General features: G+C 38.6%; 1 protein-coding gene across 7 annotated transcripts; it reads right to left on the bottom strand.

Moving 5' to 3' along the window:
• Positions 1 to 38,564: 38,564 nt before the first annotated feature.
• On the bottom strand, positions 38,565 to 114,751 carry LOC131240647 (DNA mismatch repair protein MSH1, mitochondrial). Of its 7 annotated transcripts, none has more exons than XM_058239015.1 (22): positions 114,405 to 114,749; positions 111,403 to 111,544; positions 111,177 to 111,274; positions 110,112 to 110,187; positions 106,345 to 106,464; positions 104,866 to 104,913; positions 96,218 to 96,282; positions 86,145 to 86,230; positions 84,027 to 84,191; positions 82,139 to 82,248; positions 69,344 to 69,449; positions 69,167 to 69,242; positions 67,147 to 67,205; positions 63,945 to 64,012; positions 61,976 to 62,149; positions 59,918 to 60,124; positions 58,693 to 58,949; positions 58,443 to 58,586; positions 58,151 to 58,208; positions 53,019 to 53,318; positions 39,638 to 40,363; positions 38,565 to 39,151 (listed from the first exon to the last, which is right to left on the bottom strand). In XM_058239015.1, exons 1-22 carry the CDS (start codon positions 114,515 to 114,517, stop codon positions 38,921 to 38,923), a joined length of 3,429 nt encoding a protein of 1,142 aa, XP_058094998.1. In that variant the 5' UTR covers positions 114,518 to 114,749; the 3' UTR covers positions 38,565 to 38,920. The 7 variants fall into 7 exon arrangements, with proteins under 7 accessions (XP_058094998.1, XP_058095000.1, XP_058095003.1 ...); XM_058239017.1 differs by having other exon boundaries at positions 111,403 to 111,541; XM_058239020.1 differs by lacking the exon at positions 53,019 to 53,318 and having other exon boundaries at positions 114,405 to 114,751.
• Between the last annotated feature and the right edge of the window lie 10,346 nt (positions 114,752 to 125,097).

Genomic DNA, 125,097 nt, shown 5'->3' with positions numbered 1-125,097 from the left:
CTAATGGTATTCATGGACTCATCAGTATATTCCACATTACTCTGATACTACATAATTACATTACTACTTTGTGCACACACTTACACCACCCTCTAAGCTTTCCATAAGCTTATGCACGACCATTGCGTGCAGATGACGTTGGAGCGCAGCAGCGCTGAGGCAGGAGCGCTTTACAGATCATTTTGAAGTTTTTTGTTTATTATCATTGTATTTCTCTTTATGCTCATTATACTTATAAAGTTTTTGATCATAGTAAAATGTGATGGAGTTTTTGGTTGTTGTTTGTGGGTTATGCATTTGGTTATGCTTATTACGAATCAAACTGGTGTTGAAAATCCTCCTCGTAGCATCCCAAGATCGGAACCTGACGAATGGGCGCTGAGAGCCGAGAATGGGGTTGTACGGAGGCTGTCGGCGCCGGATTCAGCGATCGGGAATTTGGGAGCCCAGTTTTCGAGTTTGGGGCGTGACACTTGGCCTCGCAGGTTGAGGGGTCTTGGCGTAGCAAATAGATGAGGGCATTGATATTGTCGGAGTGTACCAGTTTTCCTAATCTACTGGATGAACCGAATTAACTAAATACTCGGCTAATACATTAGTCACACATCGCATTAGCTAGGATTTGACGACACGACAGTTGAGGTCGCTCGAGGGAGTGTTGGTCATGCGAGATCGTGAGATGAAGTCGCTCGTGGGAGTATTGTGGGTGAGGTCATGCATCATACCATAATTCAAGCATACGCATTTAATAAGATTTGTTAGAGATGTATGAATTTATGCTTTTCATTAAATTCATCATGGAATTATTATTTGATGTGACTTATGGCTAATGGCACCTACTAAGTTAGCTAGTCACTCCCACTCTGGGACAGTGTTTTAAAACACCAACCAGATACGTCATTAGACGCAGGTGAGGCGGAGCTCGACAAGCTGAGCAGGGTGAGCATGAATGAGGAAGAGGAGCTTCCTACTTCCAACTTATAGGCGGATCACCGTAGACTATGCGGGTTAATTATGAGTTGTTGAGTTGTGGATCTAGTGCACCATTTCTTTTGTACATTTATTTTATAAATTTTTAGGCGACGCCTTGTGCGACCTGTTTGATATTCCTATTGGCTTGTATTTTTTAGTCGCATTTATTTCAATAGATTAGTTGTGGTTGTGGTTTATGTTCCAACTGATTCCTTTATTACTCATTTAAACTGTTTTATGTACAAATCATCATAATTAGGATATAAGCGACACCCGAGAATTTGGAGGCCGAGTTCTTACATAGCCCTTGAAAACCCAGGGTGTACATGGGGGTAGGACGCAATCCGCATCCGTCCATAGGCAGTTCCATGGCTCAAGTAGACCATAGTGGGATTAAACACCTACCCTTGAAAACTTTGTAGGGGCCACAGAAGTTTTGGATCAAAGCTGGTATTTGAGTTTTCCCTTCATCCATATCTACATGACCTTTTGAACAGGTTGGATGGCAATTAACCCAACACAGTGGACCGTAGGAAGATTTCAACCGTATGGATGAACGGTGTGGATAAAACTCATACATCAAGGCACATGCCCAGCGTGACCCACGGTAGCCAAGCGTGGGAAAGCAGCCTGAGAAGGAATGCGGATTGCGTCCTACCCCCTTCGTCCGGGAAGGGATCTGTGTCGCCCATCGTGATGTAAGTATTTTATCCACGCTCAGATCATTTTAAGGTGTGATCATAAAAATGGAGCAAGTACACAGCTTCAATGGACCACGCGAAAGGATGCCGTGGTCATAATGACACCCACCGTTGAAACTATTCTAAGGGCCACCTTGATGTTTTTTTACCATCGAACCTATTCATAAGGTCACGTGGACATGGATGAATTGAAAACACAAATATCAGCTTGATCTGAAACTTCTCCAGCTCCTAAGAAGATTTTAATGGTGGATGTTCAATCCCCATGTGGTCTACTTAAGACTTATACCTCCCTCATTTTTAGGATCATACCTTAAAATGATCTTAAAAAAAGCAATGAACGATATGGATAAAACACCTGCTTCACAATGGCCCCCACAGAACCCTGTTCGGACGGATTACTGTTGGGACAGGACGCAATCTGCATTCCCAGACAAGAGGCTACTCGCGTGAGTAGTCCTGTCAATACTAAAATAATAGGTTGTAAACAAGGAAATGGGACGGGGATTGCGTCCCACCCTGTCCGGACGGTAATCCATCTAGGCAGGGCTCTATGGGGCCATAGTGATGTAAGTGTCTTATCCACGCAGTCCATCGCTTTTCTCATATCATTGCAATATACTATTCTAAAAATGAAGCAGGTCCATAACTCCAGTGGACCACACCAAAAGAAGCTGCAGTGATAATGGCACCACCGTTGAAACCTTTCTAAGGGCCACCGTGATTTTTTATTTTTTATTTTTTTTATACCATCCAACCTATTAATAAGGTCATGTAGATGTAGATGAAGTGAAAACACAAATATCAGCCTGATCCGAAACTTCTCCGGCTCCTAAGAAGTTTTTTATGGCGAACGTTCAACCCTCACTTTGTGGGTCCACTTAAGACCTATACCTGCCTCATTTTTAGGATAATACCTTAAAATTATCTAAGAAAAGTGATGAACAACAAGATAAGACACTTACATCACTGTGGGCCTATAGAGCCCTGCCCAAACGGATTACCATCCATGGGGGTAGGACGCAATCCACTTCCAAGGAAATTACACGGTGCGCTACGATAGAGTAACAATTCTTTCATGTGATATGTAATATATAAAAAATACTTATAAAAATTTTCAGAAAAAAACATTAAGAAGTAGCTTTATATGCTACTTGACCTTTATTACTGATTGGCTATCTATCTTATTAAAATAAGTTAGTATCTACTCCAATCGTTCTCTGTCCGTATCATTTTGGTTTCAGGGTTTATTGGAACACGGCCTCTCTTTATTTGGGCCAAAACACCAGTTTTTTATCCAAATGGTGGTTGTTGATGGAGCTAAAGACGGATGATCCAATCAGGGGCTTTGTTGGGCCCACTATGATATATGTGTGCACGACCAAAAGAGAAAAAGTATTCAAAAGAAAATCTTCTTGACTGAGAAAGTGAGTGCCATCCTGAAGCAAGACGTGCTACAGAAATTCAAGGATCCCGGTAGCCCAACTATATCATGTGTAATCGGGAACCATCAAATTGATCACGCACTTCTTGACTTAGGAGCGAGTGTAAATCTAATTCCCTACTCGGTATACAAACAGTTAGGTTTGGGTGAATTAAAACTTACCCTGACCACACTACAACTTGCTGATCACTCTTTTCGTGTACCAAGAGGGATAATTGAGGATGTGTTAGTCCAGGTCGATAGATTTTACTACCTTGTAGATTTTATCATCCTGGACACCGAACCCATCAATAACATGAGCACTCAGATTCCCGTCATTCTTGGTCGCCCATTCCTTACCACGTCAAATGCAATTATCAATTGCAGGAATGGTGTCATGACTATGTCTTTTGAAAATTTGACATTGGAGTCAAACATCTTTTTTAATAACGGCAGCAACTCAGAGGATGATGACGATTTCCACGACATTAACATGATTGACTCTTTCGTGGAAGATATGACACCTCTAACCTTATCCTCCCACTATCTAGTGCATGGCCCACTCCCATGATTTTGATGATGACATGATTAGGGAGACGTGCGCCTTGCTTGATACTGCACCGGTACTTGAAGTTAACCGGTGGAGGCCACAATTTGAAGAATTGTCACAAACAGATGTAGTGTCTCTACCGTCTAACCTCAAGCCTCCGAAGCTTGATCTAAAACCTTTGCCTTCTGATTTGAAATATTCTTATTTAGGTCAAGATGAGACATACCCGGTAGTGAACTCTGCCCACCTGGAGAAAAAACAGGAGAGTATGCTCATATCTACTCTCATTGATCATAAAGGAGCCCTGGGATGGACGATAGCGGACCTCAAGGGAATCGATCCCTCGATTTGTACTCACCACATATATCTTGAGGATAATGCAAAAATCGTTCGGCAACCACAACGTAGACTAAATCCAAACATGAAGGAAGTGGTTAAGGCCGAGGTTCTTAAACAATTGGACGTGGGTATCATATACCCTATATCTGATAGTCAATGAGTGAGTCCAACTCAAGTGGTCCCTAAGAAGTCCGGAATCACCATCGTAGCTAATGCTAATAATGAACTTGTGCCAACTAGAGTCACTACTAGTTGGAGAATGTGCATTGACTACAAGAAGTTGAATACCATCACGAGGAAATACCACTTTCCTTTACCATTCATTGATCAGATCCTGAAAGGTTATTTGGTCATTCTATTCTGATTTCCTTACGTGTATTCGCTACAACCGATAGAGATAGCCCCGAAGACCGAGAAAAAGACCACATTTACATGTCCCTACGGCACCTTTGCCTGAAGGATGCCATTCGGACTATGTAATGCCCCTACCACCTTTCGGGATGTATGCTTAGTATTTTTCGATATGGTGGGGCAATATCTAGAGGTCGTCATGGACGATTTCTCTGTTTACGGTCCATCTTTCAGCAAGTGCTTGGAAAGTCTTAAATATGTGCTGAAAAGATGTGAAGAAAAGAACTTGGTACTTAATTGGGAGAAGTGTTATTTCATGGTTCAGAAGGGAATTGTCCTTGGGCATATCATCTCGTCCGAGGGAATCGAGGTAGATAAGGCAAAAATTGATCTTATCTCTAACCTACCTCCACCCAAGAACATCAGAGACGTGCGATCCTTCTTAGGACATGCGGGATTTTACAGGCGATTCATAAAGGACTTTAGTCTCCTCTCTCGTCCTTTATGTAATCTTCTTCAAAAGGATGCTCCGTACGAGTGGACTGAGCAATGCCAGGAAGACTTCACCAAGCTTAAGGGCACGTTAACCACTGCACCTATCATGCAGCCACCCGACTGGAGTCTTCCTTTTGAGCTTATGTGCGACGCTTCTGATTATACTCTTGGAGCGGTTCTAGGCCAGAGAAAAGATAAGGGACCATACGTCATCCATTACGTAAGTAGGACTTTAAATCTGGCCCAAGTGAACTACTCAACTACGGAAAAAGAACTCTTAGCCGTAGTGTTCGCCTTGGACAAATTTAGGTCCTACCTGATCGGATCCAAGATCATTATCTATACAGATCATGCAGCACTGAAGTATCTTCTTTCTAAGAATGATTCTAAGCCCCGCCTGAAACGATGGATCCTTCTACTCCAAGAATTTGATTTGAAAATTAAAGATAAAAAAGGAGTAGAAAACGTTGTGGCCGATCACCTTTCTCCCCTTAATACCTCTGATTCCCTTGAGACGACCCATATCAATGATATGTTCCCTGATGAACAACTGTTCAGAGTCTCCCATTCAACTTGGTTTGCTGATATCGCTAATTATCTTGCCATAGGTTCCATACCGACACATTGGATTGTGTAAGATAAGAAGAAATTTTTCACCAAGGTACGTAACTTTTTCTGGGATGATCCTTATTTATTTAAATATTGTCCAGACCAGATCCTAAGGAGATGTGTGCCAGACGATGAGCATCAGAGTGTCATCTCCTTCTGTCACTCACAGGCCTGTGGTGGTCACTTTTCTGCTAAAAAGACCATGGCTAAGATTCTGCAGTGTGGTTTTTACTGTCCCACTATGTTTAGGGACACTCATGAGTTTTGCAAAGCTTGTGAGCATTATCAAAAATTTGGAGCATTGTCCAGTCAAAATATGATGCCTTTGAATCCCATCCTTTTCATTGAAGCATTTGATTGCTGGGGTATCGATTTCATGGGACCATTCCCTCAATCGTTTGGAAATCTGTATATTTTGCTCGCCGTGGATTATGTCACTAAATGGATCGAAGTGATTCCATGTCGAACAAATGACCATCGCACGGTCATTAAATTCCTAAAAGAAAACATCCTTTCTCGATTCGGAACGCCTCGAGCCATCATTAGTGATGGGGGCTCACACTTTTGTAATAAACCATTTGAGAGCTTAATGAAGAAATACGGTATCTCTCATAAGGTGAGCACCCCGTACCACCCACAGACAAGTGGGCAAGCTGAGATTTCTAATAGGAAAATTAAATACATTTTGGAGAAAACGGTTAACCCTGATCGTAAGGATTGGTCAATCCGATTGACCGATGCCTTATGGGCATACCGTACTGCCTTTAAAACTCCTATTGGAATGTCTCCCTCTAGACTTGTCTATGGGGAAGCTTGTCACTTGCCTGTGGAGCTGGAACATAAAGCGTACTGGGCGATCAAAAATCTTAATTTCAATCTGGACAACGCTGGCTCGCTACGCAAACTTCAATTGAATGAACTTGAGGAAATCAGAATGATGCGTACGATAATTCGAGAATTTACAAGGACAAGATGAAAGCATTTCATGACCAACACATTTTGCGAAAATCATTCACGCTTGGTTGAAGGTCCTTTTGTACAATTCTCGATTACATCTCTTTCAGGGTAAGCTTCGATCTCGTTGGAAACGCATTCCATTATAAGATGCCTTTTGATTTAAATTTATTAGTTGTTAGAGCTAGAGACAATACATAATGGGAAAAAAAATGAAAAAAAATAAATAATGAAAAAATTAAATTTGTAGATTTAAGTCTTGACTTGAATAGTCAACATCTACTCTTAGTTTTTAGATATTCTAGCAAGCGAAAAAGAAGGGAGATGGCCAATTGTCTTTAAGGCACAATAAATTCATAAATTCGAATCCAACACGAAAATTTGCACCTATATGTACCGAATAGATCTCCACATGTAGATATCAATACACTTTTACAAAACAGTTTTAAGATGACAATTGCATGAGGGTAGAGATTAGTGCATAGGGCTTTAGATGACTTGATTTGGAAAATGTTCATGTCCTCTGGACTATAATGCCAAGATATTTAGAATTTAAAAGAACACGAAATACTTCTTAGAGAGGCTGATGTATCTTTTCAAAATAGGCCTACACTGCATTCACTGACATAAACTTTCGCTCTCTTTTGGAGATAGACAGTGATACAACATTTACTTTCTATCTCTTTTGGACAGAATCATACAATAAGCTGTGTTTAGAACTTTAGACATCGATGGATTCTAGCTAGATAGGAGTTCTTGTAAAGATTTGAACTTAAGTTATTATGGTAAAAACTACTCATATCCTTAATCCAATAAGAACTTTTTAAAATGTTTTCATATATAATATATTTTTTTATTTTTATATATATAAAAACACAAAATTATAGTGTCACCCTAGTGACTTTATTACAATTCCATTAGTTGAAACAATTATTTATATTGAGAAACTAATAGTAGAAATAATCATGCACTTATATAGAGACATAAAATTTCAATTGAAATAACCTTTGGACAAGGAGGCATTTGGATAGGGCTTACTTTCCTTTCAGGGCATGTGAATTTGGTTATTGGGGAGGTTATGCCAACAACCCCAACCTATGCCATGAATTACGTGCGCGGCACCCACTGGATCAGGTCATAGATGTGGCACGGTATAAGCATTCAGTTCTCTATGATTTGAATTTCTTCAAGAGTACAAAGTATTACACTACGGACTGCGTTCAAAGGAGGACAAATCAACTTTAAGCCGAGTTACTTTCGTCACGTCTTGAATCGTATAATTCTTTCTATTCTTCCTTACTCGAATTTCTAATTTTCATTTTAATTTTCTTTTATAAATTTTTTAATCCAAATTTTCATAATTACAAATTTACATCTCCAAAATTCCAACTAGTGATACGTTGAAAAATGGGCTTCGAACCATAAGTAGTTAATGGCCAAAGGGCAATCACATCCATAGGATTGAGGGCATGCAAAATGTATGTAGATTGTGTGATATCTTTGAAAAGGATGGTTCAACCAATCTAACTTTGGGGTTGTCACTTAGTAACAACATATTCCATGATATAAGCAGTTCAATTTGAGCTCATGCATGCTAATTAGTTTATAATTTCTGAGTGCCTGCTTATGAACTATAATACACTTCTAGAGTATCAAATAAACCTATAAGAGGAAAATGGAATTTTCCTACTATCAATTATCCAAACAATGCTTCCACCTTTCTAAAGCATAATAGATTGATTTTGAACTGGTAAAATGATTGAAAAGTAGTTATTATTGTTTATCTTGTTGAAGGTCTTGGATGTCATTAGTACCTATATTGGGCCCACAATGCAAGACTACCATTTACTTTATTTTAGAAAAGTAATAATGAGAGCATCTTGACTAAAATAAGTAATCATGATGAAGTTAGAATCAGGCCCACCAGGTGGGTGGATCTCCCTCCCTGATTCTTCTGGCAGAAGGCAATCTTCATGATGGATCCAACCTTTGAACGTCTTGGATATCGTGCACGCCTGACAAGTACAGGTTTTGTCAGTTATAGCTCGTGTATAAGTTGGTTATGAAAGACTCTACCTTTGTAGGCACACATGTCTAGGACTAGGACAGTTCATCTACTGGGCCACACCACAAAAATCAAACCAGCTGGATAATCCAGGGACTGGACAGAGGAATTTTGATGATTCAAAAACGACGGTAAGAAAAAAAACAAAGTACAACCAATGGCAAGAGTTCAACGTTAAAATGGCCAAAAATCCACAATGGGGTTGTGGACCTTACATCGCGGGGCCCACAGCGCTGACTAGTTTGAATTTCTTTTTTACGGTAGTTATGAAAACGAGTCCTTTTCTTCTTTTTTTTTTTAAAAAAAATTATAGAGGCAGTTTTAGTGGTTGGATTTGGAGATTGAAATTGACATGTTGTTTGTACCAAAACTTATGAACAACATCAACAGAGGAAAAGGAGACACGTGGTATACATAATTCTTTGTGGGCCTGCGTTGGAGATGTAAGAAATCGGTCCTATCTTTGAAGGGTCTTGGAGTTTACACAATTTTTAGATGAGTATAAGAAACCATTAAAGCTACACAATTTTTAGATGAGTATAAGAAACCATTAAAGCTATATCAGTATTAAAGTATATTCCAAGCATTCAATAAAAATAAAACACGCCTGAGAAAAAGTAAATGCTCTTTTACAACTGGCTACACATGAAGATGTCATGTGAGCAGAGTTTTATACTTGCGTTTCATTAAAAAAAGACTATAAATAATAGTGAAGGCATATATGAAAAAAGACACGATCAAACACAAAAAAATCAATTAATTATCAACTAGTGCAGTGCCACATATACTTATTTAATTATTCAACTAGCGTTTTGGAGTTTACACAATTCTTAGCTTATCTTATCATTTTCATCACTTATCAATTGTGACGTATTTAGTTTCTAGTAGTTCAGTCTATCCCTACACATACGCCACATCGACTTTAGTTATACCAAATAGTTGTAATTACTTTCCATCTATACTTGTGTATTGTATTTGAATGAAGATCTTAATCTTAAGAATTATCCACCTACGCTTGTATATTGAGTCAACCACAATTGTAATTTTCAGCATTGTCTTAACATCGCTCATTAGCACGTTGTTCCAAGAAGCATTCTGTTTTTCTCAATGAGGTTGGTAATTCCGTTGTAGTTGTAAGTATCACTCATTTTCATAAATTTATCTTTCATTGATCTCCGTTCAATCATGCAATTGCTGCATATTCAAAAATCATTGATTCTTAAGCTAAAGAAGAATTCATTACAGGAAGAACTCTAACCTTCCAAAGATACTTAATGGTGTCATGCACTTGACAGTTGGCTCAATCAATCAAACTATAACTAACAATGCTTTATCTTAATGTTAAGAGTTGATGACCACGATTTAAATCAGACCCAATTAGTTTTGAAACACCCACAAACCACATGGAGTCATGCATGATCGAATTCAAGACCAACATGTGTGATCTTTGATTATCTAATGAGATTTAACAATGCACGATCTTTGATTATCTAATAAGAGTTAACAATGCACATGTGTGACAAAGTACCATTACAGCAATCACCAGCACACGAGTTATACATCCAGAAGAATTTAGTAAGACTCGGATTGGGCACTGGCCCTACCAACGCCTAGCAAGAGATGTCATGTCCCTGTTGGGAGTGGAGCTTTGTGGGGACTATCTTGACTTATGTTTTTTAACCCCTTCAGCTATTCACATTGACGAATCATTTTAAGGTATGAACCCGAGAAGGAAGCGGTTCTAACCATCAAGTGGACCAAACCATAGGTAACACTGGAGATGGGATGTCTACCCCCGTTGCTAAACTCTTGGGGCTGATTTTTGTATATTAACTTCATCCTGATGAGTTACACCTGATTAAAGGGCTTGATGAAATATACACACGACGATGTCCCATACACAAACCTATAGTTGGCATCCTATCCCCATTATTCCATGTGGTGTGGCCCATCTGAGTTTTGGGTCTTTCTTTTTTTTGACATCAGGACCTAATATCTTGTAGATAACCTGATAGACGGAGTGGATTTTAATCTACAACATGGTGGGCCCCACAGACTTGGATGATAGTCGTTGTAGAGTATTCCAGTGCGTAAAACAGTGGCACATCCTGCCACTCTGTCCATCACGTGCATCCTTCTCATGCTCACCGCAAATCCAAAAATCCATCCTGATTCAAAAGTCGGGTGGGTCCCTGATGGAATATGCAAATGTAACGAATCAGGACCCACAAACAGATCTGTATTTGGCATCCCCTTCCCGTTGTTTCCGATGGTGTGGCCCACTTTATAGATGTGGATTATTCTGAGTTTTGGTGTCCCCTCACCCTTGTGCGCTAGAGGGCAATTTTTCTAAGATGCTAATCTTTTCCATGTACCTGAGGCCCACCTGATCAGAGACGGTTTTTTTTTTTTTTTTTTTCCTTTTTACTATGCTAACATAGATAAAGGTGGGTCAACCTGACAATAATCTCGAATAGACACGTGTGCAACTTGGCACGTGATTCGAATTCTACTCGCGCGAGTAGCCTTATCACGTGGCAGTGACTAGACATGTCTTGCGTGAATTGGTCGGTCACGAGATCATTCCTGTCCTTCCACCCAAAGGAGAAGAAGTATTGTTAAAGAAATCAACGGGTCTAATCCGTCCTACCCAAAAATGGAGACCGGAATTCTCAGCTAAGATCACTGGCCCATCACTAGTATATTTAAAATCCATCCCGTCCATCAGTTTTCATCCTTGGTTATAGTTTCCGTGGATAAAATTCATACAGATCGGCAAGTCAGGTGGGCCACACCATGAGGAACAAGGGAATAGGATGCTGAATATAGGTTTGTGTGTGAGATCTGCTGTATTTCTTTCATCAAACTCGTTAACCAGGTGTAACTAACTGTGATGAATATAAGATACAAAAATTAGCCTGACCCAAGACTTAGGCGGGCCACACCGCAAGAACTTATAGGTTTTAGTAGTGACTTTACATTGTTTTGTTGGCGTGGACGACTGGAATTTTTATGTATGGTTCGTATAAGGATTCCCAGTTGATCTACCGAGTGGATTTACATATACGACATGGTGGGCCTGCAGATCATGGGCGTTTTATTTGCGAAAAACAAGAGTTGTAAACGATTTCGATCCCAAAAATGAATGAGGATCACGGAATCCTCAATCGTCAGTCCAGGCTTTTCTCGTGACTCACTGTCAGTGGACCATGCACCAGATTTCTCCTTGATAGGATGATCCTAACATGTCCCTCTGTGGTTGTGGCCTACGAATATACGGCTGAGACTTGGGAACAGAAAAAACATTAACACACTCAACTTAACAAAGTCCTCAAACGAGAGACCAGGATCTTCCATTCAATATATTCTGGCATATTTTATGGATCACTCCATCTCAACCGCGAGAGAGTGTGATCGCGGTGCGAGAGGTGTGAGATGAGCCTGAGTTTTATAGGCTATTGAGAATGGTTGGATTTTATGGATCTGAAACTATCGGCTGTTTTGATAACAGCTAGCAGTCTTAAAAGCCACAACAGTCCGAAAATGGATGGGCTTTGATGATTCAACAGTCAAATCATTTGATCCAACTATCTGAAACGTCCCAAATTAAATATCAAATATCAAAAATATTTTTCAAATGTTTTGAACCATTGATGACCACCTAGCAACGGTCCACTTACCCTCTGCTTATATAAACTGAATCATTTCGGTCCAAAACCAATCAACTCCAGCAAATCTCATCCAAACTATCATATCTCAAAAAAGCCTTCTCCTTTTAAGAATATTGCTAGATGACCACTAATCTAGTCTGCCAGACAATCAACTGCGTTGAAAAGAGTTCATAAGTAGACCCTTCATGATTACTACACACAGGATCTAGATAGAATGCTTGTCTTTTCCTGTAAGTAATTCATATGTAACCTATCAGCAATTGACAAGGGGGCAAATCAAACTTTAAGGAAAGCATATTAATACATGATTCAGCCAGGTGCTAAAAAGAAATTATTTTAATTTTTAATTTTTTAAATTTTCAACATATTTTCCAACAATAGCCGAATAAGTGGGTTGCATCTTTTATAAGGGAAAAAGTTGGATACTATAATTCATCGTCCCGTACAGTCGTTACGCAACCAAAATAACTAGCATTACGCAAATGGATCTTTCTATTAGTTTTAAATCCACATGATGCACTTCTAGTGGCTTATGTGGCATATCCAATGTAACACTCTGAATTTCGGGGGCCAAGTAAGACTCGACTCTCGAATTTTTGGGTCCCACCTATGCCTTACGGAGTTTCAAAATGTGTGTATAGCCTGATTGATTTGTAAGCAATAGAGAAATTAAGTGGACAATGCAACATAAACCACAACTAAATTAGTGGATTAAAGTGCAACTAATATAATGTATGTCTAGCAAAATGAGATAATACGCATAGATGTATAGGACCATATCCCAACGAAATATATGGTCCAAAAGGTGTACAAAAATCCCCTTATCTTAAGGCCCCATCACTAATCCTAGCGCAACCTATGGTGATCCGCCTAGAAGCTTAAAGTAGAAAAGCTCCTCCTCCTCATCTACGGTCGCCCCATCCAGCGCGTTAGGCTCTGTGACACCTGCATCTAAGAAAGGGTCTGGTTGGTGTTTTAAAACACCGTCCCAGAGTGGGAGTGAGTGATCAACTCAGCGGTTCCATAAGCATTAAGTTACGCAAGTTATCAATTCCATAGGTGCAATTAATGAAAAGCATCTAAGCACTAAATTGCTAGCTACTCTCGTTAATACTCATGCATGGTGTTGTGATATGGTGCATGCCCTCGCCATCCAACACTCCCTCAAGCGACACCATCTAACGTTCGCATATATCCAACACTCCCTCAATGTGACCTTGACTACCGAGTCCCCAACCTAACTAATGCGATGCGATCATGAATATATTAGTCAAGTGTTTAGTTACGTTTATTCATTCAGCAGGTTGGGAAAATTGGAACACCTTAACGAAGTCAATGCCCTATCCCGATCGCGAGGCCCAGGCGGCCGCTGCGGCGTTGCGCCCGCGATTATTGTTCCGTTTGGGTTTGTCACTCCCAGAAAATACATACAAAAGGCGGCATTATAAAGCAGGTTTACTCGCGGTCACTACGGGGAGGCTCGTCACCCTAGCGTAGGCCAACAACTCGAGCATAGTTTCTTATTCAACCATGCTTGGCTCCTGAGACTTGTAGATCGCATCATAATTATTACCAGTGGATGGTACATGGGCATAGGGTGCCTCAGGTTCAAACAGGCATGATCATACATGGTTAACAGATACTACTGGTCAGTTAGTGGGCCAATTCGTCCAATTCAGGTGAACTGCGGAACATCCGGCATTAGGTGCGAGTATCCCACGTAGTCCAACTACTGCCGGCTATCCTTGTTCAACCTAAATTGGTCATATTAGTCGTTGGACGGCCCAACTGGTGGGGCTACCCGTGCGGGCCTTGAAATTTTGTTGACCAACCCAGAAAGTGAATTAATCATCTAGCATATCATGGGAAATCATAAACTGCTCTTAGTCATAGAAAATTTTAGGCATGCATATCTATAAACATAGACATTCAACCCAATCGAAGCATATTGACAACATGCGGGCACATTATCCCCAAATCGTTATGGATTCGGGGATAAATCAAAATTGGTTTCATATAACAAAAATTTAAGTAAAGAATGGCAGCAATTCAGTATCTTGGCTTAATCTAGCATGAAAACAAACAATTTATTATTCTGGACATGGGTAGGCAGATTTAAAGAGAAAAACTATCAATGAATTTCTTACAAATCAATATGCATAACAAATTTCACACACATAATAATTAATTTTAGCCTAGGTTCGATAATTGGTCACCTAAGGTTGATGGTCCGCACCTAAGAATGGTCCGACGGTTCGGGATGCCCTACGGGTTGGTGTATCGGAGCCCTGCGTCGATAGAATCTACATGTTAGAGAGCATGCAAGTGGCTTAAGACACCAAAATTTGGAAAGGGTCTGTACTGATTACCTTTCTCTTACTGGTGGGACGCTTCTACGGTGGTAGAGTTGTGAGATCCGATGTAAGTTGTGGTAGGAAGAAAAATTTCTCAACATCCAACTCCTTTGGAGTTCTCTCCCTCTACTCTCTCCCCCTTACAACAGAAAAATTCGTATGGGAATGAGGGAGTGTGATTTTGGACTTATATAGTCTGATTTTTTTTATCTAAATGGCCCTAGGAGCTCTTATTCTAACATACATGCCCTTAGTGGGTTGATTCCTAGTCCCTATGGCCATTCCAGTGGCCCCCTGACCCATCTATGCCATAAGGCAAGTGCTCCATTGTCGGATGAGTGGCTGGTCCAAATTTGGCTGCAATAGAATGATCTGATTAACCGTGGGAGCCTGATTTGTGATCAACGGTTACTGATGTTCGATCAAGGCCCTAGTTATACGGATATGAGCAGGGAAATATCCCTAGCTCATGGCCCGAATTTGATTGTAATTCAATGGTTGGAAAGTCACAACTTCACCGTTTTAGTGGCGAGGCCAACTCACTTAAGTTTCAAATTTCAAGTCCTGGAGAGTCGCGCCTTTCAAGCTCTACCTTTACGGTCCAAGTTATGCGGTTCGGGGCACTGTTTGGGTCCACCGTCCGGGATGGACTTCAAGCCCAATGAGGCCTATGATTCCTTATAGTTTCGGATTTAGTAGATTTTCTACAGGTGACATGCGGTTATTTTAGTCTGTTGTAGTGAATTATTGAAAGAGCTGGCCTCAAGACCCATTTCCAACGCAGGTCATGCTCAGGTTTGACCATGTCCGTGACCTCATTCTATCGTAACTTGATGATAGTAGCTCTTGCGTCATTTATCCCTGGCTTTTTAGGGCCTCACACGTGTGCGTCATGCGGTCGTCTAGTGTGGTCCGATGGCAAATCCGCTAGTGGACGCCCTAAGACGTCACAACATTTGGCCCGAGTGTTACATCTAAGCGGCTCATCAGACAAGACCCATCTTATAGTGTTGTCATTGATGATCGCGGGTTGGGCACTACCCCCACCAGGACCTATCTAGATGTGGACGATCCTATCGGGGGATCTGTGGAGCCCACTGTGATGTATATGTTTTATCCACATCGTCCATCCATTTTGACGGATCATTTTTGGGTATGAGCTAAAAAAAGTACGCAGATTAAAGGCTGAAGTAAACAACACCACAGGAAGTAGTGGAAATTAAAAACTTACTATTGAAAAGTTATCCAAGCTATGAAAGTTTTGGATCAATATGATATTTATGATTTTCCTTTGTATAAGTTTTTGTGCATGGACGGCTTGGATAAAACATATACATCATGGTGGGCTTTACACAGCCCTTGACAAGACTATTCATTTATAGCTGGGTCCTTAGGGTGTAGTACCTAATCGATGCCTTTGTAGGATTAATTACAACAAAGATGTTTTAATAACTATTAATTATTACAGTATAAAGTCATTGACCTCGGCATCTAAAGCCATTAATTTTTTTTTTAACTCATGCCCTTCTATCAGTTATCTCCCCGTTCAATGGTAACATGTCGCGAAAGTTGAAAAGGCCTCTTGAGAAGGGGAGTATGGGCCTCACTAAATCAACAATTGGACTTACCTCTCAATTGATCTGATCCATTTATTTTAAATTAACAGTCGTGAACCCATGATATGATCATTTAAAAAAATGAGTTATTTGTGAGCCACAACTGCATGAGCGTTGTGTTAATTTTGGATTGTTTCCACCGCTGTGGTTTGTTCGTGATGAGTTCTGCCCTCAAACTTCGTCCGATGAATTAAAATTAAAATCCATTTCATGTGGACGTCTTGGATTTTCTACATGACTATCCAGTAGGCCTCATGTAGGGTTCAATAGGTGGGTCCCTTGCACGGAAAAGACCATTTTGCATTTTCTTCTTTATCTTTCTTCCTTGTTTTTCAGAGGGGACCATACAAATCGTCTTCAACGGTTTGTAGTTGTACGATCGGACATCTGACTCTCCGATAATGATGACAAACTCTAGCCAATTTCTAGGCGAAAAGAAGAGTTTTTTTTCATATTTCCAGCCAAAATCAAATTAAACTCCATCCAAGTTCCAGTGAAATTCTGGTCGAAAAAAAGAAAGTTTTTTTTTTATTTATATTCTCTTATGGCAATGGCGCCTAAAAGTAAGTTTTGTTCTATGTTGTTTTTGTGAAAGGAGGAACATTTCTGTCTATTTTTTGCCTTCTTTTTTTTAATAAATGATTAGAGTCTGTGAAAGGGAGGAGGGGTTTGGTGGTCTAATTTTTTTTTATTTTTTTTTTTAAATGGTTGGAGTTTGTGAAAGGGAGGAAGGTTTGATGGTTCCCTTCCTGGTTGTTTTTTATTTTATTTTTTTCATTTGAATGATTGGAGTTTGTGAAATAGATGAGGATGTGGTGTTTGTATGTATAGTGTATGCATGGTAGAGAGTGTGGTAGTCCCATGTTCAAATGATTTTTTTTTCCATAAATTCTAAACAGTGAGGATCACCGTTATGAACTGTGGGTCGCGCAATACGATATGTGGATTGTCGATATTAAGTTTGGATCGGCAATCCATAGCTTTTATCTATGATCCACAATTTATGTCAGTGATTGACAATTCATATCATATTTAATAAATTACAAATAGTTTCTTTGGATGAATTGGTATGATTATACTTAAATCTAATTCTTTGTCTTTTATACATTATAAAATTATCTTTTGATATGAGAAAGTCTGGTCCTTACTTAGAATACTCCAATATAAAGGTCACCGTCAAGTGCTCAGTAGAATTTCCAACTACTTTGAAGCAGGAATTCAACAAATGCCCTATCAGAAAGGAAATGTTTAGAAGAACCCAATTTGGATATTTACTTGCTTTTTATGAAGGATAATGGAAGACAAATTAATGGACCATTGATCGACTACATGATGCAAAGACACCTCAATGACCTCCACTTTGACTTTGGTGGCACCATTATCCAATTTAGAGAGATGGACTTTGCCTTGATTATCGGTCTAAAGTGGGAAAAATCAGACGAATATTTGATGATTGGCCAAAGATCGTAAAAAAGAAAGAGTCGTAGAGATCAATTATTCAAAGATCGGTCTCATATTACGAATGCAGATTTGCTGAAGGCATTTCTTTTACTTCGATGGAGTACCAATAATGTGGTCGTTACAAAAGTGGTGATATTGATGTGTGTAGAAAACTTATTGGATCGCCCAAAAAGAATAGGTGTGTAGAACAATCTATAGATTTATCAAATAATTTTGACGCATTTAATAATTACTTCTGGGGGAGTGTGGGGTATGAAATCTTGAAAGGAAAAGTGGATACTGTGATTAAGAATCACTTTCTAAATTCCAACAACTTTCACGGATGCCCATATTCTTACAAGTAAAGTTTTTATTATGAGTTTCTATAAATTATTACGCCACTATATTGTGTCTTAATTTAATATTTCTTGTTTCACTCATTTAATAGATTTATGCCTGTGAGGTTTTCCCCAACATATGCTTCCCGAAAGGCTGGGCTCCAGACACAGTCTGATAAAAATTTCACCATTTTTGAACTGGAATGCGATTAAAGTGTTCAAATACAAGTGGATATCAAAAGTTTTTATGAATGTTGAAGTAATTAGTTAAAATATAACTTCAAACTTGGTTTGTTCGTGTTGTATTTCAACGTTTCTGACATTACAAATATATTATTGCAACGTAGGATTAGTGGTGATTTCATCCCCACCGTGGATGAGAAAAAAGTTGTCGTTCTTAAACAAGTTTAAGAATTTGTTAGTAAGAGAAAAGAGGTCGAGAAGAGAGAGGTGGTGAAAGAGAGGATGAACACGAGGAAGATAGTTAAGGAGATCGAAGTGGGGGCGTAGAGTAGTGCGAAGAGGAAGAAGGACTCGAAAGATATTCGCTCGAGAAGAATGGACTCCCGCCTAAAGATATTATAAGAAAAAGTTGCGCAGTATGAAAATGAAAATCTCTACCTGCGCAAGAAAGTTAACTTTCTATAAACCGAGGTGGAGTGGCTGAAGATATTTAAATTTTCAATTATTTTCATATCCGAGTCTTATGTATTGCAATGTAACCAATATATATGATGCTCATGTAGGGTGCTCTTCCTACGTCAACAGGGACCATGGCACAGGTCCATCCCTCTCGATCTGATGAGAATATATTTATGTATTCGTTAAAAAGGCTTAACTTCGAGGAATATGAATTTATTAAAGTGGCATATGTTGGTGGTGCTCATACTTGGCAAAAATGTCTATGGGAGAATGCTTGAGTTGATGATCAAATAAAAATTTGGCATGAAGGTATTTTACGTACTTCAATTTATATTATACATATTTATTGATAATTCAAGACTTGCATAGGGAATCAACTTATGTATGGAGTTTTTGACCAATTGACGTCTACAATATCCTTAAGTGTATCATTAGGAATGCATGTTTATAACGGTGTTATTCTGGGCAATGTCTATTTTCTGATATGAACATTTAACTTATATTAAAATTAATATAGCTTATAGTAAATTGATTCATTTGTGAGAATAACTTTTTAAAAACAACCTTAAACTTCCAAAGGAATACGATGTCGGAATATATGTTTGTAAAACTAGACATAATATCTTGAAGGGGATATTAATCCTAATGTTTTGATTATTATTATAGGAGATTTCTTTCGAAACGAGATATGAAAATTCGATTCTGTAAGTTTGTTATTGTACTTTTACGTGACTTACTTAACTTATTGTTATACGTTATATTTGGTTCAGATGTACTTATATATAGAGTACTGTTTATGTGTTTTGTAGGTATACTTTCCACACAATGTTAGAAATTATCACTGGATTTGATTGTCATGCACCCGCAAAGATGACTCGTTTAATTGATCGATAGCATGGATACCAAATGGGAGAGTAAATACGACGAATTTATAACTAGCTTTACGAAGGAGTTGAGATGGTTGTTCTATATATATGACGGGGACAATAATTTTTGAAAAGTCAAATGAATTTTTGAAGTAGTAAGAAAGATTCTAAAATAGATTTCTAGTCATGAATGCGGAGTGTTCATAATAAAATACATCGACTTCTTACATAGCAATCAAAAGATTGTATTTAACTCGTTAAAATTTTTAAGAAATCTTTCTCAGTGTGATTCGCTATTACTTATTCGTCATATCATAAATAATATTAACTTCGATATCAACCTACAGGACCAAATCTCTTATTTTAGAGAGACATTACCTTTCGATTGTCTTTAACAATTTAGAAAGACTGAAATACAAAGAACTGAATTGGCTGAGGCTAAAAAGATAAAATGTGATATATAAAAGTTTTCCCCCCCCCCCCCCCCTACGACAACAACCACTTGTTGATACTTATTTGGAAAAAGGAAGTCAAAAAATATCAATGTCTATTGCATTCACTTCCTATTCTAGTATTTTTGGATTTTAGCAGAAAATGTGCATGAGATTGGTTATGTAATTACTTACTAATTCATTAATTTAATTATTCTTTTATGATGAACGAATGTGAAAATGGATGTATATTCTAATGGATGAGATTGAGAAATGTTGGGATGTATGAATGATATCATGGATGATTGTTGAGATGGATGAATATTGATTTAGAGGAATGTTGAAATGAAAAAGTGTTGTGATAAATGGTTGATGTTATGGAGGCATGTTGTAATGGAGTAATATTTTAATGAATGAATATTGTAAGGAAATAACGTCGTAATGAATCAATATTGTAATGGAGGAATATTGTAATAGAGCAATATTGATTGTGAATCTCCGATACTCACTATGGGTTGCCGATACTCACTAAGGATCACCGATATTCACTACGGATCGCTAATTCTTGCTGTTGATCGTCAATACTAACTATCAATCAATTATCCATGGTGAATAGTGATCCATAATATTTATCGGTGATTCCTAGTGAATTACAAAATTCTTCCTTCTCAAATGTTAGCAAGTACATGAAATGAATAACCATTATAAGATTTTTCCTTCTCACAAGTTAAGAAGTGCATGAAATGAATAACAATCACCAAAAGTATAAAAGGAATAACCTGTAACTGTAAAAATATCACATATAGTTATCTAAAATGGTGACAACGTATTATTGAGTTAGCAATGTATGTTGGATGACACACGGGTCCTTTAAAATTGCATACATGGTACACAAGTAATTCAAATTAAACTGTCCAGATCATGGGTTCGAGCTTAGATGCATAATAAATCAAAGCTTAAGATTATTTGATTATCTGACAATCGGATTGGAGGCATTTATTGTACAGTTTCACAGAGAGAAATATCCAGTGGTCCTATTTCAACAAACAAGTGTCCATTAATCAGATGCCAGGATTATTCTAACAATTCGATTTTGGTACCGTGATTTATCGACATTATATAGGTTCCACAGTTTAGTCAGATTAATTTGGGTTAAGGCAGGCTACGCATGTAACTTCCAGTGCCTTCGTATCAAGTCTCCTACTCCGCCAGAGTATGAAATAATTACATATGGAGAAATGGGTACTAGCAAATCAATGAGGTGGGTGTAAATAGTGGCACTCTTTATCATGTTGAGATATTTTAATATGCATTGCCATACCCACACGCATTTACATGGCAGCTCATGTACACGCCACCACACGTGCCATCATGGACCATGGATATGAGATCCAATCCGTCCATCGTGAGTTTCCCCTGTGTTGATGTCCTGAATCCAGGATCAATTCCGTTTAGGTAGGCCAAAGTCTAAAATACAAGATAACAGCTCAAAACAACTTACAAGAAGTTTTCTAAACCGTCCACGTTTTTCTGACATAATGGCCAATCTTGATTAGTGAACCAGCCCTTTTTTCTGGATGGATTATCTATTCAGTCAGGCCCACATGATGGACGCCTTGGATATCGTACCCGTCTCCAAATGGCACGTATGGAGGCAACGTGTGGAAGCTTGCCAAACCTTTCTATTGTACTGGTGGGGAAGTATATTGAGATTAGAAAAGACTAGAAAGACACTAGGAACCATGGGAGACAACAGGCCAAGCTAGTTGGAACCGGGCGCGGATTAGATACTGACAAGGTCAGTATCCAAATCGCCACTGAAGTGACGTCACCAAGCTCTGTGGGCCCCACAATGATGTATGTGTTATATCCATACCGTCCATCCGTTTGGAGAGATCGTTTTATGGCATGATTAAAATAATGAGACAGATCTAAAGTTCAAGTGGACCCCACCATAGAAAACAGTGGAGACAATGACATCCACCGTTCAAAACTTCTTAGGGGCCACAGAAGTTTCCGATCAAGATTATATATTTTTTTTTCACTTCATCTATCTCTATGTTAATTTATGAATAGGTTGGATCTAAAAAATACATCATGTGGGCCTTATAAGTGTTTCAATGGTGGGTGTGACTGATCCCACGGTTTTCTGTGGTGGGTCCACTTGAACTTTAGATCTATATCATTCTTTTTCTAATGCCATGAAACGATCTCTACAAATGGTTGGACGGTATAGATACAACACATGCATCATGGTGGGGTCCACAGAGCTTATCAAATCCGCGCCCGTTGGAACCGGCGTTAGCACAAACTCCATTGTACCGAGTCATGACTAGATAGTCCCGTGACTCGATGGGTTCACCACATTGCACTGGCACATCGCACATGGTGGACCCACCAGCGATCACGTTGGGCCATTAGATAGAAGCGATACAGTGGATCGTGCTCAAACCTGATAGCACCCTGACTAGATGATTGGGACCACTCAAATAAGGGTCTGCAAAATGGACGGATGGATATATTAATTTTACTCTTACAACCGTTCATTCTGCATGTGATTGTATGGCTATGATTACCTAAATTGGTTTTTTGGGGTCATGTGCAATTTTTGTAGATATGGTGGGTCCATCTTATGTAATGGTCTTGATGAGGGTAGTGGCCCACTTGGGCTGGAAATCATATAGGATGATTCTTGAAGTGGGAGATGCTTTCTGTCGGTGCACTTATAGAAATTTGTACGTGTGATGTACACGCATAAAGGCCAAGAAGGGCCACGTGGCCATAGTATTAGTGACCATGATCGAGACAGATCAATACAACCTTCAAAATAAATGGACCTTGATCACCAAGACCTTTATCGTGTGGCAACTCAATGAAATAGATACATTTCATTAAGGCGGTAGCTAAAAGTGGACCACACATGGCCCACTTTCATCAATGTAGCTCAAGTTAAACTGCCTAGATTGTGGACCTCACTTTAGATGAGACAATTTTCATGAACTTGAACCAAACTAGCATTGTGATTGATGGATTGATCTGATGGTCAAAAATAAAAAACAATCAACGGTGCATATTCAACAAATGAATGATGAATCTACTTTAATTATAGGTTAAGATCATCCCATTGATCGGATTTTGATATGGTGACCCATCCATCACTTTGCTTGTCCCACAATTTAGGTGGTTTGATTTGAATTACATGTGCCATGCACACAATCTTGAATGCATGTGTATAAACCATCACAAAATCATGGCAGATTATATGGAGTGTATGGAGTGTCCTCGACCGTTAGACTGTTCAATTGGAGATCATTTTTGGATGATCCAGACTGTTGATCTAATGGATCCCACCATGAAGGGACTGTTTCCCAAAATAGAAGGTTAACAAAAGGCAAGTGTGTATATACTAATACAACCACAATCATTGTTTGCAAGGGACGGTTTGGTTTGCTAATTTACCGTGAGAAGCAAAGCATACGGGCCATCATTATTATTTTCAAGTGCTTATTTTAACAGAAAATATAACCTGTAGATTAGGACTTATGGCTCATAAATTAGGAATTTTGAAAGATGAAAGGCATTTTAAACCTTAAATAAAATAAAATAAAATAAAATAACATCACATGTACATATACAATAAGGTATTGTCCATTAGACTAAAAAATAAGGTTTGATAATTAATTTAAGTACTATAAATTTAAACAATGGAATTTTAGTACTTATAAGTACTAAAAAAAACCCATTTGATCATTTGTTTAGAAAAAGTCCTTGTATATTGAATTAAGCATTTGTTCATGAAAAACTATTTGGTAAATAGAAATGATAGATTTGTGAGAGTTGAGAATATGCCATATGTGACCCTATTATCTCAATTTCTATATTGTATGGAGTATACAACAAAACCTGCTATTTTCATGCCACTAAATTTGGTACACTTAGGTCTAATTGATAGGCATGTCGCAAATATAATCTTTCAATTCATAAATTATATACTAATTTCTTTTTAATAGAATAATCATAATTCTTCAATTGGTGTCCTTGAATTGAATAAAATATATATAACATACATATAATACATATTTTACATGCAAGGCATATAAAATAACGCCAATAAAACCAAATCTTTGGAATCATTAGCTGGATAGAAAAAAAAATTTTAAAGAGAACATTAAATGTATGTATAATATATGTACTATACCTGAATTTCCTAACCATGGTCTAGGCTAACTATAGTGAGATCTGAGCCATTTATCCATAGGTTAGGTTTGGTCAGTTCTAAGTTATGTGGGCTTATTTTTTTAGTTCCCCATTTCAAACAGGGATCTTATTGAGCACCCAATCATGCGTTTTATTCAAGCGGCCTTTACATTTTATGCATGCAAAAAATAAGAAAAAAAATAGGTGGACACTTGTCTATTTGAGTATTTCATTCTCAATCATCCCATTAGATCTAGCGCTGTGTGAGCTCCACCATGATGTGTCACGGACATCCATTCCATCAATTAGATACAAATTTTCATGGTGAGATGGGCCTAAAAATTAAGAAAATTTATGACTTAGGTGGGCCATACCACGGACAAAAGTTGAGAGTGTATGCCCACTCATTGAAAGCTTTTTGATTGTATATAGGCCAGTGAAATATGGTTTAGACATCCATACCATCCATTGTGTGTGTCCCAGTTGGATCAGTGGTCACACAGAATTTCAGGGAATTTAAAAACTCATGTGGGCTCCACCAATAGCTTTTAGATTTTTTTAATCCTAATTTCCCATGGTTTCGTACTATGTGGCTTACTTGAGTTCCGGATGTGGCTAATGTTTTGCACATCCCATGAGCTAGAGGGTACCTACTAAATTCACAGCATAGATGTACATCACACATCAAAGTAGGGCCCACAGAGCTTGATGTGTATATATATGAAGGAGAGCTCTGTGCATTCAGCTGTGATCTATATTGGACATCCACACCATGCATGTAGTGGGTCCTCTCTAGGTTATGGGATATCCCAAAAATCAGCTATATCTGAAATTCAAATGGGCCATTACATCTGAAACCGTGTACAACTTTGCCTAAAATGAATAAAACCACTTGGTGGGCCCACTTAAGTTTTTCATGGGGCTGAAACTAGGTGTGACCTCTCATCCAAGTGGGACACCAACAGTGGATGGGATAGATTTTTTATCCACATCTCACTGGGCCCTATAAACAATCACAGATGTTTCAATGGGTGGTTATCCACTTTCAACTGTTGTTTGTGGTGTGGCCCACCTAAGTCATGGACTGGTCTGATTTTTTATCCCGTGGCCCACCATGGAAGGACGCATCCAATTGATGGGTTTGATGTCCAAAGTAGATCACAGTGGGGCCCACAGAGGTCGACCTCATAGTACATTTTCCTCACGCACACACGTACCAATCAGATAATTGGCCAATTGAACACGCCTACTTTCTAGTTAGTGGTACGTTTGGAACCGGTACGTACAACTTGGACAGTTCAAATGGAATTCTCTCTATTCCAAATATACAGTTTCTATAAGTAATTGATAAGTGCCTGCGTGTCATCCATCACATCTGCCAGAGTAGCAATGCTTTTCCCGAGTACTTGGGCCATGGTGCACATGCAATGAAAAAAAATGCCAAAGATCGGACAGACAGGGCCGATTACCTACAACCGGTCGTACGCTGCAACCCATCTCTTTATTCCTTCAGAATTATTAGTTTCCAGTTTTGACCTTCAGAGTTTCTTATATTTACAATGGAAAAATACTTGCCAGAAAGGTCGGAGGTTCACGTACAACTAGCTGTAGGTGATCCGTTTTCTCTTCACATGGCGAGATTTTTTTGAGGCACGGTCCATCCACACGTGTGGGAGCCCTGCACATTCATACGCAGAGTGTGGGATGTGTACGCTTGATCAGAGCTTTCAATCTGGTTGGCCAACCTGTATAGATATTTTGTCCCAAAAATGAGGCCATTTCACACTTCAGTGGGCCACAACATACAATACAAATGGACGGCTTGGAAGAAAAGCTCTAACCGTCAGTTTACTTTGTATCTGGTGGCTCACTGATGGGTAATGTGACCTGAATCTTGAGGAAGAATATCTAACCACCATTTCAAGAAGGAAAAGCTCAGATCTCACGCACGCGTTCCATGTTGCCACGTGCGCCTCCGTGTGGACCGCAAAATTACCAGGTGAGCCCATACGACTCTCTCTTTCAATGATTGAGCAATTTTACTCGTACTATCATTGCAAGCCCTCGTTTTGGGAAGTGAAATGCTCAGGCACACGTGTTTGAGATCTGGACAGTCGTCATGTGGGCTGGATCCATGAACAGGTCCGCTCATCAAGCATGCCAAAGTTGCACGTCGAGTACAAGTTGATGTTAATCTGTTTTTGTCCTAACCATCCATTTTTGTCAAGTCATGTGGCCCACCTGAATATTGGACCATCCTTCCTTTCACAATATATAAAGTTAAAGAGATTCCTCATCTTTTGAGTGGTCCAGATCTCTAACAAATTCGCTAATTTGGTACTCGTTCTGCGAATTGCCTATTCAATCTATGTTCCTGCGAATCGCTCTAAATCTTTCTTTTAGGGTCTATGACGTCAACGGACGTCGTACACGTAGTATTTTTTGGCAGAGGAAATTCCACAGGAACCATGATACGGTGGAGCCGGAAGAACCGTAATACGGTCGATCCACCTCTCTATAGGACAAGTGGATTGATGATCTGTGAATCTGATCTATCCAAATGTATTTCAATGGTATGGATGGTTAATTTCTCAAAAATATATCCTAATAAATAATCCTATCCATCCGATTTGTGTCCATTAATGCACGGTTATCTAAAAATAATGGAATGCTGGACATTCATTCAACGGTTAAAATTCAAAAGTAAACAGTAGTCTATTCCAGAAAACAAGTGTCCCAGATCAGAGGCATGTTTTTTCCACCCATCTTAGTTTTGCACTTTTAACTAACCCATGGTATATTTGAGTTAATATACGCCGCGCTTATCATTTTTATACGCACGCATCTGAAGCATCATACTGCCAGAGTATCAAATATCCCCTTGCAGAAACGTTATATAAATATAGCCGACCTGGTCCCGCACTTTATAACGGTCCGGGAAGCTGTGTGGGGTCCACAGAGATGTCCGTGACACTCTGTCCATCAGTTTCAAAAGACCACAACAGGACAGGAGCATAAAATCAAGCAGATCCAAAAATCATGTGCGCCATACCACACGAAACAGCTGAGATTGAACGCCCACAATTGGAAACTTTTTGGGGCCCACAGAAATTTTTTTATCAGGATGATATTTTGTGTATATAGTCTATTTTAGTGGTAATAACCCTTTGAACGGTTTGGATGGCATAGAAACATCATGGTAGGCTCCAGGAAGGTTTCAACGGTGGACGTTTCTGATCCTACTATTTAGTGTGGCATGGCCCATATGACTTTTGAATCTGCCTGATTTTTATGTTCTTGTCCTATTGTGGTATTTTAAAACTGATGGACGGAGTGGATTTGTCACAGACATCTTTGTGGGCTCCACACAGCTTCCCAGCAAAGGAACTTCATGTGCCCTAGGGCACAGGCAATCCGTGGCTCCACTGATTGTTATTGATTGCTAATATCGTACGGTGGAAATGAATTGTGATGACATATCGTTTTCAGGACTTTCGTTGTTCTCAGGAAAATGGAAACTCTTAATACTGTCGGAATGATCCAATGATGAATGGTGAGATATCTCTGTAGGGCCCAGATGGGTGCACTTGCAATCAAGGTAGGCCACTGTCCAGCGAGGAAGCCTGTTGTGGATTGCACATGACAGCAACCTCACTTACATTTTAATTTTTATGGTTACAACCGTTTGCTTAATGGCCTGCAAAATGGATGGTTAGATGGTTATTCAGGCAATGGACCAGGTTTGGGACGGATGGTGGCCTGTGTAGCCCACGGGTAGGGCCCATATAGGCTTGGCCCTAGCATGACATGGGTCTAGAATATTGACCCAAGCCCAAGCTGGGAGAAAAATTGATTCTGCCTAAACCCTACCTTACCTGACTTGCACGGCATGAAATTTGAAAAAAAAAAAAAAAACCCTTATTTGCCTCTGGAGTTTTATTAATCAATCTATTCATCAAATGAGCCATATGTGCACGGAAATTTTACAATGAAATTCCTAGTTTACATTCATGATAAACATGTTGGTCAGAGGATTAAAATGGCAGAATACAACACATGGACATATGAAGTAGGGTTGTTGGGTTGGGTTGGGTTGGGTTGGGCTGGGTTGGGTTTAGAGCTTAACAAGAGCTAAGCTAGCTCAGTTAAACTCGTTCAATTTGGCTTGGCTCGACTCGAAGTTGAATTCGAATTAAACTGAGTTAATTTTTTAAACTTGAAAGGATTGCAAGCTGAGCTTGAGTTGCCTTGAGTTCGACCCAACAACTCGAGTTATAACTCTCACACACACACACATATATATAATTTATATTATATATAATATAAAAAAGGTTATCCATATAAAAAATTAGAAAGAAAATGTAGGACTCAAAAGCTTGGACTTGAACTCGGCTTGAGTTGATTGACCATTCAAGCTCAAGATCCAAGCTGAGCCAAACTCAAGCTAAGATAAGCTGCTGGTTGAGCTGAGCCGCGATGTGCCAAGCCTAGGTTCGACTCATTTGCAGCACTAGTCGGGTAAAAAACCTTAATTCAAAGCTTGGACTTAAAAAGTAATCTCACGGACCAAACTAAGTATAGGTCGCTCGGCTTTTAAATGGTGGATTGGTGAAAGCTTTACCAGAGTTTAAGGTTCACATTTTTTTAGATAACTGATCATCTCTAAAAAGATCCTGAAAAAACAAAATTTTAAAATCCAAGTGATTTTTTATGTATTAAAATCGTGTGCATGGCAGGTAGGAGGGGTTTAGGTGAGACTCTGGCCTCACACAAGACGGTGAGACCCTTGCCGTGGGGCTCATCTTGACGTGTATATCCTGTATCCACTCTGTCCATCCGTTTTTCCAAATTATTTTACTGCATGATCTGACAATTAAAGACGTTCTAATTATCAGGCAGACCATACCATAGGAAAAGGTGTTGATTGAACACCCTACCATTAAAAACTTCTTAGGGTAAACCTTAATGTTTCCCTAGTGTTTACTTTCCATCTAATCAGTTGATAAGGTCGCATAAGCCTATATGAAGGATTAAAACAAATCTCAGCTTGATCCAAAACTTTTATGGCCCATTAATGGTCAATCACCACTGTTTCCTATGGTATGGCCCATCTTACAATTGGATCAGCTTCAATTTTTGAATCATCCCTGAAATGATATGAAAAAACCGATGGACGGGGTGGATACAGAATACACACATCAAGGTGGGCCTCATGGTAAGAGCTGCACCGTCTTTGGTGAGGACGGGGTCTCACATAATCCGCTGCCCATGCAGGCAGCCTGCAAGCGACGATTTTTTATTTTTAATTATTTTTTATGTATACGTGAATTTCAATTCTAAGGCCTTTTTCGTGAAGTTCATGCGGAGAACTTAGGTGCACCCACCGTGATGTTTGTTGGAAATCCATACCGTTCATCTGTTTTATGAGATTATTTTAGGGCATAAGGCCAAAAATGAGCCGGATCCAATACTCAAGTGGGCCAAAAACGTGAGGATTGAACATCCACAGTTGTAATATTCGTAGTGCCGAATAATTTTTAAATCAGGATAATATTTGAGTTTTCAGTTCAACGCAGTAAGAATGACGTTATAAACGGTATGGATGGCATGTGAACATTACCGTTGACCCCGGTAAGCTTCAACGGTAGGAATTTCCCTACCCACCTTTTCCTTTAGTACGGCCCCACTTGAGTATTGGATCTGCACACTTTTTGTCTAATCTCCTAAAATGATCTCACGAAATGGATGAATGAGGTGGATTTCTAGCGAACATCAAGGTGGGCTCCACCTAGGTTTCCGGCACAGGAAATCCGAGTACAGAGGCATGCTATAGCTTGGTCCGACCGGGAGCGGATTAGGTAACACTGGGTGCTACCCTTACCATGGGCTATCTCGATGATTTTTCGTATATCCACACTGTCCATGCGTTTTTCCAGCCTATTTTAAGAAGTGGTCCAAAATTTTAAGAAAATCCAAATCTCAGTTGGACCACACCATGGGAAACAGTATTGATTGAATCAGACATTGAAAACTCCCTAAGGCCCACCGTAATGTTTATTTACCATCCAACATGTTGATAAGGTCAATCAGATTGCGGTGGAGGGAAATTACAAAGATCCGCTTGATCCAAAACTTTTGTAGCCCACAAAAAGTTTTAATAGTCATTCACTATTGTTTCCCGTGTTGTGGTTGGAGGTGTACACGAACCGAGCTAGCTTGGGACTCGAAAAAGCTTGATTCAACTCCGTTCGAAGCAGAGTTCGAGTCAAGTTGAGCTGATTTTTTTAGCTTGAAAATGAGTTCAAGCCGAGTTCGAGTTGGCCCTGACTCGACTCTACTCAGATCAAACCCAGCTCGAATCAAACTACGATCTAACTAGTTCGATGACTCGATTACTTTAGTATTGATGTTGCTCACCAAGTGTTTGATGAAATAACTCAAAAAAGTGTAACAGGTGGCAAGGAAAGTATGTATATAAAACCAACATCTTTTTTTTTTTTTTCTAAATTTTTATGTTACTTAGAAGGTGTTTTTGCTGCTGTCTCAAATACAGTGAGATTTTAAAGGTGCAGTCAAGGTACTTATGAAAATATTGCAATGGTGAACTCGGCTCGATCTTGGCTCGAATTGGCCAAATTAAGCTAAGCTGATGACCGAACCGAGCCAAGCTGGCCAGTCAAGCTCGAGGACTGAGCCGAGCCGAGTTTGAACTAAAGTCAGCTAGTGGCCGAGCTGAGTTGAGCTAAGGCCAGCTCGACTCGATTCGATGTACATCCCTAGTTGTGGTCCACCTGAAATTTGTATCTATTTAAATTTTGGAATCATGTCCTAAAATAAGCTGAAAAACATATCAATAGCATAGATATACAACACATACATCAAGGTGGGCCCCACACGGTAAGGGTAACACCTCATCAGATCCCACCCCGACCATGGTTAAATCGTGGCCGACCTATGGTCTAACTATCACACGCCACACCGGTAGAAATGGAACCAACTCTTCTACCTCCAAAACGGCCTAGTTGTAAGGCAATCCAGACCGTCCAGGTGGCTAACCCAGTTGTGAATGGAGAAAAGGAAAAAGAAATTAAAAAATAAGATCCATCCACACACGATTTGGACGGCCGGGATAGTCACATGTGAGAAAGATGAGTCACCACCAGTTTCAAAACGGCTATAACCTATAATGAGTTTCCAGATAACTTTTCACAGTTGATGTTATTATTCTTGATTTATGAGAAGGGAAAATTAGAAAAAAACAATAAAAAGAGGTCTGTAGGTTGCAGCCACAAAAAGAGAAATATCTGTCCACATCAAGTGGTCCAAAATCTGCCCCTTTCTCATCAATGGCTAGCATTGATTTGATTTCCTACCATCCTAATTCAAAGGCGGATCTTTAATTTATATCCCACGTAAGAGACCACTCAGTCACACGATTGGAAGCTAACCATGTTCAGAGAAGGATCTGGACCACATCATGATCATGAAATCCTTTTAGAGTGATTATATGATCGTTGACTGGAGGACATGCACAGAGTCCTCTCCCTTCCGTGTTTTTTTTTTTTTTTTTTGTCTTAATATAAGAAGTGCCCATGGTTCAATGATCCAGACCATTGAACTGATGGGTGTATGATTGTCTCATGGGCGTGATTTTGAAGAATTGATCCATCTACTATGGAGAGTCTCTCATCAACGGTCTGGATCACTAGAAACTGGGTCCAAGATGTACAAGGACTAGATGATAACAAGAGACATATAAAACATTCGTGCACTTAATAAATAAAAGTAATCTAGATACATGTGAGTTTCTTTTGGACTCATAGGCATACAAATCACTCATCTAGACCGTCCATCATATCCACTCCATTCTTCACATGCTGTCCTGAAAAGCTGATACTGATTGGATGATCCAATTCGTTCTTTAAGTGGCATGAAAAATGGATGGACAATATAATTAGTCGTAGAACATAGATCCAAACATGGATGTTATTGACCTGTTGCTGCGATTTTTGCAAACTAGGGAAGGACGTTAATGGACCGTACGGATAGGCATATAATCTTGTGAATGCCGATGAATGCAAATGCAACTTTGTGCGTTGGAAGGTTTCCATACGTTAGGCCCACTATATCATTACCCTTTAAAAAATGGTGGTGACTCTTAAAAAGTGCATATGGCTTCATTGTACAGAAATCCTGACCTTCCAAATCGCTGATCCAATTGTCGATTAAGCGTATCCTTAAAATTGGATAGGGGAGATAATTTTAACTATTTGATTTTTCTCTTGGAATTTGGACCGTTAACTTTTAATTTTAAATCATCCATTCCATAGCCAATAATTGGATGGTTAACATTTCCCAATCAGTGTGACTTTAGATACACACTCCATCCACAATGGGACCCACAATTTGGATGGTCAGGATAGATATTCTTAAATAAGAAATGGTACGAAACTAACATGTACACATTTTTTTGCATTTTTATAGATGTTTTACCGTATTTCAGCAACATCCGTTAAGGAGAGAGAGAGAGAGGGAGACAGAGAGAGAGAGAGCTGACCCATCACATGCACCTGCATGCTGACTTGTCATGGTGGCCATCTTTGCCCCCACATGATGAAGGACGCGGATTGCGTGGGTAGGGCCCACCGTTATGTTTATTATAAATCCACTCCATCTATCCGTTTTTCCAGTTCATTTTAAGGCAAGAAACCAAAAATAAGGCAGAGCGAAAACTCAAGTAGGCCACGCGACATGAAAAAGAGGGGAGGGAAATGCTTACGGTTGAAACCTTCCCAGGGTCTAACTTGACGTTTCTATGCTATCCGAACCGTTCGCAAGGCCATTCCCACTGGGATGAACTGAAAACTAAAAAATATTAGCCTGATCCAAAACTCATGTGGCCCCACGAATGCTTCAATGGCAAGCATTTCCCTCCTCACTTTTCCTATCGTGTGGCCCACTTGATTTTTGGATCTCCCTCGTTTTGGGCCTCATGTCCTAACATGAGCTGGCAAGATGGATGGACGGGGTGAATTTCTCACAAACATCACGATCGACCCCACCCAGCTTCCGACTGCAGGAACTTCCTGCTTTGGGAGTCGCACGCAATCCCCGTACCCTGATGAGTTGTCACCCCAGATTTTAGAGTTACGGCCCGTTCAAAGTAGGGCCCACTTAATGAATTGCCCAGATCTTTCAAACATGGAGCAAGTTGTCACACGTGGCACAGAGATCCACTCCAATCTGTCCTTGATGGAGTTGCTCTAGTACCTGAACATTAGTCCACAGGACCTTTTGGTGGGTTAGGCCGTGGGCAGCGAATTGCATAGGCCCATAACAGGATGGACTGGGCCATAAAAGCCCATTTGGCTTCCCATCCCTTTCGAGAGATCTAGAAAGAGAATAAAGACCACGATCCTCATCAACCCATGTTTCCCGCCGACACCCTGTGGACCCCACAACCCAAAGATCAATCAACACGTGGCACTCTGATGGGTGGAAACGCGGGCCCACTCTCACTAGTGTCCTACTTTTAAATAATGAAATTTATTTGGTGTACTCTGGCAGCATCACATGCTCGATACGCAGGCACTTAAAAAAATGTACACGTGGCATACATGACCAAAATGTAAAACCCACCGTTAGATTTGTTAAACGATTCCGACTTCTGATTCATGTACACTTGTTTCTTGAAACGGGAGCATTGTCCATTTTTCATCTTAACCGTCCACTGACATCCACCGATCGGATAGTCAGTTAACTAAATAATTTTAATTTTTAAAATGAGACTATAATTAAAACAGTTAAACTGATTTATGTTCCATTTATGCAATTTCTAAGTACCCGCGTATGAACCTTCACTCACTGCCAGAGTATCAAAGGTTCTCTCTCGAATCAAATAACATATTTAAATATAAGGTGCGTTGGTGGATGTCTCATGCACTGATAAGCGACGCATTTAACGTACCTCACGCAAATGTTGAGAATACTCGTGAGGGCACTGGGGTCTCTATCTTCGCACGTGTTAAATTTCCACACGAGTTACAAAGGCCAGGTTCCCATGTGACTTCTACACCGTCTAAAGACTGGTGGTGACTATAGCGAACTGAGTAAAGTTTGTGGGGCCCACCGTGGATGTATGTATCTTATCCACACCGTTCATCCGTTTCTCCCTATCGTTTTAGGACATGAACCCAAACTTGAAGCTCATACAAAGCTTAAGTCGACCACACCACAGTAAACAGGAAGGATAATAACGTCCACTGGCTAAACTTTCCTAAGGCCCACAGTGATGTTTATTTGTCATCCAACCTGTTCGTAAAGACACACAGACATGGTTGAAGGGAAAAGACAAATACCAGCGTGATCCAAAACTTCTGTGGCCCCCGAGAAGTTTTCAACGGTAGATGTTCAATTCACAATTTTTCATGTGGTGTGGTCCGCTTGAGCTTTGGATATGCTTCGATTTTTTCCTCGTGCCATAGAATGGTATGCTAAAACGGATGGACGGCGTGGATAAGACACATACACCACGGTGAGCCCCACAGAGTTTACTCAGTACGCTATCTTGCTAAGTAGGACAATCCACTTTCCTCAAGGGAGTAGTACATCAGAACGAGGACACGCCTTACGATGGTATAGTCAACCTCATTAATGACTGAGGGCCAACCGTATCATGTGCACCATCATCTGATGTGGGCTGATGCAAAACAGATGTTCCCCACCCAATGCCTGACACGTGGCGCCAAGTCCTGAGCTGGATCCGATCTGTCCACTAGTGGGTCCTTTCCATATGTGGTCCATTGTTGATGAATGGATGACCTTACACGTCAGTTTCTTTTGTCGAGCGACCGTCCATTTCAGGGATCCATACTGTATGTTTCTTTGTTTGATTTTCAACTGCTGACTCGATGAACGGTACGGATTCATCGGACCACGTGCCACGTCACTGTTGACATAGGGCTGTCCATGATCCAGCGCGCACCAAACGCTAAACTGTCTACTATAAATATGTGAGTTGATTTCATATTATTTATTATTATTTTTTTTTTGGGTTAGCTTGTTAGTACACACCGATGTCAGTCCACACACTCCATGTTAATTAATGTGGTAGGAATTCCACAGCTGGCCACAATAAAATAAGGGGGGAATGATAGTGTTACGGTGAGACATAGTATCTCATCTTGATTGATTGAAAGGCTGTTTAATGTGGCTCACCACCCAACAACCAATATGGAACCACATAGGTTGGTAGGTCTGTGGAGCCCACGGTGATGTATGCGTTATACATCCATGCCGTCCATCCGGTTTGCCGGCTCAATTCAAGGAATGAGTACGCAGATCCAAATCTCAAGAAGAACACATCGCAGGAAATAGTTGTGATTGAAAGCCAACCAGTAAAAGCTTCCTAGGGCCCATCGTAATGTTTATTTGCCATCCGACCAATTGATCAGGTCGCACAGACAGCTTGATCCAAAACTTGTGGCCCCAAGATGAATTTAATAGTGGTCGTTAAATCACCACCGTTTCCATTTTGTATGGTCCACCTGATATTTGGATCTGCTTCCTTCTTGGGCTTATGTCCTAAAATGAGCAGGCGAAATGGATGGACGGCGTGGATATAAAACAAACACATCAAGGTGGGCCCCACAGTCACCGACCCACCAACTTGGATCCACCGAATCCGCGTCAGGTTGTATGGTCCCGCACCTGACAACTGTACGTTCCAGATCTTGCGTGATAAACCTGAAAAATGTCTCCAACTGAATTTAATTGTCGTCCTTTAGAACATTTCACTAGGTGATAACAAGTGCGTAAATCCTGTTGTCAGAACTGAAGCAGTGGATGGTGGACTCCACTTGAGATGGGCCATCAACCAACTAGTTGAAGTGCAAGGGACGCTTAAAATGAAAGAAACAGTCAGCAATCTGAAGACAACCCATTAATAAGAGGTTAGCATTGTTCACTCCGTCATCTGATTTTAGGATTATAACCAAATCATTGGTGGGTCCCACGTATTCTGACAGATTAAAATGGGTTACACGCAAGGCACATGTACATTTTTTCTATGGGTCTGGGCTTTGTGGCCTCACCTCATCAGAATCCCATGGAACCCAGGTCATGCCCGGAGAGTAGGCGTTCGTAGTCGGCTGCACCATTCCAGGTGGAAAGGTACACGTACAATTTCTCAGTCCATGCGTATGAACCATGTCAATCCGCCTGAGTATCAAATAACTCCCTATTTTCAAATGGTTCGTTGGCTCATTACTCCCTCCTTCACTGTTTTCAAAATACAGGAACATTTATTTTATTTCCTCTGTAATCTTAACATCATTGAATAAAATCAGATGGTTTCGGGTAGCGGGGCACACTCATTTTGACTTCTTGGACACGGATTGGCTACTGACAGGTTGAGTAGCGAGACTGCTACTGAAGTGACGTCACCAAGTTCTGTGGGTCCCACCGTAATGTATGTTTTGTATCCACGCCGTCCATCCATCTGGATAGATCATTCTGAGTCATATCCAAAATTCCAGTAGACGACACCACAGAAAACAGTGGGGAGAGTGACGCCACCGTTAAAAACTTCTAAAGGCCACAAGTTTTCGATCAAGCTGATATTTGTGTTTTACCTTCTTTAATGTCTTTGTTAACTTTTGAACAGGTTGGACTTCGAAAATACATCACTGTGGGCCTTAGGAAGGTTTCAACAGTAGGCATAAATCTTCCCGTTGTTTTCTGTGGTGGGGTCCACTATAGCTTTGGATCTGCCTCATGTTTTTGGCTCAGGCCTTAAAATGATATCTCCAGATGGATGGACGGCACGGATACAACACACACCATGGTCGGGTCCACAAAACTTGGTGACGTCACTTCAGTAGCGAGTCTCCCTACTCAACCTGTCAGTATCTAGTCCGCGTCCTGACTTCTTGGGCTGTGGAATCAAGTGGGGTCCCAATCATCATTACTGTCTGATCCTGAGTAATTACTAATTGGATGGTGATAAGATTCACAAGCAGCTAACTTCAGTTTATGGGTGATCAGACCTAGGGGTGTACACGAACCGAGCTAGCTCGATTGGACTTGGTTTGAAGCTGAGCTCGAGCCGGGTTGAGCTGTTGGCGGCTCATAGATGAGTTCGAGCTAGCCCAGCTCGACTAGACTCAGATCGAATCCAGCTCGAATCGAACTTGGATCGAACCAGTTTATTTCTTGATTTTTATGTTGCATAAAAGGCGTTTGATAAAATGCCCGTGAAACGATTGCTGCTGTTTTTGAGACTGAGATTTTGAAGGTGCAGTTCAGATGTTTGTGAAAATGCTGCAATGGTGAACTCGGCTTGATCTTGGCTCGAACTGGCCCCAACTGCTGACCGAACCAAGCCGAGCTGGCCAGTCAGGCTCGAGCCGAGCCGAGTTTGAGCTAAGGCCAGCTCGACTCGGTTCGACTTGATGTACAGCCCTAATCAAACCATAGGAAAACCGTAGAAAACTGGAATCTAAAACAAACAAATAAAAGGCAACTTTCCGGTGTTTGCGCGAGATTTTTTTTTTTTTTTTGTTTTTTAAAAGAAAGAAAAAAAAAAGAAGGAAAAAAAAAAAAGGCTGCATCAGTGACCAGTTTCAGTTTCCAGATTTCCTCGAAAACTCTTGACACTCATTCTCTCAAAAAAGAAGAAGAAAAAGAAAGACATTAAATCCATTTGCTAAGAGGCTAAGGTTTTAAAATTGTCGGACTATAACAGAGTATATGGAATGCAATTTTAGTAAAAACAGGAGTGAAAAGGGAGGAATTAGCTAAAGATCAATTTTAGTAAAAACAAGAGTGAAAAAGGAGGAATTAGCCAAGATGACTGACCAAGTACCCCAAAATGACCATTTTCAATATCTTGAGTCAATATGAGAGGTGGGATTGAGGAAGATGTTCCTAGTAGAATTCAAGCTATTTACATGATCATGACATACCAATCAAACTGAAGGGGAAATTTAATAATAATAATAATAAATAAACTATTAAGACCAGTCATGCTTTGGGGAACAGTATGTTGGCCAGTTGAGGAAAAACATGCTCATAAGATGAGCGCAGCTAAAGAGGATGTTCAGATGGATGAGTGGAAAGATGAGGAGGGATACAAATAGAAATGAATTCATTCGAAGGAACTCAGTAGCAGCACTAGCATATTTGATAAGATGAGGGAAAGTAGATATAGATGGTTTGGTATTGTGCAATGGAGGCCAATAACTGTAGTTGTTAGGAGCAAGTTGGTTCAAGTTGATGGCTCTAAAAAGGATGGGATGGCCCAAAAAAGAACGTGGGTGGAAGTAGTAAGAAATGACTTTATGATATATGGTTTTAACTGGGGATATATATGGTCCTTGATATAATGGAATGGCAGAACAGGATCAGTGTAGCCGACCCCAATTAGTTAGAATGAGGTTTAGGCGATGATGATAGTTAGGAACATGTGCTTTATGGAAGGAAATCTAAACAAAATGTACATAAACACAGCAGTTGTGTAAGTTTTGCTAAAGAAATTTCAGCTAATGAAGCTACATTTAAGGCAATAGCTGCCGATGACTAGTTTTGACTTCCGCTACACATCCACATACATGAAACATCACCATTGATGCACACATTCAAAACAACAAATAGCTTGTTAGCCTGACAAATGGACGAGAAGAAGATATGCTGCTAGTATATACAAAATTGGACTGACCACCATCAGATCAAAATTGGTGCAACTCCCATGAATTCAGCAGCATAACCTCATGTGCTATAACCATACAATTACAGCAGAATATGTTGATGCAACAAAACTGTAAGGCTTGGAATTCAGCATAGCCTTTGATAAGGTGCATTCAGCAACCATGTGTTGTCAGCTCTTTGCTGTCCACGAGCTTGTCAGTTCATTGGTGGACAGTCAGACTTTCTAAAGAGAGATTGGATGTGCCAAAGTTGCGATGCTTACCATCAGCTTTGTTGGTGAGCCGGAACCCTTGACGAGGGAGTTGGTTGATGAGCAGAGTTTCCAGTTCACTTGCCACACTCTTCCCAGGAACAACAACATAAAGGCATGTTGCATTTTCCATGCCTTCCTTTGAACGATGAGCCCTAACTCGGCCAACAAGGTCATCCGTCTGCACCGAAAGTTGAACATAGAAGTATTGAAAACAGTTCGCACCTTTTATCCAGCAGATTATTCAAGACCAGGAGAATGATGAAGTGATGAATTATTAGGTCCCAACGTGACAGGACATGAAGTGTAACAGTGAGCCATTGTTCTACGAACCATTGGTTTAATGGGTCCACCCTGGATAGGGAATGCCCGAAAAATCTTCTAGATTGGAAGATCATAATCCTTCCATGGCCGCAAATAGATGTTTAAGGAAAAAAAAGAAAAAGAAAAGAGGACAAATACTGGATGTCTAGGAATTTCCAAGCTGGAAGAACAGGAGGTCATCCCCCATTGACAGTGGGATCCACACGATCAACAGTCAGGATCACTAAAACATGGGCCCCACTCGTGCAGAATGGGCCTGCAGGGACACTTCACATCCTGACAGATCAGGACCTGATAATCCCTTTAACGTACAACTCAGGTGAGATACAAGGGAGAGAATAACCTGCCCAACATATAATTTCTTATCGGGTCTGAACAGTACATAAACACTTGAAGCACCAATTGTTGAGGGAGGAGGCTGCTCCCTAGCACGAACCATAACACATGTGACCTCCGCAAGTTCTGACAAGCTCCTTTTTTTGTAAAGATCAATCAATTTCCTCTGGCAGACTATGATAACGGCATTCTCAACTTCCTTCTGCAGTATCTCAATAGGGTTCAGTGTGTCTGATACATGAGTAAACCCGTTACTAGTCCTTCTCAATGAATCACTGGCTTCATCAAAACCGTTGACTCCAGAATCTGGAGGACTCAGATTCCCATTTTTCATGTCATTCTCAGAACATGCCCTTCCATTTATTGAATGATATAATTCTTCAGCTCTTCTGATTATTGCTTCAGGAATACCTTCCTTTAAGGCTGTTTCAAAGGCAAGGCTCTCTCTACAGATCCCATCTATCAACTTCCATGTAGGTTTTGTGTGACCATCTGCACTCTCTGTTCCCATCGCCTTGTAGACAGCATTCTTTCTAGTAAGCGGTAAATCAAAAATGCCATGCAGGTGGGTAGAAATGATACCCAAGCAACCAATATGGTCAAGAATTTCAACAATGCTACCAGCAATGCATGTCCCTTTAGCCATTTCAGTGCCCCTACAGATTTCGTCCATCAGCACAAGGCTCCTGGGACTGGCTCCAGTGATAATAGAACGTATCTCCGACATTTCAATCTGATGCATAGGATCATGTTAAACATGCTATATTTGGTAAAATTACGATGAAATTGTTGATCTAAAATAAAAACAAAACATGATTAGACAAGAATGGCATTACAATTGAAACAAAATAATGATCGTGTGAGGGCAAACTTCTCGTAAACGAGCAGCTATGAAAGGAACCAAAGGGGGGGTTCAAGCCAACTTAACTGGCCATTGTAAGTAGGACTGTTTTCACTATGACTGATCATTAAAATATACCTTTGAATTAGGCGGAATTATTTCTCCACAAGATCATCTCCATCACTCATTTTCTTGATTTCTTACTGATGCACATAGATTTCAGTCATCTAACACCAATCCCACGGGATAGTTCCTAACCACTTGTTGTAAATCAAATCTAACTATAAGCTGTCATATGTATTCTCTAGAGTCACATGCAGAGAATGGGTAGGAACAATAGTTTGAATGGTTAAGTAGCAGATGGATATGGCAATCTAGCACGGGTCTTAAGCCAATGGACCATGTTAAGCTTTCTAGCAAGGCCGCAAGTATTGGATCATCACTGACCAACTTCTATTTGTAACTTTGTAGAATAGATGTAGATTGGATGAACTCAAGTGAAAATGGAAATCCGCAAACAAAAACAAGAATCGAGAAGGAAATCAACTACAACAAGAGTAAAATAGCACAAGATTTCAAAACCCTGTTTCAAAAGACCAAGAAAACATCACTTCCATAGAACATTCTAGCGAAAAAGATAAGTAATAACTAGAATTGAGTCCTTCACATTTTTTTGAGGATTAATGGAAAATTTTATTAAAGGCCCGCTTGCGAATGCAAAGTGAGAAAAGAATACAAAGAGGCAAGGAATTACATCCTGAGAACTGTTTTTACAAGATCAGTATGAACATTCAGAGCAAGGTATCCCGTATCGGTATCGATTGGTGTAACGGTGCCCTTCGATACCGATACGGATACGGGGGTGTAACGGCAATACGGGGGCGTAACGGCCCATAACAGTGTTTTTTTTTTTTTTTTCTACCCAAAAAATATGAAAAATATAGATTAAATCCGGAATATTCTAAGCATGCCAAATGTGCATTCATTTATAAATTGGAACATGTTTATGGTGGTGTAACGGTCCACTCTTTGGTGAGAAGTTGTATCGGACTGTCTGATGAATTTATGAACCAGATAACCTGAATTTGACTACAAAATTCATATATTTAATTTTCTAAATATCTAATTTATCTACTTAACAATTTGATATTATTTCTCCCAATAGTTCTTTAAAAAAATGAAATTAAATTCAGGTAGATGGCATTGCCAATTTGGGGCTGACTTAGAGGACCAATCCATGCCCCAAATCAGCCTCAAATTCATGCAATTTATTGGCATTATCCCACTTATGAATTAGTGGACATTTATTGGATAGTGAATCATGAAAAAAATCAAAAGGCCCTATTTTAAAAAATAAGCGTCCACAAATTAACAATTAAAACTATTAAACCAATTTGATTTTGGCATTGTGAGTTAGCAACTACAGTCCATAATTTAATTGGTAAATTTAAGTTAATACATGTCTCGTGTACAATTTTTTAAGGGCCCGAATTAGGCGAGACTCGGATTGTGAAGTATAGCACACGAGTGTCAAAGTTTTTTGGGCCCCACCTGTGATGAATGTGTTATATCCACACCGTCCATCCATTTTGCCAAATAATTTTAGGGCATGAGCCCAAAAACGAGGCAGATCCAAAGCTCAGGTGGACCGCACCATAAGAAACAACAATAACTAAACATCCACCATTAAAATTTTATTGGGAGCTACAAAAGTTTTAGATCAAGCTAACAAGCGTGTTTTCCCTTCATCCACGTCAATGTGACCCAATTAACAGGTTAGATGGAAAATAAACATTACAGTTGACCCTAAGAAATTTTTAACGTTGAGCATTCTATAACCACTGTTTCCTATGGTGTGGTCCACCTGAGATTTGGATCTTACTAATTTTTTGGATCATGACCTAAAATGGTGTGGCAAAATGGATGGATGGCATGGATAAAATACATACATCATGGTGGGGCCCACGCGGCTCGTGGACCTTTTATTAACTCGTGCGATAAAAGTGTGCTGCGTAACTCGTACGTAGTCCGATTTCCTTTTCCGTTACCAAATGAAAAGGAAGAGAGAGAGAGAGAGAGAGAGAGAGAGGGAAACCTAAAAGAAAAGGAGGGGGTGAGAGAGAGAGAGAAGAAGAAGAAGAAGAAGGCCCGCAGCAGGGCCGCAGCTGCAACAGTCCGAGAAGAAGAAGGAGAAGAAGAAGAAAGAAAGAAAGAAAGAAAAAAAAAAAGGCATTTTTTTTCTTATTTTCTTTAGGCCCATAATAGCCGTAATGGCCGTTATGGCCCATAACGGCCGTTACAGCCCCAGAATCGGGGGTGGGGGTGCCCGTTTCAACCCCGTATCATGTAACAGTGTCAACCGTTACTGTTACGTATCGGCCGATACGGCTGTATCGTAACGAATACGAGACACCCTGATTCAGAGCTGACCACTTCAAAACAAAGATTTTAATAGACAGCAGAATGACATCGAAAGTCCCTGACAAATCCTGAAACCACCGTTTATTCCACTCACCCCAAATGGTCCACCAAATAGCTGGAAGAATCAAGTTTCAAATCAGCCTAATCTTCTTGCTAACCCCACTACCATTGCAGGCCCAAAGAAGGTCTGGGGCTGACAGTGGCATGACCCATTACATTTCAAAAATGGACAAAAAGATGTTCCATACCTTCGTACTCTTTTTTTAAAAAAGGTGAAATTGTGTTAACAAAGAAGGTTAACAAACAGGAAACAAAAACAAAAGAACAAAACAAAAAAGAGAGAGAAAACCAAACTACACCCCTACAAAAGAGTTCCCGGAACTTGGAAATCCCACCCGAGGGCTCGACTAGCACAATCCTTAATACAATTAGTTACTTTGCAAAGGGTTCCGCTCATGGGAGACTACTTATCCTCGAAGCAGCGCCTATTCCTTTCAAGCCAAAGGGACCAGTGCCCAGTGAGGAAAGCAAGCGTCCATCTCTTATTTCCCAGCTTTCCCCTATCTCCATCTTCCCAAGAACAAAGATGGTTGTGAATGTGATACGGAACCACCCAACCTACCTCCACCTGCTGAAGGATACCATTCCAGATAGAGATGGAGAATGGATGGTGAATTAGCAATCAACAAGCTATATTAAGAGAGAATTAATTATCAAAAACTTTGAACAAAGAAATTTTATTGATAAATGGATAACTTGAAACAAGTTATAAGTTACAACTTACAACTTAATTTACAAATACAATTGACAAAAACCAAGCACAACTTACAAAATATAAAAATAAAAATAAAAATAAACATACTTGAAATAGTTGGAGAGAGATTAAAGTAAGAGAGAACGAGCGAGAGATTGAGCTTAGGGCCTGTTTGGCTTACCATTTACGACGGTAAATGGTGTTAAACACGCAATGATTACTTTTGATCTGTGTTTGGATTGGGGAGAAAATACAAAGGTAATTATACCTCGATAAGCGAGATTGCATTGGACGTTGGTGCTACATAAAATCTATGGGTCCCATCATGATGTATGTGCCTGATCCACACCATCCATCCATTTTAACAGCTCGGTTTAGGGCATCAGCCCAAAAATGAGGCATGTCGTAAGCTCAAGCGGACCACACCACAAGAAACAGAGTGGATAATGATGTCCATAGTTTAAAGTAGAACTTTGTGTAGGGCCCACAGTGATGTGTATCTTCCATCCAACCCGTTCATATGGTCAGAAAGACATGGATGAACAAAAAACATAAAATATCATCTCGATCCAAAACTTTTTGGATGCCCAAAAATTTTTCAGTGGTAGAAGTTCGATTCCCACTATAGACTGTGGTGTGGTCCACATGCACTCCGGATTTTCCTCGTTTTTTGGTAATGCCTTAAAATGAGCTGTTAAAACAGATGGACGGCGCGGATAAGACAAATACATCACAGCGGGCCCCATAAATTTTATGTAACTCATTCTTCCTCACCTCGATTTTTGCGAAGCTGTCAATGTCAAATCAGCCATGTACATGAATTTGCCATTGTAAATAATTATTGCCCATTTACCAGAAATTACTTTTGTAAATGGTAAACCAAACAGGCCCTTAGAGTAAAGAATAGTGAAAATGGAAGGGATACGAGTGCCTATTTATAGGCAAAAGTGCCTCAAGTTGAAAAAATAAATTGCTCCCAACTGTCATATTTCTGACCATTAGGAAATATGCGATCGTATATCGGTCGCATATAAAAGTATGCCACGGCACACTTGTTAGGATCGCATATGCACATATTGTTGGCATATGCGATCTCATTTTACAACAGTTTCTGCATCTCGCTCACAAGGACAACACATGTTAGGGATAGGCATACCCCACTTTTGAGGATTTTCAATGGTCAGCACCTTTTTCCTTTGAACCAACCACATGAATGCAGCCACCTTGGGCAAAGCTCCATAAGACCAAAAGTGATAAGCATGACCCCGACGTTGGAGGACGTTTCCACACATAGGAGCTTGTAAAAGGACAAGACAGTGAATCTCCCCAAACTATGAAAGGACTACACCAATGAGTCATCTCCACCCGAGGGAATTACAAGTTGAAGCCGGATCAAAAGGGATTGGAGCTCCTCGAACTCACTATCCGTAAGGGACTTTCTGCAAGGGGGCATCTAATAAACCAACAAACCTCAAAGGGAGAAGCAATCCGCAAATTTTAGATCTTTCGACCTCGCGATACTTGCCAAACTAGGGAAAATGATTTGCAAGGGTCCGTCTCCATGCCAAGTATCCTTCCAAAACTTAACTCTCGCACCATGTGACATGTGTCTGGCTGTGGCTCAGACCCACATAGAGTTGCACAATGGCTTGTAATCATCATCTCCACCTCAACGAGGCTGAGAATAATACTGCTACTCCACAAATCGACAGTATTATGCCCAGGTCATAATAGATTGGTATCAATGAAGATATTCTCAAACATAACGCTAGTACTCATCCTCTCCAAACCAAACTAGTATGCCCATCTGTGAATGCCCTATAATCACCATAGTTTGTGGTTGATATGGATTTGGTATGGACACACAAGTAGCTCCTGAGTACCCATTTGGTTACCTATATACTAGCTGTAGATATCCATGCCTGTACGCAGAAGTGAACTCCTGACCGTAATCGAAAAACAATGTCCCATAATTGCTGGAGTCGCTAGCCATATATCCACTAGGTCCATATCCATAACCATACTATGGCATAGAGCTCAAGCTACCCTCCTGTACGTGATGCACATCCATACTGTCATTGAACTCGAGCTACCCTCCCATGACCGTAATCTAAATCTAGAGCCACCCTGCCTCTTACGAACGCCTATATCTCTCATAAAATTTGCCAATATCTCCTCCTCAAAATCCGAAGGCTTCTAAGTATATTTTTTCTTTTGTAGCCTCTGATGCTCGTATGTCTTATTGTAGATAAGATGGAGCCATGGTTCTCCTGTATGAGAACCATGGTCGAGGTCCTGTATGTGGCATGATCAAAATCCCCCTCCCTAGTGAAAGAGCTAATAGGCCTTTGAGGCTAACTCTCAAACTGAGTCGTGTTATCGTCTCCACTATCCCCGTCGCCACCAACGTCATCGCTAATGTTGCCGGAGTCACCATCATCCTCATTACCAGACCCATCACGGGCCGCATTACTCTCTGTCTTGGTCTCAATGTCGGATAAGGTCTCACCACCATGTGTCCCGCGTAATAACGACTATCGTGGGTTGCCCTTTGGATTCCTTGTCAATGGGTTGAAAGCTTCGTCAGGAGATCTAGCCTACTCCACATGTGCGTCAACATCAATCTCCTTGCACCACTACATGCGGCTCTGGTCACCCATCGGAAATATCCAAGTCAGTTGACCTGACCACTCGTAAAGTGGGTCATTCTCAACCTCTTCAGCATATGCGTATTGTCCAATCGTCATCAGGTCCAATGGAGCCTCTTGCGCTTCTCTTCTTCCTTTTGTGCAGAGTAACCTCTCTCGTAGTTTCATGTTGTAGTATCAATATACTATTTTATAAAACCTCTTGTACCCCAATCTATTGTGCTTATTCGTGTGAATGTGGGAGAATGTGCTCTAATTCCTTTCATAGGGTGAGGCGGACATCATTTGTGCGAGCACACGGACAATCAACCGCTGCAAAACCTCGCACTCGCACCCGCACATGGCCCATCATTCACCTGTGAAATAGATAACTTTTTTCATTAGTTTCATATTTACTAAAATAATATTAAAGCCAACTTTCAAGTTCTACGTGGTAACTAATGCAACAACTCACATGCCATCATCTAACTCATCGACCTCACCGTGACCTTGCACTCGAACATTCTACCAGCGTAGTAGGATCTAACAATCTATTGATGGCATATAGCAATAATGGTAAGATGGACTGGTAAAGATGATGATACAGAGAAGGTAAGTGCGGAACATATTTACCTCATTACCAAAGGTGCCTTTCTCCGAATAGTGGGAGAATAACTTATCATACACCTCATGTACAACATTCTTTAATGTATTATCTTTGTAGAGTCTTTGGTTTTAGTGGTACTTAGAATTCAAGAAGTAAGTTGAAATCCAACATGATGCCAATATTTACACATCAATACAATAAAATAGTCATACAAGCTATGTGAAGAACTAGTAAAGTACTAAAGCATATAGACGAAAAAAATAAATTATGTAACTATTTACCAGCTTGATAAAGTGCGTGAGAAAGAGTCATTTCCCAACAGTTGTCGATTATTGCATGCACACATTTATATGCCTTGGTGGTTTTAGCCTGGATGGCATATTTCATCAACTGTATGGACACATACAACGATCCCATCGACGGATGTTTCATTCTCGACCATCCTCAACAATACATAAATGGGCTCCAGAATAACCACCACATTGCATACATGCTCCCAGAATGCGTTTCTCAACACAAGCTCCTCAATTCTCTAAACTACTATCCTCCCACTCTAATTCTAATATGCGTATTCCCCAGAGTTGAAAAGCTCTCATAACCATTGCCTGTGTTTGAGGAGACTATTTAAGAGGATATAATTTATGGCAAACCTCGTCACCCTGGGGTGCACTATATCCCCACCACACCTCACGCACATCTCAGATAATTATCATGTGTTATTGTATATAAAGGTCGTGATGCAATGTGCGCCAGTAATAACGGCCTTAACTGAAGGCCTATCCCTGATCGCCTTCAACATGAGATCTATGCAATGGGTTACACAGGGGGTCCAGTACATATGATACTTCTTCATTATAGTCTTCCTCGCCCTCACAAATGCACTCCCATTGTCTATAAAAACTACATGATGTTCTTCCTCCCAACATCTTTCACGACATCATGCATCAGCTTGCAAATGTAATCTGCATTTTTAATCTGATTACTGGCATCTATGGACTTTAGGAACGCCACCCATCCCCTACAGTAGACCATAAAATTTATGATCGATCCTCATCGGTCCGGTCCAACCGTCACACATCAGTGCAGTCGTACATCTCTCATGACTACTTATATCAGTCCACATAACTCTTCATCTCTATGTACTCATCATCTAAATACATCCCCACGATCTCACTGGGCATGTGCGACACCACACCCTCACTCCCACGTTTCACTTCGCTTACATATTCTTGAAGTGCGGGATCGCCATGGCATTCGTAGGGATTTGATCGTAGATTTTTTTTTTTTTTTTTTTTTTTTAAAGCTCTTTAATATAAACTTCCCTCATTCTTCCTCACATCCCCTCCGCTAAACATTTCCTTTAATTCCTTTTATGTCCCACCTGCCTCTTTGTACATTCTTGGATCTTAAGGTAAATCCGATAATCACATGCTACTGATATGGCCCCTATCCCATAACCCTCCCCTCTACTACTTCCCCCCCTCCACCACTCTTTCCAACCCCCCACCCCCTTATAACTCTCCCTTGCTCCATTACCCCCTGCCCCACTCCCCCCACCACGCTCATGCTTAGACCCCTGAAATCTAAGCCTACTCGCTTCTCCCCACCCTTGTTACTCCATGTCCCACTAATTCTGTATGGAATCCTCAATTATGCGTCTGTATTCAAGATCATCCTCATAAAAATCCACTGCATTCTCACCTGCATATGGTGCCTACCCCAACTCCCTCTCCCATGCAGTTCGGACATTCTTATCTTCACATTTTTTTCAACAAAGCCCTTATTTCTGCTCTCTCACGCTATGGGCACTTATGGCATTGCACGACATTGCAATACCCACTTGTTAAATGTTCCTTCAAGTGGGTTGCCCCTCCACTATTCGATACATTGACACATAAATTATAGACTCCCTAATTGATTATCGAGAATAGGTCAGCCGTATCTCCATCCAATATCAGTTTGTCTCCCTCCTCTTCCTCCTGACATGTTTTACCTACATCCATAATTTTTAACATTTATTAATTATTTTTAAAATAATTTTATAATTATATTATCAAAAACAACCATCAACCACCTTTAAATGCTAAAAAGTGCAGTCATTAACCGCAAATTTTGACATGAAAATTTATTTTTTAATAATTTTTTATTATTTTTTCATTATAAAATAATTTTTCAAAAAATCAGAAAAAATATATGAATCAGTAAATTAGGCTTCATACATGTTTGATTTCATGTTTGGAGTGTAAGGTTACAACCAATTTGGGAGATTTTGGGAAATTTTGAAATTTTCCCAATTTTCTCCAAATTGGACCACCTACCCTCAAAATTCGAAATTAGAGTGTATGCGATGATGAATTTCATCAAATACTCCTAAATACTGTGAAATTGGACACAATTGACAGCCGCTAGAAGTGAAATTTTGAAATATATATATATATTAAAATTTTTTTTTTTTTCTGAAAACTCACAAAAGCTTCGTGAATCAATAAATCATGCCTCATACATGTATGATTTCGTATTTGGAGTGTAATATTGCAACAAATTAGGGAGAAATTGGAGAAAATTCAAATTTTTTCCAATTTCCCCCAAATCAGACCACCTACCCTCAAATCTCGAAATTGAATGTTCAAATCCATAATTTTTCATGCAAAACATGAATGATCAAGTATTTCTAACCTTTTCACACTGATTTTGTAAGATTTGAACAAAAAAAGGGGGGGGGGGGGGGGGATCAAAATGCAAAATAACTCACCAAATGAGAACCGGCCCCAAACCCTTTCAAATCTTGATTCTGTGTTGAAATCTACATTTTTCTCCCAAAATGTTGCAAAGGATGGACCGAAATCCACCTAGAATCTGTTTAGAAGAGAAAAGATTGAAAGAAAATGGTGAAAAACTGAGCTGGAATGGGTTTTCGGAAGAAATGCAGTCAACTCCTGTGAAGTATCAACAATATCTGTCGATATCGAGGATATCGTCAATATGAAGGAACTTTACAAAGAGAAACTGGTGAAAATATCGCGATATATTGCGATACCATCAATAATATGCGATACATTGACAATATCAAGCAATACATTGACCAATACATGGAATTTTATATATTCCATGCCTGTATCGTATTGCCCAACTGCGATACCAATACTATCAGCCGATATTATCGATATTGCAAACCTTGCTCGGGTGCAATGAGAGTGCTATCCAAGATTTTCCTACCTAACATAAATGCCCCTTGAGTTTCGAAGACAACAAAGCCCAACACTTCGCGAAAACGCATAGCAAAGATCTTGGCCGAAATTTTGTACGGATTAAGGAGTCCTTCACATTTGTTTTTGCTTTTGGACCAAAAACTCATAAGGAATAGAAAAATGTCTTCCTAATCTCCATCCATGATTGAAACTAGTATCAGCACTTAAACTCTCCTAAATGACTCAATTTCCTATTCATAATTAGGAACTGAAGCCAACATCTAGCAGCCAAGTGCTAGATGTATTTTCTGTTTCTTGCTTCTTTCTTCTGCTGCTTTATTCTTTTTTGCTTTTGTCATTTTCCATTAATAATATTATCATCTTTGAAAAAAAAAAAAAAAAAACCATCTAGCAGCTGTAGATCAGTCCAACAATCCCAAAGACATCCAACGTATTTCCCCCAAGTAGGTTTCCTTAAGTTACCAAAGCTCCCAGTCGACTAAACTCATCCAGAAAACTCTCATAGAGCATCCCCATTTTCCTCTTTTTTGTCTGTGCATGTAACAAAATTGCGCGTCCCTTGGATGACACCTGGTGACATCACTAGAAAGCATCCAAAAAACCTCGCAATTCCCATCTTTCCGAAACCCTTTTGGGTCTTATTTGGGCTCATGACCGCATCAAGATTGCCTACTTCAATTCTGTACTCATGATAATATTTGGTAGTTTGATGTAGACAGTACTGCACCAATAACTTGATGGCATTTGGGATACCTACTTCCAAACCTACTGGGTAGCTGTAATACAAGTTAAATACCTATTTCCAGATTTAAGTCTTCAACCGTTTCTGTCACAATTCTTCTTCTTCATGCTAGTTTTAAACCACTTGAGATACTTGTATCCAGAATGACTCAACTCATATTGAACCTGGAAAACAGAATGAGGGAAAATCCATGGCATTACATTGCTCAAGGTCAAACGGATGCATGCATCAGCACAGCTGTACCCCAGTACAAACAGCTTCTGCTGGAATTTAACTTGACTTCTTTTCTAGAATTTATTGGTCAGGTATCTGGAATGGTTGGTATTCAGACATTAGCTATGATGGCTATGTACGAATATGGATACTGAAATGGATGCTGGAAATGGGGTAGGACCCTACACTTGCGGTGTTTGGGGCGTCGGTTTGCAGAGGAGAATTTTGACAATTGATCATTTTCAGAGGTCTCTCATTCTTCCTAATATTTGCTTGATATGAATGAAGGACGCGGAATCGATCAACCACCTCTTTATTCGCTGCACCTTCGCTCGGAAAGTGTGGGACTTCTTCCTCCATGAAGCTAACATGATTTTGGTAATGCCGGAATCGGTGGAGAATCTCATGTGGTCATGCAATGGTGGAGATGGTGGGAAAGTGGGTAAAACGATTTGGAGGCTCCTTATCTTTGCTGTTTGTTGGGCAGTTTGGAAAGAGAGGAATGAGTGGTGTTTCAAGGACGGAGATCCACGGTGGATGGGGTGATACGGTTGTCATAGGCCTCATTAGGAGTTGGGCCCCTCATGTATATACAGCCATGGTTGTTCCTTTATTACCTGTTTTGCTGTGCTAGTTTAGCTTTGTATTCTTTTCCCGCCCTTTGGTGGGCTTCTCAATAAATTATTGTTTTATATATATATATATATATATATATATATATATATATATATATATATATATATATATATATATATATATATAATCCATGATTTAATATATTATTGAAATTGCTACTATGGGTTATTAATAAAGTATCCAAGCAAATATCAGCTGCCAGCATCAGAACCTTGTAGTGTCCATACTGATATCCTAAGCGCATGCAAGTATCTGGGCCTCATAAGCCATTAGTTCCCATCATCTATTGAAACAATCAATTATCATTTGGAATCTTAAAATTGAAGAAACTGCACATGAGATGGTCATAGCAGGTGAAATTCAATAAATCGGCATCTCATGAGAAAACGTATCTCGACAGTTCAATCAATCGTGTCCATGTGTCACCACAGTGGCCCATAATTGTCTAAATACTTGGATCCAAAACCAACAGAATGTAATGGTGAAATATAAGTCTGAACTTTTCTTCATTAGCTCTCCATATGAATGCACATTATGAAGCTGAAGAAACTGAGATGGGGCCAGAATGCATTGTGCAGTCCAAGTTCATGAAATCATGGTGCTGCGGAAAGAAACTCAATTAGAATAACAACAAAAGACGTACAAGTTTGAATAAATCCCGCATGCAACCCTACAAAAAGACAGAATCGGAACACAAGAATTGATGCATCCAGACCATCCAATTGTCCAATCAAGCCAGATTGGACACCAATAATGACTTGGTGTTGTCAGGACCATCTAAAGGGTTCAGATTACATATCAAGCTTAGATAAGTGATCAATGCTCAGACCCATCCATCCATACTGAGAAAATATCAGGACCATCCAACATCCAGATTGAATATTTAGACTAAATAAACATAACCCTCCACATTGAGCTGGTGGAAGATCAAGACCATATAAATGGTCTGGATGGATGTTTTGTACAAGATTGACAGTCTGAATAGACTGGTACCTACACTTCTAATTGATTGCCCTGACTGAAAACCAGCTGGACTGTGGGATCCACCGATCCACCCTTACATCCTATAAAGGCCTTTCACAAAATTAAATATTTTGGAGGGGCTTGTACAACATTACTGTGTGCAGTGGCGAGTTTTGAAATCATTACTTAAAATTCCATCTCTTGAATGTGATTCCCAGTATAAGACAAGCTGTTGGGATTGTCCAGCAGTCCATTTATTGGCTTATTCATAAAGATTGTGACAATCCAAAGGGTGGAATTGATCTACAAGTGGTTTTTGTATATTTCAATTCAGTCTAAGTTCAATTCCTTTGTGTTTGCTACGTCAAGAATTACCTGAAATGAGCTTTTCCCATCAGCAGGGCTATCATAAGATTTCATGTGAAGCATAACAGAATCAAAATGTGGAATAATAGCAGACTCAGCAGGCACCATCAATCCACATATTCCAAGCAATGCAGCTGCACAAATCGATCGAAGCAGACTTGATTTGCCGCCACCATTTGGCCCAGTAAGAAGAAACAATGATTGCATTATGACTGTATTCTGTATGGCATTGCCTTGTGCTGCATCAAACCAATATGGTGATAAGCCTATTATCTCCATTTTGTTAATTTCTTCAAGTGATTCATTTTCCTGCATCCAATTTCACATAAATCTCTAAGGGTGCGGGATTATCAGCAAGAAAACGTATTAACCAGAGTGTAGTTCATATTTGCATATAAAAAAAGGCAAGAAAATTATATGCAACTTGGAAAACCTGGGAGAAATTTTAGGATAAATATTGGCAAACTTGAGATAAAAAATCTGTCATGGTCCTTTTCTATTCCCCTTTATAGTAGGTTGTGTAGTGAAAGCAGTGTTTCAAATAGCGCCTGTAGCGTAGCGGTAGCGTACGCTACGTAGCGTAGCGTGGCCGTAGCGCTACGTAGCGTCCCAAATAGCGTACTACAGTGGTCGTAGCGTATGCTACAGCTACGTAGCGTGTAGTGTTCGTAGCGTAAGCTACAATGTATTTTTTTACTATTTTAGTTTTTTTATTATTTTTTCACGTTTTCTTTGTTTCTAATGTTGAGGAATGTGACACTTGTATTGTACTTGATACTTTTAACCTATGGGATTTTTATTTCTTTTCATAATTGTGACTTGTGGTTTCAATTAGACATTATTAATTAAAGTGGTTTGCTTAGGAAGTTGTTGATGTGATAATTATTTGATTTGGCTTATGTATGTGGACTGGCTTTTGATAAATGATAACTAATAACTTTTTTGAACATGCTTATAATTGATAAAATGAATCATCTTTTAGGCATTTTTATATCTTTTTCCTTTTTTTTCACTATTTATTATATTTGTCCTATTTTTAAATTAAAAAATAGAAATATCGTGTAGCTTACGCTACACGCTACGTATTTACGCTACACGCTATAGAGGGCTGAGCGCTACGCATCACACTACCGCTATTTAAAACACTGAGTGAAAGTTGGTGAAAATGGACAAATAAATCCCAAGACCATCACTAATCATCCTAGCCTTGTCCCAGCTATTTGGGCTCGCTTTCTCATGATTGCTTGGCAAAAGTTCAATGAATGGCAACTTACCAGACATCAACCCTCCTTTACCTGGGCCTAGTGGCAACTTGCAGACCAATCAAATAATCAAAATCGTCCAATCAATAGCAAGAAAAATTGACAATCAAGATCAAGCAGAGAAAAAACAGGGCCAATCATCATTTTGAAACATTAGCTCAATAGTCCAACCCTCTCCAGCACACCAATCAGATGATCCAACTAGTGTTCAAGTTATCGGCGATATAATCGATAATATCGGTATCACCAGGGTGGCGATACAAATACCACTGGAAATGAGGATATTTCCTGGTATAGGCAATATTTTGGTGAAATATCACCGAAATATTGATAATTTCATGTTTTGCCAAAATATCACCAGTTTGTCAATACAAATATTTCATTGTATCAATTGTATTGACGATATTATCGCCAATACAGCCGGATAAGGGGGGAAACATGAGAAAATCATACAAAATTTGGAAAAAAAAAAATAGAAAAATTGTTTTTTAAGGAAACTTTTAAGGGTCCTAGTTAGGGAAGTGGATTTCAACCACTTTTCTTCATTTTTCATTAATCAAATCTTAGTTTGGGAGGAAACGGGTCGGAACACAAAAGCTGAGAAAATTTCAAGAAAAAGCTTTTTATTCTTCATCTTGGCATGGGTTTCACTATAAAGCCATGTCTACACATGATTGTCAAGCATTAACATAGACTTGAATTGAAATTGTCAACATTTGGGAGGTGGAAATTGGTGAAAATTAGAAATAATAATTTTCTCCATTTTCTCCTCTAAAATTGGTAATTAGGTGAAATTTTTATATGTTATTGAGAGGCAGCCGATATATTGATTCACCAAAAGCTTTCCATATTTCAGGACTTTTTTAAATATTTAAGATTATGAAAATGCGAATAAAAAATCAATTTAATTTTAAAAAATAATTATATTGTTTCATGAAATACTCTCATTAATAACTTCTATTATGGATGGATATGAGTGATCTGTAGCATTTTTTAATGAAAATTATTTTTCAAAGACTTAAAAATTATGAAAAAAAAAATGTTTACTAATGTTGTCAAAACTGTTATTGTATCACAAATAGTAATAAGGGTTGAATTGTATCGAATCACAAATCGTATTGTAAATCATCTGATTTTTTATGATTTACTTAAAAAATTGAAGAAACTCTACAAAACATAAATAAATCAGGAAAAAAAATTAAAAACTCATCAATCATCCATTCCCATCAATATGCACCAAGTAATACCACCATATCATGAAAAGTGTTAGAGGATTCTTACCTTTCCTTTATTTTTTGTTGGTAAAAAAATTTAGCTTAAAAGCATACAAGAATCCTTTAATAATTTGTGTTATTTTTCCCTTTCTTAAGTTTAAAATCACATTAGAAAAGCAGCATTTGATTCTATAGACTGGCAAAAAAAGATATTTTAATTTCTAACCATTGTTACCACAATGCATATAGGTAAACATGATCAAAACCATCTATGAATAACATTCCAGATAAGTCATGGACATGGTATTAAAAAACAATTGCATTACGACCGTAATGGCTACTACGTAACAGTAGCAGTGGTGACCCTTACAAAATATGGGGCTGTAACGCCCAATCTGAAAAAATTGGCTCATAATGAGCCAATACATTTTTTCATTAAAATAAAAAATAAAAAATCAACCATTATAGAGCCATAACAGCCATTATGAGGGGTATAGTGACTGTTATGAGGGTGTAACGGCTGTTATGGTCCACTTCATAATAGCCATAAGGCTGGCCGTTACAGCCATTGTTATTGTTATTGAATACTATACCAATTTGGTGTTTCAACCAATTAAGAAGTAAGAAATCATAAGAAATACGAAATGATTTAACATCAACGAGAATATCTAAGAAGTAAGAAATCATAAGAAAATGCAAAATGATTTAACATCAAAGAGAATATCTACCACGTAATCTCTTGTGAAGAACATAATAAAGTAATTGACCTCTTCTAAACGATTCTTAAAGCCCCTACCAATTTAAAAACATAAAGCCAAGTAAAGCTTAAAACAGAAAAGCACTAGTATAATTCGAATCATAAATCAGGATTTGAATCATAAATCATAGGATTCAAATCATAAAATCGTAGCATTCATCTAAAAAAGGTATTCAAGGTGGGTTCAAATCGGTTTGCTTAAGATTCAACTCAAATTGTAAACTGTAAATCATAAATCGTAGGATTTTGATAACACAGTTATTTACTTATACAAAAACTAATAGTCAGATAGGTATGTTTTTCATTTCCATTTTTTTTGTCTTACTTATCATTTATTACTTGCATTTGGATGACATGAACTCATTTTGGTTACTATTGCACTGGTTTTTTACGACAGCACATGGTTTAGGCCCCCATCAAATGTAAACTATTATGTATGGTTCTTATTGCAATATTTTGATTCCTGAATATATAAACATTTTTCTTTTAGCATCCCCTGAAGTTTCACTGAAAAATTCCACCTTTTCTCCATGTTTCCGCAATGTTTCCCTCAGTCAGCAATATTTTTCCGGGTATCAGAGATATTGTCAGAGATATCAATACATGTTTCCATAGCCCTAGTCATCAATACATGTAATGATACCGATACTACAAACATTGGACCCAGCCCATCTGATGAATAGCATGAAAATTGACAGTCAAGATCAAGTGGAGAAAAAATCCAACCAATTGCTGTTTTAAAACATCACTCAATAGATGTTATGGATTGCTATTTGCTTATGATTCGAAAGAAGCACTTCGGTTAGATGATGTCAACCATCCAATATATGACTTGTAAAAAAATGGAAAGTTAGGGCAAAATGCTGAACGTTCAGAGTGTCAGGATCATCTCGATTGTGTGACTTTTGCACCATGGATTGACCTTGGTGATGCGGAATACATGGATAGTATAGATCGATGATCAGCAGTCCCACATGCAACTCAAAGCTTTGGCAACATTTCTAAAATCCCTGTGAGAGAGTGAGAATAAAAATAGAAACAATCACTTTTTGGACTTCTCTTTCATTTTCCTTCTTCTATTACTGAATAATTTATGTATTTTTTGGGAAAAAAATATCTGAAAATTTTCACAAGATCAAAGAATATCTTAAGAAGTCTGAGAATTTTGTTACTATGCTAGTAACAATGTAAAATATGATGAATGCGGATGGCATTAAATGACATGTGGACCAGCCAATCGTTAATCTGGATTGCCCTTTTTCAGTACCACTATTGGCAAACCATGTTTCAAAAAGCATACTGCTTAGATGATCCTAATGATCTGATAAATAGCATGAGAAATGGGCAATCAAGATTGAGCAGAGAAAAATAGGCTAAATCATCATCCTGAAACATCAATTCAAGATGCCCCATTGTAGATTGCTTATGATTCTTAAGAAGCACTTCCATCATGTGATACTAATCATCTGATCTATGGGTCGTAAAAGCAGACAGTTATACGAATGAACAACAAACAAATGCTGAGGATCATCTAGTCAATGAGATTATTTGCATCATTGCCCGTCAATAGTGGTATGGAACAATTGGACAGCCCAGATCAATGATTAGGTGTCCCACATGACATTTAAAAGCTTAGAGGGCATTGCTAATATCCCTATGAATGTGACAGATTTTAGCATTTGCCTGTGATGAAAGAATCTCTGACAAAAGCTGATTGCTTTGGTTTCCTGAAACTGAGACGAAACGATCTACAAGCAACTCTGTCAGTTAACACAAAGATATTTTTCAAGGTTAACTACATCATCTAGGTATTGCTTTCTAGACCCAAAATAAAATGAAGTATCCTCAACTCTCTGTATTTACATCATTAATAGCCACAAGTTAATTATAAGGTCAAGTAAGCAATACCGAGGATTTAGAGAACTCAACAAGGGTAGGAAAAACCCATTTTCTTCTTCTCCCTTCACTGCAAAAGTGTGAATAAAATCAAAATCAGAATGCTGAATAGAGTTGCAGAACATTCAGGAAATACTAAATATACACAAACATGAACATTATTACTTGGAAAGTAAAAGACCTGTAAAACAACTGCTGACTAAGGCAAAGGTCAAAAAAGAAGAAGAAGAAGAAGAAGAAGAAGAAGAAGAGAGTAAAAGAGGCATTGCATTATAGGATCCACTTAAATATACAAAAACTATACCTCACATGTAAGAATAATGCCCTCGCTATGACAAGCAACATTGAAGAGAAGACAAGGACATTTATTTCAGTCTGCAACTCAGCAGAAAGCCCTCTCAACAACTCCAAGACCTCAGCCTTTGCCTTAGCGCATGCCTCATGGTACCTAAAAAAGAGACAAATTATAGCCAACCAATCATCATAATAAACTTGACAATATAACAAGAAACAACATATTGAGAAAGTTTGACATTTTATGCACTATACATCACCTATTTAATGCATCCTCCACCTTGCTTGTGGTAAACCATTCTTCTCCCACCTTTCTTCCTTTTGAATCTGTAGCAGGTTTGAGCAATTTGATTTGTTCTTCCCCATGGCTACCAGACCAAACAGATGGCGCAAAACGTTTTCCCTTGAACCAAACAGCTTCATGCTCTCTTGCATAGGATATCTCCCCCTTTGGACCTCCAAGTGGGGACATAACAGCTTTTACTCTTAAAATGATAGGAAGCAAATCTTCTGTAACCTGGATAAACAGAAAAGTCCTCTAAAATTATACTATCGAAGCAGTGAAGAGGTGTCAATGTAACATCAGTCCACAACAGGATAAACTTTTCAAGATTGCAAACACTCCAAAGAAAGCCCAAATGTCTGCTATGACCAAAAAAATCATGTTGAACTAGACAGCTGCAAATGGATTGAAAAGAGATTACTTCCACAGTACTTCGGTGATAATAGTATCGAGAGCTGTGGACTTCTAGTTCCATGCAGATTGAGGATGGAAGGGTTACACTCGTAACAAAGGCTAGGTTGCTATGCTTCACACTTTTCCTAGGTGCGCACACACACTCACACCTGCATATGAATCTGAGTTCTGAAACTAACATAGTTTCCTTAAACATAGAACTATTGTGAAAACACCCTGCATGATGCCCTGTGCAATTTACTTTCCATATTATGTTTCTTAAATGAAATTATCTTTATTTTGTGTGGGTCTGTGCACATCCAGTGCACTTGTTCAACTGCTTGAGGTTAAAGAGAAGGGCGAAAAAAAACCACATGGATGAATTCGATAATCTTTAACTCAGGTTTTGTGTTGGCTTATGCAGCTCAGGCGCAATGCACATTAGGCACCGTAATTATGATTAAAAAATAGCTAGTGTCCCCGTCTGCAACTACCAACGTTGTGTGCAGTTGATTTGGACACTTAACAACAGCCAGTATCTCAAGGAATGAAACAACGCCATGAAGTGGATTTGAGATTTCCTCAAAAAAAAAAACTTTTTTCCACTGCAACTGCTGCTATAATTTCAATGAAAAGAACATGACCAATGAATATACCATGAAATAGATAGAAGTAACAGAGTAGGGAAACACAGTGCAAATAGCACAAAATTACACGTAGCAAATTTGAATTACATTTGCAAGAAACAGATATATCAGAGCAGAATATTACAATAAATGATCATCACAAGGAGAGTCTCTGAGACGTACTGCTTTAGATAAGGCTTCAGCTGCCCTCTCCACTTCTGCAAAAGCTTTTTCTGCATGAACCCTCTTCACACGACCTTTCCATGAAGACTCCATATCCTCAAAGAAGTCTTCTGGAATGTTTGGGAAAGAACTTATTTCATGATCTTTTTCACCATCCAGGGAGACAATTTCACCTATTCTGTGAGAAATTAATTCACACTCCTTTACCTACACGAGAATAAGCATAGTAAGCTAAGGAGCAAAGTCAATCAGATACCCTATACACAGAAAACAAGAAATATGCACGTGAAGTTTCTACTTTGAGGCTGAAGTCAGACTCCTTAGCTATAACAGTGCAAAAAAATCAAACAAGAGACCCAATTTTTAAATCCTGCAGAGCTCATTAAGCACAGAAACTTGCTGCATTGGCAAGTTCCAAAGTTTGGAGAACATCAGACATATGCATTCAAAAATATAATAAATTACAAACAACAATAAATTATATAAAACACCAAGACAGACAGTTTAACACACTTGAACAGCTTATTTAATTTATCATCAAATCATATTCATGATTATCTAAGAATAACACCTGCTGTGAGACATTTGAAATAACAGCATATATAGGTGTAGGGTTTTGCTAACATCCCCGCCTTCATGGGCATGTTAGCAACACCCACAAACCTTTTGAATATCAAGTGGTACAACCAATCATCAATCAGATTCATTCAATAGTACCATTGGGAGCAAGCCATGGTGCCAGAATCACACCAATCGGTTGATCCTATCTCTTTGAATGTGGCTAATCTGTTACAACCATCCGTTTTTTATGAGCCATAGATCACATGGTTAGAGTCATTAAACCAAAGTGTTGCTTTGAAATCATAAGCAATACAAAGTGGGATCTGCCAAATAAATGTTTCAAGATGATGATATTTCATTTCCCTGCTCAAACTTGACTATCCATTTTCCATGCTATTGATCGGATGTTTAGGATCATCTGATTGTAGTAATTTTTGCACCATGATTTGCTCCCAGTTGTATAAATGAATGAACAGTTCAAGTGGATTACAGGTATCCCATGTGGCATTTAAAAGCATTGGGGACTAACGTCCCCATGAAGGTGGGGACATTAGCAAAACCCTTACATATATAGAGATAAACACTTTTTTTTAAAGGATAGATATAAACACATTAAACGGACATGTGTACTTAAAACGTTGAAAAAACGAATCTTCAGAACCCAAATGTACGGTTTACAAAGAAAATAAGATGGCAAGTTCAATGAACTAAACATCATGGTGTAGGATGTGAAATTTCATGTTGAATAAAAAATGCACTATAGATAAACGAAAACTCAGAAAAAACAAACTGGGATCTTATTCGCTACTTGGTTTGATTGACATCATTTGATCACTTGGTAAACAAACAAGGTATATTCTGTTCATTGCCTCTCGCATACGGGCATATTTGTGGGATACACAATACTAATAACATAGCCGGCCATGGATGGCAGCCCATTTGACAATTGCAACATGAAAATGTAGATCTAAGTGGGTATTAGAGAGTATGCAAATTGAAGGAGATAAAACTAAGAAAGAAAACTCCATCAACTATGCTGTTGAAGGGGATTTTTCTGTCTCACCTGATACCCACTTTGGCTCCCTTAACTAAAACGGTCTAAAGGCTTAATTTTGGAAACAAATGACGCATGATTCTATACTAAATGTTTTGCAGATTCCAACATTTATCGTTTAGATCACTGATGCCATTCTAGCCTCATAGGTTTAAGACACGGTTGGTACTTTAATATTTACTGCTTATCCTGGAGATCAAATCTAGAAATCTAACTTGCTGTGTAAGACTTTTTTAAGATAACACAATTTTATCAAAAGCAAGAGATGAAAAAGAAAAATCAACCATCACCCAGTTTATCCTGAACAGGTAAAAGAACCCCTACACAGCCCATGCAAAATCACAATGCATGCAAAAATGAACCATCGACCACACATTCCAAAGGCATAAGATGCACACTAGATGCTAAGTTACAAAAGCTTTAAAAATCATGCAACCATGTACCAGGGTCTTGCATTCAATCTTCAAACCAGTTGCCACCCAAGTAGGGTCTAATAACATCTGCAGGATTGCAGAGAGCTCAGAGCTTCCATACATATGTGAAATTTCATCAACAACATTCTTGATTCTTCGGAATTCTATATGATTAGCCTCCTTAGACTCCAGCAGTTTCACAAGCTGCAAAGAATAATGCAAATCTCAACATTCTAACCAATAGAAGGAAATGATACACAAATAAATTTGTTTGGACAATCCTAACGTGGAACAGATAGGAAATTTAATCATCAGTAAATAATTAAAAACAAAGCGGAAAAAAATTCTGGAGAATGTTAATGTAGTTTAACATAGAATCCACACTTCTTTTCTTTTTTTCTTTTTTGGGAGGAATAGAACTCCACACAAAATTGGGATGGAAAAGAGTGATAACAGAGAGGAGAGAGAAACAAGATAACGAAATATAGTAAATAGTGAATATTATAGTACACTCCATAATACTACTGCAGTAACCCCGCAGGGATAATCAAGGGTGAGATTTAAAAATGATTAGTGGTTGATATTAAGTCTAGATTACGGTACATGGTTTGTAGATTCCATATGGTTCAAGTGGTTTGTGTATAGACCCACCTCCTTCATCTATAAAGAAAATAAACTCAGTTGTGGGGGAAGAAAGCCATTATAATGAACTACTTTGAATTGGGTGGTTTGTGTAGAAATTACTTCTTTTTTCCCTCAAATATCCACTTCTCTCTCTTCCTAAAAACCCCTAATACCCTATCCCTATATCAATAAGCCTTATGGTATTTCCATAGCTTTTTTTCTCTCTTTTTGATGCATAGTTGAAAATATATCTTTGCATATATTGATCATGCAATCCTATTTGTGATTACACAAGACGAAAACATTTATCTCTTACCTCCCTCTCTTGTTATGGCCGTTCGCAACATCTAATTTATGCAAACTGGACATTAGACATGCTTCAATGTAGCACAGAAGCAGTTGTCCGACCTGGGATCCTAGAAATCCCACCATGTTGAAACATCCGTAGATATATAAATGATGTTCAAGAACGTAGTCATTTTTTTCTTATCAGTACAAATTATCATATACATCATAGATGATAATGCACAAGATGTAGAAAGATGATCATCATAACTAGAAGCACATTAGAACTGCATAGTATATAAACTCTTCTAAAATACAAGATAAAAGATGGAGTTTTTATTTTCGTTTCCTAGCACGGAAATTTTAGAAAACAAATAGTGTTTGTTACATAGACATAGTTTGACTTCATACAAGATATCATGGAATACTGTATCAATTACCAAAAAAAAAAAATTTGCATCTTCAACTCAACCATGTGTGTATCAGTATAAATCACTATCTAAAACAGTAGTGCCAGCAGCCAGAAAAGAAAACAAATCAAAACAGGGAAAGGAGGCTATAATAATATGTTATACACAAAATACATATATTGTCTGTAATAACAGGATTAACATAATATCATTTTCAGAATCATCAGAACCATCAATAACAATTGTGTAAGATCATCATAGCCATGTCCTGACTCTTTGGGGTCGCTTCGCCTTCTCATGATTGCTTTGCAAAATTTCCACAACAGGCACCCTATCTAATATCAACCCTCCTTTACCCAGGCTTGGTACAGGCTAGCATATCACGACCAGGTGGAGCTGATCTCTTAGGAAAAGTTAAAAGGTAAAATCCGGCAACCCAGATGTGCAAGGCAGCATGGTAGAAAAGGGAAACCAGGTGACTGTTTCCTCTTTCCACCTTTTTTTTTTTTTTGGCCTGCCCATTTAAAACTGCCCAAGAAAGCTTCCTCATAAAGGTGGTATCCAGCCTTGCTGGATAGCAATTGGTCTCATCAAAGAACCATGTGAGATAAGCAAAACCTAAAGAAGTTAGCACTGAGACAAAATATCATTCTCTTCTGATGAGGCACCAAGAATATAACCTTTGCAGCCGATATACAAGTAAACTCAGGAACCGGACAAGTTATGTTGCTCATAAGCTTGCATGTTGCTGCAAAAAGAACTATGATTTAGTACATGTTAAAGTATTAGCTCACCAATGAAATGAATCAAAGACAAACTGAAAGGCCCCAAAAGTACTATAATTCAGTACCACATTTTAAAGCATTATAGCTCAAATATGAGATGAATCCAGTACAAAGGGCAAAGTGGGGAAGTGAATAAAATCTAGAATGAGAAAACAAAAATTATTAAATGCACACAATTTTGATATCCAATATTTTTATTTTAAAAAAATGAAAAAAGGACTTATGCATGAGGAAACAAGATTTTGAAATAAATGATAATCATTTACATTAGAAAACAGACTCATATTGATAAATGACCGAGATTTGTTCTGTTGCTTTCCCCATATTCATTGTCTGAGAAACTAAAATCAGTGGAGATTACCAATTGGTAGGACGAGATAATCTTTTGATGTAAAAACCAAAAAGGCATTCTAGGAAAACCGCAATCCAAGAAGTGGCAGAAAAGAATTCTGCTACACTGCATTTCTCCAATTGCCACCCAACCAATGCAGTGTATTTTAAAATGAATAGACCCAGGAATTATTCCATTTGTCACCAAATAGATAAAAGGAAAAGTCAATAAGTAAGAAGCAGAGGTCCTCATAATCCCCCCAGTAAGCTGACTGATACTCGTTAATGAGAAGATGCAATGTCTCCCTGAAATCAATAAGCCAGAACTGAAAATATCTTAAAGACTCATAACCAGCACCACCAGACACATAAGCCTCAATGTCAGTGATGGGTAAGAAGCAAGGTATTCAATAACGGTAACAATGGCCAGCCACAGTGAAAACCGTTGCGTCACATGCCATAACTGTTGAAATTTATTTTTTAGAAAAAAAATTACTGGAATTTTTCCAAAATTTGAGAGGATTTCAAATATGCGATCTTTTCTAATTTTGAACATGATTATGATGGTGTAATAGTCCATTCTTTCGTAAGAATGTTGTCTTGGGCTGTCTGACTATTTTATTAATTGATACACTTAGACTGACTCCGATTTAGGGGATCACTAGAATGCCCCCAAATTGACCCAAAATTAATGTAATTTATTGCACTTATCCCATTAACGCACATCCCTAAGCATTCGACATCATTCCCCTACTATTTTTTTTCAATTGAAATTAAATTCGGATGAATAGTGTCGCCGATTTAGGGAACGACTCGAATGCCCCCAAATCAGCCCCAAATTCATGTAATCTGTGGCATTCATCCCACTAATGCATATCCCTAAACATTTTTAGCATCATTCCCCTCAAGCAATTTTAAGGAAAAAAAAAATGAAATTAAATCTGGATGAATGGTGTAGTTATTTGGTGGACCACTCAAATGCCCTAAATCGGCCCAAGCGCATGCAATCCATGGCTATCATCCCACCAATGCATATACCTAACCATTGGGATGTCCTTGGACATCAGTTCTCCTAAGTAATTTTTTAGAAAATAAAATTTGAAATTAAGTTATAATGAATAACATCGCCGATTTGGGGGACCACTCAAATGCCCCCAAATTGGCCCCAAATGCATGCAATTTATGGCACTCATCCCACTAATACATATGCCTAGGCATTTGACATCATTCCCCCCAAGAAATTTTAAGAAAAAAAGTTAAAATTAAATTCGGATGAATGGTGTCACAAATTTGGGAGACCACTTGAATGTCCCCAAATCAACCTCAAATTCATGATATCTATGGCACCCATCCAACTAATATACATCCCTAAGCATTTGACACCATTCCCACAAGTAGTTTTAAGAAAAAATTCAAATGAATATTTTCATAGATTTGGGGGACCGCACGACCCCCAAATTGACCCCAAATTTATGCAATCTGTGGCAGTCATCCCACTAATGCATATCTCCAAGCATTTGACATCATTGCACCCAAGAAATTTTAAGAAAAATTGAAATTAAATTCGGATGAAGTGTCGCTGGATTCGGGACCACTCGAATGCACTGGAGCATTTCCTCAAAATTATGCTTATTTCATCATCTGGCTATCAAATCGTCGGACATTTATTGGACAATACAGAATGAAAATTATTTGGAGGCCCTGTTTCAACAAACAAAAATCAACGGTTAGGATCATTCAAACAATTTGATTTTGAGACTGACTTAACAAAAGCAGTCCCCCATTTTAACCGGTTCAGTTGATTTAATATATGCTGCATGTACAATTTCTAAGTGCAAGTGTATCTGGTGACAGTATCAGCGATGTCGATACATGTTTTCATATCCCCAGTCATCGATGCATGTCAAGCTACCGCTACTCTGAACATTGATAAGGACCAATCTACTCATCAACCAGGTGATCAAGTGACCTGGATGCATTAGATGTCCTGTCATGAGGATTTTTCCGTTGACATGTGGTTTCGTTACTGCAATAACCAAGACAAAAGGAAAACCACATGCCTGTTTCTCAACTCTTGCGACCAATTTGGACACAAATGTATGGTAAACAGTGAGATAAGTACCCACCAAATTGCAGAAACCAGACTTGGACACAAACTAAAGATGGTGGGAGTCAACCATGACTATTGGCTGACGTATAAATATGGAACCATATAATTCCAGGAAAGAGAAAACCAGTAGCAATGAGCACAAGCAACGAGGAAAGATGATAAGCTACTAAGGAAACAACTGCATGATATGCAATTATTTAGAGAGAACTTTCCAGCTAACAATGATGATTAAAAGCTCCAAAATCATGAAAAATATGTAGTGAAGATTGATAAAATTTGATATCACACCAAAATTGATAATAATGAAGCACAACTAAGGCTGAAGCAGGAACATACACCCAGCTCGGTATCCCAACTGGTGTGCATCACTCTCATGACGCGGCATAGGCCTGGGATCAAGTCTTACGATGGACGCGTGGGGGAAAAAAAAAAGATCCAGGAGCAGACCACGGGCATGATGTCCATACTTATCAGTAGAGACCATAACCAAAAGAATAAACAAATGCAACATGAATGATATGAGGAAATAAAATATGGCGATGTTATGTACTAAATAATCATGAAATTAGCAATAGTTATCAGTGACCATATGATAATAATCAAGCAAAATGTGACTTTCAATGTAATCAGAGTATAACTAATAAAAAATGCCCTCACATTGAATTGCTGACGCAATCACATATGGAGGAGGATTAAGAAGAAGATCTCTGATATACCTGAGGAAAAAACACATAACAAAAATGATATAATATTTGAAGCATCTTCAATGCTGTGAAGCAACAGAAATGGCACAGTAAGTGTCCAAGTAGTTCATAAAAAGTAGATACCATAAAAGACATGAACAAAGGTAAAGGAATGTTAATTAGAAAGATTGCAGTGGTAGTATTTAAAAAAGACTGAAGCAGAGAAAGGAAAATATGCATTGTTGTAAACATAATCTGCTATAGTTATGTACACACACACACATGTTCCTTTTGTGATTTATGGTAAAACCACCCTTGGATGTCATTACCAAAAACATAAGATCCATCAAGTGAAGCTAAGGGAAAGGATTCATTCTAAGGTTTAAAATCTTGGTTTTGGCCAGCAATTTTTGGAGTTTTGGCGTCTGAGGGCTGTGTTTGTTGAGATGTAAGGATATTTTGAGTGTATTTGCTTAAGATAGTACATGTAGATGTGTGTGAGGGGTATATCTTTGTCGTTGGGGGTATTTCTATCATTTTCTTATGATTAGACTTTCCAAATAAAATCAGAGAGAGACGTGAGAGAGTATTCACGTTTTCATCTCCCCATTCTCCTCTTTTTTCCTCTTATTCTTTCTTCTTTTTTCTTCTCTTTTCTTTCATTCTTTCAAAGGTTTTAATCTGTCATCTTGGTATCAAAGCCAGCACTACATCCTATGTTCAAGTCTTCGAAGGAGTGAGTGCCGCCACAGAGTGGGCTGCCGCAGATGTCGGATGTGAAACGTGGTAGAATATTACGATCCAAGGGTTCAATAGCCCAACTTGACACATTCCATCAGTCCTAGGCTTTTTGGCGTATTGGTTAGGTTCTTAACAATTGGTATCAGAGCATTATCCCCCTGAAGAGATGCACCGCGAGAAGCGAAGAATGTCTTGGAGACATGAGTCAGCATTCATAAAATAAGGGGGAGACATGAGAGAGTATTCACACTTTCATCACCCTATTCTCTCCTCTATTTTCCTTTTCTTCTTCTTTCTTATTTTTTCTTCTCTTTTCTTTCATTCTTCTAAAGCTTTTAATCGTTCATCTATGTTTTCATTTTGGAGTTATATTTTTGGCCTGCGATTTTTGGATTTTTTTTTTAAAGATATATATATATATATATATAAGAAAAGGTAAACAGAGAACAAGAGAAGAACCAAACAAAGAAGTTGCAAAAAGGCAGCCAAAAGAAAAGAAAAAGAAACCTAGAAAAACTCTAGGTTTTTTGGAGTTATTGGCATCAAAGAGTTATGGCTTAAATCTTTGAGTTTTGGCATCTAAGAGTTATGTTTCCATTTTGGAATTGGGTTGTGGCATTTTTGTGATGTTTTCACTTGGACAAGGAGTTATGGTTTCTTTTGAAGTTTTGGCATCTGAGAGGAAAAGCTATATGGTTATGGATTTGCAACAGTGGTTAGGTGCAACTTAGCAAAATGAAGCACAGATATTGTCCAATGACCATCCCCATTTAGTCATCTAGCACTAAGGCATCAATCAATCATGTCTTGCTGAAGAGTGTGAGCATTAGGGCTATAAGAGGAGCTCCAGACTGGCCTTCTAAGGCTCAGAAACAACCTCTGGCAAAATCAAGCATATCCTCATGGATGAAATGCAAATTTCAAATTTCCGATGACTTTAACCAAGTTCGAAATTTCTTTTTTTTCACATTTTCTTAATATCTTCCTGATTATTTTCTCAATTTATCTTTAGCTTCTTTATAATTAAGTTTTGCACTTAAGAGTGTCACCGGATCAAACAGTTGGGAACCCTGACTGGATTCAAAAACCAAACAGGACAAATTTACAGCTCGGCCTGCAGTTCAGATTTTAAAACATTCAGTGAACAAAATACACGAAGCACACCAAGACTATAATTCAGCACATAAGTATTAAGGCATCAAAGATATAATTCTTAGGGGATGGGAAATGAAAAACACGACAAGTTCCCTTACAGCACAGGAAGGCCGAAACAATTTGATGGAAGCAACACTTTCAACAAGCTAGGTATCCCCTCTGTAGGTATGGCTCCTATAGCACAAAAAGGTGGATTAGTTGTCACCAGTACTGACAAGTTCACAGAACGATGCAACAAGAAATGAGAAATTTTTAAGAAAAAGAATGTATCAAACCAATTTGCGTGGCTGTTCCAAGATACAACGGGCGAGGCCTTTTCTCTGAAGAAACAGTGACATTTCGAAATGTTGCCTCTTGATCAATACCATATAGCTCCCTTACCTATAAGAAATGCAAACAATTTAACAATGAGAATTTAGAGCCAACTATAAACTGGTGGTAGGGACTTCATGTGTTGGGATTGATAATTATATGTTGCAACTGAGGGGGTGATTGGTTGCTGGTGGTTTTTTTTTTTTTTTAATTCTTGGTCTTAGCAATTCCTTGGTTTTTAAGGGGGAAAAAAATTGTTCACACTATTTTATCAGTTTTTACAACCACAGAGAATTCTGTTCCCCAGCTAGAGAACTTCAGGAATTGAAGTGAATTTTAGACTTTTTCCAGGCTTACCCAAAAGACCCAGTCTCAACCAAACATAATTTAATCATTCTCAAAAAAATACGAGGTCAATTCCAATATTCCCCAGGAAACATAAAAACCAGGGAATGAATTCCCCAACAACCAAGCAGGTCCTTATAGGTTGTAGGTTTCCCTTTTCTGGAAGGGGCACCTTTAGAATGACTATTTTCAGCTTAATAAAACCCTTTCTGTGGTTGCATCTTTTTCGCATTGTACATCCTTTTGCCAAGCAAACCCGGCCCATTTCATCATCATCATTGCCATCAAAGCCTTATACCAACTAATTGGGGTTGGCTACACGAATCCTTTCCCACCATCCCACACTATCAAGGGCCATAACTTCATTTAGACCATAGGTCATCAGGTCTTTTCTTACGACCTCCAACCACATCCTTTTGAGCCTTTCCCTTTGCCCTTTTAGAGCCTTCAACTTGTACCAACTCGCTTCTTCTAATCGGCATAGTTCTTGGTGTACATTGCGCATCACCAAACCATCTAAGTCTATTTTACCTCATCTTATTACCTATTGGCGCTTTCTTAGATTATGTTGAATGCATTCCTTTCTCATTCTATCCTTGTCTTGCCACTCATCTATCTCAACATCCTCATTTTAGCTACACTCATCCTATTAACATGTAATTCCTTAATTGCCCAACATTTTTTTTGAACAGATGCACAGACAACCCACACACTCACCCAATAGTGGGATTTCACCACCTATGGATACTCGAACCCTTGACCGGGTGTTGAAACTCCCGAGAGTCTACCACCCGAGCAAGAGTAATTGCCCAACATTTTGTCTCATGAAGCATAGCTGGGCTTATAACCATCCTATAAAATGTCCCTTTTAGTTTGAGTGGTACACAACAATCACATAAAACTCTAGAGGCATATCTCCATTTCTTCCATCCCACTTGAATTCTATGGGCAACATCCTTCTCAATCTCTCCATTCTCATGAATTATCGACCCAAGATATTGGAAGTCATTTGGGAAATTTCTTGGTTAGCAATCTTTACTAATTCCTCCTTCCCACTCCTATTTTTACTAAAATCACACTACACATACTCTGTTTTAGTCTGATTGATTTTAAATCCTTTAGATTCTAGAGCGTCCCACAATAAATCTATCTTTGTGCTTACGCCCTCCCTCATCTTGTCAATCAAAATTATGTCCTCTGCAAACAACATACACCATGGGATCTCTTCCTGCAAATCCTACCCCTTTCTAGGCTCCATTTCAGTGACAATATTGTCAAAAGTAGGGTGATAAATCATAATCTCTAATTGAAACAGAATATATATACAGGCAAGTAAAAGGCAAAAGACTAAAATGTCATGAAATACAAAAAGAAGTATGTGAGGTATGTAGCGTATAGTTGCACAAAGTGCAAAGTGAAGCGGCAATAGATTTGATTGCATGAGCAAGGAAGCGTCAGTTTCGAAATGTAAACAAGTATAAATCAAAAGGAAGTGGGAGCAGGAGAGAGTCTAAAGTGTGATTCGAAGCTAGAGTGGCGCCTAGTTAGAAGGATCCTGCGACCAGTGTTCGTAATATCGAAAATATAGCCGATATTATCGTTATCGCTGGCCACTAACACGATATCTGTCGGAAAGCCCTTGGAAATTTAAAAACAAAATGGATTTTGATGTAGCGTGCAATATATCGCACGATATCGCACAATTTTTGGCGATATCACAGATATTATCTGCAGCTTTATCCCTTTATCCATTGAATTTATCCCAGACTCACGGATCTACAATAGATTTTCTCACAGACTCACGGGTCTGCTGTAGCCAACAACCATTCGACGATAAATTCAGTCATAAAATGGCAGACAATGTCGAGCTTGCATAATTACCAAAAAAATCGAGGAAAAAAAGAAAAGAAAAAGAAAAAATGGGGAAAAGCATTCAATTCAGAGGGGGGTTCGGTACCCGTAGAAGGAGATTGTGTGATTCGGAGTAGAAATTGGTGGGCCACTCGATCGATCTATAGCAGTGCGCCGTAAGCTCCAAAATCTCGATTTCCATTCTTTTTTCTTCAAATAGAAGCTAGATTCAAATTGGTCGGGAGATTTTGGCAAGAACTCTGCAAAAACCCCTAAAGATTTGGGTTTAATTGAGGAAAAATAGGATTTTGGAGAGATTTTAGGGTTCCGGTCCCTCTGAAACCCTTTCCTCTTTTGAAAATGGGAGCAAATTAGCTGCTGATGGGTTTGAGTAGCGAGATTAACTACTGAAGTGATGTCACCAAGTTTTGTGGGCCCCACCATGATGTATGCGTTGTATCCACATCGTCCATCATTTTGGAGAGATCATTTTAGGACATGAGACAAAGAATGAGGCGGATCCAAAGATTGAGTGGACCCCACCACAAAAAAGTGGAGACATGATGCCCACCGTGGAAACTTTCCTAGGGCCCATCACGAGGTTTATTTGAGATCCAACCTGTTAATAAGTTAACACGGACATGAACGATGGGAAAACATAAATATTAGCTTGATCGGAAACTTTTGTGGCCCCCAAGAAGTTTTTAATGGTGGGCATTCAATCCCCACTGTTTTCTATGGTGGGGTCCACTCGAGCTTTCAATCTGCCTCATTCCTTGGCTCATGCCCTAAAATGATCTCTCAAAAGTGATGGACGGTGTGGATATAACACATACATTATGGTGGGGCCCACAACTGTTACGGACACATGCGGATTTCCTGTTAAAGCCTTTCGCAGGAAGTTCATGTGCAAGGATGTTGGGTGGGTACGTGTCGTGCGAAGACGAGTGCTAACGCTCCTAGACCTCCGAGTTGTACGAACAGTCCAAAGGAGATCAAAATGGCCCCCAAAATAATGTATTTATTATATACACACCATTCATCCATTTTCCAAAATCATTTTAGAGCAGCAGCCCAAAAATGAGTCATATCCAAAGCTCAAGTGGACCACACCACAAATAGAAGTGGTGACAATGATTCTCACCATTAAAACATTCATAGGGCCCACCGTAACGTTTATTTTCCATCCAATCTATTAATAAGGTCACACAAACCTAGATGAAGTGGAAAAACAAATATCATATTGATCCAAACCTTCTGTGACCCCCAAAAGGATTTCAATGGTAGACGTTCAATCCCCCACTGCTTTTTTCAGTGTGGTCCACTTGATCTTTGGATCTGTCTTATTTTTTAGCTCAAGCCTTATGACGAGCTCACCAAATGGATGGACAGTTTGGATATAACACATACCTCATGATGGGACCCACAAAACTTGTTGACGTCAACACACCAGCCATATTGGTGGTGTGTGGTACACGCCCAATCCACTTCCTATTGCATCGCGTTAGCTCGAGACGAACGATCCTGTCGCGGGCTTTGTGGGGTCCACTTGACGTATATGTTTTATCTAATCCATCCATTCATTCTGGGAGATCATTTTAGGACATCATTCCAAAAAACAAGACATTTTTAAGGCTTAAGTGGACCACACCACAGAAGGTTTGGATTAAAGGAAAATACAAATATCATCTTGATCCAAAACTTCTGCGGACTAGATTAAGGGAAAATACAAAGATCATCTTGATCCATAACTTTTGTGGCCCATAAAAGTTTTTAATGGTCATTCATCATTGTTTCTAATGGTATGGTCCACCTGAGATTTGGATCTTCTTAAAGTTTGGGATCATGCCCTAAAATGAGATGGGAAAACAGATAGATGGCGTGTATATACAAAAAGTACATCGAGGTGGGCCCCACACGTTAGAGTAACACTCACTAAGGTGTTATCCGAGCGGTGTAATTGAACGCTCACCATTAAAAACTTCTGTAGGCCCACTTTAAAAAGATCGATAATGTTTATTTTCCGTCCAACCCATTGATAAGGTCAAACATACCTGAATGTGGGAAATGTACAAAGATCAGCTTGATCAAAAATTGTGTGGAGCCCATCATAATTTCTACTATATCTTTTGCTTTTGAATGCATTGATTGTGTTTTCATACATGTCTTGATACATTTATAAATGTTGTGCATCATATTTGAATATAGTTGTTTTAGTTCAATCAGACAACGCATAGCTTATGACTCTATACAAAGGAAACCTATTATGTGCACTTCTTTTTTGAGATTTTATGATTTAAAATTGTGTATTAAGGTCTTTTTTAATAATCCCTGAAGTTTCATTGAAAAATTCAACCATTTTCCCAATGTTTCCCCATGTTTCCCAAAAAGCGCAATAAATTACGCAATACAAACGATATATCCCATGCAGTAACCGATTCATATTTGTATCCCTAAGGTGCGATGCATTGTGCGATACAGATATTTCGAACACTGCCTGCAACTAATTACAGTGTTATGTAACATATGTATCAAGTATAACTTCTCTATATATGCTAAGTCAATCAAAGGCGTGATTGATTGTTGTATAGAGCACATTACACGACATGCATTGCATCTATGTATTGGGTATTGATACTACTAGGACGCCGTGTCCCAGCCATAATTGTTCAAAAACCGTAAATAACTTTGTTCTAGTCTGAGTGACATTCTTTCTTTCTTTTCTTTTCTTTTCTTTTCTTTTCTTTTTTTTAAAGATGACTAAAGTTTATTAACCTCAAATAAAAATAATAAAAATAAAAATAAAATAAAAATAAAAAACAGCATTACAGTGCAAGAAGTGTCCCTCTCATCACTAGCCTAGAGAAAGCAAAAAGGACAACAAAAAAAGGGGCAAACGAATAGGATCCCTTGAGAACAAAACATTAAGGTTTCCAAGATCCCCATCCCTATCCCCAAGGAGGCCAAAAATGAGCAGCCACAGAACTTGGGACTCACAAGAGACCAGCTAATGATCGTGGTCGAAATATTCCTTTCCAAATTTGCACTTGAACCAAACCAATCCTAAAATGTCTTGTTGTTCCTCTCCTTCCAAATCCCCTAAAAGAATTCCGAACAGAGAGAGAGACTACAAAATCTTCTTGTTGACCTATTAATGATCCATTGGCCCACTCAAGAAGCACATCGTTGATGGATCCATTGAGCACCTACAACATTCTGAATCTTGCTAGGAAGAAAGCCCATATTTCCCTTGGCGCCGAACAATGAGTGACATTAGTTGGTCTGTTATAATCAGTGTTCGAAATATCGGTATCGTGTTACATATCGCATCCTTGGAATATGGATATGTATTGGTTATCACACAGGATATATCGTTTGTATCGGGTAATTTATCGTACTTTTAGGGAAACATGGGGAAATATTGGGAAAATAGTTGAATTTTTCAATGAAACTTCGGGGATTGTCAAAAAAGACCTTAATACACATTTTAAAATCATAACATCTCAAAAACGAAGTGCACATAATAGGTTTCCTTTGCATAGGGTCCTAAGCTGTGTTGTCTGATTAAACTAATGCAACTATAATCAAATTGAATGCATAACATTTAGAGTGTATGTAATTATCATTTCATCAAACACTCCTAAATACTTCGAAATTAGTCTCAATTAACAATTGGTTGAAGGAAAATTTCGAAAAAAAAAAATTAATATTATAATATTTTTTATTAATTTTTAATTAAAAATAATTTTTATTTTTCAAAAATTGACAAGGACTTAACAATCAGTAGATCAACCCTCATACATGCTTGATTTCATGTTTTGGGAGCAACATTGCAAGCAATTTGAGAGAAATTGAAGAAATTTTGAATTTTCCCCAACTCAGACCATCACTTAAATTTCAAAATTAGAGTGTATGTGATGACCATTTTATCAAATACACTTAGATACTTTGAAATTAGTTTGATAGTTGGTTGAAGGAAATTTTCGAAGGAAAAAAAAAAAAAAAAAAAACATGCAGACAATGAAGAACCAATGGATATCGAAATCAAAGCTCCAATTAAGGTACACCGATACTTAAGGTATCCCGTATCGGTATCGGTTGGCGTAACGGTGCCCCTCCGATACCGATACGGATACGGGGGTGTAATGATGATACGGGGGCGTAACGGCCCGTAACGGTGTATTTTATTTTTTTTTTGCCAAAAAAATATGAAAAAATATGGATTAAATCCGAAATATTCTAAGCATTCCAAATATGCATTCATTTATAAATTGGAACATGTTTATGATAGTGTAACGGTCTACTCTTTGTTGAGAAGTTGTATCAGACTGTCTGATGAATTTATGAACCAAATAACGTGAATTTGACTACAAAATTCATATATTTAATTTTCTAAATATATAATTTATATACTTAACAATTTGATATTATTTCTCCCAATAATTCTTTAAAAAAATGAAATTAAATTCATGTAGATGGAGTTGCCAATTTGAGGCTGAATTGGAGGACCAATCCATGCCCCAAATCAGCCTCAAATTCATGAAATTTATTGGCATTATCCCACTTATGAATTGGTGGACATTTATTGGATAATGAATCATGAAAAAAATCAAAAGGCCCAATTTTAAAAAATAAGCGTCCACAAATTAACAATTAAAACTATTCAAACAATTTGATTTTGACATTGTAAGTTAGCAACTACAGTTCACAATTTAATTGGTAAATTTTAAGTTAATACATGTCTCGTGTACAATTTTTTAAGGGCCCGAATTAGGCAGGACTCGGATTGTGAAGTGTAGCACACGAGTGTCAAAGTTTTTTAGGCCCCACCATGATGAATGTGTTATATCCACACCGTCCATCCATTTTGCCAAATAATTTTAGGGCATGAGCCCAAAAATGAGGCAAATCCAAAGCTCAGGTGGACCGCACCATAAGAAACAACGATAATTAAACATCCACCATTAAAAATTTCTTGGGGGCTACAAAAGTTTTAGATCAATCTGACATGTGTGTTTTCCCTTCATCCATGTTAGTGTGACCCAATTAACAGGTTAGATGGAAAATAAACATTACAGTGGACCGTGTAACAAAACAGTGCAACTGCACTATTCAGCGTGCACTGCAGAACACAAATAATAATAATAATAATAATAATAATAATAATAAAATCAGTGCATGGCTGTGAAACAGCCACACAGTCCATTCCGTTTTCGACGCCAGAAATGAAAAAGAAGAGAGAGGGAAACTGAAAAGAAGAGAGAGAGAGAGAGAGAAGAAGAAGAAGAAGAAGAAGAAGAAGAGGAAGAATCCGCAGCTACGGCTGCAGCCGCAGCAGTCCGAGAAGAAGAAGAAGGAGAAGGAGAAGGAGGAGAAGAAGAAAAGAAAGAAAGAAAAAAAGTATGTTTTTTTTTTTCCTTTTTTTTTCTTTTTGCCCGTAACAGCCATTACGGGCCATAACAGCCGTTACGGTCACAGAATTGGGGGGGTGCCCGTTTCGACCCCTTATCGTGTAACGGTGTCAACCGTTACCGTTACATATCAGCTGATACGGCCGTATCATAAAGGATACGGGACACCCTGGCTCCAATTCAACGATTTTTCATGCAAAATATGAAAAAACCTATGGATTTATAACCATTTGACACTGATTTAACATAATTCCAAAAAAAAAAAAAAGGAATCGGAAATTGAAAATGCTCACTGGATTGAACATGTGGGATCTATCAGCACTACTTGTGCATTTTGTATCGCACAAGTGGGATATAAGATATATCGACCGATATCATCGATATTTAAAACATTGCTTATAATTTAAAAATTCTAGGATTTTAACTAAAAATTAGTTTAGTAGTAAATGAACAAAGGTTAAGTTCAGTATTTCCCTTATGACCATTCCCAAATAAACCCCTACTTGCCAACCTTTTCTACATAAGGTCAAAAAAGGCCTAAGTTGACTTTTTTGTTTTTTGAAGGATTCCAAATTTATTTTAAAAGGCCCAGAAAACAGGAAGGAAAAAAAAAAAAAAAAACAAATACATCAAAAAACCCTTATAATATCCCTCATATTTCCCCCTAGGATCTTCGCCACATCGGCCCACTCGATGATGGAACACTCAAAATTGCAGGAATACTGCTCCCAGTGTATTTGATTTAACGCAAAAGATCGGCTGTTGCATTCCTTCCAAACTTCCCACAGCACAATAATGCTTGCAATTCTCCATGCCCTCATGCCATACTAGCTTCCTCAGCCAGCACCATCTCAAGCCATAAAGAAATCACTTATAGACTGAGGTATTACCCATTCTTCCGGAAATTCACTCAAAACAGACAACCACATCTGATGAACAAAGGCACAATGTAAAATTAGATGATCGACGGATTTCTTGTTCCTTGGGGACATAGGACATCCATTCGGGATGATCATATTTCTCCTTCTATGATTGTCAATCATGAGGATGTTATTTTTCCTCACTAGCCATATAAAAACCAAGACCCTGGGGGGGGGGGGGGCCTTTATGATGCAGGGGATCCCAACGGAAAGGATGCAAATCAGGGGCCTTTATGATGCAGGGGATCCCAACCGAGAACCGACAGCATGCAAATTGGGGGCCTTTATAGTCCGAAACGGCCCAAGTTGACTTTCCATCTGGGAATTGTGACACAAAGCAGAAAATGCCGTGAAGATTCAACTGCTAGGGCATGGAAATGACAGTATTGGTGGCATTCTTTACAAAACATATGGAAATGACAGTTTTGGAGGCATTCTTTACAAAACATATGGAAATGACAGTTTTGCCCTATTCTTTACAAAACAAAGGAAAATGACAGTTTATTCTTTACAAACGCAAGCAAGTTGGGCTACGAGAGGACCAATTTCAGTCATCCAGGCCATCTATCAGTTTCCATGGGCCATTTTCAACAATCCAAACTGTTTTCAGTAGTCCAGGGCATCCATCTGTTTGTGTGGGCCATTTTCAATAATTTACACCATCCCTCTGTTTTATCTATGAACCATTTTGAGCCATCCAGACCGTCCATCAGTTTTTATGGACCATTTTTCAGTAATCCAAACGACCCTTTTGTATGGGCCATTTTAAGGATTGAAGGTCCAACCCTAAACATCCTCAAAAATCCACGCCTAATCATTGTCTGAGTAGTGGACCACGCACAAAGACAACCATGTGCAATGATGTCAAAGATGCACACTAGCTGAGTAGAACCACGCAGCATTCACTCAACCATCATACCCCTGGCACACATGCACCTAAATCCAAACCATCCAAATAGTCATGCCCTCTATAGAAGCAGCATAGCCTTAAAAAAGAGATAGATTAGATGATCTAGGCCTTTGATTAACGAGAATTCGTTCATTGAATTTAGAACATTGGCTGGTTATAGTTTTAACTGTACAAACGATGCCTACCAACTGGCTAGTTGGGATAAATCCATTAAGTGTATTTTTTTTTTTTTGCGATAAGTAGTCTGAAATAGGGCCCAACAACGTGGATGGTTTAATTTGGGCTATGACCCTGCCACATGTACATTGAATACGTGTGAATTATCATGCAGTGCCCAAGGCTAGAAGTTTCTTCCCGCTATGAAGACCTTGACTGGCCACTAACCACTACTATATTCATCTTTCTTAGTTCTTATCCATGGTGCGGAGCAAGTGAAATTATAGGATCCGCGACCCCAAGATTTGCACTCTAACTAGGTTTTCAGTTTGTACCAGTGGGTTCCATGGTCAAGTGATCTAGATTGTTGGTCTATCATGGCCCACCATGGATGGACCAAAACCACACCCCCAACATCTCCCAGATAGAAAAGATACTAACCATCAATCTTAACCCGTTTTCGGTTGAGTGTGGGCCATTGTTGTGCTTCTCTTTTTTAACACAGTGTGGAGGATTATGATCCCTAACCAGCGCAATTCTAATAAGCATCCATTGTGGGACCTACTAAATGAAAGATCTAGATCACCATGTGACGTGGCATAAGGGCACGCATCAACCAGAAATCCCTCTTGATTCTTGATTGACATTTACAGGCCACGTGACCATGAACTATGTGTGGCACAAGCCATACTCGTGCACTGAGAGGGAAACAACGAGAAATTCTTGTCCGCAGACTGCTGGAGTGAAATCATACTCCACCAATTGGGCTGGGTAGGTCATTGTAAGGTACTAACTAATAAGGTTTAGTTCTACAAGGGGAGATCAAAAGATGCTAACCATTAATCTTGACCCTTTTTCTGTTGAATGTGAGCCATTGTTGTACTTCTTTAACCATCCATTGTCGTGGAACAAATTAGAAGGTCATCGTAACCTTATCAGGAAGATTTCTTAGCACAGGTGATCAAGATCCAACCCACTCATCAAATGGACTCTAATGGTGTAGATCCCTTGGACCAAAAATCAAACCCGGGCCACAGATTACAAAAGAAATGGACAACTAAAAGAAACTGGAGGGAGGCATAGAGAGGAAGAGGGAAAGGTGAGAAGGGTTTATTTTTGTTTTTTTTGTTTTTTTTTTTGGGGGAAATTACCGAGATTTAGGTTTTAAATTAGTAGATTTAAGGTTAGTAAATGGTTACATGAAGGTTAGCTAAGCTTGGTAAAATGGTTAACTAATGTAGGTAAGGGCATTTTCATCATTTACAAAATACGCTTAAAGGTTCATGACAGTAGGGGTTTTCTTGGCTTATAGCAAAAAGGTAAGGGTTCATTTGGGAATAGTCATAAGGGAGGGGTTTTTATGGAAAAGGCACAAAAGGTAGGGGTATGTATGTCATCGTCATCGTCATCGTCATCTAAGCCTTATCCCAATTAATTGAGTTCGGCTACATGAATCATGTTTCGCCATTCCACTCCATCAAGGGTCAAACCTTTAGTAAGACCATAGGCCATCAAGTCTTCTCTTGCTACCTCCTTCCAAGTTGTTTTGTGCCTTCGACTTGCCCTTTAGAGCCTTCAACTTGTACCAACTCACTCTCAGCATGGTTATTGGTCTTTGTTGCACATGACCAAACCATCTAAGTCTAATTCCTGTCATCTTATTAAATATTGGTGCGACTCCCAAGTTCCCTCGAATGAATTCATTTCTAATATCTTTCCCCGTCTTGCCACTCATCCATCTCAATGTCCTCATTTCAGCTATACTCATCCTATGAACATGTTCCTTAACCGCCCAACATTATGTCCCATAAAGCATGGCTGGTCTTATAGTTATCCTATAAATTTTCCCTTTTCCATTTGAGTGGTACACGAAGGCCAATAAAACTCTAGAGATACATCTCCATTTCTTCCACCCAGCATGAATATGGCAACATCCTTTTCAATCTCCCCATTCATGAATTTCTTACCCAAGGTATCAATAGTGGTCATTTTGGGAAACCACTTGGCCAACAATCTTAACGAATTCTACATTTCCACTCCTATTGTTACTAAAATTGCACACCATATGCTCTATTTTAGTCCCACTAATTTTAAATCCTTTAGATTCTAAAGCATCCTCCCTCCATAAATCTAGCTTTGTGTTTACGCTCTCCCACGTCTTGTCAATCAAAACTATGTCATTTGCCAAAAAAAGAGACATGTACCATGGGATCTCTTGCTTCAAATGCCTCATTAACTTACCCATAACCAATGACAAAAGGTACTAGCTCAATGCTAACCCCGGGTGCAAGCCAAAATTAATTGGGAACTCACTTGTCTCTCCACTAGTGGTCCTCGCATTTGTGATTGCTCCCTCATACATATCCTTAATCACATCAATATATCCTTTTGAAATTCCTTTCTTTCCCAGCACGCACTAGATTAACTCTCTAGGGACCCTATCCCTTTGCTTTCTCTAAGAGGGGTATGTGTGTCAAAAACCCTTTCTTGCCCAACACCACCAGATTAACTCTCTATTCGATGTGATATGAGTGCTTACTAGACACAGCTCCTACGAAAAGGTTGACTGATGGAAATTCCTTTTACTTTATTTTGTAATTTGTTAAATAAGCATTGATGGTAAATATGAAAATATATAATTGGAATCTACTTTCATAGGTTCACGAATATTGCATATTCACTTATGTCAAAAACCCTTAAATGAATATGCAAAATTCATGAACCTATGTAAGTACGTTCCAATCATAAATTTCCATATTTATCATCAATAGGTTATTTAACAAATTACGAAAAAAAAAAAAAAAAGTAAAAGAAATTTCCATTAGGTTGCCTTTTTGTAAGAGGCTGATATCTAGCAAGTACAAATATCACATTGAGACCCATCCCCATGCTTCGGCAATATAGAACATGCGAATGGGAGCAACTCAGCTCTCACTGAATTGGCAATGAGAAGAAAGGTTCCAATACACCTTCTTATCATGCCATGGCTCCTAAAACAAAACTTACAATGAGACGTGTGGGCTTACAAGCAAAAGGACATGAAGTTAAAAATCTAAAAATATAGGAGATAGTTGCAATGAAGAAAACAACTAGCACGAACTAAACCTAAGGAAGAACTAATAAAACCAGCTTAAAAAGGATAGCCACTATAAGTTGAAAGCAAACCTTGTACAAAAGTTCATTGACAGGAGTGCCATCAAACCATTCAAAGCGCTTGCCATTACATTCGCCCCACAACAACCCTCCTTCACCAAATTCTCCCCAGCGAGAAGTGCCTACAGGAAAAACATGTTAGTACTCATCTAATACATGCCCGGGCATCAAGATATTAACTATAACTATTCACAATTTCACATGTTGCCTGAACTATTTATCAGCAGCAAAAGATAACAATGGAATTGAGGACATTTAAAATTACTTGAACCCCAAATGAACAAGGCACAGGATATAAAGTCAACCAAGAAAACCACACAAACAAGAAAAGTAAAAAAGAAAATGTACCTAAGAAAATAAGAACTTCGAACTTGCAGGAGTGGATAACTGAATATCAAACCTTCATGAAAAAGACATCGAAATCTTCTTTCTAGATAGAGAATTGGCAAGGAAATGGCCAATATAAGGATAATAACGTTCATATTGCACCATAATTAAGTATATCCATGCAATTATGCTAACAGTGCATATCAAAGCAATAACACACTGTTCGAGGTAGATATGCTACCATGTGCTTAATCATTTGTTGTTGCACCAGGGAAATCATCATCATGGCCTTGTCCAAGCTATTTGGGGTTAGTTTATTTCCCATGATTACTTGGACAAGGTTCAACAAGCAACTACCTACCCAGCATTAACCCTCCTTTACATAAGATTGGGACTGGTTAACATATCGATGCCAGGCAATGTTTTGCAGTTATACTTCTTTAAAGGTGAAGAACTTTATTAGCAGCCAGAAAGCTGAAAGAACTACTACTCCACCTTGAAAACCATATATTTGAATTCCAGAGGCCCTCCTCTGGACTGTTACTTTAAGCAAGATGAGTTCTTTCAAGACATTGGAATTGATGTATCGTGCATCCAAAGGGGTCCAAAAGTGTACCCCACATGTTGGCAATCCATGATTAAGGACCTCAAGGCTCTCAGATTGACTTGTCGACCTCACATGATCAATTGGATGGTACAATTAGTGGTCCAACTGGATTGTGCAGCCCCTAGGTTCAACCGAGTGGCTCTTTTTAGTGGTCCAGTTTACCTGTGGGGCCCACCGGTCCAATCACCCAAGTGTTTAACCAACCATGGGATTCACCCAATTCCAATGCCACATGGTTAAGCATCTTATTGCCTTAGTTGTGATTGGTTTTTTATCTTATCAAACTTGTTAAGTAATATGATGTTTGATTTAACAAGTGGGTATGTGCAAAGGTCTATATGTACTAGACCTTGAGAATTCCAACCCTATGAATCTATTTAAAGCCCAAGCACTTCAAACCTGGTAGTTGAATGGGAATCACAAACAGTCACTTTGACTACATTATCTAATATTAAACATTTAGTTCAATTTCTTAAATCAAAGCAGTTTTTCATCCTCAATCCGAAGGGCATCAACCATTGAGGATCATAAGAAAAGAAGAAGATTTGGGCAAAAAGCCTGATTTGCTTTCTATAAATTGACATGGCCCAGATTTTCAGGTCTAACAATTGGGCAAAACCAGATTCTTGATAATGAGAATTCAGTACTTCAACGAGTAACAAAAACAAGTAAAAGTTTAAAACACTCCATGAGATAGGAGCCAAGTACAAGATATTATTGCATGCACCAGGGAACATTGTTGAATGTGGTGTTTGTGAAGAAAACCAACACAAGTAGATATAACTCTACCGTTTGTCATTTTCCAAATAGAGACAAGCATGCTATTCAGGAATCATCAGTCATGTTTCCTATAGTTCTCATCATAGACTATATATATATATATATATATGTATGTATGTATGTATGTATATGTATATGTATGTATGTATGTATGTACGTATGTATGTATGTATGAAGATTGCAAACCTGAAGAATTGTGTCTTAAGGACATGTGCAGAAATAAATAATGGTAACAGCAAGTACGGAGCTTGGTAACTATTGCCTCTTCAGTCAGGCCATCCTCCACTGAAAATGTTTTCATAGTCTCTAGGACGGAAATCATGCAGTACCCTTTTGCAGAACGAGAAATTCCTAGGGAATCAAACAAGGCATGAAGTCAAACTGAAGAAATGTGAAACATGAAATACATTCAGTTTGCTGCATTAAAATATAATATAGATTATGAAACATGAAACTCAAGGCATAACATATAATATAGATTATGTATTTGAGAACAAAAGAATAAAATAAAATTTAAAAAATTAAAAAAAATAATAATAATAAAAATGTACTGTCCAAGACAATTCTGAAACAATTGTGCTCATTCAAATAATTTGTTTGACAAATACCCTTTAGAATTTTGATTAAAGAAAATGCCCCTACCCGCTCACATATTTCTGCTAAACAAATAAAACATTTCAAACGGATAAAATTATGCTGAGTTCTTGCCTTTAATTTATCATTCGCAGTTCACTGCACTTGGTAAAATACAACTTAAATCACATTATTCTTTCACAGAGTCCATGTATCATTACCTTGGAAGGTATTCCGTAACAGTAACGGTGGCCGTAACAGCCACCACCATTACCTTCACAATATGGGGTGTAACGGCCATTACGGATGTTGTAACGGGCAGTTACGGCATCTCTTTTTTTTATTGAAAAAAATCTGAAATTTTTGTATCGGGCCCGTAACGGTCCATTATGGGACCATTACAGCCTTTACGGGTGTATTGTAATGGGCCGTTACGGGGGATGGAACAGCCTTTACGGGTCATTTTTTCCGTAACGGCCATTATGGCCTTTACAACCCCGTAACGTGTAACGGTTGCCACCGTTCCCTTTACATAACAGCCTTTACGGCCTTTACGGCAGACTTCATTGAAATCATAATCCTTGTTTAATAATGTCAGATTTACTTATGAGACAGGACCAGTGTTCAGAGTATCAATATCATGACATGTACTGATGTACGGGGATATGGAAACATGTATCAGTATCGCCAATGTTATTGCGATACTCGGAAAAATATCATTGTCTGAGGGAAACATTGAGGAAATATTAGGAAAAAGATGGAATTTTCAGGGAAACTTCAGGAGAAGTTAAAAAACACATGCTTACATGTGTAGAAATAAAAAAATTGCAAAAAAAAGAAAGAGAAAAACTATACATAATAAGTATACATTTTACAGGGGGCTAACCATGTGTTCTCAAAAAAAAAAAAAATATGGTATAAAATAAATCTATAAAACTTGTAGCCAATACATGGATCAGCCAACACTCATTAATATATAAAATTTCTACAGTAATTAACGGTGAAAAGATCCCCCCATTTTTCACCTAAGTGTTAATTTTTATGGTACAAATTCATGGATAAACATGGATTTTCATTGCAATCCATGCAAACATTTTGAAAAACTGAAGTTTCTATGCATTTTTCATCACCTTTGAGTGCCAGCCCATCTTCGTTTCGAGTCAAGATTTCTCCCCAAATCCAAACTTTGATCTAATAAAAACCGAGAGTAGATAAAATCACTAAAGTAATAAATTTCTAAAAACAAAACCCAAGAATATGATTTTTTATTTTTTTGGTTTTTTGGAAATTTTCCTAATCTTTTATCAATATTCACTTATTTATGGATGTTTCCCTTGTATCAAGGATATCATCGATGGTATTGCCGACACCAAGGAACTTTATAGGGAATTCTTCTCAAAATAGTGCTGATATCGATAATATCACCGATATTATTGAAAATATCGGCAATATTTGAAAATTTTCAAACTGCCAGCAATTTCGATATCACTAACCTGGCAATACCAACAATATTGGAAATATTACCGATAAATCAATATCACCGATATTTGGAACATTGAATGGGACCAATAAGCAATTAAGCCAAATGAATGAGAACTCAAAGAGGAGATATATGCATTGGCAAACTAGAAAGTTGGCCAACATTGATTCAAGGAACTTCAGCAAACACTTTTGAGGAGAGTTTTTAATAAAGGTCCATTTGACACAAAGCAAAAGGTAACTTCCACATACCCACTACAGGCATTGGCTCGGGAAAATCAACGTCATGGTCAACCCCAGCAAGTCCAAATACATAAGGGCTACCTGGATGTGCATGCCTGAAATATAAACAATAAAGCAAACTGAGAACAATATATTGTACATGCAGCACAAGCACTTTAACAGTTAAGTAGCACAAGAGAACACAAATCTCAATTTATCGATGACCCAAACTGCAGTTGTATGTAAATTATAGCTGTATCTTATGTAGGACAGCTGAATTCATGCAAATAAATGCTTCAATAGGATTCAAGAACGTCAGTATAGATGCCACCAGAGAAAAAATAGATGAAAAAAAAGGGCCAATTTGACTTCGTTGCCACAGTATTGGAACCCTATCTGAGTTGTTGTTCACAAACTTGTGTCGACTCATAATAGGCCAATGCGGCTTGAATTGGCCTCCAAATAAGCCATTTCCTGGATGACTCTGGTCTATATAGGAATTGGCTAATTACCATCATCTAAGTTCTGGATGACTCAGGCAAGTTTTGTGAAGTGATTGTATTTGGAAAAAATACAAAGCAGGGATCTGAAACTCCCACCTATGACCCAAGTACAGGGTTCCTTACCACTAAAATAAAGCATATCTAACGTATAGAAGTAGCATTAGATATATAAATATTCAAAATTGGAATTTTAAAAATAAATTTGCTAAAAACTACATGAGACTATCCATATGTAGCATGTCCCCCATACATGCGAATGACATTTAGGATGATCATGACCTTTATTCTAGTGGACCACTTTATGGATGATCCATAAAGTGACATGAAGTCAATCTTAGCTATCACATAAGTGGCATGAGTGGCATCTTAGCCATCATAAGACTAAATCTTAGCCATCACATAAGTGGCATGAAGTCAATCTTAGCCATCACATCAGTGGCATGAAATCAATCTTAGCCATCACATCATTGAATTGATGAGCCCCACCCCCATCACAGATAGAATATATCGCAAAATGATCAAAATACGGATAGATCATGTGGTCCTAGCCATCTGACCAGCTGTGGGGGACGGCTAAAAAACAAAAGGTTACAGTCCACATTTAGTTTGCTAAGAAGAAGATATACTGACGGATAGAATTATATGTTAGGTGTGGTATATGAAACGTGGGTCATTCATAATAGGTCCCACAATATGAGGTCCCACAATATGGATGATCTCGATTGATATGTCACACTGCCATGTGTGTTCCATAGAGATGGCTCTACCATTTTAGAGTTCTACACACTCTACGAGATCGTTTCATGAGACAGAATCTAAACACTCAGTTCATTAGTGCGCACCACCCACATTCCCCCACATGTGATACTTGCTGTAGAATTGGTAACTCCATTACATGACAGCAAACGGTAAAATGGCAGAAGGATAAACATGTGGAGATACATCCCAAATGTTACACCAAGAAAATGACAAAAGGATTAAGACATTATATCTGAACTCTCCAATATATCTAATATTGAGTCCAGGAGGACCCAAGAAACCCCAAACTCGGCAAGAACAATACCCCAAACCTTCCATGAGAACGGAAAATGAATTAGAAGATGGTACACATCTCTTCACCCGCACAACACAAGCTACATCTATTAGGCAGCACCCACCCTTATTTTTTAAATGATCCACTGTGAGGATCTTATCCAGCGTTGCCAGCCATACAAATGCAGAGAAACCTTTGATCCCCAGATTTTGACAAATATTGCAGACCTCTCACTCTATTTAATTGACAACTCACAAGAAAGAGATCTAGCAAAAAATATGGGACTAGCCTCCAACCTCCATATTCTCCAATCAATTCCGATCCTTGGAATATAAACACTCTTCAGAATCAATAGCAATTGTGCTATACTATCAATATCCTCATCCCGCAAGCAGCATCTGAAGAACGGGTGCCACGCTATGCCACTAGCCTCCCATTGGAAGAGATGATCAATTGGAGCTCTTCTATAACCACAACCAAATACAAGTCTTCAAACCGCTCATAAAACAGCACCCACCTAAAGATATTCCCAAAACCGAATTGTCAAACAGATGCAGGCTTATCTGGGCCCACGATCCATGGGTCATGCTTAGGCCTATTAAGCCCAACCCCAATAGTTGGCCCATCAATAAGGAAGCCCAAGCCTCCTATTTAGGTAGCTAGTCTATTTAGGTAGTTTGCTCGCAAAATCAATCGGCTAGCTAAAAATAATCCAGTAGTCAAACATTTTTAATAAATTCTTATCTCATTTTATCTATTTTCCATATTTGTAAGAAGTCATTGATTATCAATGACATTATGTGTTTTCCTTATATGTATGTTTCAAAAGCCTATATAGCGGCTTGAGAATTGCACCAGTTTGGTATCAGAACGTGGTTCCAACAACTGGGTTGAAGTCCTACATCAACAATGATCTCGATATTATGGTTTCCAGGTTCTTTAATCATAAATTTCTAACTCTTTTCCTTTATTTTCTTCATTGCATCCATCCCTCCCACCTCCATTCACCTTTTTCCTTTCCTTTGCAAAGCCCAAAAGTCCAATCGACAAGGGAGACTACCAAAATTTTAGCAGCCATCTACCTCTATTCCAGCCCATTAAAACCCTCAAAATTGGCCCCATTCCAACCCATTATAACCCCAAAATCAGCCTGTTTCAGCACATTAAAAATCTCCAAAATCAGTCATATTCCAACCCATTAAAAACCCCAAAATCAGGCATATTCCAACCCATTAAAACCCCCAAAATGAGCCCCATTCAAACCCCAAAATCATACCCTAGTCCATCCCATTAAAAACTCCAAAGCAACCCATTCCGACCCATTAAAAATCCCCAAAATCGCCCATGTTCCAACCCATTAAAAACCATCAAAATCAACCATATTCCAGCCCATTAAAACTCCCAAAATCAGCCCTATTAAAACCTCACAATCAGCCCATTTCATCCCATTTAAAACCCCAAAAAAATAATAATAATAATAAATAAATAATCGGCCGTATTATGTCCATTCCTTTCCGACACGAAGTCTATCATAGTGGTAACGTCTATAGAGAGAGGCTTACCGATCAACAGCGAGACAATTGCATCACCAAGCTATTCGAGAGGATAACTAGCCTAGAAACCGTTGTTAACCAACTATGTGGAGAACAACATGGTAAGCAACCTGATCCTATTGGAGATCCTGATGGTGGTCCAAACCCACAACAAGTGTTTCAATCAACAGACCTTCGATGAGTCAAAATGGTACGGGTCATTGGGGGTCTGTTTATGACTTCATGCAACGGATCTTTGTAGAGAGAGCCCATGACACGGCGATAGAGACACCCAAAAAAATTGATATTACCAAGAAAATACGAGTTGAAGTTCCGGACTTCACAGGCCGTCTTAATGCAAAGGCTTTTGTCGATTGGATTACAACACTAGAAGATTATTTTGCATGGTATGACATGGATGATGTTCAGCAACTGGGCTTTGTCAAGGTCAAGTTGAAGGGCCCAGCAAGAATCTAGTGGTGAAGCATTGACGACAACAATCTCATCGTGGGTCATCCTGCTATCACCAGGTGGGCTGACATGAAGGAGAGGCTGGAAAGTAAGTGCCTTCAGATTACATGGATACTCTTCTTCAGGGGCTCCTTACATTCACGTTCAAACAGGAAACTTTATCGGTAGATGACTACATCAAAAAGTTCAATGAGCTCTTTGTTCGTTGTAAGCTTGCAGAGACAAACGATGTAATAGCTAACCACTATCGAGCAAGGTTACGCCAAAAGATCCATCGAGAGATGGTCATGTATGATTTCGAGACAGTCGATGATGTTCATCAGAAAGCTTGACGAATTGAACAACAACTGCAGCAGCATACTCTCTGACGTTTTGGTTCTCCAGTTGGGGAACCTTCTGTGAGAAGGGATTCGGAAACCCATTTCAACCGAACTCCACCACAAGGCTAACGACCACCTCCCCACCCTTTTCAGTCGCGACCACGAATGCAGGCTCCTCTTGTAAGGCAGCTTCAACCTTTGCAACGCCCTCCACCACAGAATTCATACCAAAAGCAACCAGTGGTACAAGGACATGACACTAGGGGACGAGGTCTTAATCTTAATCCTTCCCTTCGAAGAGAACGGCGAGGTGTTGATTGTTACCGTTGCGGACAGATATGGCACTTTTCTAATGGGTGTCTGAAGCCAGGAACCTCCATTATTGCGGTAATGAGGACTCCTACTACTCGGACGGTCATGAGTATTGCGATGAGCACAATGAAATGGAACAGCCCTATGTAGAACCTGCATCACAGCCAAAGGATCCTCCTACTGAAACTGCGGTTGACGCTGAAGATGAAGACCATACTCTTATCACACGCCGCCTCCTTACCACCACCAAGGAGGAGGAGGAAGACTGGTGACGGACCACTGCTTTCCGTACGCAGGTAAAATGTTGGGGTAGGTTATGTAACATGATCACTAATGGCGGCAGTGCAATGAACATCGTATCTCAAGAAGTAATTGATAAGCTCATGTTGCCAATTGAAAGGCATCCGAAACCATATAAGGTTGTGTGGGTCGACGACACTGTCATCCCCATGACTTAAAGGTGTTTGGTATCATTTAAAATTGGCGTATATGAAGATGATATTCAATGTGACATAATTCCGATGAACGTCGCCCACATCCTTCTCGGTTGACCTTAGATCTTTGACTGAAAAGTACAAAGCGACGATGAAGCTAAAATGCATACTTTCCTATGGCAACCTACATCACCTCCTTCATCTACGCCTTCATCATCGACATCAACTGCTCTTTCGAATTCTCATGTTCTCACCATGCAGAAGTTCGAAAAAGAGAGCAAGGAGAAAGGCGTAATATTCACTCTAGTCACAAAACAGGTGCAAGAGCCTGTTATTGACCAGGACGAGCCTATTCCTGATGAAGTCAAACCAATGCTGCATGACTTCCAAGATTCGGTCCTCGATGATCTATCTGAAGAGTTACCTCCATTGCGGGATATTCAGTACATTATAGATTTGGTTTCCGGAGCATCCTTACCAAACTTACCAGCATACCGAATAAGTCCTGCCGAGCACGCTAAGTTGAAGCGTCAGGTTGACGAGTTGCTTAAAAAGGACTGCATCCGAGAGAGCCTAAGCCCATGTGCAGTGCCAACCCGCCTTACTCCCAAGAAGGATGGACGTTAGCGCATGTGTGTAGACAGTCGAGCTATTAATAAAATCATAGTGAAATATCGTTTCCCCATTCCTCGGCTTGATGATATGCCCAACTTGATGCCCGATGCTAGCTTCTTCTCCAAGATTGATCTTCGCAGTGGATACAATCAAATTCGCATCCGACCTGGTGACGAATGGAAGACGGTATTTAAGATGAAGGACGGCCTCTACGAGTGCCTAGTTATGCCATTCAGTCTTACAAACGCACCTAGCACTTTCATGCGCATCATGACCCAGTTGTTGCACCCTTTTATTAGTAAGTTTCTCATTGTCTATTTTGACAACATTCTTATCTACAATAAGTCAAGAACAGAGCACCTCAATCACCTAAGCCTTATCTTCAGAGTCCTTCGTCGTGAGCGCTTTTACATCAACTTTAAAAAGTGTACCTTCATGAGTACATCAGTAGTCTTCTTAGGGTACATTGTCTCGTCGCAAGGTGTAGAGGTGGCTCCGCTAAAGTGAAAGCGATTGTTGATTGGCCAACACCTACCACTATCTCTGAAGTTCGTAGTTTCCATGGCCTTACTACATTTTATGGACGTTTTGTGCAGAACTTCAACAGCATCGTGACCTCGATCACCGATTGCATGAAACAAAGAGAGTTTCGATGGACAAGTGCAGCAACACGAGCGTTCAATAGAATCAAACGTAAGATAACCGAAGCTCCAGTCTTACGCCTTTTGGCCTTTAAGAAGGTAACTGAGGTAAGTTGTGACGCCTTTAACATCGGCATTGGAGTTCTCAATCAGGAAGGCCATCCAATAGCTTTTTTCAGCGGAAATCTCTCTAATGCAAAGCAGCGATACTCTACTAACGACTTTGAGTTTTATGCCGTTGTTCAGACTTCACGACATTGGCATCACTATTTGGTTGGCAAGGAGTTTGTCCTATATTTTGATCATGAAGCACTCAAGTACCTATACTCTCAGCAGAAGATGAGTGCTCATCTTGTTAAATGGAGCACTTACCTTTAGGAGTTTTCTTTTGTCATTTGTCATAAGGCTGGCAGGGACAATTAGGTTGTTGATGCATTAAGCCGCCGCACACATCTATTGCCATCGATGGCGGTCATTATTTCGAGATTCAAAGAGATACAGCGTATGCTGATGACAAAGATTTTGAACGTATTTATATAGGCATTCTTAGTGGTGAACTTGTGAGACACCCACATTTCAATATTCATGATGGTTACTTATTCTAGAGAACATAACTTTATCTACCCAATACATTCATCCGTGAGTATGTTTTGAGAGAGTTACACGCTAGTGGGTGTAGTGGTCACTTGAGCCGGAATAAGACCTTAGCCCTCGTTGGAGATGGATACTTCTAGCCTCATCTAAAATCAGATGTCGCAAAGATCTGCCAGTTATACATGGTTTGCAATCTAAGGGTCAAAAGAAAATAGTGGATTGTATTAACCATTGCCAACCCCACATGCTCCGTGGGAAGATCTTAACATGGACTTCGTCCTCGGGTTGCCAAAGACCACTTGAAAAGTTGATTCGGTATTTGTGGCAGTTGATCGATTTCCAAAGATGGCTATTTCATACAATGCTCGAATACAACAGATGCTCTCAAGATTGCTCAATTATTTTTTCGAGAGGTTATTCGTCTTCACGGGCTTTAAAGACGATTGTGTTTGATCCTGATACCAAATTCATGAGTTATTTCTAAAAAACTCATTGGGTAACAATAAAAACCAAGCTTCAGTTCTCTAGTGCCTACCACCCTCAAACTGATGGTCAAACGGAAGTGGCCAACCGTAGCTTGGGCAAGTTACTACGGTGTCTTGTCCACAATCATATAGCTATATGGGACCTAGTAATACCTATGCTGAATTTGCTTATAATAACTCAGTCATCAAGTCCACAGGGATGTCACCTTTTGTAGTAAATGGTATACAACTGCGTCTTCTAATCGACTTCGACACCAAGCGCAGAAGTTGATGACTTCATCCGCCATATGCAGCAAGTGCATAACCAAGTCCCATGCAATATCGCTACAAGTAATTAAAGTTATAAGCAACATGCAGATACAAGACGTCACTTTGTTGAATTTGTGGAAGGTGACATGGTTATGGCTCGTATTAGTCCTGAACGGTTGCTTCCCGGTACCTCGAAGAAGTTCCATCCTCGCAATGCGGGATTGTTCAAAATCCTAGAGAAGATTAGTGCCAATGCTCATGTTTTAGATTTCCCACCAAATTTACCTATCAATCATACTCATACTTTCAATGTGGAAAATATTTCCATCTACCATGGGCACCATACTAACAATGGTATCGAAGAATAAGTCATCACACTTCCGACCATTTTACCACCTACAAACACGATCGTTGGTATTCTCGATGACCAAATCGTCCCCATGTGCCAAGGTGGCCATTGGCAAGGACGACTTCTCTCCGATGCAACATGGATCACAGCCACCGACTTCCAGCGTCTGAATCCTGACCTCTATGAGCAATATCAAGCCATTAACTCGCCGAAGTCAAGTTCTTTCATGTGGGGGAGGATTGATATAGGTTGATCTGGGCCCACGATCAATGGGCCAAGCCTTGGCCCATCAATAAGGAGGCCCAAGCCTTCTATTTAGGTAGCTAGTCTATTAAGGTAGTTAGCTAGCGAAATCAATCGGCTAGCTAAGAATAATCTAGTAGTCAAACATTTTTAATGCATTCTTATATCTTTTCCATATTTGTAATAAATCATTGGTTATCAATGACATTGTGTTTTCCTTATACGTACGTTTCAAAAGCCTATATAAGGGCCTAAGATGAGTAGTATGAAGGCACCTTTGAATTGAATCAAATCTCTTAAATAGTTTTCTTTTATTTGTTTGTGTTCTCATGCTTAAGATTGAAGGTGCCTACGTTTGGGCGGATCCTTCCAATCAACCGGTTGCGCCACGAACCATTTCCAATTTTGAAACTGAAATGGACGTCACAAAACTGTTTGACCCATGAAATTCCGCTCTAAATGGCTGATCCAACATATTGAACGATTAGACAGCCTGTTTTATTATTTGTTTGTGTTCTCATTGGAAGGGTGATGTTCCAGATAAATGATGTACAACTAGTTTTTGTGTCTTTCTTGGAGGTTCACTCATATCTTGGAAAAGCAAGAAATAAGATGATGTTGCATGTCCACAAAATCGTGATGTGGCACAGTCTACATCTGAGATTATTTGGCTCCAATGGCTTCTCACAAACATGGGGATTCATTTGTCCACTTCCATTCCACTTTATAGTGATGATAAGAGCAATGTTTTAAATATAGATGATATCGACCAATATATCTCATGATATATCTTAATCCAACCTGCGTGATACGAAACGAACAAGTAGTGCCGATATATCCCACATGTTCGATCCAATGAGCATTTTCAATTTATGATCTCTTTTTTCAGTTGAAATTATGTTAAATCAGTGTCAAATGGTTACAAATCCATTGGTTCTTCATGTTTTGCATGAAAAAGTATGGAGTTGGAGCTTTGATTTCAATATTCATTGGTTCTTCATGTTCTCCTCTCTTTTTTTGAAATGTTCCTTCAACCGTCAATTGAGACTATTTTCGAAGTATTTAGGAGTATTTGATAAAATGATCATCATATACACTCTAATTTCAAATTTAGAGTGTAGGTGGTCTGATTTGGGAAATTTTGGGAAATTTTCAAAATTTCCCCAATTTGTCCGAAATTGCTTGCAATATTGCACTCCAAACATGAAACCAAGCATGCATGAGGACTGATCTACTGATTCGTGAAGTCCTTGTCAATTTTCAGAGAAAAAAATATTTTTAAATTAAAAAATTAACATATATATATATATCTCATTTTATCAAACACTCCTAAATACTTCAAAATTAGTCTCAATTGACAACTGGTTGAAGGAGAATTTCAAAAAAGGAGAAGTTAATATATATATATATATATAGATAGATATATATATATATATATATATATATAGATAGATATATATATATATATATTAACTTCTTCTTTTTTGAAATTCTCCTTCAACCAGTTGTCAATTGAGACTAATTTCGAAGTATTTAGGAGTGTTTGATGAAATGATCATCACATACACTCTAAATGTTATGCATTCAATTTGAATATAGCTGCATTAGTTTAGTCAGACAGCACATAGCTTAGGTAGGACCCTATACAAAGAAAACCTATTATGTGCACTTCTTTTTTGAGATGTTATGATTTAAAAGTGTGTATTAATGTCTTTTTTATCAATCCTTGAAGTTTCATTGAAAAATTCAACCATTTTCCCAATGTTTCCCCATGTTTCTCAAAGAGTGCAATAAATTACCCGATACAAACAACATATCATGTGCGATAACTGACACATATCCGTATCCCAAGGACACGATACAAAACATGATACCAATATTTCGAACATTGGGTAAGAGTAGCATCCAAATTGTGTGCAACCCAATCTTTCACAAGCGGACCAAACACATCAAGATCTAGTAGTTTCTTTAGTAAATATGTAAACTATATCATTGGTGAAATTCCAATGAAAATTGTTGTCAATGTTTCAAGATCACCTAAATTAAGAAATAATTGCTTACCGTAGAGAATAAATGTGTATAAGGCATGATATTCATCATTTATAATGCCAATGCATAACATATATATTTGGTGAAAGATGACTCATGTTATGACAAATATATACTTTCTTTTCATCTGAGGCTACCAAGTGTACACATTTTTTGGCCACTCAACAATGGAACATACAAAAGTTGCATCCAATAAGCCAACATAGGGTGCTTAAGAGGCAAACCACATGTAAAAGAAGCACATGCAATTATAGTTCATTACACTTTCATTACCCCGATATAAAACGACTTTTACGAGTACGGGCTTGAGTTGGACCTTGAATCTCCTCAACTATGCACTGCCACCAGTAATAACAGTACGTAAGTCTCAAGAAACAAAGCAATCATTTCAACCTTCTCATCACACATAACATGGTAAAAACAATTAATAACCTGAAAATCCAATATATATGATTCTCTAGTGAACTTTTCAATGATGAAAAATTATCAGCATTATCCTCTGGATTGATACTGCTTCAAGTAGTCATGTCAAAGACATGCTTGGTTGGACTTGAGAAAAGGACTTCCAAACAATCTCATTTCATTAACAACAAAACATGCACATGCAGCTAGTCATCCCCAAGAGAAAGGAACACAGGCATAACTAACCAAGAACAAGAAACTATGCAAAAGGCCACCAATTACCAAGAGTTGTGGAGAAAGCTGACAGTAAATGTAGCTATTTAGCCTAGAAAAGCATACCTCCCATTGTGAGAAACATAAACGTTTCTTCATGATTAGGAACATTTATGATGAACGGCAATAATGTTAACTCTTTAGAAGGTTCCCTCAAAATTCAGAAGCAAATACTAAGCAGCAAAAATAATGTATGAGAATTTTTTAATTCTCAGTCCTCTATAAACAGGACAGTCCATAGGTGGTGAAAGCCCACTACGGCGTGAGTGTGTGGGGGTGTGTGTGCGTGTGTTAAAATAAATAAATAGGCCAGTCCCCTGATTTAGAGAGACTCTAAAATTGGATGTACTTACTCTACAACTGGTCCTTACTACATATTGGAGTGTTTGCTGTTTACATTTTTATATTTCAATTCCCACAAAGGATAAGCTGCCTAGCACCAATAGAAGATTACCTCACAGGCTTCTTTGGTACATGGCATGGGAACAGGTAGGCAGTACACAACTTCCTCCAATACATGATGCACTGGGCATAGGATCATGTGGTCACTCCAATACATACACTAAGTGTAGACAATATAGTTTATATATAAATTAATGTTTGCAATTTATACATGAAATCGTCGTCATCGTCATCATCTAAGACTTATCCCACTTAATTGGAGTCGATGAATCCTATTCCGCCATTCATCATCATCTAAGCCTTATCCCAATTAACTGGGTTCAGCTACATGAATCCTACTCCACCCTAACACCATTCCACTCTATAAAGAGCCAAAAGTTAGACCATAGGTCATCAAGTCTTTTCTTACTACCTCCATCCACATCCTTTTGAGCCTTCCCCTTTTGCCCTTTTAGAGCCTTCAACTTGTACCAACTCACTCCTAACCAGTGCGGTTCTTGGTCTTCGTTGAAAATAACCAAACCATAAGTCTACTTTCCCTCATCCTATTACCTATTAGTGCTACTCCTAGGTTACCTCAAGTGCATTCATCTCTAATTCTATCCTTCCTCATCCAGCCACTCATCCATCTCTCAACATCCTCATTTCAGCTACACATCCTATGAATATGTTGTTCTACCACTCCACTCTATTTATATATAAAATCATAAATGTCATTATTATAGAACCCAATTTCATATCATATGCATGAAATTGAACAAATCAAAATATAAATCTATACATTGCAAATATAAAATTTGCACAACCTAATCAATAGTAAGAGTATAAAACCATAATTTCATATTGCTACCAATAGGGATCCAGATCGCAAATGATCCCGAATACGGATTACACCAGTTGGAACAGAATGCATGGGGGTTTTGGTGGTTTGGGTTACATTGCACCAATACATACTAGTAGAAAATTCAGTCCATACATCCTTGTACAAGTAACCAATGTCACCTGGGAACATGGCATGCATACCGAGTGTTGAGGTGCCCTTAAAATGTATGGCATGGCAAACTCCAAAAATCTAGGCATCGGGAAACTTACACAAATAAACAGTATGTTAATTAAATAAATAAAATCAAAAATGTAAAATAAATTAATGACTATATTAAAAGTACGGGAAATTATGAAAGAATATTCATGTAGTTACAATAGAACCGATTACTAACAATATAAACTAATTATCAATTAGCAAATCTCAAGAAATTGTATTTTGTATGACCGCCACTATTAAAAATTTGAAGAACCCAAACAAACATACAAAAAAGCAAAAAAAAAAAAAAAAGCGATGGAGCTGGTACTTTTCAGTTATATGAATCACGATACCTATAATGGAAGACGAACTAAAAGCTAGAGAATGAGAGGAAGTCCTTGTGAGCAATGTTGTCACAATCACCATCTTATCGCAAATTGTAAGAGGTTGCATTGAATCATATCATATAAATTGCATTGTAAACATTGAATTTCTTCCGATTTTCTTAAAAAATAGAAAAATATGAAAAATTTATACACAAATCAGGAAAAAAAAAAAAAAAACACACAGCAAGGATCCATTTTCCATTAATATGCATCAAGTAACATATATAATGCATGGTGTGCCGTAAAGGCCGTTATGTAAAAGTAACGGTGGCAACCGTCATACGTTACGGGGTCGTAATGGCCGTAACAACCGTTATGGAAAAAAATGACATGTAATTACCGTTAACAGCACGTTAGCTCCCCTATAAAGGCCAAAACAACCCCGTAATTGTTTGTTATGGGGCAAATATAAGTTTTTCATCGTCAATGTCTGTTTATGCTGCATGAAGGAAGAGGAAACGATCGATCACCTCCTCCTCCACTGCCCGTTCATAGCTTCTATTAGGTCTGATTTTCTACAATGCTTTAGGATAAGTTGGTGCAATCTAGGCTCGGTCGATCTCCTCTACGCGTGGCACGGTGTCAGTCTGGGCAAGTTATTGAAGCGGTTGTGGAGAATGTCGATTCTAGCAATCTGGTGGGCCGTTTGGATAGAGAGAAACAGCAGATGTTTTGATAACATCTCTAATCTGGTGAACAGTATTAGCTCAAATGCTAAACGCATGCTGGTAGAATGGGCAGCTTCTGACGCTAGGTTTAAGGATTCTGATTTTTTCTTTTTAAAGGTGCTGTAAGGTCCGCCTTCTCAGCGGACCGCCTCTGTTAGTTTTGCTTTTCGCTTCTTCCCTTTCCCTTTTGTTTTCTCCTCCTTTGAATGAAATTTTAATGATCTTTCAAAATACACACACACACACACACACACACACACACACACACACACACACACACAAGTTATTCAGGATTTTTTTTCAATTAAAAAAAAAGAGAGAGAGACCGTAACGGCCGTTACAAGGGCAGTAACAGCCGTTATGACCCGTATCCTAAAGGTAACGGTGGAGGCCATTACGGCCACCGTTACCGTTACAGAACACCTTGATATAATGACATTATCAACCAGGAGCCTGTATGATGGGTGTATATGTTTCAAAAAGTATAATTTCTATGATCCATTTCCCATTCCTATAAATTTTAGTATGCAAAGAAAACAAAGGCCCAAAACGTATCCGTTCTGCAACATACCCCAACATTCTTCTTTGTTTGGGCTAGGTGATGTCCCATTTGAAACACACCTTCCTAATATGTCTTCCCACAATAATTACATCATAAGTGGAGGTTGTGTATCGGACCATTTTTTGGTAGAATGTTGGCCTGACGGGTTGGCCTACTGTAAGGTATGGTGTAGATTTTTATTTGTATAAATTATTGAGACATCATAAATTAATACCATGTATTGCTGATATGATTATCTATCAATTAATATGATTTTTCTAAAATTATTTTAAAAAACAGAAAATGTCCAAAAATTAACTCAAAAATAGAAAAAAAAAATGTAGAAATATTTTTTTAATCAATGCATGCGTAAAATCATTAGATCCATAGTCTTTTAGTACTCCTCAAGCATCATAACAAGCATTTTAAAAATGAAAAAAAAAAAAAAAAAAAGCGATTTTAAAACTTTCTTATGAATTTTTTAGAGAATACATGTGTAAATAAATAAATAAAAACACAAATCTTCGACAAATCAGTAGATCCATATTCTAATACTCCTCAAGAATCATAATAAAAATTTGTTTAAAATAAAAAAAAATTTAAAAAAAACTAATTTAAAATTATTTATGAAATTTTCAGAAAATAACTATGTAACTCAAAAAAAAAAAAAAATTAAAAAAAGCAAATCTTCAACAAATCAGTAGATCCATTGTCTCACACCCAGATCCATAGCTCAACTGGCAGACTAAGTGGAGATACCTCGTTTCAACACTTGAGGTCTTCGTATCGATCCCTAGCGGGGGTGGCTAACACGGAGTGTGTACTGACATGGGTGTGTATTAACAAGCTAACCTTAAAAAAGGAAAAAAAAAAAAAAAAAAGTAGATCCATCGTCTCTTATACGCAAGCATCATAACAAAAATCAATATTAAAAAAAGTAATTGAAAATTTTTTTCCTAATTTTTTTAGAAAATACTTACGTAAATAAATAAATAAACAAAAAAAAAAAAAAAACACCCCAAATCCAGATCAAATCAACCAAGATCTAATTAAAATAGTTTATACTGTTGTTTCAATAGGATTCCAAATCAAAACAGAAAAAATAAAATTACCTTTCTTTTTATTTTTGCAAAACCAAACCCGAGAGCTTCGATTCTTCGATTCGATGCAAAAAACAAGTTTTGATCTTCAAATATGATCTAGATCTAGTCGGAAATGCATTTAAAACAATCCTTCCTTGCAACGAAATTAAAAGGAAAAGAGAAAAACGAAACATAAAAACCACGAAAAAACAATAAATTTTTTAGGCGTATCGGTTTCAACCGATAGGCCTATGAAATATCGGTGCTAATACGGTACCGATTTTTCATAACGAGCCAATACCGACCCATATCGTGTATCGTATTTGGCCAATACGGATACGATGCGGCCGTATCAGCCACTACGATATCGATATTCTAATCCATGCAACCCCCACCCTCCCCGCTCTTTGCCATCTCTCTCGAAAAACGAATAGAATAACCACACACTTTAACTTTATTTTTTTAATACTCTGCGGCATACCCACTACGTGCACATGCACTATTTCGGTGCATGGGGCCCACCTTGATTTGTGTTGTATATCCATGCCATCCATAGTTTGTTCAGTTCATTTTAGGGCATGGTCCCTAAAATGAAGTAGATCTAAATCTCAAGTGGTCCACACAGTAGGGATTGAATGCCCATAGTTAAAAGCTTCCTAAGGCCCACTGTAATGTTTATTTGCCATCTAACTTGTTGATAAGGTCACATAGACCTGGATGAAGGGAAAACACAAATAGCAGCTTGATCCAAAAAATCTTTTAGTCCCAAGAAGTTTTTAATGGTGGGAATTCAATCCCTACTGTGCAGTCCACCTAGGCTTTGGATCTGCCTCATTTTTTGGACCAAGCCCAAAAATGAGTTGGCAAAAAGGATGGACGCCATGGATATACAATAAATGCGTCAAGGTGGGCCCCACATTCAAGGCGTCACTCATCATGGTCCACCTGAGATTTAGATATCCCTGATTTGTAAGACCATGCCTTAAAATGAGTTGGCAAAACAGATTAACGACATGGATATCACCTTTGTATGTTGAAATGAAATGTACGCAAGTCGCGATTTATGTAATACACCAATACTATAATATTAGTATAACCTGCAAATATGAGATGTTTTGGTATTACATTCATTCTAATAAATTTATATTAATAGTATATAATGAAATAATTAAATATAAAAGATTTGCAGTTAATTCCAGATTATCTGGTTCATAAATTCATCAGACAGCCCGATACAACACTCTCACAAAAAATGGACCATTAGACTACCATAAACATGTTCAAAATTATAAACAAATACATATTTGTAATATTTACAATTTTCCGGATTTTCTGGATATTTTTCCTAATTTTTTGGAGCAATTTTTTTATCAATACAAGAGTGTATCGACTGTTACACCCCCCGTATCGATCGTTATGCTAATTCAGCGTATTCGTAACGACGGGCACCGTTAACCGTTATGCCCATTGTTACCGCTACAGAACACCTTGATTGTTATCTTCACTCACTTTAGAACAATATTCCCATGTGATATCAGTAGCATGAGCATCCTTCCCCTTCCCCTTCCCCTTCCCCTTCACCATCTTTACTACCAACCAAACCCTAAAGACTCAAAAGTGTCCCTAAAAAAATAAAGAAACACTAACAAGAGAATGAGAGTAAAAGAACTTCATAAAAATACCTTAAAAATCAAATAAACATAAAAGACAAACATTTTATATTTTCCTAAACATTATATAAGCTTTTGCAACTTCTTTTTACGTAGAAATGCGTGGAAACAAATGCCATTCATTTCCGGTTAGAGATGAGAAAAATATATGGATTCTTCTCTCTAGGTTTTTGAGTAGTAGAAACCCCAAAATCCTCTCTTTTTCTCTCAAAAAATATTAAGTCACATTTTAGCTCAAGTGGACCCAAAATAGCTTTTAGAAACGAAATGGGAAAACCCCAAAATCCTCTCTTTTTCTTTTCAGTGCCTTAATTGCTCACCTAGCACGAATTGTACTATTTGTATGAATCGTACGATTCGGTATTTGAATAGAACAATTTGTAAGATTAGCATATGATACATAAAGACATGATTTGAACATATGATTCAAATCATGTCTTGTACAGTATATGTTTGAATCATACAATAATGATAACATTGCTCGAGTAGTTTCTTCGACAAAAAGAGAAAAGAGGAAAGCTTGAGGGCGAGGAGTGAGAGATCTTCAGCATGACAAAAGAAATTCATATAAAGACGTGTTGACGCCTAACGTAGTGTCCAACACAATTTTTCAATTTGACATCACTAGAACACTGTCCATACAGATTTGAAATGTCATTTTGTGTCCAGGAGTGCCCATGTGTACCAAATTGTCAGAATGGCCAAAAAAAAAAAAAAAAAAACAGAAAGTAGAATTGTCCGGGTGACATTACAAGTAACCACTCAGAAAATAAATGCAATGGGTGTGTTGTGCAGCAAGATACTTCTCAATCGGGTGGATACATAGTTTTAAAACTCAAAAACCTGACTCAAGAGTTTTAAAACTCAAAAACTCGAACCGAAATTCCATCCAATCAATTCAAGCCAAGTATCTCTGGTTGATTTTTTTCAATTCATGAATACCAAGACTCGATAATATTTAATATTTTAAAATTCTAAATATTTTATTGGCAACAAAATAGATCAGCCGTTGTAGAGTGAATCATGGCAAACTGGATCAGTTTAGGCAACTTTTCTCAAACGTTGGCAAGTTTTTCCGTGTTTTTTCAGTAGAGTCAACCGAGTCTTGATCAAAGCTCCTTTTTCAAGTCTTGATGAAATTTGATCAATTTTTTTCAAGTTTTCAAATAGAGCGCAGATAGTAGCCACAGTCTGTGTTACAATTTAAGACACCAACCATTTATCTTATAACCTATAGGCCTTGAGCCCTTGACAAGTATGATGACATCCAAGAACTGACAGAACAAGAGTGTGCTAGACTCAAGAACCACCAATCTATATCAAAACACCCAGCTATACACTTATTATGATGAGATACTCCTTTTCTGAGGTTTAATTTTTGCTGCCCTCACTATCATGTGTCACATGTAACTGTATAAATCAACTGTATTCTGCAAGTACATCACAATAGAGCCTCAATTACCATTCCATTAGAAAACACTCACCACTTTCATAGTAACAAATGCTTTCAACCTCACGGTCCTACCTACACACTCATGAAATATGACTGAATGCAACATAAGCTAGATCAAACTAAATAAGCAATATGTACATTACACAAAAATACATAATGCAACCAATGTTGACAAAATACTATGATTTACGATTTTAGTCGAATCTTAAGCAAAACGATTTGAATCCTGACCTTGAAACCCTTTTTATAAGAATCCTACGATTCTATGATTTGAATCCAATGATTTACAATTCAAATTATACTTGTTCTCTTTTGTTTTAAGCTTCGCTTAACTTTCATTTTATGCTTTTAAATTAGTGGGGGCTGTAAGAGTTATTTAGAAAAGGTAAATTACTTTATTTGTTCTTTATAAGAGATTAAACGATATATATTCTCTTCAACATTAAATCATGTAGCTTTTTTCTGATTTCTTACTTCTTAACTAGTCAAAACACTAAATTAATTTATGACTTGCCTGTAATGTTTTTATGGATGGTTAAGATCATGCTGACTTATATGTATTATGGAATGATGTTTAGAAATCAAGATATCTTTTTTCGTCGGTCTACAGTATCAAAGGCCACTTTTCCACTGTGATTCTACATTCAAGAAAGGTAACAAGAACATAAATTAATAAAGGACCATTGTATGTTTTTTTAAGGGAAATTTCTTGAAAGACAAATAAATAAAGGAATAGGAATTCTTTAACACTATCATGACATGGTATTACTTGGTGCACATTGATCGCAAAAGGAATATTGATGAGTTTTTAATATATATATATATATATATCTTATTTATTTATATTTTTCATTTTTTTTCAAACTTTTAGGAAAATTGTTATAAAATAAAATAAAATAATTAAAAACTGACAATCAACGATACGATTTGCGATTCGATACGATTCAACCCCTACTACAATTTGCAATACGATAACAATTTTGACAACATTGAATGCAACAATTAAAAACCAGATCTACTTACAACAGAAAACCCATTGCGAGTGAGGTCAACCAATGTCTGCCGCAAGTTCTGCATCATAAGGAGTTTCTTGTCAAAATGTTAAAAAGGGAATAAGCTGAAGAGATCATTAACAGGGCTGTAAGAGGAAATTTAGGATTGATTACATACAGGAAAAATCTTTAAATGAGGAATATTAAAGACAGCATGTAGAAGAAGGTCCAAAATATTTGGAATATATATCACCCAATGTACGGCTCAATGTAGAACCCAACCAAATTACACTACCATATCCACCCCTTAAAATTGCCCCATCTCAGATGCAATACAGATTTCTGGATTTTGCTTATTCCCTTCATGTTTCATGTTTATAGCATGCTAAAGTCTAGAACAAACAAATTATCTTCCTATATCAATAGAATATAAATAGAAATAAACTGTAGAGACCACAATTCAAAGTTCCACAGTTTATTTATTTGAGCAGGCGTACAGAGATGGGCATGTGCATACGTCCCACAAACCATTTTTATCATATCCGTAACAAGGTATGAGTCTACAACTATGCATAAGAGGCACAGTTGCATCCTCCGGCACTCACAGCATGATTTCTTTGTCTTTAAAAGTTGTTACCAAATTATTTGAATCACTTAAAGATCCCAAATATTTCCCATGCATCCAAATGAACCTACTGAAAAAGAAAAAAAGAAAAATATTTATGAGCGCTATTGATTTCTAAAAGAGCCACTCGAGATGTTTCCAGCATTGACACCAGAAGATATGGCCCAGAAAGTTAGACAATAGTAGAGAGATAATAAATGAATTTAAATGTGGTAGAATCTAATGTTGGGACTGTATTGATCAGGAACTATGCGGGTTCTTGAGTCCAATGATGCTGGAGCATGCACTCAGTCATCTTCTACTGCATAAAGTCCCCCAGAGTTATCTTCATCTAACTATTTTCATTTCCCTTAACAATATGGCGATCAAGTAGTAACTCAAATGAGAAATAAATAAGCAAATAATTTTATTTTATTTTTAAAGTCACTTCCTCATTGTTGACACCAAAGATACATCCAAAATAGAAACCTCACCCACACATGTAGAAATAGGCGCATTTCCAACTTGAGAAATGGATAAACCACACTTTCCAGTTGAAACCACAATTCTCCAATGGAGTTAAAACAGAATACCATCTTAAGATCACCTATGATATGGTTAATAGCTCCTGCACATCCAATCCAAGATGCATTATGCAGAAAATTCCAGATTTGTCACCCATACAATGGATATCACTTTTTAGGAGATTACGTCCTAATTATCTCAATATTATTCTACTTTTTGAGTTAAGTCATTTGCACTTGGCAAAAGAAGAGTCATCACTTCAACTAAAAAGGATCTTTGTAAACAGTAAAATCTTCATGAAAAGGCTAATTGTTCAGGATCATGGAGTAAAAGTAGTAAAAGTCAGACAAACACATAAGATGCGTACATAAAAAAGCATACCATGACGGGACAGCCAGCTCTTGGAATACTATCTGACCACAGACCGCCAAAAGGATTCAAACCAGCATGTTCAACAAGAATGCAAGCATCAAACCCAACAGCTTCATAAAAATCCCCTACCTAAAGTACACATGATTATCATATCGATTATTTGCAAAGATAGAGTTTAATGAATATGACGAAAAAAATGAAACAAAAGAAAAATGGCAACGCATAAAAGAGTTCCCCAACTAAATGCATTTTAAGGATATATAGAAAAGCAATAAACAAGTGATGCATTGCACAAGATATTTCTCCCATAATAGATTCATAGCCAAGCTGATGAGGATATCACTACACGTACACCCTTGCATACGTATCAGAGGAGGAGGCGGGCCACACCGATTTCCCTATGGCTAGGCGAGTATCCATGATCGTACTGAAGACCCCATGTGCATGTGCGAGCATCTGGAAGACCCCACACTAGGAAGATGCACATGGGCTGCTTTATGGAGTGATCCAGACCATTGGATCGAAGAGACGTGACGATCGGGCCATTGGATCATGTGATCGGGCCATTGATTGTGAAGTGTCTACACTGGTTTTTCTTAGATTTTATTAGTTTATAGGATTTAATTTTGTTTATGTTATGTTTGGACACCATTATGAGTGTTTTTAGTTGATTTTAGTTAGATTAGGGTTATTTTCATCAAATTTCACAAAACAGGGTGTTTATTGTAATTTTTGAACTTTCTTAAAGCCATAAAAGAGGGTGGGCATATGATCCTCTCCCTCATTGGATTTTGTGATTTTAAAAAAGAGAAAGAGGAAAAAAAAAACTCTTGCTTTCTTCTTCCATCTTCATGCGATTTGAAGATACTTCCACGAGATTTGGAAGGGAGATTGGTGCGAGGCTAATCTTCATCAACAGAGGTGCGAAGTCTCCATCTATCCCCACATCATATTCTCTCTTCTCCTCCATCAAGGTACTTTCTTCGAATTCTTCAATTCTCTCATCCTAAGCCTTCATCCTTTCATAAACTCATCTATCCTTTACCTATCCACAATCCCAAACCCTAAACGACCTAACCCATCCATCCCACGCCACACATGTGAATCCTTCGGGGTGGTCATACAACCACACCTTGCCCCTTTTGGCCTTCCATCATCCTTATATCAAAACTCCTTTCTTCTATTCCTAAAACCTTAACCCTAAACCTAAAATCCTTAATTTTCTTACTTTCCCAAATTACCCAAACCCTAATTTTTACCCTAGGTTGTATTAGACCTTCTACTTTGAAATAAACTATATCCTATGCTAATTGGATGTCCCTACATCCATTAGATCCTAGTTTCGTTTTATTTAATGATCTTGTGTGATGATGTTGGTAACTTAGGCTAGGATCATGCATGATGTTCTTTTGGTTTTCATGGGATTCGTGATGATTATGGCAATGCTTGTGTTTTTTTGTTAATTGTCTTAATTCTACTACTTGATCTAACATGTCATTTGGTTCATGCATCGGTCCTGCGTCACAAGCCCTCCGCAATGACCAAGTCATCCATGGATTATTGAGCATTACCAAAAGAAGACCTTTAGAACATGGGGATTGACATCTCTATCAACAACAAAGTGTGTATTATTCCTGTGTCATGGACATATACACATGGAAAGATCGCATGTTAGCAAGCTTCAGACCACTAGGAATGCAGAGGCAATTGCATTATTTCAAGGGAACTTCCATGCATGGCCCTTTGGACAGTTAGCATATACACCATCTTTAATCAATGAAAACCCCGTTTTGGTTCAGTTTAAACAGGCTTGTGTTGAAATGATAAAACATCATAGTCCAACGATAGCTTAGGAACTGAATATTGTTTTCATCTTTTAAACTCTTTTCCAACACATTTAAGAAGAGTCCAAGAAAAAAACAACTGCTCTGTTGCAAGAGGTTTAAAAACAAAAACAAAAAACAAAAAAAACAAAAAAAAAAAAAAAACATTGCACAGATTTCCTTCTCTCAATCTCTTCCTGAGATACAAGAACTTCCTTGAAATAGAAATTCCCTAAATTGAAACTTCCTCAAAATAAGAAGTTCAAAAAATTATCTTGCCTCAATTTTCCATTAGTTGAAGAAAAGGCCAAACAAAAAGTCACTCTTATCGGTTACCAAGCGAGTGTTAGGAGATCCTTTTCCTTGATTGCATGGGAGCAGCCATTGCCAAGATCCTTTCTGATTTAGACACCATTTCATACCTTTACAATGGAAAGCCCTGAAGTTTGCTTTATAGATTCTAGGGTTTCATGAGAGAAATAGAAGAAGACATGATAAGAAAAAGAGGAAGATAATGGATGTGAATGATTATCTCCAGCACAGCAGATTAGTCTCTTCTAATTTCTCTTTATAGTTAATATTTAAACTTTCAGTACTTAAGTATATAACATACGCCCGAAGTTCAACAAATTACAGAAGTTTTGTTGCACAAAAAACATGTACAAAACACCTATAGCACCATTACACATGAAACATGCGTCATACTGATCAGTCAAGTACTAATACCTCCAGTCACAACCGAAAAACTTGGTGGCCCAAACTTCAATAGGATCCAATGGAAAGGATTGACATCAAGCCCTTCGGGCCACATGGATCCTTCACTGCTCCATAACTTAATGGCATGGATAGTGAATGGGAGTGAGAGCTAGAGCTTATTCAGGTGCCGAAGCACCAAAGAGCAGCTCAGGAAATGTCTAGGAAGTGTGAACATGAGCAACATTGCGAAACTATAGCAGAAGCAGGGGTAGGGGCACCAATATTGAGTAGAAGATTCTTGTAACAGAACTCCATAACACACCTTCCAAATGAAGTGGTTACCCCTGAGTATGGTTCTCGATTCAAAAGAGAACAACTTATTATTGCTTGGATCCACCCAACACTACATCTAAGGTGCCTGCTTGAATAGTTGACCCACAACAAGCTATTATTCTTGGAGAACTAAATTAGTCATTTAAACAACAATAGCAGGCCAGAAGAACACAACTGAGGAAAGAACTTGCCTAAAGAAAAATAAATCGCAAAATCATGGCATATATATTGAGATGCAAAAGCATTCTCGATCAGTTAGGAGACATACGAGTGAAGAAATGAACTCATGCATGTTGAAAGGCCTCATACACAAATACTACTTCTTTACAGTCAATTTTGCACTATCAATTTCCAGCTTTTGCTTAACATGGAAATTGGAATCGTTGCTCCAAGATCCAGCCATTTTTCAAAACATAGCGTGACACAGCAAAAAGGTACAGGGATGGACAACTGACAGGCAGCTGAGCTGTGGAGAATAATGCCGATCGTAACTTAGAGATGGCAGCCGTCTGACAAATATGAAAAATGATATTAACTTTCTACAGCAACGGTGTTGGACTATTGTCCTGAACTTTTGGAACAACTGTAATACACATTCATTCAACATGCTGCTTTGAGTGGCACCATAAAGCACTATTGTAGTCCTCTTGAATGTTCTCAATATAAAGTGTTTTCCCTTTTCTCTCATACTGTCAAAAATGCAGAAAAATTATCACCCATTAAACCCATATTAGGAAAACATGGTGTTTACAGAAACTGCAAGGCTTTAATAGGGTAATCAGAATGCCTTCCCTAGGTAAGAAACATGTTAAACATTTTCTACATCACACAAAAAGGAATAAATAAATGAAAGATAACTCCATGTTGTCACAAAACTTGATAAATCCTTCCAAATAAACTGTGAAGAAAATTTCAACAGCATACCCTACAAAGTAAAACTTCACGGGGAAACTTAGATTTGAATTGCAACAACTCCATGTTGAGTGTTCCTTCTTTCAAACTGCATGGAATCCAAATAGAAGTGTGTATTATCAGAATTAAAGAAGAGACCAAAGGAAAAATCACAAGAAAATCAAGAAAAATAAGCATTAAATGATATTGACATGAGTGGGCAAACAAGATTGAAGTAAAAAAGACAACAACTAAAATAGAACATAATATTTGCAAATATATATCTATAGATCTTTGACAGACCCATCTAAAATACAAACAAAGATAATTAATATTTCAAAACTGACTCATGAGAGGTTTATGTGAGCAAGCAAAACATAAAAGAACTCGTGCCAATCAATTATTCTAATTATATCCCTATTATCAACTAAATTATGTTTTGTATTTGTTATTTTGCAAATTAGCGCAAATGTTTCCATGGTGCTGTTAGGTTTCAATTTCGCCATCCACAAGGCAGGCCTTCATCTACTTTTTGTGGTATGTTATTAGATACATATCTCTTTCAAGTAAACTGAAATGTGGCAGAAATCATCAAAAGAATTACTGCGCAAATGGACTGATAAAAAATTTCTTGAATTTTCATCATCGATATGAGATGCTTATGGTTTATTATTAATAACCTGATATTCTTCCTCAATATTAAATCGTGTTTGGGAACACTTAGCTCTTGCACTCCATTCATTTCTAATTTCACAATCTACAGTCAAGACCTAAGATAAAGGGATTGTAAAACTTATGAAATAATTCAAAAACATATAATGCTTTCACCTCCCAATTGAGGCAGCAGCTTCGAGATTGCAAAAGACTGTGTGCCAAAATGATATGGATGCCGAATCCACTTAATGTTACACTCACGCATATGGTTCAATCAACACGATATTGTCATCCAAAGTGTATATGGAGGCTGTGTCATCTACACATGTCCACCTTGTGGATACATATATGAAGAGTGTAAACAGTGCTTCCAATTGACAAAGTTATAAATCAAGAGTGTGTGGAATAGGAAAGCATGGACAAGAATTTGTATTTCTCACCAACCTCCCATTTTTCAGGCTAACATCTAGCCCTAATAAATTGGAATAGTTGAGCCTTTTGACAAGCTGAATAGAAGAAGGCTTCTTGCATGTCTGCATCTTCTGCAAACAACACCACGGTGGTATTAGACGATAACAGAAATTTGCACAAAATCTTTTTAAACCAATAGCATAATTATTTCAAAATGTAGCATAAGTAGCAATCTCATAGAGCTACAACATCAGCAAACCTCCTTCCACCACATTATATGTGAATTATCTTCTTCTTCTATAAGATATTTTGATTCTTTCGACCTTCTAGTTGCTTTAGTGGCTCCTCTCACAATCCTGCCCCTTTCTGCTTTGAAAGAGTTTATTCTCTCTCCCTGCCTGCTGCAGTACTCGAAGAAATATTGGAAAGCACATACCCAAGCACAAAGCCTTGTGAGTGAGATATACAATATGAGGTTGATAGAGAGTTCTGAAACAAATCATGCACCTGATAATAAATTTTACGTTCTGGATATTACTGATTATCTAAAATACAGAAGGCAAAAATGCACCAAACCATAGACATCAAATTAGTTATCAGTATTGAAATGCAACATGTCCAAGCAAATTCCAATCCTGAGCTCTTCCATGAAGTACGGCCAAACAATGAACCCCACTAGTACAAGATGCATTCCAACCAGCATTAATATTTTCTCATATAAATTACAATTAATAACAACTGCCCTCTACCATAAGATAAGTGACAATTATGAGTGGCGTGAAGATGTTAATCTGGAGGAATTCTTAGATCTTGATCCAAGGCTTTGTAGTAAGCTTGAGTTTCTAGTTCTAGCAAGTGGAGCCATGGCAGTGATCCAGATCGTTATCTGTTGCATTGCATCCCACTGTGGATGGACAATGCCCCCATGCTCCTCCCAGATTTGAAGATTCCAACCACCAACCTTGGGCCTTTCTTCAGCTGCATGTGGACTGTTCCCACATTTTTTTCTTACTGACCATCTATTCATAGGCCACAAATTGAAGGGTTATGCTTGTCCTACCCAGGGTATCTTGGGGTGTAATACATCCATGGTGTGGGCCAGCAGACCTCTGGTCTAGTTCACTGACCAAGGCCCCGCATGTCGGAACTGAAAAACAAACTATACTGTGCAAAGCATCAACTCAAGGAACGTGTCATTTCTATTTAATCCAACTCATTGAACAGAATGATGCATGCTTAGATTCCCGTCAGCCAGTTTATTCAAGGTATGTGATTAAAAGGATTGGACCAGCGAGGATGTGCGTTGGGCCAATGAGACATGCTTAGGTACATGCTTTCCAATATTCGCTTTTGGGAGGATGTTTAGGTTGGAGAATTCCCTTTGAAGTTCACTTTCCCAAGAATACATCATCTATCCTTGGATCGCAATATCATGATAGCGGGTCTTCTCTCTTAGAGGTGAAGTAGTTGTTTTGGCCACCCCCATGTCGAAGATATCTGCTCGACGATGAGGTGGAGTTTGCATCTCTGTTGGATCACTTCATTTGTGTTATCCAGTGAGGGACCCAGATAGGATGGTTTGGTGGGTTGATAAGTCGGGGCGGTTCTCAGTTCGCTCATTCTATCATCTTGTTAGTGACTTAAGGAGGGATGATATAGAGGGTCAAACTAAGCACATGTGGCATCATGGAGCCCAAAAAAAAAAAAAAAAAAGGTTGCGGCCTTTGGGTGGTTAGTGCAGAAAAAAGTTTTGATGGTTGATAACCTCCCAAAGCAGTAAATGATAATTTGTAATGTATGTCTCATGTACATTAAGAGCGGCGAGACTTTTGACTATCTTTTTCATCCATTGCTCCTTTGCTCGGCTGATGCGAGCTGATCTTCTAAGGAGCTGCAAGATGCCGTGGGCTTTGCCGGAATCAGTAGGGGTTCTCCTAATGGCCTAGCATGGAGTGGGTCTAGGTAAGAAAAGACAAATGGTCTGGAGGCTATGTTTGCTGGCAGTTTTGTGGGCTATTTGGGAAGAGAGGAATGGGAGGTATTTTAGGAATGGGAGCAAAGCGGTGGAAGTGGTCTCTAAGAGGACAAAGTTACTTGTAATTGATTGGACTTCTTGTCTAGATGAGCTAAAGGGTTGTAGTCTTTCTTTTCTTGGGCTGTAATTTTTCATTTCTTGAGTGAGCTTTCATCTTTCTTTTTTGGGGCTGCTGCCGGTGCACCATCTCTGACCTTTTTCTTTAATAAAATTTGCAGTTATCTTTGGGGCAAAAAAGGATAGGGCCAGTGAGTGTTCAAAATGCACACTGTGCATATGCAATAGGCATACATGGAGCAATCAGCTCCAATGGAACCGATACTTCATCAGAAAGAAGATGTAAAAGATCCCATTTACAGTAAATGGATTGGGATGCATTTCTAAACAATCCAACATGCAACCAAAAAAAAAGAATGCTGCGACAATATATCAATCAGAGTTCCAAACCTCGGTGACTCAACTCAGTGAGATTTCAAGCCCAGTCACCTGGAAACTCGTGCAGGACACTGAATCGATTGCGACATGGCAAGGCTCGTCAAATTGGCCCATTGGCTCAATCAACTCAATGCTCATAGTGACTCAAACTGAGTGACGCGGATGGTTGCGAGTGTTTGTTTTTTCAATAAAAGCAAAAGGTGAAATATGAACTCAGTCTCCTGGAGGACTGAACTCGTCCTCCGACATGCCAACCACTATTTGTTTGACTCTTTTACACATTTTATATTCTTATAGTAATTTTTCATATGTATCGCCACTCTCCCCATCTATTAATTTATTCACAACTCGATCATGTCTTCAAGTCCCTTAGGAAAATAGATAAGTTAGGATCTGTTTGAATAGTTATACTCTTGTATATACTCATTAGTTGTCAATGGAATACAACAACCAAGTTTTCACAATGCAGTCCATACATTAACAGACCCGACCCAGCTGGATATCAATTGGAGTTTTCAAGTTTTTGCTCTATGCCATCAAATCTTTTCAAATGATGTCTCTCTGCTTTTGAAAACACAGCGATGTCTCTCTGCTTTTGAAAAAACAGCAGCCGACAATAACTACAGTGATGGACAAAATGCGGATTTTAACGAATAAATCATCATTTTCTTCCACCGATTTTTCTTTCCTCCAAAACCTAATAACAATGCCAGAGCTACAGATAAACAAGCCAATTAACGAATAATTCGAAAAAAAGCAAGTCTATGGTATTCAAGAGCTAGAGAACTTACAGTGGTAATGGCAGTGCATTGAATCGACGGGCGGAGAGCCTTCGAAGCAAGAGAGTGAGAGGCCGCCATCGGGGGAAGGAAACGATGATGGATTTGGCTGCAAACCAATGCATGCTGTTGCAGAAAGAGATTTTTCTTTTGTTTTCGTTTCTTCAATGGGGGTTGGGGTTTCTGGGATTTGAGGGTATTTGGAAGAAGAAAGGCGGGGTTTTGAGTTGGTTGGGGTTTTGCGCGTTCGTTCTTCCCGCCACAATGATAATAGAAGCAGATAAGAGAATGTTTGGGAACAAAATAAAATGAGAGAGAGAGTGAGAAGACCACTGATGTTTCACCGAAGTCGCCACGTGCCAGCCGTACGTTATGTTGAGAAGACGATTCGCACGGGCGCGGGTTAGGTACTTCACCCAACTGTTCGGAGCTCGGGACGGGCGGAGGCTCTGAGGGCAACTGAGGGTCCACCGCGATGTTTTAATTTTATCCAAACCGTCCATAAATTTTTCCATATCATTTTAAATTACCGAGAAAGAAATGGAGAAGATCAAATGCTTAAATGGACCACAAAAGTTTTGGATCAAGATGATATTTGTTTTTTCAATTCACCCAGGTGTATATGACCGTATAAACAGGTTGGATGGCAAATAAAAAGCACAGTGGACCCTAAGAAGGTTTCAACGGTGGGCATCCTTAGCGCCACTGCTTCTTGTGGTGTGGTCCAATTGATTGTTGGATCTGTCGTATTTTTTATTCAATAACTTAAAATTATATGGGAAAATGTATGGACGGTTTGGATAAAATTAAAACATTACGGTGGACCCTCAGTGGACCTCAGAGCCTCCGCCCGTCCCAAGCTCTGAACAGGCGGGGGAAGTACCTAACCCGCGCCCGATTCGCACAAGAAACTGTGGAAGATTTGAATCGGGGCACACACGCCGTCATGACTCATGGCCCGTTGGATGCAGCGGCCCGAACCGACCGACCGCATGCCTTTGGCACCTATGCCGTTATTCACCACTTCTCATCCTTTTCCCATCAAGGAAAGGATTGGCACGCGCAGTGGCTGGAAAAGCAATCCTGCCAACGATGCTGGCTGGCGCATGTGATATCAAGGCCGGTATATGCTCTGACCACGGACAGCGGGAGTGGGCTCTTTTGCGCGTCAAAATAATCATATACCTGCTTAAAATGAATCGATGGTTATGTGCATTGACCGACGGTTCACGTTTCGAGAAAGGCCCACCTAACGACTGGCCACACTCATAGGGCTCACTGTGATTGTTAGTTGCCATCCAACCTGCTGATACGGTTATATAGATCTGAATGAAGAGAAAACATAAATATGATCCAAAACTTTTGTGGCCTCAATAAATTTTCAATGATGAGATATTAATCTTGGATGTGTGATCCACTTGAGTTTTGGATGTGTCTTATTTTTTTACCTCTCATCTTTAAATATTATAGAAAAATGAATGGACCGTGTAAATAAAACTTACACATCTTGGTGGCCTCTCAATGGCCTTAAACATCATTGAAAGTAAACCATGTTGGGGAAAAAATAGAACAAGTCCAAAAACTCAGTTATGGAATGGACCAACCCTATTGACACTGCCCGGGAATCCGAGACAATAAGCCCGACCAAGGCAAGTAAGCAAAGACCCTGAAAGAGAGACTTAGCTCGGGTTCCGATTAATGAATCTCGACTGAAGCTTATAAAGTCATGAGCCACAAGGTAAAGCATGTAAGATGTATAGAGTTGACTCGGTAAATGAGGCAGCAACATCCAAAGAGATCGATTAAGGCCCAAAAGCTTAGAAGCCACTCGACTGACCATAAAACCGACTCAAATTAGGTCGGTTACATAGTCGGCTATCGAATTTAAAAAAGACATCGATTACAAATCGGTTTCATTTCACCCGACAAATGGCGAGCAACTTGATCCTTAAAGCTGGCCGAGACTAACTCATCACTAGAGTCGGTCAGGACTGGGCCAAGTAAAGAAAAGATGGCGTAAATGAAAATGTTGTCCTGAAAATCTCGTAAAAGGATCCCCGATCCCAAATATCTCGGGATCGGATGGAGACCAAAAATGGATTAAAATCAAATCTCCAAGATATCAAGAGAAGAATCCATCCACGATGGGATCATCTCATTCCTATAAATACAAGAGACCTCCAAGTTGAAAGGTACGTAAAAACCATCCAAAACAGCCTTCTCATACAATCCTATCCCTGACTTCATCATCGGAGGGTCCCCAGCTCTAGCTAAGGCTTCCTTTGTCTTCCTCTTGTGTAGGTGATAGGTGGAGGAGGACGCACCAGTTTTTTGCATCAACAAACCACATAAAAGTTACCCAAAAAACTAGTTGTTAGCATCCATTAAGTAATTTAGGCAAAATTACCCACTTTCAATGAAATCCAAGCAATGATTTCTCATGTGATTTCTCATGCACGTGACACATGCTAGTTTTACATGGCTATCCATGCCACGTGACTACTCATGCATAGGGGTCAAGTTGTAACGCCCTGAAAATTGGAGGTCGAGCAGGTGCCCAACTCCCAAATTCCAACGCATCACTTATGCAACATACATAATGATGATTTTATGTTGTCCATGTTAGTGCATAAAACATGAATGAGATTAAGTTAAATCAGCAGATCATACTCTAGGGACAGTTAAATTTACGCAAGCGAAAGACTGTAATCAGAGTATTAAATATATAAATCATTGTAGGTCCCCAAAGTACAAACGCATTGTCAGGTCAAATAGTTACGGGTATTAATTCAAAATACAAAATGTCAAATGAGTGGTAGTCCTCTACAAGCATGAACCCTGAAGCCCCGTCGATTCGGAACGGTCTACGAGAACCCGCCTGAATACTGCATATATAAGAATGTTTCCTCATCATCCTCAAAGTCCGGCTCCGCCTCACAGGCTACGCCATCATCTGAACCTACAACAGGGTCTGGTTGGTGTTTAAAACACCGTCCCGCAACGTGGGAGTGAGTGATCAACTCAGTGGAACAATAAAGCAAAGGTTAACATGTTATCAATTCAGTCAAGCAGTAATAATAAAGCAACACAATCAAACATCTCTAAATACTCTGATTAATGCAGGAATGATATGAAATAATGATGCATACCCTCGCCTACTCTCCATCAGCGACTCCATCTCATGATCGCGGCATGCAATCCTTCCTCAGTGCTTGACCTGCTACGCCAAACGCACACGTAATGCGGTGCATAAACATGATTACTGAGTTTCTTATTAGACCCTTTTTATACAGCAGGATTGGGAGGCTAAGGTACCTCCCTTAGATCAATTCTCAAACGATGATCCATTCTAGGGTCGTCAATCCTAGTAAATCTCATACGATATTACGGTTCTAGGTCACTGCAAATGACTCGTCACCTTATCAGTGCAAGCCTAGTATGTACTCTTGTTGCTACGTAAAGGCTCGTCGCCTCTATGCAGTCTTAGAGTACGCTCGAGGTCACTACAAAGGGCTCGTCGCCTTATAAGTGTAGGCCAACAACTTAAATACAATATCTCATACCACCGTATTCGGCTTACGAGGCTGTGTTACTCACTGGACACTACGAGGAGGCTCGTCACCCCAGCGTAGGCCGACAGCTCGACCACGGTGTTCCACACCACCATGTCCGGCTCATGAGTCTTAGCGGATCGAGGTACCAAGGTTAAAGGAATTTTCACTAGTGAGTTTGATACCTTAGATTCAAGCAGTAGCGTCCATACATAGTGAACATACATCGAGTCAATCGGGTTACTTGACGAGCTCGACTAGTACAAGCGCACATCAAATTGATCGACATGAAATGCACGAGCACTCCATATGGCCTAACCACTGTCGACAACCGAAGTACGGCTCGAACTCACCGAACACGTCCTGTAGGGCAAAAATGACCTCAGCCACCAAATCAAGGCCTGTTACCAATTGCCTGAACTATATCATAGTCCCAAGTGCATTCAACTTCAGTAGATAATCATATGAGAAAATCAAGACAACAATGAATCAATAATTTAATTCATACAATCATTTGATCATATTAGGAAATACAACTTAAACATGAATTCATACATATACATTCCATACCTAAACAGACACTATAGTATAAATACATGGAGGAAATCATACACATAATTAAGGTAGTTGAGAATCATATCTCAACAATCATATAAAGTACAATTTACTGACTACTAGTTCATTCGGACATTTTTACAAACACTTAGACTACACTTTTTAACATACACGATGTATGTTGGCCATAACATGTATTGGGGCAAATACTTTCGTCAAGGAGTTGTTACACATACAACCAGTATAAACACACGATAATTAATCATGGTAAACACACTTTCAAATTCCATACGTATACGATCCTTTCTACAAATACATGGAATACACTAAACTCAATATAGTTCATATATATCTGAAACGCGAAACAAACATCGCATTTGGCATGTGAAATAGCACCCACGTCAGCAATAAATCATTAACCGACATTGAAAGCCTTGAAAATCATAACTTATATGTTTATAGTCCGCACCTTACACCGGTAAATACGTAATGAATTCGTTTTAGACACTTAGTCTTTGTCAATGGTGGATTGACAACCTATAACATGAATTAGTTTAGTTATTTCATAACTTACACTATCTGAAACCCTAAAACAGATTAGGGTTAGGTTTTCTTACCCAAGTACGTTGTCGGAAACGCCGGATTTGTGATACAGATAGGGTGACTAAGTGCGTGAAGCAACGAGATCAAATCCTAGGATGAATTTCTAACTCTCTCTCTCTTTCCTTTTCCTCTCCTCTCTTTCTTAGGGTTTAAAATTCGTATAGAATATGAGAGAGAGGGTTTAAGGCCCTTATATAGGCCCAGAACTGATGGGAATAGCCCCAGGGCCATGGTATGCTTAGGTTATGTCCAAAGATCAACTGTTCCGATCTAACGAAGCACTTCTGGAGCGCCCTTTTCTACGTGCGGTCAGATTTAAGCTCCCTGACATTGGATCTAGGTTAGGCTGAGTTTTCGCTCCGATCGGGTTTACAGATCGACCGTGGCGGACCAGTTTCAGTTCAATGGTCACCGTCACTCGATCAGGCCACAAGTACATTGACATGTGTTGAAAATTTCTCCCGATCCGAGGGTGTATTTGGGTCAGATTCTGACGGTCTGAATCCTTTTGTTTGGCCCGCAAGCGACACGACTCAGTTTACTTAAATTCGAATTTTATTTATAAAGATATTCACGTTTCTCACACACATTGCTCCGGGCTCAAGTTGTGCATTTATAGACACAAATAAGACTTGATTTTCGAGGGGGTTGTCAAGTCCAGTGATGCAGTCATAGCCGTATAGTTTTGCGGTTATCGGACTTTCGACGTGTGGTCCAGGTCCGATATGGAGTTTCGGTGTGCTCCCGAGAGCAACCGAGTTTAGGGATGAATTCTGGATTTCAGGGTAATGTAGCGTCAATGACTTTGCACATTTCGGGTCTTGCAGATTCATATTTAAAGTGATCAGTGCTAATTTCACAAGTATTCTAGTTTAGCACTTATTAATCTTAACATAATTGTTAAAGGTTCTGGTCCTGGGTGATTTCTGCCTGAGGTGGTACTCGGGTCTTTGTACAATTTTTTTCAAAACGTTACACAAGTACTTGTCTAAAGAAAGGATTTGACAAATAGAAAATATTGCAATATAATGGAATTAAGGATAATGTTGGGGGCTTTATAGAAAACCTTAGAATCTAGCCTCCCAAAACACAATAATTATGAGATAATAAAGCAATGAAAACAATCAAAGCATAAACCACACGACACAAGAGATTTTACTTGGAAAACCCTTAAAGAGGAAAAAACCACGGGACCTCGTCCAGATCAAAAATCCATTATCAAGTAGAACGTTGCAACCGATCACAGGCACACACCGCTTTGATCAAACATTTCTCACCCACGCAGGAGCAGATAAACAATAAAATAATAAAAGAAAAATGGAGAGATCTCATCGATTACGATGACGTAGAAGCGCTGAGATGTCGAGTGCATAGTAGATAACCTCTACGAGCAGAACCTCCATTCCACAAGCTTCCTTGCGCTCTCTCTCTCTCACACACCTTTGATAGCCTTAAACCCTTTATCAAACCCTTGTAAAAGCTTTAGGAAATCTCTTAGATTACCTATAAAAGCCCTAGGCACCCCTATTTATAGTTTAGGCAACTTCCTTTCACACTCATTGTGAATGGGCTTTAGATTTTCAATGTTCGCGCAAGATCCGGACTCAAATCTGCATAACTTCGACTAGTCGAGCAGTGTCCTCGACCGGTCGAGCACGTCCCTTGACTGGTCGAGCACCACGAGAAAAATAAACCCAAAGTCACTAGACTTTGAGTCGAGCCAGGACTCAACTGGTCGAACACCACCCTCAACCGGTCGAATGAGGCTCACGACCGGTTGAGCTTAGGAAGAAATCCCATCAGATTAAAGAGTTTATAGTTGGTTGAAAAACTCATATCCATTTTCTATCTTAGCGTTGTTATATTATGGTGTCACTGTCAAATTTGATAATTTAAAAATGTTCTAAATTTTTCTTCATTTACAGAGGAACCAAATCAATTTATAACCGGTTTTAGTCCTCCAATGGGGCCCTTGGATCATAAGTTATTTACAATAAGTTGCTTATGCCTTGAATAGCTTATCTTGGTTTTTACTTATTAAGTTGAAGTGATTAATTTTAAATAAAAAGTTATTTATAATTGATTTTAAATTAAACTTATTTATCTCAAATAAGTTAGTTATATCAGGAACACCCTGACATCATTAAATAATAATAATAATAATAAGTTACTTATCTACTGTTGTAAGTAAACGATTAATGGTATCCAAACGAGCCCTAATAGACCCGTTGTGTTTTTTATGAGAAAATGAATTTAAAAAGGTAAACAAGTGTATTAATTGAAACTGTTTCAAAAATATTTATATGGATCAATAGTGAGATTAGAGATATTTGCCATGGGAAGCTTGAGCTTAAATATCTACAATGACGCTAATATTGGGCTCCTTGGTCATTTTAATTTTACATATTTTGCACTTCACACGTGTGTATTCTCACAGAGGACTTGAAGAGACTTTTTTTTTTTTTTTTTTTTTTTGCACTTAATTCATACTCATGTGGGGCATTGTGTGATCAAGGAGTGAATTAGGGTATAATCAAATATTTGACCCACCAGTGTTTAAGGTTATGGCCATAGTTTTAGCTTAGTGTGTCTGGCATATGGCTGCACATGTGGTGGTAGTTGGGTTGACTGGGATTCGTGTGATAATTAGAGCTGTTTGGCACCATAAAAATGATGGCCGGAAGTGGTAAAGGTAAAATTGCAAGTGTGTTTTTTAAGCCGTGCGGTGGTTCATTTCACCCGTCATGACTTTTATTAACTTAAGGGGGCGTGCATGGTATTAGATGGGATTAGGTGGGATGGGATTGCATTTGGTCCCGTGTCAATTCTCACATACTAATCCGTTCAAATTTGCCTAGGACTTGTTTGGTTCAAGGGATTGGAAGGGATGGGAAGGTTTAATCCCGGGATTGGTCCAGCGTGCCAAACAGACTGGATATAGTAATTCAGGGATATAGCAATCCCATGGATCTCAAGACAATCCACTGACAACACCATCATTACCTAGAAATCCATGCCATCCACCCTAATACCATTCAATCCCTTCCAATCCACCCGGGGAAACGGTCCCTCAATGTTTGGGTATACTAGAAAAGCTTGGAATTAGATTAGATGGAATTGCATCCGGTGTCATGCCAATTCCACTCAATAAAGGTAAAAGGCATATTTTCAAACAACATTATCACCCATCACCATGGATGATCTAAGCACCAAAATAGCAGTAGCCTTGGCTCCGAGAAACAATGAGCTTCACTATGACGTTTACATGAAATCCACCCCTAATCACTACGTGTGTAATCTCACTTTAACCTTAAAGTCCAAAATCTGGCCTAACTGGTAATTAAGGTGGGCCATATGAAGGGAAAAGTTGGGAGAAGGACACCTGCCCTTGATTTTTTCAAGGCCCACCACCATAATTATTACATGGAATTCATTCCAACCATTATATGCAAAACTAAAATGCAGGCCTCAGAACAAAAAATCAAGATATCCTTAATTCACGTGGACACACGAAATGAAACAGTTTAAAAGGTAAGAGTTGTTGTTTCTATTTGTATAGCCCACCTGAATCATAATTTGGGTTGATATTCAGGGTAGGCTTTACATAATCGTCACGGTGGCCCAACAATATTTTTAAGGCCCACATGGTTCACATCGGACATCTATATGAAATGGTTAGTTGTTGACCTTGAGAATTAGTGCATCCCACTGTAAATTTTACACGAAATCTACCTTGATCTCTAGGTGCGCTGCCCGATTTTAGCTGTAAGATCCAAAAATCAACTATATTCATGATTCAAGTGGGCCATACAAAGGGAAGCAGTTGGAAGAGGAACGCCCCATATGTTGTTTCCAATCTATAGTCCTCCTGAATCACATACCTGGATTGATATTTGGGTCATACAGCTAAATTTGAGTGATGCACCTAGTTATTAGGGTTGATTTTACATAAACATCACAATGGTCCATCTTCACAAATTTTTTTAGGCATGTATCGTTTGCAACTTTTGGCTGTGGATGACTCAAAGAATTGATGAACTCCGCTGTAATGTTTACATGAAATCCACCCGGATCATCGGTCTCAATCCATGATTCAAATGAACCACATGAAGGGAAACAGAAGAAAGAGCAACACCCCGTATATTGTTCCAATTTTATGATCCATCTTAATCATGGGTGAAGTTGATTTTTCAACCTTAGAGCTGAAATGGAATAATGGACCTAATGATCAGGGTGAATTTCATATAAATAACAATGGCCATGCATGAGAATCAATAAAATGCATGTCATGCGGGTAAGAAAGTGACAAACACAAATTTTGGATTCACCTGGACTCTACGTGCACAATACCAACACAACTAAGGACTATAATTCACATAAATTTCATGATAATTATAAATTAAATTCTAATTCACATGGAACCGATGCCATCAAATAGTCTCTTCAATATACTTGTTGTTATGGGCAGTTACTTTATTACTGTTATGTATTTATCTATATTCAAAAGAAACATTTTCTTTTAAATTTTTTTGAATTTCTTATTTTTTTAAGTCATGTACATTCATGATAGCTAAATGTTTTATATAAATGAGTGTGTGAATGCCCTTAAAAGGCACAAGATGGTCTTTCTAATGAGTACACCATCTCCACGTAAGTTTTATATTTCATGCACATTGTAATTCAACTATTAAAGAACATCCTCCATGTCAAGCCATCAACAACCTTGTATTATTAACTATCCATGCCATTCCTCACTCATCAATGCGAGAACATCTTTATAACGCACATTAGCATTATACTTATAGAACCATTTAACACGTTCAAATCTTCGTATTGAATTATAAATTGATAAATTTATTATACTACGAAGATGGATTGCATCTCCCTTTCTTTGCACTCACTGAAATATCAAGAAATCCAGCCCAAAATATTACTATATAAATTGAGAGTTGTCCGCAAATTTAATATTTTTAAAATTTTTAAAATTTTTAAAATTTCTTAATTTCTTTCCGTACGTGCTGCCTTTTCTTTTTCGATGGGGCTAATCCAACCTGACACAAGTTTTTGTGCTTTTGAATCATGGTTTTTAGTTAAAGTCCGCTTTAAACTGAGTTCATCCTCGGTTATTCCATATGGTAAGGCACGTACATCACAGTAGCCCCAGTCCCACGATCAGGGATCCACGTTCCGCGTGGATTTTCTAAATGGTGCTGAGCTAACGTCGTAATCTAGCCGGTGGTGTATCATTCAGGACCGTGCGTACAGTGACTCATCGTAAACTGACGTGATCATCGATCTCGGCATAGCCGAACCATTACTATCAACGGTGGGGACTGTGGAAAGTGGAAACTAGATGGCCGGTCTTAAATGGCAAATCGTCCTGTCACACGTGCCAATACCATCAAGAGATGGCTTTACGGCATCAACATCTCCGTCCCTGGAGTTCGTCTTGCCCCAGACGCGACTGGAGGCTGAGTGGCTGGTGTACCACACACCAGCGACATGGCTAGTGTGGGTACATGTCGTGCGACGACGAGCGCCGACGCTGCTGGAGCTACCAGTTGTACGAACGGTTCAGAGGAGAAAAGTTACATGGGCCTAAAAATGATGTTTTTATTATATCCACGTCGTTTATCCATTTTTACCATATTGTTTTAAAAGCTCAAAAACAAACCATATACAAATCTCAAATGAACCACACCGTAAATAACATTGGGATAATGATTTTTGTTGATGCAGTTTTCTGACTAACCATCTGTATAAACCTTTCCTGGACCTACACAGGCATAAAGAGGGACAAAGGAAGCCTCAGCTATCGCAGAGGACTCTCCGATGCCTGAGTCAGAATCGAGGTCTTATGGAATGATGTAGGATCTCTCAAAAAGAGATACCAGTTGAGCATATATGGTTTTTTAGTGAACGTGCCTTAAACGGTGGAAAGTACCTCTATTTATAGGAGACCTAGAATACCGTTTTGGTTGGATTCTTCCCTAATT

Source organism: Magnolia sinica, chromosome 3, assembly GCF_029962835.1.
Source record: "Magnolia sinica isolate HGM2019 chromosome 3, MsV1, whole genome shotgun sequence".
NCBI lineage: Eukaryota > Viridiplantae > Streptophyta > Magnoliopsida > Magnoliales > Magnoliaceae > Magnolia > Magnolia sinica.
This window is presented reverse-complemented; position numbering and strand designations above follow the sequence as displayed.

Coding starts and splice junctions, on each gene's coding strand:
- LOC131240647 (XM_058239015.1), bottom strand. CDS start 114,517: ATGCATTGGTTTGCAGCCAAATCCATCATCGTTTCCTTCCCCCGATGG. Junction 86,231..96,217: donor AAAAGTCGTTTTATATCGGG/GTAATGAAAGTG, acceptor TTTATATTTCAG/GCATGCACATCCAGGTAGCC. Junction 58,587..58,692: donor GTGGAGGATGCATTAAATAG/GTGATGTATAGT, acceptor TCTCTTTTTTAG/GTACCATGAGGCATGCGCTA.